We start from the raw sequence: 127978 nt of genomic DNA, 5'->3' as shown, positions 1-127978 counted from the left end.
CTAACACCATCGCATATTCGTGTATGCGGTGGTGTTAGTTATAAGTACAAGTTATTATAGTAAGTTATAAGTTACAAGTACGACCAGTCTCCACTAGTAGCACCCGTTCACGAGTATGACGCATGGCCAGCCATCGGCCCCCTCGCCATATTTCAGGGAGAGAGACAACCCGACGCATGGACGCCGCAACAAGCAATGACATTTAAGCGAGCATGACGATCCTTGAAATGTGAACTTGGCTACATAAGAAAATAATAATAATACTTATTATACTGAAATAATATGATACCACATGGATCACGGTTTGTTCCCATTTTACATTAAAACAGTCTTGGATGTTGACGATCGCCCCTGAGTCAGGAAATGCAGCCGAGTGATTCAGTCGCGTGGTAACGCGTAAAGAGGTATCTTTATACTGGAGCAATTCATATCCAAGCACTAGGATCGTTTAAATATTCATTTGTATTATAATAGGCCTTTACGATTTAAATTTTTTTATTGACAACATTTGTATCTCACTAGGGGTTTTGTTGAAAAGAATTACTCGTTTATGCAGCCTTGTGGTTGGTGCGATAATTTTTTCTTTATTACGAGTACTATAATTTTGGAAGCTACTATTCTTTTTAAAGATATCTATATTTTTCCGCACTTACAAAATATTCTCATAAATGTATTAACTATCAACAGAAGTGCCACTTAGATTTAAGAATAATATCAAAAATGTAATCAAAGAATAAAATAATATCAAATTAAGAATAAGTAAAGTTTTTTGTTAGTCTAGCGTCGCAACCCCACTACCTTTAATTTAAGTTAGTTTTAAGCTCATGTTTTAAACGATTAAAACCTGTTTACACCCCGCTTCAAACAAAGAGTTTCATTTATTTCAACATCCCACCAACAACCGCCACTAAACTTCACTCTAGCAAGAAAAAAATTTAACGCAAGTACACAGCAAAAGTCAAACTAAATAGAAAATTAAACCTCATTAAGTAAAACATATCAATATTTTCATTAATTTAGTAATTAAGTTGTAATTCCGAGATAGTTTGGTTTTATGTAAATTGACTGAAAAAATACTTCGGGAGGTCTAAAATATTTTTTTGCCAGCAAAACCTAATTTTAAATCATGGCTAATAACTAGTGTACAAATGAGTTAACAATACCTCTCTTGACAAAGGTCATACAGCACTTATAAACATGACTTGCGTAAGTTTACAAGTGCTTATTATCTCAACAACTCGTAATAATAGATTGTCGTCTATATAAATGCAGTAATGAACATCTACTTTGTAACAATGAGTTTCAAAGGCAAAGTAGTGCTTATAACGGGCGCCAGCTCCGGTATTGGAGCCGCGACGGCTATCGAATTCGCTAAAAATGGAGCTAACGTAGCCATCGTCGGCAGGAACGTGGAAAAACTGAACAAAGTCGCCGAAAACTGTTCCAAATATTCCAAACCGTTGGTAATCAAGGCCGACGTAGGCGACGAAGAAGAATGTAAAAAAATGGTTGCATCTGTCATAAAAACATTTGGAAAACTCGATGTGTTGGTCAACAATGCTGGGATAATGCGAAATGCGACTATTTTGGAAGGTAACTTCTTGGAAATGTACGATGAGACCATGAAAGTTAATGTCCGAGCGCATCTTAACGTGACCTCCCTCGCAGCGCCGTATCTGGTCAAAACTAAAGGTAATATCGTCAATATATCAAGTGTCGCTGGCTCCATGGCACCGATAATGAAAGGTATAACTCCATACTGTGTCTCAAAGGCGGCATTAAACCATTTTACACGCTGTGCAGCTGTGGAATTGGCGAGTGAAGGCATACGAGTCAACACAGTGAGCCCTGGACCAGTTATAACCGACATTATGGAAAACGCTGGATTGACAAATGTTAAGCTAGAGAATTATGCCGACTTTTTGCCACTGAAGCGTGTATCGCAGTCTGTGGAAATCGCTGATATGATACTTTTTTTGGCAAGTGACAAGGCTGTTGGCGTGACAGGAGCGGAATTTTTTGTTGACAATGGTTATATGATCAAGAACTGAATTGTCGTAATTATTAAAATATATAATTTTTATACAAACGTTTTGTATCAGTTTAACACAAACAAGATTTATTCTAGAATGTTTTTGTTACCATACCTAGTTAAACATTGCTTTTATTAGTTATATATTTGTAGAAAACAAAAATGTATAACGTATATATCGTTACAATTATAAGAGTTTATATTTACTAACTGCCCCCGCGAACTTTGTTTCTCCTTAATGTGAATTTACTTAGCCTACCTTTTCGGTACATACAACATGGAACATTTTGCTATGCTACCCCAGAGACAGTTCGGTTTTTTGGAATGAAAACTTTTTAGGTTTTTCTGTGATTATTTTTCCGACCCAAATATCGGCCAATAGAATTGCACCATTCGACGTCACGTGGTACAACCTACATGGTATTATACTGATAATTTTTTGTGAAAATTTTCTCTGGTCGTTGCTTCAAGAAAAGTATTAAGTAGTTGTTTTATTCATTATGAAATTCTTATTTGTTAACTGTACATTTCGTCTCATGGTGCAATTCTATTGGCCGACATTTGGGTCGGAAAAATAATCCCCCGAATACCACACGAGCTTCAAAATTATCGGGTATTAATACCCGATAATTTTGATACTATATTTGTTTGCAGGGAACCTTAAGGGAATATTATAAGTGAATATTTCTCTATGTAAACCTTAGAGTTCAAGTCGTAAGATTTTAATTAAAAAATAAAAAGCAGGAGTTGGTGATATACGACTGAAAATTTAGGGTTGTATGTTTTTTTTATTTGATTTTTGTGTGTAAGGCATGCCGGTTTCCTCATGATGTTTTCCTTCCAACGAGCGAGTGTTAAATGCGCAGATCGAAAATTCCATTGGTGCACATCCGGGCAGCCCACGTCTTCAGAGATGAGAGTCGTACGCTGGCCAATACTGCATCAGAATTATGCTTGTATAATGTCGCAAAGGAATCCGACAACGAAATCCATGCGTGCAAAACAAAGACGCGGCCTACTAAATAGTGTTTTAATGATAGAAATACATATAACAATAGCCCTCTTGTTCGCGTCAAAGGTCAGCACTTAGAAACATGATTTATTATCATGCGTAAATTAAGTATAGTGTTTATCTTATTATCTTATCACAATAAATCGTCTATATAATTACATTGCAGTCTATCTCCAATGTAATCATGAGTTTCAAAGACAAAGTAGTGCTTATAACGGGCGTCAGCTCCGGTATTGGAGCCGCGACGGCTATTGAATTCGCTAAAAATGGAGCCAGCGTGGCCATCGTCGGCAGGAACGTGGAAAAACTGAACAAAGTCGCCGAAAACTGTTCCAAATATTCCAAACCGTTGGTAATCAAGGCCGATGTAGGCGACGAAGAAGAATGTAAAAAAATGGTTGCATCTGTCATAGAAACATTTGGAAAACTCGATGTGTTGGTCAACAATGCTGGGATAATGCCAAATGCAACTATTTTGGAAAGTAACTTCTTGGAAATGTATGATGAGACCATGAAAGTTAATGTCCGAGCGCATCTTAACGTTACCTCCCTCGCAGCACCATATTTGGTCAAAACTAAAGGAAATATCGTCAATATATCAAGTGTCGCTGGCTCTTTGACACCGACAATCAAAGGTGCGAGTCCGTATTGTGTCTCAAAGGCTGCTTTAAACCATTTTACACGCTGTGCGGCTGTGGAATTGGCGAGTGAAGGCGTACGAGTCAACACAGTGAGCCCTGGACCAGTTATAACCGACTTTATGGATAACGCTGGTTTGACAAATATTAAGCTAGAGAATTATGCCGACTCTATGCCACTGAAGCGTGTATCGCAGTCTGTAGAAATCGCTGATATGATACTTTTTTTGGCAAGTGACAAGGCGGTTGGCGTGACAGGAGCGGAATTTTTTGTTGACAATGGTTATATGATCAAGAACTAAATTGTCGTAATTATTGTACACGAAAATTGTATGCAATAAAAATATATAGATACATATTGTATCACTTTAACACAAACAATTTATTCTAGAATGTTTTTGTTACCATAATTAAACATTGCTTCTATTTGTAGAAAACAAAAAATTATAACGTATATCTATACTATAATATTATAAAGAGGAAAGATTTGATTTTTTGTTTGTTTGAAATGAATAGGATCCGAAACTACTGGACCGATTTCTTTCTTTATTTTTTTATTTTTATTTTTTTCTCGAAAAATTCTTTCACCGTTGGCAAGCTACACTATTCTCGAGTGACATAGGCTATATTTCATTTTCAAAAAAATTAGGGAGGCTTACTAAAACTTAAATAATCTAACCCAAGGTGTAAAAAAATAAACAAAAAACTTTCTTCAATCGCGTGCGCTGCGAAATCTATTAAAGATAGAACAAAATGATGTATTACAATTTTTCAGGACACATCACTGTCTATAAAAAAAATCCCGACAGTGTGTCTCTCTATCTTTTATAGAATGAACTGAAACTGAAAAGGCATACACTCAGCATCTATCAAATTTCACCTGAAATCTATCAAAGGAGATTAGGTTAATTTCAATATTGATTATTCTAAAACTTTAATTTGTGTATAATTTCTATTGTTTATTTTTCATTAATAAAACCATGAAAAATTAGGAATAAATCGATTATTTATTAATCGATTTAAAAAAAAATCTTTTTTAATTAACCTAATCTCGTTTTGATTGAAATTTGATAGATCCTGAGTATGACTTTAATCGAATTTTCATACTAAAAAAACAATCGATTAATAAAAAATCGATTTTTTTATGCATAATATCTCATCCCTAATTGGAGGTGGCCTTCGCCAACAAAAGGCACACAGGCAAGGTTGACGAGGGAATGTAAATATTCAGTTATAATACCACAAGAGCTTCAAAATTATCGGGTATTTCCCGATAGGTTCGTCGTCATGACGACTATATTTGTTTGCAGGGAACCTTGAGGGAAATGCCCGATAATTTTGAAGCTCGTGTGGTATTCGGGGGATTATTTTTCCGACCCAAATGTCGGCCAATAGAATTGCACCATGAGACGAAATGTACAGTTAACAAATAAGAATTTCATAATGAATAAAACAACTACTTAATACTTTTCTTGAAGCAACGACCAGAGAAAATTTTCACAAAAAATTATCAGTATAATACCATGTAGGTTGTACCACGTGACGTCGAATGGTGCAATTCTATTGGCCGACATTAGGGTCGGAAAAATAATCAACTATATTTTTGAAGTTATACTTCTTTAGGCGCGTTATGAAAAATTGATGAGAGTAAAATTTTACGATGCGCGCGCACCGTGACACAAAATTAACAGAATGAAGTTGCCCAAGGAAGATACTACGGCATTGGACATAATTTAAAAACAACATTCGAATAATAATAGAATTTATGTTACACTTTATGTAAGAGAATAATAATAAATATTTATTTATTTAATTTTTCAAATGTAAACTGAACTTTATTGACTATAATGACTCCTTTTCCAGTTTTTGATTATTTAATTGTAATTAATTATTTGCATGCAATCAAAAACTATTTTTAATAATGCCAAAGAAGTATAACTTCTTACGCGCGTACATATACATTCTAGATTAAGTATCATTGTATCTTGTCTGAATAAAGGCTTATATTATTATTATCGTTTTAATCATTTTGATATCAATTAGGCACAATTTGATAGGTCGCTACGCGGCACACATTCATTTAAATATTCACACGACACGTCAGAACATCTAAAAAGTAAACAATCGTATCCTATTAATCTTTAAAAACGTTTAAACGGTTTAAAACACGTTGTATATTTGTGATAAAATACCGAAATTTTTACATTTCTAAAATCTATTTAAGGTGCTGTCCATTAATCACGTGATGTTTTTTTATCATTTTTAACCCCTCCCTCCCCCATGGTGATACGTGGTGAGGTTTGAGACTACCATTTTGCTCAATTGTATTAAAGTCAAGACTTCGAGCTGGCCAATCTAAACGACGAATCCCAAGTTCTTGCAAGAACGCTCCGTAACGCTATTTTTATTATCAATCGCCACCCTTTGGCGACGTTCAGCATATCTGGGATGTTCTAAAGAGACGTAACCTATTCCGTAAACCATCAGGGAGCTAGACATAGTCATTGCAGAAGAGTATGCAAGGAGACTATCGTAATCTAAACCACGATGTTCGAAAGAAAACGAAAAGCAAATATTATCAAAAAAACAGATGCGATTCTGCCGCAGTTAATACCTTTTTGGTCGTAGAGCCAGAGGAGTATGAGAGAGCGCATTTAATTAATATGATTGCAGATTTATTTTTTACAATGATCACTTGAAACAAAATATAAAAGATTCATGGTTTGATAATAAAACTGGACAAATGTTATTATAATATTTATTCCTCGACACTTTAGTGTACATGTTTATGTAATAAGTATATTGTTGTAAGAGTGGGAACGTATATTCTTCTATACGTTATTAAAAACTGTACAATTAGTAAATAGTGCAAAGCAAAATGTCATTAGAAATTTACAACGCTTAAGAGAAACAGTGCCGATACGACCCTTGGTCCTCAGACTTCTGTTTGTTTCGTGATGATTTCTCAATAGGCAAGTAGGTGACATTGCCTGACACTCTTCTATTTTTGGGTGCCGGTTTCGTCACGATATTTTCCTTCCTACGAGCGAGTGTTAAATGCGCAAAATGAGAGTCGTATGCTGGCCAACACTGAGCCAGAATTATGGTTGTATAATGATGTCGCAAAGGAATCCGAAACCGAAATCCATGCGTGCAGAATCAAAAGCTAGTAAATTCAAACAAAGACGCGACCTACTAAGGCACGAATTTTAGGACTTTTGAACCCCTCCCCCCGTCCTTGTCACAGGTTGTCACGTTTTTATAACCCCCCCCCCTCTTGATGTGACGTCACAAAATTTAAATTTATGTATGTATTTAAAAATAATCGTTGTAATAACAACTTTAAACAATTCGCGTAAGGATGATTTTGCAATAATACTTTTATTCGAGAGTGCATCTTGGGTTTTTTGTATATCAATAGTTTAAGTATTTAAAATTTTAACATGTGACATCACAAAAGTATTGACCATGGGGGGCCATGCCCCTTGTCACACGATGTCACACTTCGATACCCTCCCTCCCCATTAACGTGTGACGTACTTTATGGATGGCCCCTAACTGATAGGGTGTACTAGTGGCTATAGCAATTAATTAAAATGCAAATAATACTTGAAAACATTGTGTTTACTTGTATGAGAAAATATACGAACTAAATTATAAAGGAAACCGCACATTTAAAAATAAAATAAAGATATTCCAAATTTAAACGCAGTGCATCATCGACAATTGTATGTGGACAGCACCACGACCTTCCGACACTAACTAGTGTTTAAATGATAGAAATACATATGACAATTATAGCCCTCTTCTTTGCGCCATAGGTACTATACTTATAAAAATGACTTGCGTGAATTAAGTAAAGTATTTATCTTAACGTCTTATCACAATAGATTAACGTCTATATAAAGACATTGCAGTCTATCTGCATTATAATCATGAGTTTCAAACACAAAGTAGTGCTTATAACGGGCGCCAGCTCCGGTATTGGAGCCGCGACGGCTATTGAATTCGCTAAAAATGGAGCTAACGTGGCCATCGTCGGCAGGAACGTGGAAAAACTGAACAACGTTGCCGGAAACTGTTCCAAATATTCCAAACCGTTGGTAATCAAGGCCGACGTAGGCGACGAAGAAGAATGTAAAAAAATGGTTGCATCTGTCATAAAAACATTTGGGAAACTCGATGTGTTGGTCAACAATGCTGGGATAATGCGAAATGCGACTATTTTGGAAGGTAACTTCTTGGAAATGTACGATGAGACCATGAAAGTTAATGTCCGAGCGCATCTTAACGTGACCTCCCTCGCAGCGCCATATTTGGTCAAAACTAAAGGTAATATCGTCAATATATCAAGTGTCGCTGGCTCAATGGCACCGAGAATGAAAGGTATAACTCCATACTGTGTCTCAAAGGCGGCATTAAACCATTTTACACGCTGTGCAGCTGTGGAATTGGCGAGTGAAGGCGTACGAGTCAACACAGTGAGCCCTGGACCAGTTATAACCGACTTTATGGATAACGCTGGTTTGACAAATGTTAAGCTAGAGAATTATGCCGACTCTATGCCACTGAAGCGTGTATCGCAGTCTGTGGAAATCGCTGATATGATACTTTTTTTGGCAAGTGACAAGGCTGTTGGCGTGACAGGAGCGGAATTTTTTGTTGACAATGGTTATATGATCAAGAACTGAATTGTCGTAATTATTAAATATATATTTTTATACAAACATATTGTATCAGTTTAACACAAACAAAATTTATTCTGGAATGTTTTTGTTGCCATAGTTAAACATTGCTTCTATTAGCTATATTATTTGTAGAAAACAAAAATTTAAAACGTATATAACATTACAATTATACGAATTTATATTTACTAGCTGCCCCCACGAACTTCGTTTCTCCTTAATGTGATTTTACTCAGCCTACCTTTTCAGTACATACCAACATGGCACATTTTGCTATGCTACCCCAGAGACTGTTCGGTTTTTTGGAATGAAAACTTTTTAGGTTTTTCTGTGAATATTTCTCTATGTAAACCTTAGAGTTCAAGTCGTAAGATTTTAATTAAAAAATAAAAAGCAGGAGTTGGTGATATAAGACTGAAAATTTAGGGTTGTATGTATTTTTTTATTTGATTTTTGTAAAGCATGCCGGTTTCCTCATGATGTTTTCCTTCCTACGAGCAAGTGTTAAATGCGCAGATCGAAAATTCCAGGGGTGGACATCCGGGCATCCCACAACTTCAGAGATGAGAGTCGTACGCTGGCCAACACAGCCGTAAGTGAGTGTAACAATTCCTTATTCAATACAAAAATAAAAACTAAACTAGTAGCATGCCAGAAAGCAATGGAAAGAAGCGTACTTAAAATAAGAAAAATACATTAAATTAAAAGCGAAAACATAAAACGAAGAACAAAAGTTATAGATGCCTTACATTATGCCCTAAAACAGAAGTGGCAGTGGGCGGGGCATATAGCAAGATACACAGATAATAGGTGGACCTTAAAGACAACTGGAAAGGACCAAGAGTAAGAAGGAGAAGAGGTCGCTCAAAAAAAAGGTGGATAGAAGAAATAGAAGCGGTAGCAGGAAACGAATGGAGAAAGAGAGCCATAGACAAAGTCAGTTGGAAAAAGCTGGAGGAGGCCTTTAAGGTCGATTCACACATATCAGTGAACCCACAGTTCCGGCACAGTACCGCATCAGTTCAGTATCAGTGATACAGTATTGCGTCAGTCATTTAATTCACACATATCAGTATTCAGTTTAAGGAGCTTCAGTGAAAACGTGTCTGTCTTCAAGTAACGTGATTATGGCTCTGTTCAATACTACGGAGCTAGCAATGATAGCTGTTGCTTTAGACGAAGAAGAAGAGCAGCATCAAGGAAAAAAAAGAAAATGGATGCATAAAGCATGGCAATTAAGAAATACGGAAGGAGAATTCATCACATTATACAAAGAATTAGTTAAAGATGAAAGAAAATATTTTAAAATGTCAAAGAGCTGCTTCAATATTCATCTGCAATAAACAAAATGTAACAAATAATAACGCGGCATCAGTGATCCGACAAAAATATCGTTGTCAACGAATTCGTCCGTGATGGCCGGTGTCGGCACTGACACTGACAAGTGGGGATGCGATCATAGAGAATGTATGAAAGAATATTTCGCACTGTACCGGTACTGTGTCGGAACTGTGGCTTCACTGAAGTCGGCCACTGACGATACGTCCATTTAGTAGACTTCCTTTTTGATGCACTCCAAATGGAAATTTATCGAGATACGGTACCATTCACAATACTTCCATTTGGATGCATGGCGTCACTTCGAACTTTGCAATCGTACGGAAAGGAAATAAATAATACTATGGATAACAATACTTTACTGGTGGCAGCAGTTGTGCGTATTTTATTAAAAAGACAAAAAAACCTAAGAGAAGGTGGATGAAGGATTGGTTGAAACAAAGAAATACTTTTATTTATTTAAAAATAGAAATACTTTTATTTTTTTCTATTACTTCCAACACAAAGTCACGCGCGGACAAAGACATAATAAAAAGAAAATTATAACGCTTGACAAATACACAGCACATGCACCACCATCGACATCAAAACATAAACTGAAACAAAAACCTCAAAAAAATTGACGCCGTTTCGCCCATTCACGGACAATTCGGACTGCTTCCATATGGCGTGGCGCACGTTTCTGCCATTGACGGACGGCCACGGATGTCGTCCATTTGGCCTGGACGCATGGATTTCAATCCTTTTGGACGACGTCCATCCAAATGGAATACTTTTTTACCATTCATGGGACGATTTTGGACGACGACTACTCCATTCGGATTAATGGACATATCGTCAGTGGCCGCTTTGATATGTGTGAATCGACCTTTACCCTTGAAGGGTTTCCGATCGACGGTACTGAAGGAAGCTAGAATATAGAATAACAAGCAAAAGAAAAAAAAATGTATAAAAGTGTAAAATAATCTAAGCTGTGTATAATAATTAGTTTTTTCGTCATGATTGGAAATAAATCGGGCTTTATTATTATTATTATTATTAACGATTCTCGCAAAGAATTCCGACAACGAAATCCGTGCGTGCAAAACAAAGACGCGGCCTACTAAGTAGTGTTTTAATGATAGAAATACGTATGACAATAGCCCTCTTGTCAGGTCAGCACTTAGAAACATGATTTATTATCATGCGTGAATTAAGTAAATTTATCTTAACGTCTTATCACAATAGATAAACGTCTATATAAAAACATTGCAGCCTATCTGCATTATAATCATGAGTTTCAAAGACAAAGTAGTGCTTATAACGGGCGCCAGCTCCGGTATTGGAGCCGCGACGGCTATTGAATTCGCTAAAAATGGAGCTAACGTGGCCATCGTCGGCAGGAACGTGGAAAAACTGAACAACGTTGCCGAAAACTGTTCCAAATATTCCAAACCGTTGGTAATCAAGGCCGACGTTGGCGACGAAGAAGAATGTAAAAAAATGGTTGCATCTGTCATAGAAACATTTGGAAAACTCGATGTGTTGGTCAACAATGCTGGGATAATGCGAAATGCGACTATTTTGGAAAGTAACTTCTTGGAAATGTACGATGAGACCATGAAAGTTAATGTCCGAGCGCATCTTAACGTTACCTCCCTCGCAGCACCATATTTGGTCAAAACTAAAGGTAATATCGTCAATATATCAAGTGTCGCTGGCTCTTTGACACCGACAATCAAAGGTGCGAGTCCGTATTGTGTCTCTAAGGCTGCTTTAAGCCATTTTACACGTTGTGCAGCTGTGGAATTGGCGAGTGAAGGCGTACGAGTCAACACAGTTAGCCCTGGACCAGTTATAACCGACTTTATGGTAAACGCTGGTTTGACAAATATTAAGCTAGAGAATTATGCCAACTCTATGCCACTGAAGCGTGTATCGCAGTCTGTGGAAATCGCTGATATGATACTTTTTTTGGCAAGTGACAAGGCCGTTGGCGTGACAGGATCGGAATTTTGTGTTGACAATGGTTATACGATCAAGAACTAAATTGTCATAATTATTGTACACGAAAATTGTTTGCAATAAAAATACATTTAATATAAACATATTGTATCAGTTTAACACAATCAAAATTTATTATGTGTCGATAACACTAAAATCAAATCTAATGAAGAGATAGCGATTGTTTTTGATAAGTACTTTTCTGACATTCCAATTTCGACTACTAAGTCTCTTCAATCATCTCCCACCCTCGCTGAATCGCTGCTCAAAGATAATGTAAACGAGTGCAAGGTCAGTTTTACATTCCGACCCATTGGTGCCGACGATATAGTTAGGATATTTAGAACAATAGACATTAAGAACACTACCGATGTTTGGGGTATTTCTGTAAAAATAATTAGTAGCATAATTGATGTAATTGCTCCCCATCTAGCTATAATTTACAACAATTGTATTAAAAGTGGCGAGTTTCCCGATCTAATGAAACATAGTAAAGTTATTCCTTTATTTAAAGCAGGTAGTATGTCCGACCCCAGTAACTTTAGACCAATTTCCGTGCTACCTACTTGTAGTAAAATATTTGAAAAAAATACATTAAATCAACTGGTAAGTCATTTTAACGTAAACAAATTATTACATAATAATCAGTTCGGTTTTACCAAGGGTCGCTCGACAGCCGATGCCGGTGTTGAGTTATATAGATATATAGTTAAGGCTTGGGAGGAGTCGCATGACGCTTTAGGTGTTTTCTGCGACTTATCCAAAGCATTTGATTGTGTCCAACACGAGACCTTAAGAGGGTGCAGCCGTGAGAAGGCGAGATTTCGATATTTTAGTGACTTTTGACATGCTACTTTTCACATAATCGAAGCTTATTAAATAAAGAAATGTACAATTATGTAAACATAAAGTCTTATAGAAGTGTACTGCAAAGGAAAATTTTGGTATTTAATAGTACATCTTTGTTTAATTTGTCATTTCTTAAAAGCAAAATTTCAAAAGCGCTCGTCAGAGCTCACTTTGAGATATGAAATTACCATTAAGCTATGTAAATACATTTTTTTAAATATTTTCGTAGGACAGAATATATAGTCTATTGGTGAACCACAGCGGAAAATATTAAAAATTATATATTTTAATAATTACGCACCCATTTTTATAAATGACTTATTATACGATTTTGGAAACAGCTTTTTATGAGAAAAGCCCGATTTTATTCGTTAAAACTATTTTGTATCGATTAACTGAGGATGAATAAATAATAAAAGTAAATTTACATAATTATTATACGACGATAGTTATTACAAACTATTATTGAAAATGGCCTATATAATTACGCGCACGGGCGAATGTGATTTAGTACGCGCCGGGTCATCCCAGAGGGTGGACGTATCGCTCATTTCCCGCGCGTCTAAAAGTTGATTGACCTTACGTACGACCGAGGTTCAAAAGGAGTATAGTGCGTCATTGGATTTGATACTTTAGTAAGTAAAATTTCTAGTTAATGTTTCTTTCGAGTTGTCATATCGCAATTTTGCTAAAAAATAATATTATTACAGGCATGGGTAACAAACGCAAAAAATATAGTTGCAGTAGAAATGCGAAGTCTGCAGCGAACGCCAGGCAATCAAAAAGGTAAATTAATTTCGCGATATTTTTCTGTCATTTACAGGTAATTTGGTATGTAAGTAAAATCTGTTCATCGTTACTGTTTAGTAAACAATTACGGCGTACTGACAACCAAAGACAATATAATATATTAATATCTTGGTTGATGAATAAGAATAATTTATTAGTTTTAAACATAGTATAAAATTGGTGTTACAATATCAACAGAGTTCGCATGTTTAGCTAAAATAATAGCATGTAAATCACAGATATAGATGTACATAGATAACGCAAGTATCACGATTTGTATTGAAACCAAGCGTGCCGACTTTTTAATACCTATTGTGACGTCACAGCCGAAATTTAGTGACGGGAAATCCAAACCGATTCAAAGACACCGATGCCGCCGATGCCACTAGTTACTAGCTTTGCTACCAGCTTACATTATACCGTTAGTCTTTTCTTATGACGCGCGTGGACTGAAGTTAGCGGCGATCGACCTTGACGCTTGGTCGGGGTTCGGACACGCGAAGTACATGCATTTGCGTTTTCTATGTAAATCTATATCTGTGATGTAAATATTCATTACATATACAATAGTATTACATTTAAAAATAAAATAAAAATATGTCAATTAATTTCCAATATTTATAAAAGTAACGTCAAAAAATAAGTATTTAAACAAACAAATGTTTGTTTAAATACTTATTTTAATAATGTTATAATAATAAAACGTTTTCCAGGAGAAAGATTAACGAGGAAAAAAACCAACGTACTCATGAATCTCCTGACAATAACGACTCCTGTGTTGATTCAAAAAATAATAATCGTGACAATGTAAGTATTTACTATCAGCTAGTATAATTAGCTATTCATACTTAAATTTAAATCAGTATATATTTAGCAGTCATCTGGGTAAATTAATCAGTAAATTAGAGGCTTTTACTAAACCCCGGTTTCTAATTAAATCATTGTCTAATAACCAGCCAAGTAATTGAGCGCAATATTAAACCAGATGGCTGAATGTCGTGTAGTCATTTATATTAAATCAGATACCTATTTATGGATTTGTGATGTTTGGGTAAGGTGACCATCGGATCTGGAAAAAATAGATGAGAAAAAACAAAATATACATTTAGAAGAAACGGCAAATATTGAAGAGTTTGAATTGGTATATAACGTTGGTCACTATATCACGTAGTCACGCTATCTGCCATGCGTAATTCAATTATTAATCTTGATTACTGATTTCAGGAAGTGGAGCCACAAAAACATATCATTCCTCCATATCAAATTATAGGAAGAAGGATTGTTGATTTCATGTATTTCTTTGATCAAATCAAAATCGTAGCTAACCATAATCCTGGACTCGGTTGTTCAATAAGTAATGTTGAAATTGTCAAAGAAATACTTAATGGCTTAGAATCGACAATCCACTTCAAATGTACAATGTGTAACAAGAAATTTAATGTCACACTATGCAATAATAATTTTCCAAAAGAGATGACCACAAACCATGCTGCAGTGACTGTTTGTAAATAATAAATCTAGAAATGTAATTTATGATGTATCATTTACCCAATACTAGTTTGATAAAAATTAAAAAGTTTCATGGGGGCACACACACGTGACCGTGTATATCAAAGTATCAATATTATTTTATCCTACTATTCCACGTTCGAGATAGCGCTTACGCACACAGACGCATTTTGTTGTTGTGTAGCTCGTCTCGCGTCGATTTTGACTTGGCTGAATTGGGATAAGCGCTCTTAATCGGGAAACTCCGTCACTATGGCATCAAGAATACCGCACTGAATCTTCTGACTTCCTATTTACACGGAAGAACTCAGAAGGTTGAAGTGAATGGTAAGAGGTCCTCTGGGTCGGCAGTAGATATGGGGGTATCACAGGGCTCAATTCTTGGCCCTTTCCTCTTTCTTGTTTATATAAATGATCTACCTTTCATGGTAGAAAGAAAACATCAGATAGTTTTGTTTGCTGATGACACGTCCTTGATTTTTAAAATCAAACGACAAATAACAAATTTTGACGATGTAAACAATGCTCTATCTTCGATTGTCCATTGGTTTAGTATGAATAACCTTCTACTTAATGCAAAAAAGACAAAATGCATTAAATTTTGTGCAAAAAATGCAAGGGTTATGGATACTAGACCAATTATAAACGATGAGGAATTGAATCTGGATGTGAAACTGTATTTCTCGGAATCACCATGGATTCAAAACTTCAGTGGTCCCCTCATATTAACGGATTGGCGAAGAGACTTAGTGCTGCAGCCTACGCGGTTAAAAACATTCACTCACTAACTGATGTCGATAATAATAAGCCATAAGTCATTAAGTTACTTTCATAGCTTAATGACTTATGGCTTATTATTATGGGGTCATGCTGCTGATGTCGAAACTATTTTCATCCTGCAGAAGAGGGCTATTCGTGCAATCTATAATTTAAAATGTAGGGAATCTCTTAGAGATAATTTCAAGGAAATTAATATACTTACCTTTCCCTCGCAATATATTTATGAAAATATTATGTATGTATACAAAAATAGTGATAAGTTTACTAGAATAGAACATACGCACAATGTTAATACACGGAACAAACGCAGGCTGCAATTTCCCCGTACTAGAATATCTAAAGTTAGTAATTCTTTTTTGGTGAAAGGGATACTCTTCTTTAATAAAATCCCAGAGGCTCTTTTATCTCTGCCTTTCAATAAATTTAAGAAATGTATTAAAGAAAAGCTGTGTAAAAAGGCTTACTATAAAGTCAACGATAATCTAGTTGATAAAAGGGCCGGGGACTAGTGCTAGACAGGCTACCTCTAATTAATTTGCGATATTTGTTTTAAAATAAGTGTTGTTTGATGATTTGCTATTTTAAAAGAGTACCGAGAGTTTTTTACGCCGGATTTTTCTCTCGGCCCTACACCGATACGTGGAATAAGTGATACATGTATCTTATGTTCCATAATAAACATATTTTATTTTATTTTTATTTTATTCTAGAATATTTTTATTACCACAGTCAAACATTTCTATACGCTTCTATTAGCTATACATTTGTACAAAACAAAAATCAATAACGTATATAACATTACTATTTTACATTCAAAAATCATTTATTCATATAAGTAATAAATGAACGTTAAAAAATAAGTATATATGAAATGCTTCTAATTTTACATTTACTGCCATTTCTCAAATCAAGGGCGTAGAACGGAAGAGAGTAACTGGCAATAAACTCTCCGCCACACTTTTTAATCGCCAAGTTTTTAGTTTAACACAATGTTTGAAAGGAGCTGCAGCCATTACACCATGTTCCGCATGACATCTTTAATAAATTAGTCCTCTATCAGCAGGAGGCATGGTGAAATAGGATCACGCACTTACATTCTCGTGGGAACAACACGCAAATACATAGTCGAAATAACTAACACCATCGCATATTCGTGTATGCGGTGGTGTTAGTTATAAGTACAAGTTATTATAGTAAGTTATAAGTTACAAGTACGACCAGTCTCCACTAGTAGCACCCGTTCACGAGTATGACGCATGGCCAGCCATCAGCCCCCCCGCTATATTTTAGGGAGAGAGACAACCCGACGCATGGACGCCGCCACAAGCAATGACATAAGAAAATAATAATAATACTAATTATACTGAATTAAATTAATACCACATGGATCACGGTTTGTTCCCACTTTACATTAAAACAGTCGTGGATGTTGACGATCGCCCCCGAGTCTGGAAATGCAGCCGAGAGATTCAGTCGCGTGGTAACGCGTAAAGAGGTATCTTTATATTGGAGCAATTCATATCCAAGCACTAGGATCGTTTAAATATTCATTTGTATTATAATAGGCCTTTACGATTTAAATTTTTTTATTGACAACATTTGTATCTCACTAGGGGTTTTGTTGAAAAGAATTACTCGTTTATGCAGCCTTGTGGTTGGTGCGATAATTTTTTCTTTATTACGAGTACTATAATTTTGGAAGCTACTATTCTTTTTAAAGATATCTATATTTTTCCGCACTTACAAAATATTCTCATAAATGTATTAACTATCAACAGAAGTGCCACTTAGATTTAAGAATAATATCAAAAATGTAATCAAAGAATAAAATAATATCAAATTAAGAATAAGTAAAGTTTTTTGTTAGTCTAGCGTCGCAACCCCACTACCTTTAATTTAAGTTAGTTTTAAGCTCATGTTTTAAACGATTAAAACCAGTTTACACACCGCTTCAAAAAAGAGTTTCATTTATTTCAACATCCCGCTAACAACCGCCACTAAACTTCACTCTAGCAAGGAAAAAATTAAACTAAATAGAAGCATCATTAAGTAAAATATATCAATATTTTCATTAATTTAGTAATTAAGTTGTAATTCCGAGATAGTTTGGTTTTATGTGAATTGACTAAAAAAATACTTCGGGAGGTCTAAAATATTTTTTGCCAGCAAAACCTAATTTTAAATCATGGCTAATAACTAGTGTACAAATGAGTTAACAATACCTCTCTTGACAAAGGTCATACAGCACTTATAAACATGACTTGCGTAAGTTTACAAGTGCTTATTATCTTAACAACTTGTAATAATAGATGGTCGTCTATATAAATGCAGTAATGAACATCTACTTTGTAACAATGAGTTTCAAAGGCAAAGTAGTGCTTATAACGGGCGCTAGCTCCGGTATTGGTGCCGCGACGGCTATTGAATTCGCTAAAAATGGAGCTAACGTGGCCATCGTCGGAAGGAACGTGGAAAAACTGAACAAAGTCGCCGAAAACTGTTCCAAATATTCCAAACCGTTGGTAATCAAGGCCGACGTAGGCGACGAAGAAGAATGTAAAAAAATGGTTGCATCTGTCATAGAAACATTTGGAAAACTCGATGTGTTGGTCAACAATGCTGGGATAATGCGAAATGCAACTATTTTGGAAAGTAACTTCTTGGAAATGTATGATGAGACCATGAAAGTTAATGTACGAGCGCATCTTAACGTTACCTCCCTCGCAGCACCATATTTGGTCAAAACTAAAGGTAATATCGTCAATATATCAAGTGTCGCTGGCTCTTTGACACCGACAATCAAAGGTGCGAGTCCGTATTGTGTCTCAAAGGCTGCTTTAAACCATTTTACACGCTGTGCGGCTGTGGAATTGGCGAGTGAAGGCGTACGAGTCAACACAGTGAGCCCTGGACCAGTTATAACCGACTTTATGGATAACGCTGGTTTGACAAATATTAAGCTAGAGAATTATGCCGACTCTATGCCACTGAAGCGTGTATCGCAGTCTGTGGAAATCGCTGATATGATACTTTTTTTGGCAAGTGACAAGGCCGTTGGCGTGACAGGATCGGAATTTTGTGTTGACAATGGTTATACGATCAAGAACTAAATTTTCATAATTATTGTACACGAAAATTGTTTGCAATAAAAATACATTTAATATAAACATATTGTATCAGTTTAACACAACCAAAATTTATTCTAGAATATTTTTATTACCACAGTCAAACAGCCACAATAAAAGCGTATAGAAATACGCTTCTATTAGCTATACATTTGTACAAAACAAAAATCAATAACGTATATAACATTACTATTTTACATTCAAAAATCATTTATTCATATAAGTAATAAATGAACGTTAAAAAATAAATATATATGAAATGCTTCTAATTTTACATTTACTGCCATTTCTCAAATCAAGGGCGTAGAACGGAAGAGAGAAACTTGCAATAAACTCTCTGCCACACTTTTTAATCACCAAGTTTTTTGTTTTACACAATGTTTGTAAGGAGCTGCAACCAGTACACCATGTTCCGCATGACATCTTTAATAAATTAGTCCTCTATCAGCAGGAGGCATGGTGAAATAGGATCACGCACTTACATTCTCGTGGGAACAACACGCAAACACATAGTCGAAATAACTAACACCATCGCATATTCGTGTATGCGGTGGTGTTAGTTATAAGTACAAGTTATTATAGTAAGTTATAAGTTACAAGTACGACCAGTCTCCACTAGTAGCACCCGTTCACGAGTATCACGCATGGCCAGCCATCAGCCCCCCCGCCATATTTTAGGTAGAGAGACAACCCGACGCATGGACGCCGCCACAAGCAATGACATTTAGGCTAAGTTCAGATGACCGCGCGGTGCCGCGCGGAACTACGAACCGCGCGGTACAAGATCAATATAAACGGTAATTATTGTCTACATTACCGCGCGGTACCGCGCGGCGCGCTCCGACCCGCGCGCAAGATCTTGAACCGCGGGCTTCCGCGCGGCCGCGCGCGGCACAAGTTTTGCAAACCTATATCGACCTGTTCAGTTGATCCGCGCGGCTTGAGACGGAAAGACACATAGATCGATGCAAAATTAGTACCGAAGATATGGTATTAAGTATTTGGTGATATGCAATATCTTATAGCATCTTCACTGGATTTTATATCATTTTCAATAGAATCGTATAAAAAATCAAAGGATGCAACTGACATCCGGAAATAGTTAAAAAATTATCCAGTATCGTCTTCGTCTTCTTCTGCGACGTCTCAGTCTTCTGTATAAAATCCATAAGCAAATTGCCTCCTCCACGTCCATTGTCAATCAACGTTGAAGCCACACTGCCGCGCGTACATATACCGTCATGTGAATGCTCCAACCGCGCGGCGACGCGCGGCTACGCGCGGTCATCTGAACTTAGCCTTAAGCGAGCTTGACGATCCTTGAAATGTTAACTTGGCTACATAAGAAAATAATAATAATACTAATTATACTGAAATAATTTGATACCACATGGATCACGGTTTGTTCCCACTTTACATTAAAACAGTCTTGGATGTTGACGATCGCCCCTGAGTCAGGAAATGCAGCCGAGTGATTCAGTCGCGTGGTAACGCGTAAAGAGGTATCTTTATATTGGAGCAATTCATATCCAAGCACTAGGATCGTTTAAATATTCATTTGTATTATAATAGGCCTTAGCAAGCAGTTTTACTTTAACGTACGATATAAATTTATTTATTGACAACATTTGTATCTCACTAGGGATTTTGTTGGAAAACGTAAACAATTGAAAATAATTACTCGTTTTATGCAGCCTTGTGGTTGGTGCGCTAATTTTTTCTTTATTACGAGAACTATAATTTTGGAAGCTACTATTATTTTTAAAGATCTCCATATTTTTCCGCACATACAAAATATTCTCATAAATGTATTGACTAACAACAGAAGTGTCACTTAGATTTAAGAATAATATCAAGAATGAAATCAAAGAATAAAATAATATCAAATTAAGAATAAGTAAAGTTTTTTGTTAGTCTAGCGTCGCAACCCCACTACCTCTAATTTAATGTTAATTATAAGCTCATGTTTTAAACGGCTAAAACCAGTTTGCACCCCGCTTCAAACAAAGAGTTTCACTTATTTCAACATCCCACCAACAACCGCCACTAAACTTCACTCTAGCAAGGAAAAAATTAAACGCAAGTAAATAGCAAAAAAAAATCAAACTAAATAGAAACTTAAGCATCATTAAGTAAAATATATTAATATTTTCATTAATTTAGTAATTAAGTTGTAATTCCGAGATAGTTTGGTTTCATGTAAATTGACTGAAAAAATACTTCGGGAGGTCTAAAATATTTTTTGCCAGCAAAACCTAATTTTAAATCATGGCTAATAACTAGTGTACAAATGAGTTAACAATACCTCTCTTGACAAAGGTCATACAGCACTTATAAACATGACTTGCGTAAGTTTACAAGTGCTTATTATCTCAACAACTCATAATAATAGATTGTCGTCTATATAAATGCAGTAATGAACATCTACTTTGTAACAATGAGTTTCAAAGGCAAAGTAGTGCTTATAACGGGCGCTAGCTCCGGTATTGGAGCCGCGACGGCTGTTGAATTCGCTAAAAATGGAGCCAGCGTGGCCATTGTCGGCAGGAACGTGGAAAAACTGAACAAAGTCGCCGAAAACTGTTCCAAATATTCCAAACCGTTGGTAATCAAGGCCGACGTAGGCGACGACGAAGAGTGTAAAAAAATGGTTGCATCTGTCATAAAAACATTTGGAAAACTAGATGTGTTGGTCAACAATGCTGGGATGATGCGAAATGCAACTATTTTGGAAGGTAACTTCTTGGAAATGTATGATGAGACCATGAAAGTTAATGTCCGAGCGCATCTTAACGTGACCTCCCTGGCAGCACCATATCTGGTCAAAACTAAAGGAAATATCGTCAATATATCAAGTGTCGCTGGCTCTTTGGCACCGAGAATCAAAGGTGCGACGCCGTACTGTGTCTCAAAGGCTGCTTTAAACCATTTTACACGCTGTGCGGCTTTGGAATTGGCGGGTGAAGGCGTACGAGTCAACACAGTGAGCCCTGGACCAGTTATAACCGACTTTATGGATAACGCTGGTATAACAGATATTAAAATAGAGAATTTTGCCGACTCTATGCCACTGAAGCGTGTATCGCAGTCTGTGGAAATCGCTGATATGATACTTTTTTTGGCAAGTGACAAGGCTGTTGGCGTGACAGGCTCGGAATTTATTATTGACAATGGCTATATGATCAAGAACTAATTTGTAATAATTATTGTTCACGAAAATTGTATGCAATAAAAATATATTATATAGATACATATTGTATCAGTTTAACACAAAAATAATTTATTCTAGAATATTTTTATTACCAAAGTCAAATATTTCTATACGCTTCTATTACCTATATATTTGTACAAAAAAAATCAATAACGTATATAACAATACAACTTCATATACGTATATCTTCTTAATATATATAAATCTCGTGTCACAATGTTTGTCCTCAATGGACTCCTAAACTACCGAACTCAATCAAATTTGCACACCATGTGCAGTTCGATCCAACTTGAGAGATAGGATAGTTTAAATCTCAAATTATAGTCGCAATTTTAATTTATTGCTAATTATTTGTCTGTTATTATTTGACAGTCACAAATCACAATTCTAACAGATGGCGCCGCGCTGTGTTGAAAGTACCAACGTTTCACATAAGATACTATTTAACATCTGTAACAAAAACCTTAGCCACAGCAACGCTTGGCCGAGTCTACTAGTATTAAGTATATAAGTTAATAAGTTTGGTATGGGATGCCTCCCAGGCAAGCATAAAACCTGGCGAGGCCGCAGAGTCTTACCTCCAACTTTGATGTTGTTCCCTTTAAGACAGTGTTTCCCAAAGTGGGGCCCACGCCCCACAGGGGGGCAATTCGAAAATTTACTCGACGTTTTTCATTAAGTACTAGCAAACTCGGCGAACTCCGTTTCGCCACCAGATGGCTTCGTTTTATGTAACATTTCGTTTGGTGATCCCGCTTTTCTGTTGAAATTTTTCCTGAATTTTCTTTGCTATAATCCTCACGGAGCCCGAGACCTTTCCAACGAATGCAAAACCGTGGAAATCGGTTCCTGCGTTCTGGAGTTATAGTGTCAGGAAGGAAAACCCGACATATTTTTATATTAAGTATATGTTTTGAAAATTTACTTACTGTGCTTCTCTTCCTAAAACCTATCATTTAGGTTTCTTATGGAACAAAATTATGCATGTTACATAGTCATAAAAATTATAGAAAGGCAAAGGTGGGGCGTGGCACTAAAAGGGTTGGGCAGGACACTTGGATTCAAGTGCACAGGCGTTAATTATAAACTTAAGTTGCGCTTGGTAGTTAGTACCGGTGACCCCAGAACTGGTGGGTACCTGGTAAAATGGTTGCATCTGTCATAAAAACATTTGGAAAACTACATCGAGAAAACCCTGCGGTTTTAAAAGTTAATTAAAAAAATACTATTAAAGTTCAATCTAATCATTAAAACCAATATTTAAGATTACATGTTTACATACAAATACACGATAATGCAATGTAATTACAACATCCGTTAAGTGTAATTATATACTAGCTGCCTCCGCGAACTTCGTTTCGCCTTAATATGTTGTTACTTAGCCTACCTTTTTTTAGCTACGTACAAACGTATGGAATATTTTGCTATTCCGGAATAAAAACCTAAGTAAGTAATTAAAACTAAATTTTCCAATTTTTCTCTCCATAAACACTTGTTCAGAGTTCAAGGAAATAAATAATAAATACTCGTATCGGTCCAGCCATCTTCGAGTTCTGCGAGCAATATATTTTACAATTTCCTGCAACTTGCAATGTCGATCACAAAAAAATAGTTTTTCTTCTACGCAATCCCAATGTTGCGACATCAACGCTATAAATATTGAAAGAATTACGTCGAACTTGCATGAGAAAACGATGGGATTAGATCAGTGTCGCAATTGAACTTACCAATGACCTTGATGTCACACGCTATTTACAATGGTTTAATTAACTGCCGTCTGGGCAGTTGCCACATATATACTATTTCATAGTCCTTCATTGTACAAAATGAGAAAAATCTAAATATTTTAAATTCATCAGTCAAATCTATACTTAATATTATAAAGAGGAAAGGTTTGGTTTTTTGTTTGTTTGAAATGAATAGGCTCCGAAACTACTGGACCGATTTCAAAAATTCTTTCACCGTTGGCAAGCTTCACTATTCCCGAGTGACATAGGCTATGTTTCATTTTCAAAAAAAATAGGGATGCTTACTAAAACTTGAATAATCTAACCCAAGGTGTAAAAAATAAACAAAAAACTTCCTTCAATCGTGTTCGAAAACTATTAATTATAAATTTTTCAGGACGCACAACTATCTATAAAAAATGTCGCGACAGCATGTCTCTATCTTTTATAGTTACGTCACAATAAGCGTCCTTTTATTAAAATACGACCGCTAGAAAAGGCTCTTTATTCGTACCTAGGTATTGATCCTTATCAAAATAAATACCAACGTTTCACATAAGCTACAATTTAATGGCAGACCACCAAAAAAGCATGGTGGATTGGTTTTCTCCTGCCTTTTCATTTGAATAGTTTACTACTATGTAATATAACAAAAATCTTAGCCACAGCAACGCTTGGCCGAGTCTACTAGTATATATTATTTAAGTATATATCTCAGCTATATTATATTACCATAATTACCATCAGAAATAACATAACTTTATTACACAGAACCTTGATTTGGATATGTTATCTGAGTTTAGGGCTGTCAATTGTCACTTTAATTACCATTAACGGTCAGCTGTCTAGTAGACAGTAGAAACTTGAAACTTCATTTTCACGTGGTGTCTTGGGAATGTGGTTATTATTTATCCCATAAACATAATTTTAATACTAGTTTATTAAAGCTAATGGTGTATTAGCCATGTTATTACTCGAGGATAAAGAAATTGATCTATTCGTCGCTAGCCGCATCGGTTCATTTAAACGTATGTATTAAACAAAATATTAAGCAATATGCGGCTGATATCACACAATTGTTTATGTATAATACTTGGTACCTGAAAGTGTTACAAATCTTCCTTAAATATTTAATTATAAGTGATATTAACCCTGAAAAGGTTGTTTTACAATAATATCTCACCTTGGCTAGTCAACATATTATAATATGATATACTCTACTAATTCTTTATATATATGAGAGTTACTGGATTAAATAAAAATAAAATAACTATTCTTCAACTCTGCGTCTTAAACATTTTTAACTCAGTGACCTTACCAGGGAGTAGACCTCCCTGGAACATCTCCAGAATTTCTAATAGCAACAACTTCACATCTTCTTGAGATGGTTTTTAAAACAGATCTTTCTGAATTCGAAAATTGTTATATACAAAACTATTCAAACAATATCTTTTTCTTGCAGATGTCAAATACCATACAGATGTAGGAAAAAATACAAAAAAATGCATTGAAAATTTGGTAGATATAAAATCATTACAAAAAGATGATTCAATATTGTGTATGGAATGGGGGAACACGGAACAAACCGAGATATTATTAGCAAGAAAAAATAGAAAGGTATGTTCTAATTTAGTTTTTAGTATACTTCAAAATTACTAGTTACTAGTTAATACATTATCATTATAGGAAAATTTTATATGAGAAAATAAAACTTTGTATAAATTCCTGAAACTTTCTAGAGATATTACTTTATCTGGGTCAATTACTAAGATTATTCTTTGAAGGTAACCTCTTCACTCAAAATGATTATTGTTTTTCTTATGACACTGACCGTCACAGTGTTTATCCTAAAGGCTTCACAGGTCCACCTAGGCCTTTGTCCAGTTTTTCATAGTTCTCACTGTTTACAGAATGGAAAATTTTATTTATTCTTAGTATTTTAATACCATACTGGGGCATTGACCAGCCAAGTTTCTGTTTCATTGTCAGTGTTCTGTACCTGATTCACCACACAACTTCCGAGCACATCTTGACTTTATCCTCACAATAATTTCCTTTACCATTCAAGCTTTTATCTATTGGTCAGATATAAAGAAACTTAAGTGAAGACCTGTAGTTCAATTGTAGTCTTTGAAAAATGAAATATATGATGTTTTTACCTTTCAGATAGAAATCTATGACACAGAAATAGGCTTTAGAAAATCATATTCAGTGAACTTTGGAGAGGGTAACATTATTGGTGTTGCCAGATGTAGTAAAGGAATATTAGCTGGTGTTGCCAGTGGTGTGATTCAGATTTGGGGTGATAAAGATTTTGAGATAGAAAATCCAATTGTTATTCACACTGGAGGAAAATTAGATAGAGTTAAAGTGTGGAAACACGGTGATATATTTGCAACTGGTAAGTTTGTAATAACTCTTTTAACATTAACTCTGACTCTTCTAGCATTTTAATTGGGCATAGTTCAATATAAATTAATTTGCTATTTATAAACAAAATTAATATGATTCAGTTATTTATCAATTATGGCCATGGCAATCAAATACTTTGACCACTGCCTGGAGATGCCTTTTTTAAAGTATTCTATGATTGGTATGAAGTTGACCAATCACAACTCAAACAATACAATCAGTAAAATATTATATATGTAACTAGCTGACCTGGGAAACGTTGTGTTGCCATGTATATCATTTATAATAAAAATAGGGGTTGATAATAGAGGGGTGAAAATTAGAGGTTGTATGTATTTTTTATGCTGTATCATAAAAAAAATAATAATTTAGGGGTGGACTAAATTATTAAGTCTTAATTATTAAGACTACCCTTAACATTTAGGGGGATGAAAAATAGATGTTGTCCAATTCTCAGACACCCAATATGCACACAAAATTTCATGAGAATCGGTCAAGCCGTTTTGGCGGAGTTTAACTACAAACACCGCGACACGAGAATTTCATATATTATATATAAAATTCTAAAGGAAAAAGTCATGTTCTTACATGATTTTTGTTTTGTTGAAAAACATTTATGAATTTCAAATTATTGAATATACATTTAATATTACAGGAGGCGAGGAAAATGACCTAAAAGTATGGAAAATAGATGAGGAAAAGCCTATCTTTATAGCTAAAAACCTACCTCATGATTGGTTGCAATTGCGGAGGCCAATATGGGTCACGGATCTTACATTTCTTGAAGAGAATTTATTGGCCGTTTGCTCAAGACATGGGTATATAAGGTAAAATGCATATACGTCAAAGTAGCTAGCTTACACAAGCCAATCGGTCTTGTACACTTTGATTTTGTTTTTATGGGAATAATTTATAGAAGAATTGTTACCATTAATTTTTGTATAGGATAGCGTTTGGGTGTATTTGGAGGTAAACAAAACACTTTTTTTTATATGGAACATAAGTTGTTTACAATTTTATCTATCCACTGAAGCATAGACTTTCATTAAATTACAACAAAAAAAAATCAGTGGCGCTACAACCTCTTTAGGTATTGATTGGATTTGGCAAGTAGGTGATCAGCCTCCAGTGCCTGACACACGCCATCGACGTTTTGGGTCTAAGACATGTCGGTTTCCTCACAATGTTTTCCTTCACCGTTCGAGCAAATGTTAAATGCGCACATAGAAAGTCCATTGGTGCACAGCTGGGGATCGAACCTACGACCTCAAGTATGGGAGTCGCACGCTAAAGCCACTAGGCCAACACTGCTCTTATTAAATTAAATTACTATATTATACTTAATATGAAAATTAACTACAAAGTTTAAAAATATCGCATAATTGGTAGATGTGTAGTGTGTACACATATTTACGACTATTTGTTAGGTACCAAGTGTTGTAAGTATAGGTCGGTTATCGAAAGCTGGCGCGTTCACAGTACTCACACTAATGCAATTTCACTATACAGTGTGTTTAAAAATATGACTTTTTTGCCAAGCTATATATTTTAGTATACTCTGGTTTTAGTAAGGTTGGGTGGGTTGTAAATAAATAAAAATGTGTCAAATACATATAAATATTATTTGCATACGAGGGTGGATCCAAAAGTTCTAAACCCGACCAAGAACGTAAAAGAGTAGTTTGTGTAAATAATTTTTCATTTTTCGACACAAGCTCCATCTAGCTCAACACACTTCACTTTTACTTCACTAACTATTATTTCAATACTCCTCTTAGAAAAACCAGTCGCATCTGATGGAAAATTAAATATAACATTTTTTCATTAAACTGTTTTTATTAAGATGCTTAAAATAATTAAAAACATTGTGCACCATTTCACGAGATTGCCCTGGTAATGTTTGAAAAAAGATCAACATGACGTACAGTAAAGGCCAACATAAACAGTAGCAAAAGAAAAACAATAACTTTCTCTTTTCTACTTATAAGCTTGACCGAGCACGAGAGAGACGGACAGTCTTTTCATGATATATGTGATTGTATTTCAGTTGGACATCTCGCGCTTATTCACAGACACTACACAAGCACAAAGTGTAAATGTGTTGAAGCCGCCAGCTTTAGATAACATACCTATACCTGTCAATGAGGCCCGTGTATCGATATATTTTTTTTTGTGTACTCTACTAATATAATAGCACCCCCAATTAGCAATTTTTTTTAAATATTTCAGATTATATGACACACGAATTCAACGGAGACCAATCACACACATTGAGACCCCGGGAATGGCTGCCACTTGCATTGCTAATGGGTTTGATGAACGGTGAGTAATCCTTTTTATAGACTAGATTAATTATTGGGTTCGGGACCCAATAATTAATCCACAATCTCAGATTGAAAACAATCTCAGACCGTGACAGTTGATCGATCTCCTATCTGCATCCCAATAACCAAACCCTACGAAGACAATCCATTTTTGGCGACGGATAAAATGCTCTTTGTCGTTCCAGCAACAAAAAACAGCTTTTTTAGTTATTTATAAAACTGGTGTAAGTTAAAATCTGTTAAAATAATTAACTGTTGTAATCGAGCTTTCGTCAACTGTCATTTTCATACAAAGGTCTATCGACAGACAGCGACACGACCTCCAATGGATAGCTTGTATCGACAAATGGCTATTACAACCCGTCGATTGATTATTGGCTCACTTGTGACTACATTTGGATTAAGATTATCTCAGATGGTGGATTATGGATTGAGATAGGTTATTGGGTTCGGGCGTTAGCCGACCTGAGAACTTCCACATGCGTAACATTAGCGTTAATAAAAAGTCAGCAATTTTTTTTTTTCAATTTTTATATTAATTACAGACAAGTTTTCGTTGGATTCGGTAGAGGGCACCTTCATCAAGTGGATTTCACAAAATCACGACTGGACAAAGGGTACAAAGGTGCAGCCGGGGCTATAACTAGTATTGCACTGTGCGAGCGGGAGAGACTGATTGTCAGTTCCAGTTTGGATAGGCATTTGCGTGTGCACGAAAGAGATAGCAAGAATTGTGTGTATAAGGTAATTTTTTTAAACTATATTTAGAGGTCCTAGTTTCGATCCTCGGTAGAAAATAGTTGTTTTTAAATGTTACACTTCTGCGTCTATTATTAAAAGGAATCCTTTTTCGCCGGTAATTGAATCCCGAACCTCAGCTTCTTCGTCATATGCAATCAATAAGGGAGCGTTCAAGTATAACGTCCCGCAATTTTTGGAGATTATTGACACCCTCTCCCCCCCCATGTAACGCACCGTAACGTTTTTCTGTACTGAACTACCCAAGTCTATAAGACTCTTTATACCTAAAAGTTACCATTATGTGGTGTAAAGTACTGGAAACTCGAAAAAAATATTAACAATAACGCGTAATTCAATCCCCGCCCCGCATCGTAACGTTTTAAAAAAAGACCCCCCCCCCTCCAAAATTCGTTACGTAATACTTGAACGCTCCCTAATCTATCTCATACCAAACCGTGTTTATGTATATTTTTCATATATAACTGATATATATATTATTATATGACAATAAAGTTTATTTTTTCAGCAATACCTAACATCGAAGCTAGTACAAGTGCTGGTACAGTCGCAAAGAAATACAGCCCTTAAAGTTGTTGTTAAAGATGAATCTGACGTGGAACCAATACAGACCGTAAAATTGGACCAAACAGACGAATTAGATGACATCTTCGAAAATATGGAGACTATAAGGTAACGGGCAAATTCTCGTTCTTTGATTAATATGTGTGTGATATTTTTGTATAAAATCTCCCAGTAATATCATAGAGCTTTTGAAGTTATACTTCTTTAGGCGCGTTATGAAAAATTGATGAGAGTGAAATTGTACGATGCGCGCGCACCGTGACACAAAATTAATAGAATGAAGTTGCCCACGGAAGATGCTACGGCATTGGACATAATTTAAAAAAAACATTCGAATAATAGAATTTATGTTACACTTAATGTAAGAGAATAATAATAAATATTTATTTATTTAATTTTTCAAATGTAAACTGACCTTTATTGACTATAATGACTCCTTTACCAGTATTTGATTAATTAATTGTAATTAATTATTTGCATGCAATTAAAAACTATTTTTAATAATGCCAAAGAAGTATAACTTCTTACGCGCGTACATAAGTACACGCACCCTTTTTTTTATGGCTCTGGCACGATTTGTGCATTAGCCAGCGTCAAGTATAGGATTTTTTATAATTCGTGCTTGTCTTTAGAAATTCGACCGTGCGAACCTCCATGTACGGTTTAAGCACTCGCCCGGTACCGCACAACCCTCCCAAAGGCCGAGAACAAATTTAAATTAAATTAAAACTTGCCCTCGAACCGGGAATCGAACCCGGAACCCCTCACCTAGCTGCCACTTAATAAGACCGCTAGGCTATGAGGTATCATAGAGCTTTTTGTTTTAAAACTATCCAGTTCTCGTAATGTAAAACAGATGGCGCTATTTCGAAAATCCGTTTATTAGAAAAATGTCGACTATGTAGTTTATGTAAGTTGAAACAGATGGCGTTCAAAAATCAATTCTAATTATTATTTTGGGGTGTCTCGGCGACGATTTTAAACTAAATATTTATAAAAAAATACAAATTGTATTTGTAATATTATAATTGCAGTAAATTATAATGTACTACAAGACCGACCAAGCGTTGCTGTGGCTAAGGTTTTTGTTATATTACATAGTAGTAAACTATTCAAGGGAAACCAGTCATGGGGACCATGTTTTTTTGGTGGTAATGCCATTAAATTGTAGCTTATGTGAAACGTTGGTACTTTCAACACAGCGCCATCTGTTCGAATTGTGACTATCAAATAATAAACAAATATTTTGCAATAAAATAATATTGCGGGTATAAATTGAGATGTAATCTTTTAAGTTAGATCAAACCGCACACGGTGTGAAAATTTGGTTGAAATCGGTTCTGTAGTTTAGGAGTCCATAGCGGACAAACAACGTGACACGTAATTTATATATATTAAGATTAGTGCGGATTTTATTACACCGTCAAGATGTCTTCAGAAATAATAAATAATAATATGTGATGCGCACCAATTTTGTATATATATTAAATATTTATACAGTATAGGGTTAAGGAAGTATTCTTGACTTTAATTTACAGTGAAACAAGAAAGAAGCCCAGTTCTGAACCACAAGAAATTGAAGCGAAGAAATTGCGGCCGTCACTAGAGGGCAGCACGGTCGATACAAGCGAAGATCCGATTCTTAAATTACTTAAAAGTACCGAAAAGACCAGGAAAAAACGGGAGAAGATCAAGCGAGAAAAGAAACAAAAGAGTCTCTTTTATAATGCTTAAAATAAAACTTGTTATAGATGACTTTGTTTCATTTCAAATACACAAATACTCTTTATGACGCCATTCGTTGTAATGAAAAATTCTGTAAAAATGACGTAAATTAGTTTGGTTTAACACAAATCCCATACATTAATTCACTCTTTATAACGGAAAACCCTATTACACTATTCTCTATAACGAAGAAATATTTCATATTTAGACATTAATAACATACTTAGGTGTAATTGTTTTTATAATCAGATTACAAAACTAACCTATTGAGGTGCCGAAATTTCTAAGAAAGACACCTGAGGTCGTAAACAGCTACGTATAACGAAAACGCTATATCGAAGAAAAATTCTCGGTCCCTTGAAATTCGTTATAAAGAATTTACACTTAATACTTATAAATATCGACTCTATATAACAAATTAACGACACTGTGCTTATTTTGACGTTACAAAGATTTGTCGTTAAATGGAAAGAAGAAAAATCTGTATTAGAAAAAGTTTATTATAGACTAGTGTTAGTAATTACGTAAAACAATTCTTATTTGAACGCTATTGCGTATAGTCTTATTTTCGTCTGATGTCTTTTGCTGCACTAGAAATTATGTTGTATTTTTTTTCTTATTTTATTCATATTGAGGCATCTTCGTGATAAAGCACGTTTAAGCAATCCCAATTTGTATACAAAAGAACTTGTTTCTTAGAAAGTTCGGTACGTATGATACCGATAGTTTACTGCGGGCTAGGACAATAAAGCGACAAAATAACGTACACAGCTCCGCAATTTTAACTAATTTCAGCAACTTAAAAAGTACTTTTATTATTTAATTGTCGCTATTGAGGATAGGTGTAATGCTATGTAGAGTGTATCATTGTATGGAAGAAAAGCAAATCCTAACAAAGCCGAATGCTTTCGATGTTTTAGGGGGTTACATGGTGTTTACACCGTATACTCAAAACTACTGAATAGATTTTAATGAAAGTTGAAATACATAAAACTACCACAGACCTAAATTTACATAGACCATCATTAAATTTTACTCCTATTACATACTATATAACATTTTATTAATAATTAAGGATTTAATGCATCAGTTTCAAACATCATGGGTTTAATAAATAAATGGAAAAATAGCTAACTATATTTCTTCAAGGGAAGAATTTTAACTACTATATTACTAAAGGAATCTCCTCGGAACGGTGAGGTCGCTCCGGGAAGCCTGTGAAATGCCCAGGAGACTTCTGTGCTTCTGGAAGGAGCTAGGCTGGCTAAATTAGCCAGGACTTTTAAGCACAACGGACCAATTAGGAGTCTAATTGCGGAAAAAGGAGTCCTACCACCCTAACCCTACTAAAGGAATCGTTTGACCTGGTTCAGTGAAACTGACCAACGCCACATCTAAACATAAATAAAACTCAAGTATATTTATTATATAAGCATTCTATTTATTATTTGGAGGCCAGTTCTCATCCCCGGTGACAAATATATTAGCCACTAGGTCCCATAGGGCATCGCTGTTGATATCCATTTCAAATGATTCTAGCAAATGCTTTTGTTGATTCTTTATATCTGATTTTATATTAAGGAAATAATTGCAGTTCTAATTGTATGCCGGAAGAAATCGACATGATCATAGAACAATGTCGGATTTGAAAAAAATCCAAAATCCACTTTTTATCATATTTGGATACTACACTGACTAAATATTACAACTACATCGAAAGAAAAGCCATGTGTTTTAAATTTCAAATTAATCAGTCGGTAATGGATAAATGGATTTGATAGAAACATGTGATTTTTCTTGAAAAAATGTAATTTAATGTGATTATATTTATTTTGTTTTTAAAACAAACCCTTTTGTTTGCTTGTATGCCAATTTTCATAATAACAGAATATGAATTAAAATAGTTATGACAAAAACTAACATGATTATATTATTTTGAAATGGCTGCCCTGTAAAGTTTACTATTTGTCAGATCCGTCACTATTCTACGACTATGACTAAATAATCTCCCATGTCATTAGATTAGAAAGCAAGGGATGCGCCAGGAAACCAGTAATTGTGCTTTGTCTAATTGAGAAAAAAGAGGAGCTAACTTTTTATAGAATAGAATCCTGCTAAACAGAAACTATTATTGTTTTTCCAGCAATGAAATTCACACCAGGATATTACTAACTCCTTGTCCCGTTGCCACTAGTTGCCCAAAAGACACCCCTGCATATATTTTGTAGTTCTACTTTAAGAAACACATTATTCAACCTTTTCTTATCCGTAAATTTTAATAAAAGGATACAGCCCTTTGCCTTATTAGGATGTTTTGCACAGTATTCAAAGTCTAATCTTATACCAGTCAATTCCTTTGCTAGAAGATACTGTTCCCTGCAAAGAATAAAAAAATAGCTACAATTAAAATAGTCAAATCTAACAAACTTTGGTATATTATGTTATGCTTTTTGATATAAAACAAGCAAAATTAATAAAATGAAAAAAGTGTGTGTGTACAAAGTATACATGTCAGAAGTGAAACTTCAGTGGCAAACTAATCTTGAAGTGTTGTTCATATTTATACAAATGTAAAAGTTTAGATTTCCGATACTTAGAGGGACGGAAAAAGGAAGATATGTTAGGAATTTAATGAATTTAATTGTCATGGGGGGGGTCGGTGTTGGTCTTAGTGGGGCATAATCTATGTCAGGGAATATGCTCCTATAAAAAGCTAAGCATACCGAAGCGCACGCCTAGGCAATGGAGCTAGGCTATCAGGCGCGCACCGAAAGTTCTTCATACACGTCCACGCCATCTCTGTACTATCGCAGTGGTACATAGATGGGCCCACACTAGTTCTACCTTGTGGGCCGTCTCCTCCGGGCAATGCTGTGATCTGCTACGAGCTCCATTCGCAAATACCTCGAGATCGCAGTAGCAAAGTATGAAGAACGAAGGCGAGTCTTCGGCGCCTTAACCGAACCAACTGACTAAGGGAAGACAACCCTGACAGAAAATCACAAAAAAAAAATGGAAGCAAAACCTAAAAACAGTATACCCCAGGAGGGTACCGGTGTAGCCGGAGAATCCCTCTCTGAGCCTTGCTCAGGCTGTCCCACGTATTCTGGGGGGGACAAAGTTTTGCTAAACAAAGATACACTCGCAGAAGAAACCTGTAAGAGGGTGGGAACCCAGGCCCCCTTACCAGTTAATGCTACTGGTCCTAATGTGAAGGATAAAAAGCTAGTTCAGCAAGCCTTTCATCCTAGCCTATTTCTGGCTCGACCAAGAAGCTCATCTCTAAGTTCAGTAGCAGATGTTAACATCCAAAGCCCGACAGCTCTATTGAATAGAGTGCAGACAAATTCTAAAGACACTTACATAGACAAACAGAATCCTCCTAACTGGCAGAGAGCACCGACACTAAGGAACGCCAAAAGGAAAAAAGTTTCCTCACCATCTCCAGATAGGATACCAGTTTCCAATCAATTCAGCGCCCTTCCAGTAGATCAGGAAGCAAATAATGATGTAGAACAAACTAAAAAGATATCTAAACCTCCGCCTATAATCCTATATGGTATTGAAGACCTAGCCAAACTTACCGAACTCCTGGAGTGTGCCGTAAACAAAACCGACTTCGTCTACAAAATAATAAACCAAAACCAGCTGCGCATAAATTGCGCCAACGTGGAGGTTTACAAAAACATAATAGACCTTATCCGTGAAAAAAGACTGATCGGACATACATTTAACAGGAAAGACAAAAAACCGTATAGAGTGGTTATCAAAAACCTACATTATTCAACTCCTATCCTTAAAATAAAAGAAGCACTGGAAGACACGGGAAACGTAGTGATAGGAGAAATAATAAATGCAAAGTATGGACCTGAAAAGAAACCTACATCTACATTTTTTGCAACCCTAGAACAAAGTCCGAGCAACAAAGAGATAAAAGGTATAAAGTACATAAACCACCAATCGGTCGTTATAGAGGAACCACGTAAAAGGAACTCCATAGTCCAATGCCAAAGATGTCAGCAATATGGTCACTCTAAAAATTACTGTATGAGGCCCTATCGCTGCGTGAAATGCGCGCAAGCACATAGAACAGCAGACTGTCCAAAGCCTGATCGAAGTACTCCAGCAAAATGCGCCTTGTGCCTCGGTGCCCATCCAGCGAACTTTAAAGGCTGTGAAGTATATGTAGAAATCCTATCGAGAAAATCTAAAAGGCAGTATACCCGCGCATCAAGGATAAATAATAATAATCCGGAACGACAACGCAGCTCTAAACAGATGGCACCTGAGATGAACACACTACCACAGTTAGAAAATAATAAACCTATTGGTGACAAAAACTCCCAGTCACTATCACAACCACAACACTTATCTAGGAACAAAGAAATACCTAACCACGGAAATTATCGATCAAGCTACGCCGATGTGATAGGATCTAACCAGAATACTTATAATACACCAAAACCTACAATTGAAGAAATGTTAGTCAAACAAGCTGAAAAGTTTGATCATATCTTACAACAAATGAGCACTTTAATCAATTTAATTACAACATTAGTCACGAAAATGTCCAAATGACTTCCCTAAAGATAGCTACCTGGAACCCAGATGGGCTATTGCCTAATCTAGAAGAAGTAGAAGTACTACTACACACACACAACATTGACATATTATTAGTGTCTGAATCTCACCTTACAGAAAATAACAGAGTCACATTACGTAATTTTAATATTTATGCTACAAACCATCCCGACGGAACTGCACATGCAGGAGCAGCTATAATTATAAGATCAAACATCAAACATTATGAACAACCACAGTTTCAGAAACCCTACATACAAGCTACAACGGTTGCAGTTATAGATAGAAACGGTACGTTTAATGTATCCGCCATCTATTGCCCCCCCAAGCACACTATAAAAGAAGAACATTTTGAAGAGCTTTTTATATCACTGGGGCAGCGATTCATAGCAGGAGGTGATTGGAATGCCAAGCATGTTCATTGGGCCTCTAGGCTAACGACAACAAGAGGCAGAGAGCTTAAGAAAAGTATAGATAACAACAATCTGACAGTGATTTCAACGACGGACCCGACCAACTGGCCGACTGACTCAAACAGGCTTCCGGACGTCATAGACTTTTTCGTCATGAAAGGCCTGTCTAGACTTTCTTACCAAATACAAACTTGTTTAGACTCGAGTACAAACCATGTTCCAGTTATATTGACTATTGGAATAACTGCCTTGAGCAAAGAACACAGCCTTAAATTGTACAATAAACGAACTGATTGGAACTCATATCGAGAACTGGTCCATGACAGACTAGACCTAAAAATTGCCTTAAAAAGTGAAGCAGACATTGATCACGCAACTCGCTTACTAACCGAAGTGATCCAAGAAAGCTGCTGGATGTCCACGCCCGAAATCACTGCTCGTCTGCCACAGAGTAAGACCTACTCGGACACCATACGACAAAAAATATTAGAAAAACGAAGGCTACGTCGAATATGGCACACTAGTAGACTGACATATGACAAAACGGCGCTTAATAAAGCGATACGTGATTTAAAATCCCTAATATCCGAAGCTAACGAAGCAGCCTTGAGTAAACACCTGGAAGGATTGACATCAACAAAAGCAACCGATTACTCGCTCTGGAGAGCCTGCAAAAACCTAGCTCGACCACTACACCAAAAGCCACCACTACGAACGCAGAACGGGCAGTGGATTAGAACGGAACGAGAAAAAGCTGAAGTTTTTGCCAATCATCTCAGTCATGTATTCAAACCGAATGACCCCAGGCCTAATATAGATGAATCGGATATCGAACTAATCATTGACCAAGACCTGCAACTTGATCTACCGTTAAAACTAGTGAGACCACGGGAAATTAATCGCAATATCAAATCTATGGACAATAATAAAGCGCCGGGCTATGACTTAATAGACAAAAAGGTCCTCGAAGAATCACCACGCAAAGTGATAGTGTACCTTACAATGCTGTTTAATGCAATCCTAAGAGCTGGGTACTACCCAGACTTATGGAAGGTATCACAAGTCACTATGATCCACAAACCTGGAAAACCGATTCACGAAATAACTTCATATAGACCCATTAGTCTGCTGCCTATAATGTCCAAATTATTTGAAAAATCGCTACTACACAGAATGCTGGACATAATAAAAGAAAAGCATATCATACCAGACCATCAGTTTGGCTTTAGGCAAGAACATGCAACAACAGAACAAGTCCACAGAGTATGTAGAAAAATAAGAAACTCCCTCGAGAGGAGAGAATACTGCTCATCTGCATTTCTAGACGTACAACAAGCCTTTGACAAAGTGTGGCATAAGGGTCTTTTGTTTAAAATAAAATCCTTATTGCCACACACATTCTATAGGATTCTACAATCGTACCTGTCTAACAGACTATTCCAAGTTGAAGAAGGTGCCAGCACATCCGGTTTTTACGAAATTTGCGCAGGTGTGCCACAGGGCTCAGTCCTCGGACCCGTCCTGTACACACTGTATACATACGACCTACCACAGAGCCCAGAGATTACTATCGCCACCTTCGCTGATGACACGGCTCTACTTACCTCCAACAGAAGTCCCATTCTAGCCTCTAAAATTCTACAAAATGGCTTAAATAAGGTAGAAGACTAGTTGGCCAAATGGAGAATTGCAGTTAGTGTGTCCAAATCGGTGCACGTCACTTTCACGCTCCGAAAGGAAGACTGCCCCCCTGTCACTCTAAATGGCACCCAATTACCACATCAAAACACAGTCAAATATTTAGGAATGCATTTAGACCGCAGACTCACCTGGAAAAAACATATTCAAACAAAGCGAGACGAAATTAACCACAAATACAAGGGTCTCTACTGGCTAATGGGACGAAATTCAAAACTATCCACTGACAATAAGTTGCTCTTGTACAAAACCATTCTCAAACCCATATGGACATACGGAATACAGCTTTGGGGATCTGCTAGTGCCTCAAATATAATAATAATACAAAGAGCTCAAAATTACATACTCAAGCAAATATCAAACACCCCATGGTTTCTCAAAACTACAGAAGTCCATGAATTTCTTAATATGCCCATGGTAAAAGAGGAAATAATCACACATGGGTATAACTACAAACTAAGACTTCAAAAGCACCCCAATCAGCTAGCAGGACAGCTAACTATACCAGAAACTACTCGACGACTAAAAAAGCGGCGAGACATTTTTGATCAGGACAACCCAACAGACTGAGTTTAAATAAGAATAGGCAGGCTCCGCTGGGAGCGCCTAACACGTCAAAAAGCTCTCAACGTATCTACTTATAGTCGCAAAGACTGATTGTATGATTATTTAAAAAAAAAAAAAAAAAAAAAAAATTGTCATTAAAATATTAAGAGTCGAATAACAAATAATAAATAACAAATAATGTGACGGTAAATTTTTTTCCAACGCCGATAAAGAAGTTTGACTTCAAAAAGGAACATGGCTCGTAACCGAAAAACGTGACGCGTAACGAAAAAATGTTACACTAAATTTTTTTCCAACCCCGATAAAGAAGTTTCACTTCAAAAATGTTTATTGTGTCTCAAATTTTACATTAAATACATTCGTTGAGACAGCCCCCGTAAGTAGTCAGAGACACTTGTGTTGTGGTTGACTCGCTACTTCCCTTATTTATATGTACAATATTGAGACAGTTGTTAGAAAAGAATACAAAACAAAACCCAGCTAAGAAGCAAAGCCAGTAAAAAATAAAATGTAACTCTCATAGTTTCTCTGAACTTATTCTATGCATGGGTTTTTGTCTGTGTATGTGTGCTGTGTGTGTGTGTGTGTATGAGTGAGTGTGTGCTTGTTGTTAAGTATATAAGTATGTATGTGTAATATTTAAAGTAATATACAACTAACTATAATAATCAAGCAATATAGCGCATCATCAGGCTTGACCAAGTTACATGTCTATGCCAATCTAGTTTCTTATAACCATCTGTATAAGCACTGACCTACCTGAGACAAATGGCTAGGACATGTGGAAAAGATATATCAAAAAAGGTGATAAATAAATAAATCCAAAAAAATAAATATATATTTATAAAGAAACCTCCAATAACTGTCTTTATCTTAATATATATATATTTCTTGTGTGCGTGTGTATGCGACCGAACTCCTCCTAAACGACTGGACCGATTTTGATGAAATTTTTTGTGTGTGTTCAAGGGGATCTGGGAATGGTTTAGATTCACAAATCAGCCCGCCAGATGTTAAGGGTAGTCCACCCCTAATTTTTATTTTTTTATTTATAGATAAAATTTTATTTTTTATTTTTTTTATGTTACAGAATTAAAAAATACATACAACCCCTAATTTTCAACCCTCTACGATCAACCCCTATTTTTTTATTATAAATGATATACATGGCAAAACGACGTTTGCCGGATCGGCTAGTTAATATATAAAATAATAAGAAAAAAGGATAACCTCGCAGTTTCCAGTTTGTTTTTGTCACTGTCAGCAATATTGAGACGGGTTTTTATCAAATTACACACTTTGTCCACATCATCAGAGCGCCTAGTCAAGTCTGCTAATTGGTTCTTTAGATCCTCCTAAAAAACTATTATTATCTTTCTTTTCCCTAGAAGTTTGGTTGGACTAAAATACACTAAGATTTACAGAAATCAACAATTCTATAAACCCTCAATGGAGCAGACACACCTATGCTTATTATAATTTTTCATGCGCAAGGAAAGTAAACCTTCTTTACTTATTGTACCAAAAACAATTATGTTTCTTCCATATAAGCAAGATTTTTTTTTTCATTAACAAGACCTCAATAATGTACTGTATTTAAACATATGGGAATTTGGATTTAGCTAGCACATTTGTCTTGCATCTCAATCTTGCTCATTGATTATAGACTAGAATAAGCAAAACCGGTAAAATTAATAATTTTGTGGCATTTTTATATAATAGGACATACATTTAATTTGCTCTCCTGTTGTATTTGGGATTCCAATGCAGTTTGTTTTTTAGAAAATTCTCTCCGTGTTTTATCACGATCTATAGCCTCTGTAATGTAGAATAATTTTATTTCAAATGGTAACAGAGATAATTAACAGTAATGAAGTAAGATATCCTTTAAAATATACAATTCTGAACTGGCGATAATTACATTAACGGCAGTCTATAAAAAAAGCAAGAGTATTGCAGAAATAATTGTTTAATTTAGAATCCTATTGAAAGCTAACACTAACTCACCATCTAATTCGTGGCAAACTGCCTCAAATTCCATTTTAATATTATCGAGCCACTTTAAATTGTGAGACATTGTTTTGGTTTTGTATTAAACAATTAAATAATATGCCTTATTTCTTTTGAAATTTGAATAAAAGTTCAGTATGTATTAATGAATAATGATACCGTAGAAAGCTTTTCAAACTAAACAGTAAACAATGTACATAACGTTTTTGGAAATTCAAATATTAAGTGTAATTAGTAATACTTCCAAACGTCAATCTTAATATAACTTTTTAAGCCAAGTGCCAGATGTCAAGTGCCAACGTGCCTTGAAAAAATAATGACCGGTATCCTTAATCCCGTACCGGTTTTTCACTTAATTTCTAAAAGTCTTTATTAAGCTTTAAATTTTTTTTTATTTTATAAATTAAATTTTGTAAAAATAATAAGTAGTCACATATAAAATTATTTAACCTTTTTTTAAAATTTAAGTATTGATACTAGCGCCGCATAAGGATTAGGAAAGTTGGAAACTAACGCAGCCATTTTTGTGATGGCGGCTGATATTTATAGATCGTAGGGTGTTGTTAGAATTCAATAATAAATGCAGTAAAATGGAGGAAACGAAAGTGATTTATTACATAGATGACGAAGAGACGCCGTATCTCGTCAAAATACCTATATCACCAGAAAAAGTGACTTTGCTGGACTTTAAAAACCAGTTAAACAGACCAAACTACAAATTTTTCTTCAAATCTATGGACGATGACTTTGGTGTGGTTAAAGAAGAAATTGTTGATGATAACGCGCATCTTCCGTGTTTTAATGGTCGTGTAGTGTCGTGGTTAGTTTCAGCTGAGGGTTCCAATCCATCTGACGGTGCATCTCAGTGCACTGACAGTAATGCTGGTAAAACGAAGCAGACTCCAGGGGCTCCAGCAGCACCTATCACTAGAGATACTTGTACTGATACGGATAGCACTATAAGCTCGAGACCTGGACACAGGGCATCTTGTGACAAATACAAGTACAGAGGTCTGAGAATCAATGGTCATTCGAAATACAACCATGGTCTGGAATACGAGACGGCCTCTGTGCTCAGCTCTGATCTGGACTCCACTAGTCTATTTGATAGTCAATCTGAGATTACAACAACTACAGGTCGACATACAAATGCTTCAGTAGATCGAGCATTGACAGAATGTTCTAGTGTCTCTCATCTCCAGGTTAGCTCACGGAAACGTCCTCAAAGGAGAAGGAAACGACCACAGGTTATGTCAAGAACATCTTCCTACTCATCTATAACAGATTCCACAATGTCCATGCATATTATAACAGTGACTTTGAATATGGATACAGTGAACTTTCTGGGAATTTCAATTGTTGGGCAGTCAAATAAAGGTGGAGATGGTGGGATTTATGTTGGAAGTATTATGAAGGGTGGTGCTGTGGCTTTGGATGGCAGAATTGAGCCTGGTGATATGATTTTACAGGTAAATTTCCATATATTTTATTTATTACTTGTTTACTTACATGATACTCTCCCTCACTTTAATAAAAGAATTTTGAACAATACAAGCTTTCATCAACTATCTGTAGTAAATCTTAATAGTGTGTCACTATTCAAAAGTTTTGCTAGTTATAATTAAGCTTAGAATCAGGAACAAGACTTAGCACCAACTGTGACTCCACCATTAATTACACAACCATTAGGTGTCCATTACTTAGTTATTGTAAGTTAAGTGATTATTGTAAAAATTTAATCAAACTTAGCGTTCACTGTAAATTCTAATTCCGAAAAGAATTCCTTGAGCAAGAATTCACTTTAGATATATGTTATATAGCATTTGTAAAACTTGACTTCAGTCTTAGTATGTTTTATAAATGTCAGCTGGAATTTATTTGGTCTATATTGAAAATAATGGGTATCATGAGTGTCATAGGGAAGTTACATCTTATGTGGAGATATCACATACATATGCTATAAATATGTATATGACTTAAAAGTTATAGATTATAAGATAATAAAAAAAAACAATCTACAATCTTATTGATAAAGATTGACATCATGATTGATGCTTTGTGTAATTTACACATGAAGCTCCCCTTTGAGCTTATCTCTTGATAAACAACTAAAAAATTATTTCAAATCTAAATTTGTGCCTTCACTTACTGACTATTGATTAATATAGATGGCAGATCTTTGATTAAAAAATTGATGATGAGTGCACAAGGCTTATCACTAATACTTATATAAAAAAAGTAGTACTTAAGAGTCTAATTTTACCCACCACAATTATGATTTTAAATAAATTAGGGAAACATAACTATGTCTTATTGGTTACCTAAATAAAATAAATATATCTGAAGAATTTGGCGGCTTTTTCTTCTGTATTAGTAATATTGTACATATTATGGGTAGGGAAATCCGTGGGTGTACTGCCAGGGTTTGCAGAACCTCATTGTGGAGAATCAGCAGCATGTTAAAGGGTATTTATTTGGTTTGTCATTTCACACCACTTAGGTACTCCCTTCCTGTGTTAGTTTTTCTGGTTTATTTTAACATCTTTATAAAAGCCAGTTTGTAGAAACAAAATTGACCATGATTGATTCAGTACCTAATCTTGCTTCTATCCCTTCTATTAAATGGGACACCTGTATATTTAATCTGTCATAAAAATATATTTTATTGTTTGATTTGTGACCTTGTATTTAAGACATGGTTATTTAGACTCAAATTAGTTATATCTTTGTTTCATGTGAACTCCCATTGAATTGTTTATGTATAATATAAACATTCACATTACAGGCACTCTAATGTGTAATTCAATGCTGATTTTGATAAAGGATGAGATTTATATTTGATAGCATGGGAAATAACAATTAATATACATATAAATACAACTGTGATAATATATGTAAATGGAAACATCTTTTATTGAATTTGGCTAAAAAAATTAGACAATTTTTTTTTTTAATTTTTATAGAACAGGGGGCAAACGGGCAGGAGGCTCAACTGATGTTAAGTGATACCGCCGCTCATGGACACTCTCATTGCCAGGAGGCTCGCGAGTGCGTTGCCGGCCTTTTAAGAATTGGAACAATTATCGTAGGCAAACAAAAAGCTATATACTAAAATTACAATTGAACTTCAATCTTGAAAAAACTTGGTGAAACTATAAGCCTAGATGATAATCAAAATCTTCTTTTTTTACGTGAATTTCACATTTCAGGTGAACGACGTGAACTTCGAAGATATGACCAATGATGAAGCGGTTCGAGTTCTACGTGAGGTGGTGCAGAAGCCTGGCCCAATTAAACTGGTGGTAGCGAAATGCTGGGATCCCAACCCGAAGGGCTATTTCACCATTCCCAGGACTGAGCCTGTGAGACCCATAGATCCAGGTATCCTGTGCCATTTAATCATCACTACATTACAAATATTGTCGTTGGTTTAGGGAGCGTGCAAGTATTACGTCACGCAATTTTTTGAGTTTATGAGCCCCCCCCCCCCCCCAAGTAACGTAACGTTTTTCTGTACCAAATAGTGAAACGTTTCATGACCACCCAGTCACTCTTTATACCTAAAAGTTACCATTATGTGGTGTAAAGTACTGGAAAGTCAAAATAATATTAACAATAACGCGTAATTCAATCCCCGCCCCGCATCGTAACGTTTTACAAAAGGACACCCTTCCCCCCAAAATTCGTTACGTAATACTTGAATGCTAATGCATAGTCTGAGAAAAGGGGCCGTTCAAGAATTACGTAAGCCGATTTGCTGCAATTTATTCCCCCCCCCCCCCCCCGCCCCTCTTGTCAGCAAAAGTAAGGAAAGGACAATAATAGTACATAAACGTATTAACTTTTACCCACCTATAGTGTATACATAATACTAGAAAATTCGTAAAGACACTAGAACATCAAGTTAATAATGTTGTATGTCTTTCCAGGTGCGTGGGTAGCGCATACCCAAGCCTTACGCGAAGCATACCCGCCACCTCCGTTATCCACCTTGCCGGCGCCCACCATACCCGAGCGGGCATCTGACGCGGGCTCCATTCCAGCGCATGAACCACAGCTGTCCGTGGGCATGGACATGGCGCTGGTGGTTAGAGCTATGCTCAGGCCGGATTCAGGTAAGAAGATGTTCATATTAGGGGATCAAAATCTCTTCCAGGCAGAAGAGATAAGATCAATTGAAATGGCTCTGGACCGCACAGGATGAGAGATAGCAGGTTGAAATGGACAAAAGAAAAGAGAAATAAGGAAAAGTGGAAGACAGAGCAAGAGATGGGCAGATGATATAAAGAGAATAGGAGGCACAACTTGGACAAGAAGAGCTAACATCTGAAAGGAATGGAATCAGCTGGAAGGGACCTTTGTGTCACGAAATAATTTTTTGATAAATTTAGGAAATTCTAAGTAATACAAAAAAAAATCTTCTTCTACTTCAGTTTAATGAGCTATTTTGCGTGATTATTAACGAAAGAGCTATTGATTTATTAAGTAAATTATTTATATATTTGTTTTGTTCGCTCTGAAGTTTGAACCGAAGTTGTTTTACAATCCGGAACCTTTCAGATTGAAATTGAATCAATCGTTCGATTGAATGGAACGAACGAACTAGATCTATGCCATTACAAATTTAATCATAATAACAGTTGAATGTTAAATTTTAAATTAAAAAAAAAATTACTTGCAGGCCTCGAAATCCGTGACCGTATGTGGTTGAAGATCACAATTCCAAATGCATTTATTGGAGCCGATGTGGTAGAGTGGATTTTGCAGCATGTTGCTGGTATCACCGATCGTCGGGATGCAAGGAAATATGCTTCGCATATGCTTAAGGTATATTTTTTTTACAGGCTCAAATACATATAAAAACTGGCTTAAAGTTAAAACTAATTAAATTATTATATTAATTATTTTATTATTATTATAACTAACATAAAACTGATTGAATTAGATTCACTAAAAACTAACTTAACTAAACACTAAAGTATTTCCGAACCAATTCGACTTAGGGTCCTTCAAGAAAAGAGCGTACCAATTCTTAAAAGGCCGGCAACGCAATCGCGACCCCTCTGGCATTGAGTGTCCATGGGCGGCGGTATCACTTAACATCAGAGCCTCCTGCCCGTTTGCCCCCCGTTCTATAAAAAATAAAAATTGAAGAGTTAGACTTAGATTTACTAAGTCACACTCTATTATTGGACATTATCGTAAACAAGACTGTTATATATTAGGTCCTTACATATGAAATTGGCGTATTTCGTACTTTAATCACGATGTTCTCCTCTTTGGTAAGGAATTCCAAATTCAAATTTGTACAGCCGATTCTCAGACTTACTGAATGCATAATTTCATAAGAATCGGTCGAGCCGTTTCGGAGGAGTATGAGAACGAACATTGTGTCACGAGAATTTTATATATTAAATTTTGGCTTCAAGTGTGTGATGATTGGTGACATTTGATTGCACTTATAATTAACTAAAAGATATATGTAACTTAACTAATGTTAGGTTATTTGAAATATTGATGTAATTTCAGGCCGGCTTTATTCGCCATACAGTAAACAAGATAACATTCAGCGAGCAATGTTACTACGTGGCGGGTGAGTTGTGCGCTGATATGGCGGCGCTACGCTTGAGGCAGCCGGACGCTGATAGTCTGGCAAGTGACACGCTGGCGCCGCTGCCTAACCCCAAGTATGTATACAGGGTGTTCAAATTTACGAAACAAAAGCAGACCGGTTTGTGGTTGTCTTTTGTTTTTGATCTGTTTGTGGTTAGATTCTGAAGTCAAAATGTAAAATGTTAGACGGAATCTAAAGGTGCGTACAGACTATATAACATAACATGTTATACAACATTGCTATACAACATGTTTCAGGTAATGTGGACACTGAATGTTATAAAACATGTTGTAATAACATGTTAACCCAGCATCTACGTTTTTTTGTTTTTCTTTTGTTATTTAAAATGGTTATATAACATTGTTATATTGCATTGTTATTCTAATGTGTACAGTATTGTTTTATGTTATAATGTTGAATAACAAGGTTACATAATGTGGACGTGTTATAAGACACAAGTTATATAATATGTTACATGGTCTGTAACACCCTTATAAATAAATAACTGAGTCTGAACATCTGAGTCTATACGAAACGACGACTCATTGGTCTAGAGGTTAATACCCCTGACTGCGAATCCATGGGTTCGATCCCCGGCTGAGACGAACATCGATGTGATGAGCATTTGGTGTTGTGCTTAGGTCTTGGGTGTTTAAATATGTATTTATATGTCTATCTATCTATAATATGTATGTATATCCGTTGTCTAGTACCCATAACATTAGCATGGGACTAGGTCAATTGGTGTGAATTGTCTTTAAAAAAAAACATTTTATTTGTAAGTGAATGTATCCATTTTATTAAGTTCGGTGCTCCAGTAATTAAAGTTAATTCGATATATTGTTCGTATATTAATATATTTGTTATTTTTTTATTAGGTCACTTAAGGAAATATTTTATTGGTTTTATTTATATTTTAGAAATATTTTATTTATATTCTAGGTGGTCACGAAACGTTTTACTATTGGGTACAGAAAAATGTTACGGCGCGTTACATGGGGGGGGGGTCCAATAATTTCTTAATATAATAATATGTAATATTAAAAAAAACTTTTTCAGTATGATGGGTCCCGGATATATGGCGTATGCTGGATCGTACGGATACCAACCAATACCATTCAAGTACAGCTCATGCGTCACCAGCGAACACACCATTTATGGGTATGTATTTCATCATCCAATACAGTCGAGGTAGAATAAGAAGTTCCATCCGTATCACCTCGACGTCCGCCGTCAATACTTAAACATATTCAATTTTTTTTGACGTGACAACGTCTTATAATTCGATGGAGCCGGCTGCACGCATGAAAAAACATGTGGCAGCGTTACCTCGCTCTGAGGCGTTCCATTTAAAGCTTGAAGTGCAAGAGAGAGCGCGGAACGAGCGACAGAGAGGCACAATAGGCCTCTGCGTTCGGCAGCGTTTATTCGTTAAAAAAGGGTGCGTGTACTTATGTACGCGCGTAAGAAGTTATACTTCTTTGGCATTATTAAAAATAGTTTTTGATTGCATGCAAATAATTAATTACAATTAAATAATCAAAGACTGGAAAAGGAGTCATTATAGTCAATAAAGTTAAGTTTACATTTGAAAAAGTAATAAATAAGTATTATTATTCTCTTACATTAAGTGTAACATAAATTCTATTATTATTCGAATGTTGTTTTTAAATTATGTCCAATGCCGTAGCATCTTCCTTGGGCAACTTCATTCTGTCAATTTTGTGTCACGGTGCGCGCGCATCGTAAAATTTCACTCTGATCAGTTTTTCATAACGCGCCTAAAGAAGTATAACTTCAAAAAATTGACAGAATTGTATTTATGCGTACAAATAAATGTAACTTGATCAATTAAATTGTGATTTCCATTTACCTCCTTCTCTATATCCATACAAAATACTTATCAAACAAATAAAATTAAAGTTTTCTTTGGAAAAATGCAACCATTCCATCAGTATTTTCTTATGACGTTGTCACGTTCAACTATCGTCAGTAAACCGACTTTACAGACAACCGGTTTTTTTTACTGAATAAGGGAGCGTTCAAGTATTACGTAACGAATTTTGGGGGGAGGGGGTCCTTTTGTATAACGTTACGATGCGGGGCGGGGATTTAATTACGCGTTATTTTAAAATATTATTTTCGACTTTCCATTACTTTACACCATACATATAACTTTTAGGTATAAAGAGTCACTAGGTGGTCACGAAACGTTTACTATACTTGGGTACAGAAAAACGTTACGGCGCGTTACATGGGGGGGGGGGAAATGAAATGAAATAGTTTATTCTTGCAAGTAGGACTATATAAATCACTTTTACAATGTCATCCTAAACTAGATGAAGTCGACATTTCCTAACTGACTGCCCTGAGAAGAAATGTCGAAACAAACTCGGGGGTCTTAGTCTCTTTTATAGTCCAGATAATACAATAATAAATTAATAAATTGGTGTAAACAAATGCAGAGTATTTACTGGACTGGTCTTTGGAAGAAAGAACCAGATCGATCTGAGCAAGCCTGTGCCAGCAGACGACTAGCATGCCCCGAATAGCTCATGCAGCTCAACCATTTTTAAGGGAGCTGCACAACCCGGTACACAACAATACCGCCAGTGGCACCATAAAAATATGTGGGGCAACAACTCACTCAGATCGCCAGCCCAAAATAACTATAGACTAAAATGTATCAAATTATAAATCAAGCAAAAGAGTTTATGATATACCCGCATAATGTTTACACTTACAATGGATACAAAATGTATTTTTAAGGTGTACCTTAAAGCAAGGAAAAAATAATGAAATTGAAAAATATAATCGAAATATAAACATTATTCACTTGGCATGTCAAAGTGTAAAATATTGTATGCAAAAGCACAAAACATGTCAGTATTGTAGAAAAAGAAAAAATGAATATGCACTAAGCACAAAACATGTCAGTAATATAGAAAAAAAAAAAAAAATGTAAAAAAATGAATATGCACTAAGCACAAACATGTCAATAGAATAAAATAAAATGCATATGCAAAAGCACAAGACATGTCAGATTGTAAATATGTACAACATGCAAAAAAAAAAAAAAGAAGTGAAAGACAGCTTAAAAAAACACAAGGGATAGCTGTATAAGCGAGCAGCTCAATCCCAGGCGTTTCTATCATTTAAATAATCGGATATCCTGTAATATCCTTTAGTTAATAATTTTGATTTAATAAAAAATTTAAATTTCTTAAGGGGAAGTTTACGAACATCCATAGGAAGTTTATTGTAAAAGCGTATACATTGACCCATGAACGAGTTGCTTATTCTATGAAGGCGAGTAGCATGAACTGTTAAATTATTTTTGTTCCTAGTATTTCGGGAGTGAAGATCAGACAATTTGACAAAATCCGGTTCGTTTTTGTAAACATAAAGTAAATTTTCAAAAATATATTGTGAAGTTACAGTCAGAATGTTTATCTCTTTGAATTTCTCTCGGAGAGAAACTCTAGGACCTAAGTTATATATAGCGCGGACAGCCCTTTTTTGTAATAAGAAGATTGTATTAATATCCGCACAGTTTCCCCAAAGGAGAATGCCGTACGTCATCAAGCTATGAAAATAACTGAAATAAACAATTCTGGCAGTATCCACATCAGTAATTTGTCTAATTTTCCTTACAGCATAAGCAGCTGAACTGAGCCTTCCAGACAATTTGTTAATGTGTGGGCCCCACTGTAGTTTAGCGTCAACAGTAATGCCAAGAAAAACAGTTGACTCAACAGGGTCCAACTCTACTCCATTCAGTTGTACATTGGTGCTTAACTGCCTCACATTAGGCGTAGAAAATTTTATTAATTTAGTTTTACTTGAGTTCAAAAGCAGATTATTAACATTAAACCAATGGACAACCTTAGATAGTGCCAAATTAACTTGGTCAAAATTTTCAAGTTGACGCTTAACTTTAAAAACAAGCGAAGTGTCATCCGCAAATAATAGGATTTTGTGATCATCCCTTACACAAAAAGGTAAATCATTGATATAGATAAGGAATAAGAAAGGACCTAGAATTGAACCCTGCGGAACACCCATAGTTACCACAGATCCTTTTGATTTTTTGCCATTAATATCTACACTTTGTATTCTATTGTCTAAATATGAACTGAGAAGTCTAAGAGCCTTATTTCTAATGCCATAGTGGTGTAGTTTCTTGATAAGTGTGTCATGGCAAACACAGTCAAAAGCTTTGGACAAGTCACAGAATATGCCTAAAGCATCCTGTGAATTCTCCCAAGCCTCGAATACATTTTTGAGTAGTTCCACACCTGCATCAGCAGTAGACCGACCCTTAGTAAATCCAAATTGTTTGGAGTGAAAAAGATTCTGTCTGTTAAAATGCTTTAGCATTTGCTTTAAAATTATTTTCTCAAAAATTTTGCTCAGTGTAGGCAAAATTGAGATAGGGCGAAAATTCGTAGGATCGGTTGTACTACCAGATTTGAAGAGTGGAATCACCTTGCTTAACTTCATTAAGTCCGGAAACACACCAGATGCGACACAAGAGTTGAACACAATTGCCAGAAATGGGGAAATACATTCAATTATTGAGGATATTATTTGAACTGACAACCCCCAAAGATCGGTGGACTTTTTTACTTCCAAATCTTTAAATGCATCTAGAATGTCCTTAGCACTAACAACTGTAAATTCAAAACTTGTCCCACATTCTGCGACACAGTCTTTAAGTATGTTGTATGCGGAGCCGGAAGACGACAACAAAGTTTGAGTTGTTAATACAGGAATATTAGTGAAAAAAGATTCAAACTCGGTTGCCACCTCCAAATCCGCCCTAACATCTATATCATTAATTTTAAGATGAAAATCATTATTCTTAACTGTGGTTCTTCCTATTTCAGAATTAATAATATTCCAAGTAGTTTTAATTTTGTTTGCAGAAGATCGTATTTTGTTTTTAATGTGTAAAGATTTTGCGGCAGCGCAGGCTCTCTTAAAAGTCTTAGAGTAATTTTTAACATACTCCCTAAACCTTTCACTATGATCATGGTTCCTTTCATTATATAATTCAAATAATCTTATTCTGCTTTTAAAAATACCTGGTGTTGCCCAGTCACTAAACAAAACTCGATCACTAACAGAAACTGATCTAGATGTAAAAACTTTCTTAAACTGAGAATTAATCATGTTAAATAATGAAGAGTAAGCTTGGTCAGGGTCATGGTGATAAGGCAAACCAGGCAGTTTTTCATTTAAATTATTTTTAAAAAGTTCTAAACGATAACTGGTTACTGGAACAAAATTAACATTTTTTCGATTTGCTTTAACAATGTCTTTAGTAAATGAAACCAACTGGCCACAGTGATCTGAATCTAACAGATTAATAATTGAATAGAAAGTTGGCTTCACATTTGTAAAAACATTGTCAATACAAGTGGCACTGGTGGCAGTTATTCTAGTTGGCTCAAGGAAAATATTATATAAATTATATGATTTCAATAAGATTAAAAATCTATTAACAATACTAGATTTATCTAATAAGTTAATATTAAAGTCTCCACAGACGGCAACTGTTTTATTAGTATTAGATATTTTTATTAATACATCTTCTAGGATTTTTTCAAAAGTATCGTATAAAGTACTAGGGGGCCTGTATACACTCAATACAATGAACTGCTCAAGCTCAATACATGCTATCTCAGCAACTCGCTCAACAGACAGGCTCACTATGTCGGTACGTTCTTTAAATTTAAGATTATTCCGAGCAATAATTAAAGAGCCTCCACGTATTAAATTAACTCTGCTGAACGGGCTGGCTACCAGATGATTGTTGAAGCTAAACATGAACTGGTGGTCCTTTAACCAATGTTCAGTAATACATAAGATATCAATGTTATTACAGTTCATGAACAACTCCAACTCCAATTCTTTACCCATCAAACCCTGAATATTCTGATGTACTAAATTTAAAATATGCTTATTATTGATTTTATTATTGACATTTAAGGAGTTTGATGGATCTCCTAATAAACAACTATGACTAGAACTATTGCCAGAGATCACCTCTTTTGTCTTAAAATCTAATTTAAATAATTACTTGGAACAAATTCCAAGGTATCTTGAGAAAAGGTACTATTATCTATCTGCTCAATAGGAGCAGATTGGTTAGCCAAACATTTGGCTTCGTTCAAAATACAATATGATAGCGAATTTGCTACTTGTCCAATATAATAATTACAAAGATAATAGTTATCTTTTGTCAAAAAGTAATTATAACTAATGATGACATTAGTGTCAATAAATTCAAATTGTTTATTATACAGTGTCATTGTATGAATTTTATTATTGCATCTGTACCTAGCATTGTTTTCGGTCTGTGACATACCTTTTCCATAAGGAAAAGCAAATAAGACAACTTTATTTACATTAAGTTTTGATAACTTTTCAAAATAACTGATTAACATATTTACTGTTACATTACCTCTTCTCCCAATTAAAAGTACAATAGTTGTGGATGGGCAATAACTATTACTTACTATTTTATCTAATATTTGTTTATAGGAAGCTCCAGGCATACAACAATTTATGACCTGAGAACCTAAATTTTGGTATAACTTATGAGATATGTTTTTGCCCATTTCATCGCTAAATATCATTATTTGATTTTTGTTTATTACATTAGATTTAACATTCAGGTTTACATGTGTGGCGAAGGAAGTACTTGTGAGGCTATTACACAACTCCGCAGAATGAGTCACAGGTGGCAACGACTCCAGAGAAACAGCTGGCTGTGAACAACCCGACATATCTGTTTTACAGTCTGATGTTTGACTGTTTACTAAGGAGTTGAACATCCTTTCATTCTCACTACACAGATCTATCAAGCCATCCATTGCCAGTATATATTCTCCATGGGGGGTTAATAATCTCCAAAAATTGCGTGACGTAATACTTGAACGCTCCCTAACGTGGATTGAAATTAATGTATTTTTTAAATGTAACTATTTTAATATGTATTCATTATTTCAGCTACAACCGCGAAGAAAGTGTTCTGTCTGGTAGTGGAGGCTCCAGCGCTGGGTCTGATCATCTCACAGCGAAGGAACCAGCTGGTATGTATACTATGAAAATACCGAGATTCGAACCCAGGAACTTATAATTAGCAATTAAACTGTAGACTTGGAAGCAAAACTATATTTTTTGAAGTGAAAACTTCTTTAGTGACGTTGTACACTTTTTTTGCAATGGGTAAAAAAATGTTAAACTCGCGTCAGGACACGTGACCTGATCGAAAATTCGTAAGACGGATGGAGAGTAGACAGCTGGCGCGACGTATTTCAATATAAATTGTCATATTGTGTACTATAGCGCAATAAATAAATATTGTATTCTACCACATAAATGATAGCACTTTTATACTGATAATTAAAGCAATTCGTGCAAAATTATTCCCTAACCATTCCAAAATAACAAAATTGCATAACGTTAATATTCAAGTTTTCACTTCTGCCGGCACTCCCGGAATGCAACCCGTCGTTTTTTTATTTCTTCCCTTTCTCGTGTTAAAATATGTGACTTCAAGTGAAATAAATGTATAAATGAAAAATGTATCAATAACTTTGTGTATATTCATACAGAATATTTGTATTCCTTACATGAAAACAATCAAAAAGTGTGCCCAAATATCCATAGAGTATTAATAAATTTAATAAATAATTTATTAATTATAATATATTATTAATATTTAATAAATTCTGCAGCGAGCCGTGAGGGCGAGGCGAAGTCGTCAAGCGGGTCTGGGACGAGCGTGGTGGAGGGGGGCGGGGGCGGGGGCACGCGGCGCTCGCACTCCAGCGGATCCGACCGGGCGCACGACAGGCCCGTGCTGTTCCTATAACGGTTAGTCACCTCAATATTCCAACTATAATTACACTAGTACTGTGTTTTATTTTTGAATTACACTTGTACTAAATTTAACCCTAATAATGAGTCCGTGCTAAGGTTAGTGACCTCATTTTTAGAATATTCCAATTATGAATACACATGCACTGTGATTTTGTAATTTACTCAGGGAGTGTTCTATTTTTAAATTTTACTATAGGCAAGTACAAGTCTTAATACACGTTCCATTTTTAAATCAAAATTCTATTTTTGGCTGTGCTAAAGGTTAGTGACCTCATTTATAAAATATTCCAATTTTAAATTACTGTAATTTATACTTAACTCTATAACAGTGTTCGATTTTTAAATAATAGTTGTCTCAGCACACATTCCATTTTTAAATTACACTTTTACTAATCTAGACCGGGTCGGCTGATTCTAAAGGTGCGTACAGACTTTATACATGTTATACAACATTGCTATACAACATGTTTCAGATAATGTGGACACTGAATGTTATAATAACATGTTATTGATATGTATTGTTATTTAAAATGGATATATAAGATTGTTATTCTAATGTGTACAGTAGTAGTTTTATGTTATAATGTTGAATAACAAGGTTATATAATGTGGATGTGTTATAAAACACAAGTTATATAATATGTTACATAGTCTGTACGCACCCTAACAGTCTCTTAGCACATTCCCTTTTGAATGGACACGGTCAAATTTAAAAGTTTCTAGAACTTTTTATATAGAAAAATTTTATTACAATATAATTAAAATTTCCCCCCAAAATCAGTCAGGCTATTAAACAATTTATCTTTTATTTTAATTGAAAATACCTACTTAAGTAATTTTTCATGTTTTCTTTTTTCAGGACAAAGTTGTAAGAGTCCGCTACTGCCAAATAAGATAGTCTTGTATTAACGTAGTGTAAGAGTAATAATAATATAATCATGCGGTGGTACCACCGATATTATTGCCATTTTTTTTATATATACCCACATTGGTACACAAATCTGACAAAAAAAAAATTATGTTTATTTTATTAGATTGATATGATATATTTATTTTGATTATTAATATTTCTGTATTAATTGCTGGTACTTTTTTACGTTTTTTACTAATTTTTGCTAATTTTTTCACCGATATTTCATATACATTGCAAATATAATAAATAAAAATGGAGGTTATACAAATTGAACACATTTGCTTTCAAAGTAAATTTCCATTTCATAATTTTTGTTCACATATTCTCGAAAACAAAGCTAGTTTTTCACCGGAGCACCGCACTTAATAAAATGCATGCATTAACTAAAGGCCGGCCAAAAAGAATTGCCACCTTTGTGACATGTCAAAAAATGATAGCTCTCAGAATGAGGCATTTTTCTGACAGCTAAGAAAAGTAGTTCCAAATTAGTCAATAGATGGCATTTTCAAGAGGGGGTTTTGTTTTTGACGTGATAACGTCTTTAAAATCGTTTTAGTCGGGTGACATGTTCAGAAACTTGTGTCACACCAAAACCTCACGAGCGCGATCGCAGGTATAACGAGAGAGAGACGGACCGATCTCCCGTCTCATCTCGAGCGCTGCCAGTCATTCCGTGAATGTATGAAGAAAAATGTATATCATAGTCGAATAAGTAAACTTGTCATTTTACACCCGAAATTTATCATCAAAAGTGTGAATAAAACGATAGATGTAATTTAAAATTTGAAAAAATAGTTATCTTCATTAATTCCTTACTTCCCAAAAACTTATATCACCAATAAGACGTTATCACGTAAACATCTCGATCGTAAACCTACTTTACAAACAACCAATATTTTTTTTAATGGGACTACATAATCAGTTCAAAAGGGCATTAAAGATACACATCAGAATGAGCCCATTAGACTAAAATTGGGCTAGCTGATGGCGACGTGTATCTCGTTCGTATATACTTAATATTAAATTTCTCATGTAAATAAAAAATAATTTTTGTAATGAGAAATAAAGTTCTTTTAACATTAAACATTACATACCTATGGACGAGCGTCGCTTTCTTTCCAACAAGTCTTGCATTGCGTTTTCGTAGCTCGTTTTTCAGGTCTGTCACAGACCAAGAACCGTAATCTTCTCACGGATGATGGTAAACTCATCATGAGATCGAAGTCCAAAAAACAGGTAGTCAATCGTAACGGCAAGCAAATGTCCAGGGTGCACGCGAAGGTCAGTCCAAAGAAAAAGCCAGGGTCGTCGTAATAATAACAAAATAGAGGAGAACAGAACATTCGCGTAACCACCAAGTTTTTATCTGTGGCAAGCAAAAACGAAAAGGTAAACCCTTACGATCAAGCGCCATCTCAGCGTAGCATTTAGAACTATCTTTTTGAAGTTATACTTCTTTAGGCGCGTTATGAAAAATTGATGAGAGTGAAATTTAACGATGCTCGCGCACCGTGACACAAAATTAACAGAATGAAATTGCCCACGGAAGATGCTACGGCATTGGACATAATTCAAAAACAACATTCGAATTATAATAGAATTTATGTTACACTTGTAAGAGATTAATAATAAATATTTATTTAATTTTTCAAATGTAAACTGAACTTTATTGACTATAATGACTCCTTTTCCAGTCTTTGATTATTTAATTTATTAAATTATTTGCATGCAATCAAAAACTATTTTTAATAATGCTAAAGAAGTGTAACTTCTTACGCGCGTACATAAGTACACGCACACTTTTTAATATATTTTTTTAATAGCTGTCAGAAAATCCCTCGTTCTACGTAATGAAAAATCAGAGTGTAGTATAATTTATTGGTTTTTCTTAAAGCTGTTTTGGAGAATAATATTGGTGAATAATCTTAGCAGGAATTGGTGGTAATTTTATTACTATATGTTTGAACTCTTATCACATAAACATGTTTGTGTACCAATGTGAACAATTTTAGATTTTTTTTACGAAATATTTACACGGAATTGAACAAGGTAACGTGCCATTTTTTTTTATCAGCGAGCTTCCGCGTACAAAAAGTTTTTTTTTATTTGCTTGAATTTAAAAAAACGGTATTTTTTGTTCGATAATCGTTTATTGTTATTTAATTGATAATTTTTTGGGTTCGTAATTTTGTCTATGCTCACAAAATTACGAATACAAGAAACTTAGTTCAAGTTATGCCATAACAAGTCTTATGTATATTATCTTTAGGTCTAGAATTGTGAATATGTTAGTCGTCGTTAGGTCTTACGCTAGGTAGGTGCTGTAGTTCTAGTATTTATAATGAATGTAATTTGACGTTTTGGAGGCCATTTTTGTAAGGCCTTTAAGGCGTTCCAGTTCCAATATACGAATGGTAATTGCTACGAGTCGTTCTTTTGTTGACAATATTGTGCGCATTTAACACTTGTTTGTATGAAGGAACACATCGGTAGGAGACTCAAAAATTCGATAGAGAAAGGCATAGAAAGCTGATCATCTACTTGCCTATAAAAAAATTATCACGATACACAAATCTGGGACCAAGGGTTGTTACGCTGTTTGATTAAGGAAAGGTATTACCATACGAATGACTGAATTGTTCGTATTATCAAACGAAATAGGTTAAAATATATAATTAAATATTAAAGAGAGAAATTGGTGTTCTTTCTCCAACCGAAAAGGCGAATCCTCTACTAGTCTAACCATCGACCTGCCTTTTCAAAGTTATACCTTTTTTGGCGTGTTAGTAAATTTTGCGCAACACCGTCACAAAAAACCGACACCCTGAAGTTAGCTATAGTCATCATTTTAGTTTTTTTCTATTTCTGGTGTCGTTTTTTCTACAAACGTGATTTTTTATCTTGTTATAAAGAAGTATAACTTCTAACGCGTGTACGTCAGTACATTAAGTTTTTTATCACGCTCTTGACATGGTCATGTCAGCTCAGCTCGGGCTTTTCTGGTGATTAGCGCATGGGCGTCTCCTACGAGACTCGGACCTCGCATTCGGACGTCCCAGAGTGCTCTATCGCCTGAAAAGCAGGACAAAAGCTTACTGGAGTGAAGTCTGTAGTAAAGGTTCACGCTTTCCCAGTTGAAGGCTGTTCTTTATTCTTACCTGATTCCTGACTTGCACAGTTCGAGAAGTTCTATATATGCTCAATTGAAAACACTTCGCTAGCGCGTTTTAATGTGTGACGTCATCGCATGTTTGACCGGTGGATTGTAGAGGTCGCTAGAAACTATTAATTACTGGAATGATTTCAAAATTCTTTCACTGTTAGAATGCTGCTATCTTTCAAAAATATGACCAGAAATTTAGTCTAATAAATAATATACGATTCGTAACAATTACTAACGTTATTTTAAAGAACTTGTGACAAATTATCTCTATGCAACAATTAATGTGCAAGAACTGTCAAATCGTGCGTTTGACAGCATTGTGTTGTGATCAAAAATGGCCTCCAAACGTGAAAGAAATGGAAATGTGTAGAATTTTTTATTTTATTACGCAGTATGTTGACGTATTTATATTATATGGCAACTTTAGAAGGTAGGGTTGCCAACGAATGTATACGTAGAAATTATTAATTCAAAATTAATGAGGGTAACATTGTATCGAAATTTAATACGCTAATATGCTAATTCTGATGTTCATAAATCCACAGAAAATTCATGAAAAATACCAGCTGACCCTTGTATGGTGAGTCGTGCATATGACGTCATATTTGATGGTTCTATTAATTATGACGTCATCTAGTTATATCACAGACTATAGATATGGATATTAGACAGTATTTTTTTTATAAAAAAACATTTGTGTTATTAAACTGTATTACTATACAACAGATTCATAAACTATATGTTTGTCTATGAACGCGATAAACAAAGACTAATGGATTTTCGTATAGTTCACTTCTTGATGAAGGTTTAAGTCGATCCATAATGGTTTTTATATAAACTCAAATATTATTATGAAGGCGTCACTATTTGTCTATGATCTTAAAAATGCTTGCGAAGCTATGGGTAGAAGCTCACTTAAGGTTTTATATGAAGCTAAACAAGAATCTAGAATCAGAGTTAGCATCTTAGCTACAGATGGGTAACGCGGCGCTGGCACTTGACAATTCACTTTATGATAAATACATTTTTATGACTGTCTTTTATGTATTTGATAATAATTTCGACAAAAATGCTGTTACATTTTTGTCGAGATAATTATTAAGTATAAATCGGTAAAAAACTAAACAAATTGACATTTGTCATCTGTCAAAGTTTGGCAGACTTAATGGTAGCGTTTTAGGAACATAATAACTCTATTATAGAGTATGTGTACAAGGGAGCGTTCAAGTATTACGTAACGCAATTTTGGAGATTATTGACCCCCCCTCCCCCATGTAACTCGCCGTAACGTTTTTCAGTACCCAAGTATAGTAAAACGTTTCTTGACCACCTAGTGACTCTTTATTTACTATTATGTGGTGTAAGTCGAAAATAATATTAACAATAGCGTGTAATTCAATCCCCGCCCCGCATCGTTACGTTTTACAAAATGCCCCCCCCCCCCCTCCCAAAATTCGTTACGTAATACTTGAACGCTCCCTAAGAGTAAATATAATTCTTGTTTGCGTCATTTTCATTCGCAAAGTTTTTATTTCGTATTATGATTACTGTATTATATTACAGTCATTTGTCAACTTGACATACAGGACTCATACTTATCACTAAGTTTCGGCTCTGAATCGTGGTATTTCCCTCACATAGTAGTTAATCAGCTTTTCAAGATAATTTAAAAGTGATCTCAAATATCAAGACTAGTATTATTTTTAAGGGTTTTTCGCTAAATTTGACTAAAATTGGCAATACAGAACGTAGAAGGCGCTTTTTACATGGCTTAGGGACGCGATAATGTATCGTCGATTGATATTTGACTCCAAACACATTGTCAAGTGTCATCTGTCAGAATGTAGAAGGCGCCGCCTGCGCGCGCGCCGCGTCCCTGGCTTAGGGACGCGGTAATGGCCTCCATTGGAGGTTTGTTACGTCAAGTGTCAAATGTCAGCTGTCATATTTAGTTGGCGCAATTGGACAAGTTACCCATCTGTAGCAAGTGTATATAAGTATATATAGGTTTGGAACGGTGCAGCTTGTAATCTGTAGATTATGTATTTATTTAGAATTATTTGTGGACATATCAACGGCTTTTCATTGGTTTTTGGCTGATTGTGCACGGGCGGTTTCGTCGTGGCGTTTCTTAACAATATTATTCTGTTTCTTAAAACTTGTGGAAAACTGAATTATAAAAATTTAATTGTTTTTCTTTTATATTAACGTTTTTAAATGAAAGACGCTCAAGGTCCATATTATAATTTGTATCTCAAGTCAGTCTCGTCTTGGGCGCTGTCAAATAAGTCAAAATTAATACAAAACAATGACTTGGCTCTTGAAACTAGATTTAAGTTTGATTGACGTTTTACAATACGGATCTATTCAGGAACGAGAGTTAGCAAAAATTCTGACTCATGTCAAAATACATTTCTAACGTACGGAAGTCGTAGTTCGCGCTATGACGATAGAGGGCAATTAGACACAAAAAATTCTCATACAATTAATCCGCCAAAATCGTGCATGTCTATCGAATAAAAACGCGACAAAACCGTTCGTGTATAAACGCCTTTCTAGTCCGCAGTTGAGCTGCGATGAAATTGGTTATTGCATTATTATTTGTAAATACTTTTTTAATACTCATCGGTCACACAAAACGCATTTATTATTTTAAGTGAAACGTATTGGCGATATTTTTGTATTTGATATAACACACAACATCGACACTAAAACAAAATTGTTAAAAGGTTTTTGCCTAATGTATACTTGTCTCTTTTCATCACAGCGTACGCACAATTTGTGTGAAAGACACAAACGAGTATTGTGAATGGTTTTTATTTATAATCTATATGTTGGAGCAATGGCGTCAACTATCAATTGTCATTGTCAAATTATGATCTCTGTGACAATGACAGTTGACAGTAGCGCCATTGCTCCGACGTATAAATTATTAGAGTTGCATGAATCGGGTTACTTGATGTATGACAGCTCCGGAACTTTCGTCTTTTTTTTTTAATTCCTCTTCATTTCGTAAGACCTAGGGCTCCAGAGTATGCTATAAGGACCGGACTGCAATTCCAAGTAATACAGTTTAATATTCATTTGCCGGCTTGCCTAGATCCAAGGCTGTTGGATAATTTTTTTATGAAATATATATTATTAATTACAAAAGTATCGCCAGTATATATGTTGTGATAGTGGCAGCCTAAATTATGTTTATCATGTGTATATTTACAGTTATTTTTGAGAATATTTTCGACGGAGACGTTGTTTGTGTAATTTTTAATAAAGAAATAGCAATTTGTAATTGTGTTTTATTATTCCTTTCGTAGGCGATTTGATAATTAAAAAGAGTGGCGCTGAGTTTCTTGTCAGTTCTTCTTGCTTGCTCTAGGGTTGTGACATTCAGCATAATAAATAATAAATCGATTTTTTCCTAATTTTTGAATTCATTTCGACATAAACGATTTTTCATCTGCCACCTCCAACTATTAGGGATATTCGATATACATCGATGTTTACAATGCGATACATTGAATCCGATGCTTTGAAGATGTATTGATATACTCGATAATTTGATTATTCTTAAACGCTAATTTGTTTTTATAATTTCTATTGTTTATTTTTAGTTTATAAAACCATGAAAAATAAAATATTTAGGGTGTTTATTTTGAAATTAATTCAAAAATTAGGAAAAAATTGATTATTTTTTTAAGTAAAATCGATTTTTCATGCTAAAAAAACAATCAATTAATAAAAAATCATTGATGGTGGGCTTTCGATTGTGACTTCGATGTCAATATCGATGTTTTTCTGACATCTATCATTACTACCCTGAATCTTAAAATACCATTCATGGTCTCTATAGCCTAATCTGTGTCTAAATGGGGCTAAAATATTCATGTAATTCTTATAAAATTGTTTATCTTAAAAACATTTTATCTCCAGTATTAAGTACTAGAGGTGTTAAATCTCTTCTAAGGTGAAATATTAAATTGCACGTAATTTTAAACTAATTTAGATGTAGCAACTGCGTTCTATATGCGCGCAAATGGATGCTGATACTAGGGGCCTTCTCCACAAGCGAGAGAATCGCGACGATACAATCGTTCTGCCACGCATTTCTATACAATCTCATAGAACGTGTCTCCACACGACGATCTTCACGCGGCGATGCGACGGGTGGTTGAGTGCGCGCGAAACGTCATTACATCGCTGCGAGCCTGTCGCTACTGGTGGCGCGCACGTCGCGCACTCGCCGCGGAACGTGGCGCTCTCGCAGAGAGCGCGCGACGTGCGTGACCATACATCAATAAAAACAATACATCCATAATAAATAATTATTTTATTGACTGATTTAGACACTACTTATTTCGGTCTCGTCTTGCACCACTGAACTCTAAATGAACACTGAACAAAATAAGAGCACAACGTGTCGTCAAAGAAACGCGGCGATTCCGTTACGAGTCGTTGCGGATACGCTGTGATTCCGTTACGAATCGCGACGATACGCTGGCGGAATAATCGCTCGTTCGTGGAGATTACCCGACGATAAAAACGCGGACTCGTCGCGATTCTCTCGCTTGTGGAGACGGCCCCTTATCACTAACTTGCCTGAAGAAAAATTATATTTAAGTCGCAAAAATGTGTCTTTGCTATTGGGATTATGGTAGGTACATAACAAAAGATGTTGGATTGATGTTACATTGTGCACTTTTAAAAGCACATGACACTATGGTAATCCTTGGCCGTTTCCCGCCAAAACATTAGTTCAGATTGACAGGCATAGATCACAAACTTGTAATGGAAATGAAACTGATTAGACACGGAAATTTACACCCGGATGGTAGCGATAAAGAGCAGATATTAGGAAAGAAAAAAACAAAGTATTTTGTATATAATTTTTAATAAAATATACTTTAAAATATTTGTTTAACTTGATTATACCCTAATTGTAGCTAAATTGTTGCATCTGTGACCTGTTAAATATATATTCGTGACAAATAAAAATACAAATGTAATTCAAACAATTACCTGTAAAATAATTATTAACATAAATACATTCGATATACAAGGTTGAATATTGACTTTTTTAAAATGCCATTCGTATATGTATATAAAAAAATTGTAAAACAATTGTAACGCGTTCTTTGATACGTTTCGTACTTGTCAATATACATTTTGAAGTAAGGTTAAATGGAGAAAAATAAATAATAATCTCGAAGAAGATTCATCATCAAGCATTAGTAGCAACCAAAGTAAAGCTAGAGACAAGTTTTTTTTTTAATTCACCTCGTCTTGCTCAATAAAAAGTAATATAAAAAAAAATGCTAATGGAATTGTCAAAAAACTAAAGCCGCCATTACTTGAGTGTCTGTCAAAATGCAAATAAGAAAAGTAAATTTGGACTTTGACATATAGCATGATTTAATAGTTATCATAGTATATAAACTTTTCGCTGATTCTCTGTATATATTGAATCACCTTTTAAAAGCGTCTTAAACTAAAGCTTAAATCGACCAATATTTATTTAATTAAATAAAAAAATTCCGGTCAAGTTAAAATAATACTTAATTATAATACATTTTATTAACAATAAATGAATATGTATTCCATGAAGATGTGTTTAAATACATTTGAAACAAACTTTTGTATATATGTTTGTTAAGTATAGTAAATTTAATAACGTATCACTGAAAAATAATACGGTGACCCGTAGGTCTTAAACAAATGAATCTGTCAAGATATAACACCCCCGTTTGCGTCAGAGGTTAATGTATCGTAAATAAAATTTAACATTACACTAATATTAACTTTATTATTGCTTTATTTGCCTAATTAATTTGTGACATATTCATGTATACTGGAAAGTTTATATAATTAATTTCTGAACGAACACATATTACATAACAATAGACAAATACCCTAGCGTTGTCTTTATCCTGAATAGAGTATATATTCAACAGATTTCGACTTGGGAACAGATAACATAAAATTGAAGACTATTTTACTATGGTGATGTTACTGACAGATAGACATAATAGTGTGTGCGTAAAGAGAACGAAGGTTTAAGGTTTGAATCAGCGTAATTATTTTCAATAGTGATACTAATAAAAGAATAATATTTTGGTAAATATAAAATGCATGGTAAAGAATATAAGTTTGCATAGCCGCCAAATGTGTTCGCTTTCTGCACAGACTATCAAAGTTTTACCGGACGAAATTGAACCATAGAGATTAACGTGTCAGCTTGAATGTTGAAATATTATTTCAGAGGTACGCAGATGTTCACAACCTGAAACAAAGAATATTTTAATAATGAATATATCGTAGGTAATTTTTTTACGGATGAAACGTAATAATAATAATATTAGCGTCACGAAGATGTGCAGCGTTTTTGTCGAAGAAAAGGGAGAGGGTGATTGAGACCGATTTAGAGAGAGTGAGAGGGGCGAATTACCTTATAGAAATTCTATTTTTAAAATTAAAATTTCGTAATGAGAATTTATGAAATAGTTTTTATTATCGAAGAAATAAATTAAATTTATATAATTTGTATTCATTTTCGAGACTGGATAATTTAATCACAATGAAATTCATTAAATTCCTAACATATTTTCTTTTTTCCCTCCCTCGGAAATCTAGTTTTAGATTTGTATAAATATGTTTTATAGTCTTTCGATAATCGTACCTTTGAGACGAGAAACTCTATCCATCTAAATGGGTCTTAACCCTCTAAAAGAATGTCTGTTTAGATTATATAAACCCGTGAATAGCTAATATTTTAATCACATATGAAGATAAGACTAAACACTCAATCTATATGAAACTAGTGACAATCTAAAATTTCATATCGGCAATACAGTGTTGACCTAGTGGCTTCAGGGTGCGACTCATCTCTGAGGTTGTAGGTTCGAGACCCAGCTGTGCACCAATGGACTTTCTATATGCGCAAACATTCGCTAGAACGGTGAAGGAAAACTGCTTGCCATAGACCCAAAAAGTCGACGGCATGTGTCATACTGATGAACTTGCCTATTAGATTGACAAATGATCATTAGCTATACAGATATCTGAGGCCCAGACCTAAAAAAGTTGATGGCCATTGATATATTTTATTTATTTTTTAAAACTTGATGAAACTTAACATGGGTAATAGTTGATATAAAGACTCTGTAATCAAATATTCAATATTACGCCTATCGGTCTATTTAAAGAATAATTCTCTTAATCTAGTTTTGATTACCATAAGACTCGTCAAAAGGGTTTGTAATCTATGTCTGCAGATAGATAATCGAAATATCGACTTGTTATGAAGTAATCGGCACGAAACAGGGCTTTAAAAGCTTTATAGAGTAAAATTACTTGTAAATAATCTTTAATTTACCTAAAAATAATGTTTTTTATTCACATCATATTATTAGACTTGTGTAGGTACTTTGTACGCACGCACTTTTTATTTATATACGTACTATACTAGTGTGAACTACAAAGAATCCGCAGTACTAAATATTGATAACCTATCACAGGAAACATTAAAACACATTAATTGATAACAATCATAACACGATTTTTACGACAGTTGTAAATTTGAAAATACAATTTAGATATCGGCATTTAATGTCTGATCACAACAAATTAAAATTCCACGTAATATTTATAATCAACTGGCGCAATAAAATGCCAAAACTCTATCCGTTACTTCAAACATATTTATTTCATAAACAAGGTCGTCCTATAGGGGCCTCATAGCCTAGCGGTCTTATTAAGTGGCAGCTAAGTGAGATGTACCGGGTTCGATTCCCGGTTCGAGGGCAAGTTTTAATTTAATTTAAATTTGTTCTCGGCCTTTGGGAGGGTTGTGCGGTACCGGGCGAGTGCCTAATCCGTACATGGAGGACACGGTCGAATTTCTAAGGCAAAAAGCACGAATTATAAAAAAATCCTATACTTGACGCTGGCTAATGCACAAATCGTGCACGAGCCATAAAAAAAAAAGGTCGGCCTGTCCGTCACATGTCATCGGTTTTTTGGGTTTGAAATGCCAATGAGCAAGTGCTAACTGCATAGAAAGAAAATTGATGCACAACCGTGATTTAAACGCACCAGGGATGAGGCACTGCTCTAACAAAAAGTTCCACGAAAACAAAATCCTAAAATTCATTAAAAAATAATTTCAAATTCCAAAAAATTATACAGTGGCGTTACACGAAGACTCTATCCGTTTCTTTGATCTTTTTATTTCATAGACAATGTTTACTTTCTGTTTGACATATGTCATCGGTTTTTGGCTTTAAGACGTGGCGGTTTCCACACGATGTTTGCCTTCATTATTTGAAAGAAAATCACTTAGGTGCAGTCTTGAGGCTTAAGCAAATACTGCTCTAACAAAAACTTCCATGGAAAAATCATAAAATTCAGTAAATTAAATGAAAAATTCAAATTCCACGAAATTTATAATCCAGTGGCGCTACAACCCTAAATCGGTCATGGCCTAAAATTGCATACGTCACTTTGATGTTTTTTATTTCATAGACAAGATCTGCCTTCTGTCTGACACACGTCATCGGTTTTTGGGTTTGAGATGCCGCGCCGGTTTCCTCACGATGTTATCCTTCACCGTAGGAGCAAGTGCTAACTGCATAGAAAGAAAATTGATGCCTTTGCTGCTGTGCCTTGATTCGAACCAGGAATGTGGCTTAAGCCCGAACAACACTGCTCTATAAAGGGGCTCCTAGACGTGCTATATTTTCACGAAAATGTTTAGCTGCAAGGGTATGGCTGGTAGCATCAGCCAGCATTACGACTATGCAATACTCCTAAGGCCGGGATATATTGCCAAATATTTTTTGTATGCCCGATGAATGTTTAGTGTCCCAGCCGTATGGCCGGAACACAAAATACTGTAATATTTCTCAGCTAAAAAAAATTTGTGTTGTCTATGTATCGAAGCAGACTATAGAAATAACCGCCATCGCATAGATATTTTTGATGTCAGAATTATAGCAAATAGACAAAGGTTATTTTTACAATTAGATGCAACGCGCAAGATGGCCATGACATGTTTTTATTGTCAATGTTCTTCTATTAAACCGCAGAGTAATGTCATACTCACAAAAGGCGGTAAAATGGCGGCAGATTTCCCGCGTTTTATTTGACATGAACATTACTTAAAGACGCGAGTTATGTAACCTAACATTACTTAAGTTACATATATATATATTTTAGTTAGTAATTAGAAATGTTAACAATCATCGCACTCTTTTTCACACACTCATAAATTGTACTATACTCATTACTCGTTTCACATAATGTCTAATAGGTCGACACGCTTATATTCTTTATACTTAACAGAAGTATCACTTAGATTAAAGAACCCTTAAATAAAAAAGTACCTTTTTTTTTAGCGTAGCAACCCCACTACCCCTAATTTTATGTTAGTTATAACCTCAAGTTTTAAACGATGTTGACACCCAGCTTCATACAAATAGTTTCATTTAACATATATTACAACATATCTACAACAACCACCACCGAACTTTTTTTTTACAGATTTTATATCCTGAACTATTGTAATAATATAACGCTGGATTTTAGACGGAAAACTTTAGAAGCGCTCCATTAATAAATAATTCAATTAGTATTTTTTTTTATATGGCTTTTATTTGTGCCAACTGGGCACAAGGTATTTCGCCAGTGTCGTGTAGATGGAGAAGGCAAGTAGTATTTAGACTACAAATACTTTATAGATACTGTCAACTGTCAATATTTGGTACATATACGTTTGTATTGAGTCAAGATGCCTTAATAGTAGTAGAAAGTAGAAAACTAAATTTGTATGCACCCAAAGACTTTCATTTACTAATCGCTCGAACGGTGAAGGAAACGTCAGGAAACCGGACCCAAAAAATCGACGGCTTGTGTCGAACGCGATACGTGTGAAATGCCATTAAATCACGTACAATTTTAAGAAAAACGCTGTGTGAAGGTCCCTGGATTGCCTTGAGGCGTCACGACTGATGAAATGAATAATTGCACGATTTGATAATTAAGATACACGGAAATCGGTGCATAATGATAAATAATTTATTTAAAAAAAAAAAAATTAAAATAGTTTAGCACTGGCACGAAATAAACCGACACTCAATGGACTGCATATTTTGACGTTACAAAGAGTTGTATTTAAATGGAAAGAAGAATCATCTGTATTAGAAAAAGTTTAGTTTAGTCTAGTGTTAGTAATTACATGAAAACAATTCTTATTTGAACGCTATTGCGTATAGCCTGTTATTTTCGTCTGACATCTTTTGCAGCAGTAATTATGTTGTATTTTAGGCATTTTCTTGATAAAACACGTGCAAGCAATCCCAATTTGTAAACAATAGAACGCATTTCTTAGAAAGTCTCGTACGCGTGATGCAGACAATCGAGTTTATTACCGGTTAGGACAATAAAGTACTTTTTAATATTTAATTTTCGTTATTGAGGGTGGGTGTTATGCTATGTAGAGTGTGTTATTGTATGGAAGACAAGCTAAACCAACCAAAGCCGAATAATTTCGATGCTTTATAAATTTATAACCATGGATTTATGTGTTCAAGGATTATATGATTTTATTACCGAAGCTGGGATCGCTAGTGTGTCATAAAAATAATTATATTTTCCCACTCTTAGTAATAATAATAATTAAAAATTTATAAATAGAAAATTAAAACATTTCCTCGTACAGGGTTAACAATATTGTAAATATATATTTGTGTGTTGAAAACAAATATTAAAAGTTCCCAATTATCACACACTATTAAGTATATAATATATAGCTTAGACCCAAAGACGACGGCTTGTGTCAGGCACAGGAGGCTGATCACCTACTTGTCTATTAGTTTGACAAATGATCATAAAACAGCTACATAAATCTGAGGCCCAGACCTAAAAAGGTTGTAGAGCGACTGATTTTTTTAAATGTTACAGGAGGCAAATTGGCAGCTCATCTGATGTTTAATAATACCGACACCCATGGGCACACACTACCAGAAGACTCGCAAGTGCGTTACCGGCCTTTCAAGAATTGGTTTGCTTCTTTCTTGAAGGACCCTAAGTCGAATTGGTAAATATATTTTCGGAGTTTTTCGGTGTAATACCTGCAGCTGAGTTTCATCATCGGACGTCAAGGCAAAATACAAAATACCATCCGTATCACCTCTACGTCCGTCGTTCCACAACTGAGCGTTTAAGGCAGTTTTTGCCGCGCACCACCACTATGTGCAACCAGCTGCCCACTGAAGTATTTCCGAACCAATTCGACTTAGGGTCCTTCAAGAAAAGAGCGTACGAATTCTTGAAAGGCCGGCAACGCACTTGCGAGCCTTCTGGCATTGTGAGTGTCCATGGGCGGCGGTATCGCTTAACATCAGGTGAGCCTCCTGCCCGTTTGCCTCCTATTACATAAAAAATAATATATATATATTTATGTTTATAGTAAACGGAAGCCGCCAGCCGGATGCATGTGAACAGTCTTTTGTTTTTACATATCTCAACATTACAACATATGTTCACCGCATGCGTTCGTCGTGACCTGTAAACCTTGGAAAAATATATACCCAAATCATTCTCATGAATCAGTGAAGCTTTTGAGTTTACCGCGAATAGATAAGCAGACATATGTAGGCATTTTTTTATGATTGGTCAATTAATAAAAATAATATATTGGTAAAAGAATTATCAGTTAAATTTAGACATTACGCCCTACAATCTCACTTTATAACACTACCATAGATATAGACCTGCTATGGTCTGTTTCATCTTTGTTTGTTATCTGTGAACATCATAAATTAGTGGGTCTATTATTTTCATTAAAATCAAATGATATCAAATAAGTTTATCAGACACGTATGGAGTCACTCCTTTATAAAGCGATGATGCCAACTCGGGGGTTTTAACCCTAAATTTAAGGAGATTGATGATTTCTGGGGGGATTGGTTGAGCGTTCATTTAAGGGGTACTTTTTTTTAATGCGCAGCGCTACACAATTTATATTAAGCCTCGAATCAAACTAAACCAAATATAAACTTAAAGCGTGGTTTTAACTGAAATATCAAAAAACTTAAAATACTCCAAAATCTAATTTTATACTCCTTGAATGTATTTTCGATGCATATTTGAAATTAACGTATGTTAATTTCGACTATGTATTTGCGTGTTGTTCAGACGAGAATGTAAGTACGTGCTCCTATTTCACCATGCCTCCTGCTGATATAGGACAAATCTTTGTTTTTAATTTATGTTATTATTATTTAATACTTAAGATGTCATGTGACACATGGTGTAATATTTGCAGCTCCTTACAAACGTGTAAAACAAAAAACTTGGCGATTTAAAAGAGTGGCGGAGAGTTTATTGCCGTTCTTCTCTCCCGTTCTACGCCCTTGATAACTGGCAGTAAATGTAAAATTGGAAGCATTAAGCAATGTGAATTTTTGACGTTCATAAGTGTACATTGCGCTGCCTATGAATAAATGACTTTTGACTTTGTTAAACCAAATTTAGGTGTTTTCATCGATATTTGAAGGGAAAAAGATTCTGTAGGAGCTTGCAACACTATAAAACATAATTTACGACTTATAAAAACTTACGAATATTTTGGGGGCCTCATAGTCTAGCGGTCTTATTAAGTGGCAGCTAGGTGAGGGGTACCGGGTTCGATTCCCGGTTCGAGGGCAAGTTTTAATTTAATTTAAATTTGTTTTCGGCCTTTGGGAGGGTTGTTCGGTACCGGGCGAGTGCCTAAACCGTACATGGAGGACACGGTCGAATTTCTAAAGACAAGCACGAATTATAAAAACATCCTATACGCTGGCTAATGCACAAATCGTGCCAGAGCCATAAAAAAAAATTAAAAAAAAACTTACGGGACTTGGCGTAATGAAATTGAAATCAAGAAAGCGTTAACAATGTCATGAATATTATAATTCATTGCATAAACGAACATAACAGTGAAATCATTGTTTTTGTTAGGTCGTTTGTAGTTATATCAAAGCCGCAAAATCTAATTTAATCTATAAAATCTAAATATATAAAAATGAAACCCGTTTTCCGTTGTCACGACATAACATGAAAACGGCTTGACCGATTTGGCCAATTCTTTTTTTATAATATTCTTTGAAGTACGAGGTTGGTTCTAACGGAGAGAAAAATTAAAAAAATTGAGTGAAAAAGTCTAAAAACAACACTTTTCTATATTCCCATACATAATATTCGTAATAATACTTAAAAGTCGATTTGAACTTTAATACCATATCATAAAGTTCAAGTGTTAGTGGAGGGGTTCCGGGAAGGTAACTTTTATTTTTTGACATAATGTATTTTTTGTCTTATCAATTTTCTTTTTTTTATCTTACTAGCTAGACCGGTGTCTCGAATAGCAGAATAAGTATTTTAAACAAATAAAGAATCGACTGTTAGGCGGTACGATGTTCGCCAGGCCAGCTAGTAATATTATATTATTCTACTAGCGGCCCCCACTAACGTTGTACTGCATGATATTTCAAGCGATTAGGATATTAAACAAAGGCTGATTTGTGAATCTAAACCATTCAGGGCTCCACCCAAACGCATACAAAATAAATCATACAAATCGGTCCAGCCGTTTAAAAGGAGTTCAGTGACATACACACGTTCGGAAGAATTATATTGATATTTAAGCTATCCTGTCTTTTAAGTTAGATCAAACTGCACACGGTATGCAAAATTGATTGAAATTGGTTAAGTAGTTTAGGAGTCCATAGCGGACAAACAACGCGTAATTTATACATATTAAGATCTTATCTAGTCTTTGCTCTAACTTCGATTTTGTTCCCTTTGGAGTAGAGACTCTTGGGCCGTGGGGCTCAAGTGCACAGGCGCTTAAAGATTTAAGTTGGCGCCTGGTAGATAGTACTGGTGACCCCAGAGCTGGTGCTTTCCTTAACGAATAAGTATCGCAATACAGCGAGGAAATGCTGCCAGCGTTAAAGGTACACTGGGACCAAGCTTTTTAAATTTGTTTCAATTTTCTGTATATTAATTTTTATTATTACTATGTAGGTTAAGAAAATACTGTATATATTTGATTGTTACGTTGAAGTATTGTGTGACAAATATTCAGAAATCTTAATTTTAATTAACACCTGCTTTTATGGTAATTTTTACAATTTTAGTTCACTTTCTCTGGAAAATTTAAACCAATTATGAAAATTAATTCATCTTAATTTCTGGGCACATAATTGTAATCAGTAAGTGTTGTTTTAAAAGCTTTATGTAAAAACTGTTTACATTAAAACAAATCTTTACAAATATACATTTATTAGAAGTTACACTGTTTATTTTAAATAGACATAAAAAAGGCTTTATATTAAAAGAGAACAGGGACAAACAGTGTTTTCTAGAGTATAATAATATAGTTGAAATAACTCCGAAATTAACAGTATTTTTACCGAATTGCAGTATACAATATAAACTCTATGTAACATTTCTCAATTTAACGATAAACTAATACTAAAAACTAACTAGTAGTTGCCTGGAAGAGATCGCTCGAAAGCGATAAGGCCGCTAGTTGCCTTTCCTTTACATGTAATTATGTAAAAAAAAAAATATTATAAAGCAACAAAGTGTGAATAAATAAATAAATAAATAATAAACTCCCTAAAGCGTCAAATCACTGGATTTTGGTTGGTTTAGCTTCCATACAATGATACACTCTACATAGCATTACACCATTGATTTACAAAAAACCCAAGATGCACAGTCTCGAATAAAAGTAACGCTCGAAAGTGTCCCGAAACACTATTTCTGTCCCTTTCTATAACAGTATGTCTATAACAGTATATGTTACAAGCATATATTATTGCAAAATCAACCTTACGCGAATTGTTTAAAGTTGTTATTACAATAATACATAACTTTATAATAATACATAACTTAAATCCGGTTAAAAAGTTTTTTCTTTAAATTAAAAAAAAAATGTTAAATTGGCTACCTCCTGACCTACACTTTATATAGCGTAAATATATTTGTCAAAAACTACACACAACAAAGTTCAAAAGTACATAAATTTATTTATAAAAAAAACACAAATAACATCGACTCCACTTATTAGAGGCGAGACTATTTGAAATGACCGCACAATTTAGAATGTTGCGCTCATTTTTTGAGGACGTTTTTTTGACGTTGAGTGTGCATCTTGAGTTTTTTTGTATATCAATGCATTACACCCACCGTCAATAACACAAACAATAGTAAAAAGTAATTTTTAAGTTACCGAAATTAGTTAAAACTGCGGAACTGTGAGACGGAGATAGTGACACAAAATAGCGGTATGGCGGGCTGTAAGTCACACCGGAGAAATATGGCATGACACTGCCGCCTCTTATTTTTATGGACTATCGGAAAATACTAGAATTTTTGTGGAACAACTCGTTTGACACTCTAATTAATCTAACGAGTTCGACTAACGCCCACGCGATTGGGCCGCCCGACCATCCTTTTCTTTTTTGAAGTTATACTTCTTTAGGCGCGTTATGAAAAATTTATGAGAGTGAAATTATACGATGCGCGCGCACCGTGACGCAATATTAACAGAATGAAGTTAGTGGCGCATGTTGGGTTGCTTTGAGTTTCTACATTTAAAACACGTGTTTTCATTTTGTTTTCATTATACAAGTGCGAATTTTATATGTGCGTCTGAATTATAATCAGAAGTGATTTAAATTGAATATTTAAATCAATACTAATTAATATTAGAAAATAATAATAATATTAATAAATATTTATTAAATTTTTCAAATGTAAACTAAACTTTATTGACTATAATGACTCCTTTTCCAGTCTTTGATTATTAATTGTAATTAATTATTTGCATGCAATCAAAAACTATTTTTAATAATTCCAAAGAAGTATAACTTCTTACGCGCGTACATAAGTACACGCACCCTTTTTTCTATGGGTAATAAGACCCCTGAAGAACCGCCATACTGGTACAAATGACCCACTATTTTGTGTCACCATCTCCCGGTCTATGTGTACGTTTTTCTCGCATTATAACCCATAATAAACTCGACTATCTGCATAATACGTACCAAACTTTCGAAGAAATCCGTTCTTTTGTTTACAAATTGGAATTGCATACACGTGCTTTACCACGAAGATGACTCAATAATTAATAAAATAAGTTAAAAAAATAAACAACATAATAACTGGTGCAATAGACGTGAAACGAAAATAACAGACTATATGCAATAGCGTTCAAAAGAATAGTTTTTATTGAATTACTTACACTAGTCTGAAATCAACTTTTTCTCAGATTTTTTTTGCATACACACGGTCCCTCGAGTATGTTATATAAAGTTTACACTCATATACATATATACATATTAATTAATATTTAAAACATTTGTATGAAAATTGTGAATAAAAATTATAGTATTAGTTATTACTCCCTTAAGATGTTTTCTTAGAATTATTTTTAAATTTAATAATAATATGTAACAGTATAGATAATATTTAAAATGTTTCTTGTGTAAAAAAAGTTTGAATTATAAAATCATTGCTAATTAAGTTAGTAAATATCTAGTTCTTAACTTCATATATTAGTTACACACATAAAAATACTTACTCTAAGGTAATGTCTGACTGCCTTGTGCCCTAATACTGCCAGTTCTTGACAATCGCTTGCCAATTGTTTGCACATGGAAACCAATGTTTATTAATGCTTCATGATCTAAGATCTTCCGTCCATCAAAAATGTAGGCCGGCTTCATCATTACATTGTATATTTTCTTAAAGTCTAATTCTTTGAATTCATCCCATTCAGTACATAGAACTAGAGCATGAGCCCCAGTTACGGCTGAATAGGCCGAGTTGTGTATCTCTATGTTTTTCCTTACTACCTCTGGCTCATTTGTTACTTGAGGATGTGTCAACTCATAGTATATCTGGTCGGTTTCCACCTTAGGATCGTAGATATGTAGTTTAGCTCCCTCATCTAACAACGTCTTTGATACACAAATAGCTGGTGATTCTCTTGTATCACCTGTATTTTTCTTGAATGAAAACCCAAGAATAGCAATTTTCTTGTCTGAGACAGTGTTAAAAAGTGACTCAATAACTTTTCTTGTAAAACGGTTTTTCTGGTAATCGTTAAAGCTAACAACTTGCTGCCAATAAGCAGCAACTTCCGGCAGGTTTAAACATTCTGATAAGTATATTAAGTTGAGTATATCTTTTTGGAAACAACTACCACCAAAGCCGATAGATGCTTCTAGGAACTTTGGACCGATTCTTGAGTCACGGCCAACTGCTCTTGCTACTTCAGATACATCAGCACCAGTTGCTTCACACACAGCTGATAGAGAATTAATACTAGATATTCTTTGAGCTAAAAATGCATTAGCCGCTAATTTTGATAGCTCAGAGCTCCATGTGTTTGTAGTTAGAATATTCTTGGCTGGGATCCAATGTTCATACACCCAACAAAGTGCCTGAACAGCTTTCTGACCTTCCGGAGTGTCTTCACCACCAATTAGCACCCTCTCCGATTCAACTAAATCTACAATAGCTGTGCCTTCTGCAAGAAACTCTGGGTTAGACAGAATTTGATACTCTACTCCAGGTTTTGTGTTAGCACGAAGTATTTTCATAATAATCTCAGCTGCCTTTACTGGTACCGTACTCTTTTCAACCACAATTTTGTTACTGGTGGCTAAATCGGCTATCATTCGAGCCGCGCCCTCAATATACTTCAAATCAGCGGCTCTACCCTTGCCATTTCCTATGGTTTTTGTCGGCGTATTCACGGAAATAAATATCAAGTCAGCCTCTTGGATGCTATTCGCAATATCAGTAGAAAAGAACAAGTTTTTACCTCTACACTCTTTGACAACTTCGTCCAGACCCGGCTCGTAGATCGGTAATTTGTCAGAATTCCACTGGTTAATACGTTCAATACTTTTGTCACATACAGTTACTTTAATATCGGGACATTTCCACGCAATCACACTGCAAGTTGGGCCTCCAACGTAGCCAGCGCCGAGGCAGCAAATTTTTTCAATCACCATTTTTACGTGTTAACTCTCGCGACGATATAACAAATCTAATGCTATTTAAATCTTAATGTAGTGTTAAATTTGTTCGATAGCTCGAGGCGAATAACGGGGCAGTGTTTGCTACGAGTTCATTTTAAATGCATTAGGAAATTGCAGACGACTAACTCCTACCACCGAAGTCAATGACATTTTAAACTGGTTTACTAGTGATGGACAGTTAAGCTGATAAGTTGTCGATAAGTCATTTTTTATCGACTGTTAGAGCGCGGAAGTAAAAACATACGTTTATTTTGTACAAATATCATATATTAAATCCATGATTAAGATATCACTAAGATATCGCATAATCTATTATTATAAATTTTATATATAATCGGATTAGTGCTAAGTTACTTATTTTAACAATTCAAACAATTTTAATACAGTAATTATGGTCAATACAACTTTAATGAGTCATATCCACCTGAGTTTTGACTGACTCATTAGGATGCATATTGCGTGGAACTAAGACACGATTTATTTTAAGTAATAGTATTGTGATAGTCATTAAACTTAGATAAACTGGTTGTGTTGTTGCACCAAGGTATATTGGATAATATATGATATATATTTTGTTAAATGGTAAAAACTTTTTTTTTAAGTCAACAAATAATAACCTTATTTAGGGCAGGACTTTTTAACGTTATCACATTTTTTATGCGAGAGACATGAACTTCCGAATAATCGAAACACATTCTAACAACTCTATTGACAAAACGGTTGTTGATTTTTTTGACAGTTGACAGACAATGCTGCCCCGGGATTTGACCATAGGTTTGGCTTTCTTTTTCGACACTAAACGATTCATTTGGCGCCATTTTAAACTTCCCGTACGGTATACGGTTAGGCTTCATTGGGTTTAAATTTCTGTGAAAAATTATGGTGCCAAATTCCAGGACATTTGATTCACGTAATTTCAACCAAAAACGTAGATACAATGTAATGTTTAAATTATTTAATATAATTAAATACGCGATCGAAGTTCAATATTTCTAGGAATTAAAAAAAACTTAGGGGTTTCATGTTGCTCTTCCAAGAATAATGTTTGGTCACACGCAGCGATCATGTGACGTCATTAAGGACGAATTATAAGTCCAAACTATATTGATGTGTAAAGTGTTCACGTACGCCGTTCGAGTCGAATTTTCTGAATTAAACGATGGCTGAAAAATTTATTAATATTTTATTTGTACGATTCCTGGGTCATCGGAGTGCTTTAAATAATAGAGGATATTGTGTTTACTATATACTAAACCACTATAACAATAGGATAAATGTGAAATAATTAATGCTAAATGAATGTAACTGCTGATTAGAGTGCCTGCGTCTAGCTATAACTGGGCGTATCTCTGACGATTTAGGTAATCGCCACGCTTATAAAACTAAAAAAGCATTGTCTATCTAATACCAATTCCACTAATTTTTAGTCATTTTTATTTTAATTTTTTTGTAACATTCATATTTATTTAGTTCCCCATAATTGATTGGCTATATATAGATATATATAGCAATATAGTATGATTGTGTTTTGTTGTAATATTAGCTGTAGGATTACGAAATAAATCTGTAGTCAGTTTGGTCTATTGTCAATAGTTTCCACATCATACAAGATATAGGAATCTTTATTGGTTTGGTTTTCACACCTTGGATTACAATAACGTAATTTAATACAAACTTTTATGAAAATATTCAATACCTAGTTTATTTTTATCAGGGATATAGTAGCATTCTAATGATAACATAATCTTTTAAATCTCTCCAGCAAATAAGGAGAAAACTTTAGTAATATAAGTGTAAACTTGAATAGTTTTAGAATGCGTGATAAGATATCTCTTCATTGGAATTTAATAAAAACACGAATTTTGTATGAAATATTTATTAAACTAAATCCGGGGCCCACAGCTTGAACGTTCTGTCGTAGGAGCTTGTTGCAATATATTTATTATCCAATGATATGTCTGCACTCATCACCTGAAATAACATTTAAATATTAAAATCTGAATTTGAGAGCGACCAAGTATTACGTAACGTATTTTGGGAGGGGGGAGGGGTCCTTTTGTAAAACGCTACGATGCGGGGCGGGGATTAAATTACGCGTTATTGTTAATATTTTTTTCAATTGACACCACATAATAGTAACTAAAGAGTGACTAGATGGTCACGAAACGTTTTACTGAACTTGGGTACAGTATTGTACATGGTTACTGAAAAACGTTACGGCGAGTAACATGGGGGGGGAGGTCAATAATCTCCATAAATGCGTTACGTATTACTTACGTAATACTTGAACGCTCCCTTTTATATTTTTTTTAAATGCTATATTTTTAAATAAAGAGCATAATAATTATTCTATTGTTAAATGAAAAATAGATGTTCCATTTTTAAAATTCAAGTTAATTTTTTTATGTTCCATTTTCAAAATAATAAAAACATGTTCCATTATTAGCTTAATTTTAAGAATTCCATTTTTAAAATCAAAGTTCTAATGTCCATACTAACAAACATGTTCTATTTTTAAAATTATGAAGAATGACCTTATTATCGTGACCCGATAGTGTCTTCAGAGGATGCCAAGCTGGATTCGACCACAACTTTGCCGTTTTATCATACGATGACGTCAGCAGGAAATGTCCATGGCTGCGTTGATATCTTATATCTGAAAAAAAAAAAAATATTAACCGACTTTAAAAAGGAACAATTTGTATTAATATAAAAAATCCACTCACCGCTTATAAGATGTGTATGTGAAGGTATCGTGTATAGACAGGCCCGGCGTCTAAGATCCCAGATTTTAGCCTGAAATTACAGAATAAAACACAGATTATTATTAAATATTAATACTTTTATAAGATAACTAGCGGCCCGTCCCGGCTTCGCTCGGGTGGACATTTATTTTTAAAAATTTTTTGAAGATATGTTCTTTAATATTGTGGAACACAAAAAAGTTTGTTCTATCATCAATAGTTTTCGAAGCGCATGATAAATTAAAGATATTTTATAAATTTATTTACACCTTGGGTAATTTAAGTTTTAGTCGAGATCCTTATTTTTTTCTTGCAATTAAAGTGAAAGAATTTTTAAAATCGGTCCAGGACATTTTGAGCCATTTCTTTACAAACATACTTATATACATATCTTTCCTCTTTATAATATTAGTATAGCCATACAAATAGAAGTATCGAGAATTTATACAAATATTTTACGTGATAAGAAAACATTTAAAAATTGCATACAAATCGAATTGAATTATTATCACTTAATTATCATTATTTTGTATAATACAAAGGAATTCATGGAAAATTACAATTTCTCGATAAATTAACACATAAAATAAACTCTTTAATTCAAATATTTTTCTTTTACTTAAATTATACAGATCAATTACAAGTAACAACGTTACCAATCCTCTCTATCGCTGGTACCGAGCTCTCGCTTGTGCAAGCGGAACGTGACAATGTAGCTGGACGCAGGCGGAACGTGACAATGTAGCTCGGCTCATGTGGAACGTGACAAATGACAAAGTAGCTCGGCTCATATGGAAGGTGACAATGTAGCTGGACTCAGGCGGAACGAGACAATGTTGCTCGGCTCAGGCGGAACGTGACAATGTAGCTGGACTCAGGCGGAACGTGACAATGTAGCTGGACTCAGGCGGAACGTGACAATGTAGCTCGGCTCAGGCGGAACGTGACAATGTAGCTGGACTCAGGCGGAACGTGTCAATGTATCTGGACTCAGGCGGAACGTGACAATGTAGCTGGACTCAGGCGGAACGAGACAATGTTGCTCGGCTCAGGCGGAACGTGACAATGTATCTGGACTCAGGCGGAACGTGACAATGTAACTCGGCTCAGGCGGAACGTGACAATGTATCTGGACTCAGGCGGAACGTGACAATGTAGCTGGACTCAGGCGGAACGAGACAATGTTGCTCGGCTCAGGCGGAACGTGACAATGTATCTGGACTCAGGCGGAACGTGACAATGTAGCTGGACTCAGGCGGAACGAGACAATGTAGCTGGACTCAGGCGGAACGAGACAATGTTGCTCGGCTCAGGCGGAACGTGACAATGTATCTGGACTCAGGCGGAACGTGACAATGTAACTCGGCTCAGGCGGAACGAGACAATGTAGCTCGAATCAGGCGGAACGTGACAATGTATCTGGACTCAGGCGGAACGTGACAATGTATCTGGACTCAGGCGGAACGTGACAATGTAACTCGGCTCAGGACAATGAGTCATGTTTATTCATGCATGCAGCCGGCGTTCATCGATTTGTAGACTTTATCACGTCAAAGTATTTATAATATACACTATATTTATTTATTTGACCTTAGTATCACGTGACTTATAAAAATATTAAAAAAAACTACCTGATGATCAGCGGCCGCTGTAGCCAAGTGATGTCCGGCCGGGGACCAGGTGGCCCCTAAGACCGCGCCCAGGTGGCCTTCGAGGAACATCACACAGCGGCCCGTGCGTAGGTCCCAGACGCGACCGAACGCGTCCATACCCCTGAAGAAATTTGTAACCATGGTAACAACGTTGCTATGGATACCATACTGTGACAGTACACAATTCTGATGGATTTTAAATAACAAAGGATTCTTTGAATAATAACTATAGGTATGTTATCTAAAGCTGGCGGCTTCAACACATTTACACTTTGTGCTTGTGTATAAGCGTCTGTGAATAAGCGCGAGGCGTGATGTCACACTGAATATGCATCATGAAAAGACTGTCCGTCTCTCTCGCGCTCGGTCAAGCTTATAAGTATAAAAGAGACAGTTATTGTTTTTCTTTTGCTACTGGTTATGTTGATCTTTACTGTACATGTTGATCTTTTTTCAAACATTACCAGGGCAATCTCGTGAAATGGTGCACAATGTTTTTAATTATTTTAAGCATCTTAATAAAAACGGTTTAATGAAAAAATTTTATATTTAATTTGACATCAGATGCGACTGGGGTTCAAAATCGTCAGATTTCAGTAGATGTGATATTTTTCCTTTACAAGGAGTTCGGCCTAGTAACTGACATTCGTTCTTTTATAAATAATTATCAAATAAAAAGCTCACCCTGTAGCAGCCAGCGAGCCGTCGCCCTGAAAGGCCACGCTGTACACTGGCTTCGCGTGACCCTCTTGGTGTAAAACCTCAGTTGCTGAAAATCAAATACAACTTTATTTTTCAAAATTTAGGGTGCGTACAGACTATGTAACATATTATATTATAACTTGTGTTTTATAACACGTCCATGTCACCGTAAAATTGTAAACACCGTTAGATTGTAATCTATCTCGCGAGATTGTAAACTGTCGAAAGATTGTGAACCTCAACGAACTGCTTACAATTTAACGTATTATTATTCGGTAGTTATATGAAATTGTTGGGAAGTAAAATTAATCTGTAATTGACCAAAGAAGTTTGAATGATAACTAAGTTAGTGTAGTACAATCTACCGAATAATAATACGTTAAATTGTAAGCAGAACGGTGTTTACAATTTTACGTTAACATCCACATTATGTAACCTTGTTATTCAACATTATAACATAAAACCATACTGTACACATTAGAATAACAATGTTATAATATAACATTGATAAAGTTCAAAAAAAAAATATAATATTATATTGGTCTCTGAGAAAACAAGTTTCTGTGACTGGGCAAATGAGGAGTTACACAGGAAAAGGTTAAAATTATATGAAATCTATGACGAAATGCAATATAACACTAGTGTGGAATTTAGGGAATATGTTAGGTTGTATTCAAATAATTTCAAAAAAGATTGCAAAACTGCAAAGTCTCAATATTTAAGTTCAAAAATAAAAAATAGCATGGATAAAGTAAAAGCTACCTGGAAAATAATAAATGAAGAATCAGGTAAAACGTCTGACAAACGAACTGATTATATGTTAAAAGTTAAAGGGAAGTTAATAAAATCTGACCCAGAGGTAGCTTCTTCTTTTGAAGAGTTCTTTACAAATGTACCACTAAATACGACCAAGTCCCTAGATTCTTCACCTGCTGCTGCGATCTCATTGCTAGAAAAATGTGTACCTGAATGTAATATTAAATTTCAGTTTAAACATATAACTTGTAATGATATCGTTAAAACTTTTAAGCTTATTAATTTAAAAAAAAGTAAAGATATATGGGGTATGTCAACAGTCATTTTAAATTCCGTTATTAATGTAATAAGCTCTGAATTGTCTATAATTTTTAACAGCTGTATCGATTGTGGAGTCTTTCCGGACGAAATGAAATTAAGTAAGATTACACCGTTGTTCAAGGCAGGTAGTGAGTCTGATCCGTCAAACTTCAGACCTGTTTCCGTGCTCCCTGCGTTGAGCAAAGTTTTTGAAAAGATAATGCTAGACCAGCTTTCTTTACATTTTAATAAAAATAAACTCTTACATAATAAACAGTATGGTTTCACTAAGGGTCGCTCCACAATCGATGCCGGTGTGAAGTTGATTTCGGACATATTTAACGCCTGGGAAGAATCATATGATGGAGTCGGCGTCTTTTGTGACCTGTCAAAGGCCTTTGACTGTGTTCATCCTGATATACTCGTTGGAAAGCTTCAACACTATGGCGTTGATGGCAAAGCTTCCAGCCTGATGAATTCATATTTAAAGGGAAGGATCCAAAGAGTTCATGTCAATGGAGTCACCTCTCCGGGTTCGCAGGTATCAATGGGCGTCCCCCAAGGATCGATTCTCGGGCCTTTCTTATTTCTGATTTACATAAATGACCTCCCATTCTTTGTCAACGAAGTTCATGAGATGGTATTGTTTGCTGATGACACTTCACTTCTATTTAAAGTGAATAGGAATAACGTATTATTGGACGATGTAAACAATTCTATCTCTCGTATAGTTAACTGGTTTAATGTAAATAACTTATTGCTTAATGAGAATAAAACAAAATGTATTAGATTTACAACTACTAGCGTAAAGCGAGATATTGGTAACCTGAAAATTAAGGACAGTGAACTAAACTTTGTTGACAAAACTGTTTTTCTAGGCATAACAATAGATAGTAAACTCCAATGGGGCCCACACATAGAGACTCTTTCGAATAGGCTGAGCTCTGCAGCATATGCAGTAAAGAAAATCCGACAGTTTACTGATGAGGACACGGCTAAAATTGTGTATCATAGCTACTTTCATAGCGTTATGTCGTACGGCATTTTATTGTGGGGTGCTGCTGCAGAGGTTCAATCCATATTTGTGCTGCAGAAGCGGGCTGTTCGGGGTATTTGTTGTGTTTCTCCGAGGGAGTCGGTACGGAATAAGTTTAAGGAATTAAATATTATGACACTATCTGGTCAATATATTCTTGAAGCCTTGTTGTATGTCCAAAAAAATATAAACGATTTTAAAACAAATGGTGACTTTCACCAGTATAATACGCGAAATAGAACTAATTTGAGTGTACGACCAACCAGGCTCCAAAAGATAAATCACTCCTTATATGGAAATTGTATTCGTTTTTACAACAAACTCCCAAGCGCAATTAGAGAATTATCACTAAATAAATTCAAAGTCCTCGTTAAACGAAAATTAATCAACAAAGCTTTTTATAAATTTGAGGACTACTTAAATGATCCTAATCCTTGGGATTGAATTGCTCCAGTTCAAACAATTTGTATGACAATACTTGGCGATTAAAAAGAGTGGCGGAAAGTTTCTTGCCAGTTCTTCTTACCCGCTCTACGCCCTTGACTTGCGAACTGGTAGTAAATGTAAATTTACGATTAATTTAACTTGACTATTCAAAAGTGTACGTAGTTACCTACTTGAATAAAGATATTTTGAGTTTGAGTTTGAGTTTAACAACCATTTTAAATAACAAAAGAAAAACAAAAAAACGTAGATGCTGGGTTCGTCCTAGCATACATATCAATAACATTCAGTGTCCACATTATCTGAAACATGTTATATAGCAATGTTGTATAACATGTTATGTTTTATAGTCTGTACGCACTTTTATAATTGAAAAATGACTCAATTAGTCCCGTATTCTAATTCAACTGTCATAAACATTGAATATACATAATTAGACAGCTCTTGAAACTGGATTAGTTTCATTTGAGTTAAAAGCGCCTATTCTCTAATTTTAAATTCCGTAGAATTCTGACATTTCATAAGTATTGTTACTAAAAAAGTTCTCCACGGAAAAAGGCACATATTTTACTTATTTGAATTAATAATGATTTAAAAAAAATGCTACGAATTTTTTATTTTACCTACAAAAAGGTAAATCTAAATATTTACTCAAGTGATCTAATACAAAAATAACAAATATTTCAAAATCACGAACAATATATCGAATTAACTTTAATTACTTTATTTTATTCTTTAGCTGACATCACTGCATACTAATTCCAGGTTTAGTAAACCTTTTTAAAAATAAATGTTTGATGATGATGAAAAAAATCTTTACTTTTGCGTTTTTCACTGTTTGATGAAAAGGTACGTAATTACCACTCGCCGTAAAACCACTTTTAATGTGGAGCACCGCAATTAATAAAATGGATACATTCACTAACAAATAAAATGTATGTATAGACTCAGTTGTTCAGACTCGTAATTAAATTGAAAAATGTGCCCGGCCTAAAAAGGTTTGCCATCTCTGACATGTCAAAAAATAATAGCTGTCAGAATTCTACGGAATTAAAAATAATATAAGACTCATTAATCCGGCTCGAAGGACCAAAATTGGCCGAGCCTTTAACCAATTTTTTTGAAGCTAGTGGAAAAACGGAAATTATTCAGGCACTCAAGGCTAACTAACCTACTTGCCAGAAATAAGGTCGTCGATAAAACTCACCAGTCTCCAGATCCCATAGTCTCCATGAGTGATCGAAGACAGTTGCAGCAAGGAATCTCCCGGATGGATGGAACTCCACTCTAGCCACGCGTGATGGTGAATGACCTTCCAACGATGCCATTGGCTTGTCACTGAAATGAAATTTATTAGATTTAATTACTTAGCCCCCATTTTTAGTACATATGGAACAATTTGCTATACTAGCCCATAGATACTGTTCGCTTTTCCGGAATAAAAAAAGGGTTTTCTGTGCAATATTTTTCCATAAAATCCTTCCTGAGAGTACAAGGAAGAACAAAAAAGATTAGATTTTACTTTATTTTATTTTAGTTGCTGACCGGGCAAACGTCGTTTTGCCATGTATATCATGTATAATAAAAAAATAGGGGTTGATCGTAGAGGGGTGAAAGTTAGGGGTTGTATGTATTTTGTAATGCTGTATCATAAAAAAATATCTAAAAATAAAATAAAAAATTTAGGGGTGGACTACCCCTAACATTTAGGGGGATTAAAAATAGATGTTGTCCGATTCTCAGACATACCCAATAAGCACACAAAATTTCATGAGAATCGGTCGAGCCGTTTCGGAGGAGTATGGCAACGAAAACTGTGACACGAGAATTTTATATATTAGATAGTAACCTGTTATTTTTAGTATCTTTTTGTTAATTAATTATGCATTTCTTGTACTCTACCCTCTGGGAGAAACCTCTCGTTGCCTGGAAGAAATCGCTTGTTAGCGATAAGGCCTAATAACTTATGTAACTCGCTTTTTTTATTTTTGTTATGTGTATGTTTTTGATTAAGGTAATAAAGTATAAATAAATAAATAAAATAATAAAAAAACATTTTACATGAATCGGTCAGGCCGTCTTCGAGTTTTCAGTTTAGCAACATATTTTGCGATTCATCATTTGAAAACTATAGTTACACAATTTGATAGATGACATTTGACAGAGTTTTAGCTGTCAATCCGCCATTAAATTTTTAAAGTGTCAATCAATTAAAAATCTACTATTCTGTAATCACAGCGCCATCTCGTGATTTCTAAACGAACTAAAATGATTTTAAATCAGTAGCCGACCTTCTTTTCTTTTCTAACCTTTTTAGGCCTGGACCTCAGATGTCTGTATCCGTTCATGATCTTTTGTCAATCTAATAGGCAAATAGGTGATCGGCCTCCTGTACCTGACACGCACCGTCGACTTTTTGGGTCTATGGCAAGCCGGTTTCCTTACGATGTTTTTCCTTTGTACGAGCGAATGTTAAATGCGCACATAGACAGAAAGTCCATTGGTGCACAGCCGGGGATCGAACTTACGACCTCAGAGATGAGAGTCGCACGCTGTAGCCATTAGGCCAACACTGCTCTCCTTTCATACAACCCCTTCGTTGACCAAAATTAAAAATAGTAAACATGGAAACAAAAAATTCTTCAAATCAATTTTGAATCGAAAATTAGTTTTTAAAGAAAATAGAACTTTTGGGTCTATGAAAATTTATAACCTGGCAAAATTCCATAAGTGCACATTTCCATCGTAGGACGACGACGCCATCGTGACGCTTTTCGACACCTCCTCGCCTATATCCATCGAGTTCTGCTGATCCGAATCGTTATCTATCTGAAATCCAATTTTTTATACATCAAGTGATTTTTTCATCACAGTTTTTTCAAAGCACAAACACGTAAGTTTATATTTCGACAAAAAAAAAGACAAAAATTTATATTTATTGTAAAGTAAAAGTAAAAAAATCATAAAATCATAAAGGTATTAGGTAACATAATGTACACTTATGACTCGTCAGTAAAGAAATACATATTAATGCTTCTAATTTTACATTTACTGCCAGTTCTCAAATCAAGGGCGTAGAACGGAAGAGAAGAACTGGCAATAAACTCTCCGCCATTTTTTTTATTTTTTTTTACACAACATTTGTAAGGAGCTGCAACCGTGACGCTTATATTATTATTGCGTTTCATCAGTAAAAATTTTACCGTTTCAATCGTCTGCACTTACCATGCGCGTAAAATGATGAGGTACAGCTGCATCGGGGTGAAAGACGGCCGAACTAACATTACATGTGTGCCCTGTCAGTGTTTGTAGTAATTTGCAATCGGGGACAGACCATACTTTGATTAAACCAGACCTGTGAACATAAAAGCGAATCCCTCGGGAACATCGTCATGGCGTAGACAGAGAGAAAACTAAAAAAAATGTGTGCGTGTACTAGTTGTACACACGTAAGAAGTGAAACTTCTTTATGACCTTATTTTTCGAAAAATGGTCTACTATATGAAATTCGTTAAATTAGATAAAGTTTAACAAAAGGCTTTTATTATCATAGACATGAATACAAATATTTCATTTTACCTTATTACTACGAAGATTATTATAGAATTTCATTAATTGTAATAGAATAATTACTATCATTGTTATCGTTATTATATATTTTTGTTACTAATGGCTTCGAATCTCTTCGGATCAACCGTGGTAGGGACAAGAAAAAGATGGCGCGTAACCGAAAAACGTGACGATTTGCTACAAAATTTCTCCCATACGTCGATAAAGAAGTTTCATTCCAACGCCGATAAAGAAGTTTGACTTCAAAAAGCAACATGGCGCGTAACCGAAAAACGTGACGATTTGCTACAAAATTTCTCCCATACGTCGATAAAAAATTCATTCTAACGCCGATAAAGAAGTTTGACTTCAAAAAGCAACATGGCGCGTAACAGAAAAACGTGACGATTTGCTACAAAATTTCTCCCATACGTCGATAAAGAAGTTTCACTTCAAAAAGATGGCGCGTAACGGAAAAATGTGACGCGTAACGAAAAAATGTTACACTAAATTTTTGAAGTGAAACTTCTTTATCGGGGTTAGAAAAAAATTTAGTGTAACATTTTTTCGTTACGCGTCACATTTTTCGGTTACGCGTCACATGTTTCGGTACGCGTCACATTTGACCGTTACACGCGTCTTTTTCTTGTCCCTACCAGGGTTGATTCAAAGAGATGCTAAACCATTAATAACAAAAATGTATAATAACGATAACAATGATACTAAAAATTCTATTACAATTTATGAAATTCTGTAATAATCTTAGTGGTAATAAGGTAAAATGAAATAATTGTATTATTTGTATTCAAGTCTGTGATATTAAAAGCCTTTTGTTAAACTTTATCTAATTTAACTTTATTTAACCAATTTCTGTAAAGTTGCATATAGATAATTTTTCGAAAAATAAGGTCATAAAGAAGTTTCACTTCTAACGTGTGTACACTAACTAGTACACGCACATTTTTTTTCCAACCCCGATAAAGAAGTTTCACTTCAAAAATAAAATATGTTTATTATGGAACATAAGATACATGTATCACTTATTCCACGTCATTAAATTTGAATTTGTAGGCATCCCTACTCATCGGCAAAGATAGAGGGTGTAGGCCGAGAGAAAAAGCCGGCGTAAAAAACTCTCGGTACTCTTTTAAAATAGCAAATCATCAAACAAATATCGCAAATTAATTAGAATAAGCCTGTCTAGCACTAGTCCCAGGCCCTTTTATCAACTAGATAATCGTTAACTTTATAGTAAGCCTTTTTACACAGCTTTTCTTTAATGCATTTCTTAAATTTATTAAAAGGCAGAGATAAAAGAGCCTCTGGGATTTTATTAAAGATGAGTATCCCTTTTCCCAAAATTACTAACTTTAGATAGTCTAGTACGGGGAAAAAGAGACAGAAAGCTGTATGGTGTAGAAGAAACAACCACCATTTTTAATTAAATGTTTTAACGATTACAAACTATAATCGGCGGGTGGCGACATATATTTTTGAAGTGAAACTTCTTTAGAATCGTGATTTCAAAGCGGATGCAACGGAAAAATATAGGTAAGAGACACAAATACAAAAATGTGTTAGATGAATCCGGCAAAAAATTAGACGGAAATATACATACTGTTTTGAAGTAAAACTTCTTAGTACACTTAATTTAAAGTTTACTTAATTAAAAGTTGACTTAATTTAAAGTTTACTTAATTAAAAGTTGACTTAATTAAAAGTTTACGTAATTAAAAGTTTACTTAATTAAAAGTTTACGTAATTAAAAGTTTACTTAATTAAAAGTTTACGTAATTAAAAGTTTACTTAATTTAAAGTTTACTTAATTAAAAGTTTACTTAATTTAAAGTTTACTTAATTAAAAGTTTACTTAATTAAAAGTTGACTTAATTTAAAGTTTACTTAATTAAAAGTTGACTTAATTAAAAGTTTACGTAATTAAAAGTTTACTTAATTAAAAGTTTACGTAATTAAAAGTTTACTTAATTAAAAGTTTACGTAATTAAAAGTTTACTTAATTAAAAGTTTACGTAATTAAAAGTTTACTTAATTTAAAGTTTACTTAATTAAAAGTTTACTTAATTTAAAGTTTACTTAATTTAAAGTTTACTTAATTTAAAGTTTACTTAATTAAAAGTTGACTTAATTTAAAGTTTACTTAATTAAAAGTTGACTTAATTAAAAGTTTACGTAATTAAAAGTTTACTTAATTAAAAGTTTACGTAATTAAAAGTTTACTTAATTAAAAGTTTACGTAATTAAAAGTTTACTTAATTTAAAGTTTACTTAATTAAAAGTTTACTTAATTTAAAGTTTACTTAATTTAAAGTTTACTTAATTAAAAGTTTACTTAATTTAAAGTTTACTTAATTTAAAGTTTACTTAATTAAAAGTTTACTTAATTTAAGTTTATACACTGTATAATGCTTCCTATCTCATTTTCTCTCACGTTAAATCTTATGAATTTATGTCCGTTTTTACTGTCGCTTTTTCATTTCATCGAATTTCAAACTTTCATTATTTTTTTACCAAATTAAAGATTGATATTAAACTTATAAATTAAAATTTAACATTAAAATATTTATTTTTTAAAGAAAAGTATATATTTTTCATTAAGATTCAAAAGTCTAATTTGCATATTATAAACAATAAATACTGTTTTTGAAGGTTTCACTTCTACCACGTGTGAATTGCACACTTTTTTTTTAGAATATTTAATATAGTTATGGTTAGCCAAGAGAAGTGGAAGAGAGGGGACCAAAAAAAAGATAGAAGAAATTTAGTGTTAGCAGGAAGCGAATGGAGAAAGAAAGCCATGGATATAATTTAGAATATGAAGAATATTGGGATGACAAAAAACAATATCTTCTACACTTGTAAAGATTGGAAATAAACAGGCTTAGCTATTATTATTCAATATAGTATGCTTAGCAATAAGGAAAAAATTACTAGTAAAATCTAAAATGAAGTTTAATATTTTGAATTTTTGTAACATTTATGTTCACCATAATCGTTATATATGGTAATGTTTAATTTTTATTTTTTTTAAAGACAATTCACACCAATTGAGCAGTCCCATGCTAAGCTGGTGAAGCTTGTGTTATGGGTACTAGGCAACGGATATACATACATATTATAGATAGATATACATATAAATACATATTTAAACACCCAAGACCTAAGCACAACACCAAATGCCCATCACATCGATGTTCGTCTCAGCCGGGGATCGCACCCGGGACCCATGGATTCGCAGTCAGGGGTACTAACCACTAGACCAATGAGTCGTTTAATAAATAGTATAGCCTGATTGAGCAAAATGTACTTACCAACTTGAAGTTATTAACATTTGACTATCGTTGCTGAACCGGCAGAAGCTTATCGGCCGAGCGTCACCAATCTGAAAGAATTTTTAATTAAAGCGTATTCCAAAAGATATCAAATCTCTATCATATATAGCGTGGATACCCATCTCAATAATTTGTGAACCGATTTAAACAGGAGAGGCCCTTGACACAAATATCCATAAATTTTAAATTTTTACATTAGAAAAACTATATTTTATATAAAAATCTACTTTTGAGATTATTGAAACCCCCCCCCCCCCCCCCTCATGTAACGCGCCGTAACGTTTTTCTGTACCCAAGTATAGTAAAACGTTTCGTGACCACCTAGTGACTTTTTATAACTAAAAGTTACCATTATGTGGTGTAAAGTATTGGAAAGTCGAAAATAATATTAACAATAACGCGTAATTCAATCCCCGCCCCGCATCGTAACGTTTTACAAAAGGACCCCCCCCCCCAACATTCGTTACGTAATACTTGAACGCTCAATAACCTTTGTTTATGTTGACAACACTTACGTCATTTAAGAAATTCTTGTCGATTATATTTTTTTTATAGAACAGGGGGCAAACGGCCAGGAGGCTCACCTGATGTTAAGTGATACCACCGCCCATGGACACTCTCAATGTCAGAAGGCTCGCGAGTGCGTTGCCGGCCTTTTAAGAATTTGTACACTCTCTTCTTGAAGGACCCTAAATTGCTTCGGAAATACTTCTATATAATATTTGAGTATAATCTGTTCAAATATAGAAATTCCGAAAAATATATCCCAACTAAGTTTCATAGAAGAGCGTACCAATTCTTAAAAGGTGAGTCTATGAGCTGTATCACTTCACATCAGGTATTCTGGCCATTTACCTTGGCGGTTTAAAAAAAAAAGAATGGGTGCATGTACTTATGTACGCGCGTAAGAAGTTATACTTCTTTGGCATTATTAAAAATAATTTTTGATTGCATGCAAATAATTAATTACAATTAAATAATCAAAGACTGGAAAAGGAGTCATTATAGTCAATAAAGTTCAGTTTACATTTGAAAAATTAATTAAATAAATATTTATTATTATTCTCTTACATTAAGTGTAACATAAATTCTATTATTATTCGAATGTTGTCTTTAAATTATGTCCAATGCCGTAGCATCTTCCGTGGGCAACTTCATTCTGTTAATTTTGTGTCACGGTGCGCGCGCATCGTAAAATTTCACTCTCATGAATTTTTCATAACGCGCCTAAAGAAGTATAACTTCAAAAATCTTACCTGACTGCAATAAATCGTCATGGCAGATGCCCGCCTTTGGGATTCCTGTTTCGCTGCTGCTCTTATACTTCCACTTAATTTTAACTCTTCCCTTGCTTTCATTAGTCTGAAATTATAACAAAATATTTTATGAAAAATATAAAAAAAATATTAGTGGAAATAGGCCGAGCGGGGAAAGATTGGTCATGGTCAAAAATCATTTATTCATGTAGATAACACAATGTACACTTATGAACGTCAAAAAAGAAATATACATTAAATGCTTCTAATTGCACGCCTAGGCAGTGCTCTACTCTCGACACGTCAAAAAACCCAGTCTTTCGAAACTTGAATGACTTTTTTCTCACTAATATAACACTTACAGGATAATTGAGTGCACTAAAATCGAGTTAAATAATCTATCAAGCACATATGGTATTTTTTATGAACAATTATTTTGTTTAACATAGTAAATAATAACATTAAAATCAATCAATCTTGGACGTCCGTCAGTCTGTGTTTATGGATCTATGTATGTGGCAGAGAAATTGGTCGAAAAATTTATCGTACCAGAATACTTTTTTTCTTATTATATAAAGTTATACCCTGGGCTGATTCCTAGTTAATATTAGCGTTCTAAGTACTGTCGTTTAATTATAATTTATAAAAACTAAAATACTAATTTTAGTATATTTTTTCCTCACCTTAAAGTTATGGCGCCACTATATATTTTTTTATTATATTAAGTTAGTAGTAAGAAGTAAAAATAAAAAATAAAAATGTGTAAACGAATGTTTTTTTTTTAAATGTGAATGACCGCTATGAGGCGTGCACTTTTGGATTTTCCAAACTTTCTATATTTTACATTTACTGCACTATGCCTCCTGCTGATAGAGGACAAATCTTTGTTTTAAATTTATTTTATTATTATTTATTACTTAAGATGTCATGTGGAACATGGTCTAATGGTTGCAGCTCCTTAGAATCGTTGTGTAAAAAAAACTTGGCGATTAAAAAGATTGGAGAGTTTATTGCCAGTTCTTCTCTTCCGTTCCTTCCGCCCTTGATTTGAGAATCATAACACATGCCCCTTTGAGAGATAACATACCTTTCTTTTGCTCTAGGCAATGAATATCTTGCAATCCATAGTCTAGATTCTCTTAACTCCGGTGGTCCCTCATGGTACCAAGTGCCTTCTCTTCCTCTGTCTCTTTCTATTCTCGCTTCTTCTTCTTCTAACTTCTTGTTTATGGCATCTTCACCAAGGCTGAAATTTGAGCATTTTATAGGTGTAGTTTTGATTATACATATAATTCTTTTTATTTTAGATTTATAATTATTTTAAGCATTTTGAAAAATATCTATCTATGGTACTCTATTTTCCCCTTGCACCCCACTTCTCTACTTGCACCTCTCTCCTCTCCTCGCACTCAGTTTAACAGTGCTATTTTCAAAATTGAGCAATAAATTATCATTACTATTTCTTGCTTTGTAATAAGGGAGCGTTCAAGTATTACGTCACGCAATTTTTGGAGATTATTGACCTTCCCCCCCCCCATGTAACGCGCCGTAACGTTTTTCTGTACTGTACTTGTACTATACCCAAGTATAGTAAAACGTTTCGTGACCACTTTTATACTTAAAGTTACCATTATGTGGTGTAAAGTACTGGAAAGTCGAAAATAATATTAACAATAACGCGTAATTCAATCCCCACCCCATATCGTATTACAAAAGGACCCCCCCTCCCAAAAATCGTTACGTATTTATTTACGTTATTTATAATTGAAAATCAATCATAATCGATTTTTTATCTGCCACCTCCCGACATTGTCTGGTCTTTTATAACCCGGACCTCGAACTATTAGGGATATTCGATATACAACGATGTTTACAATGCGATACATTGAATCCGATTCTTTGAAGATGTATTGATATACTCGATACATTGATGTTTTTTTGTAAAACATCGAAAGGATGATAAAAGCAGTTAATTTTACAAAAAGTCAAGTTTGAATGGAACACTATAATTTAAAAGTAAAATAAATTTATTCAACAGCACAAGACTACATACAATTAAAAAGACAACAAAAATACTGCAATGTGCTCACACTCAGCATTTATCAAAATCTATCAAAACGAGATTAAGTTAATTTCGATTAAACTTAACTTAACTTAAACGTTAAATTGTGTTTATAATTACTATTGTTTATTTTTAATTTAAAAAAGCCATGAAAAATACAATATTTAGGGTGTTTATTTTGAAATTAATTCAAAAATTAGGAAAAAATCGAAAAATAAAAAAAATTATAATTATTATTATTTTAGCATGAAAAATCGATTTTCTTTAATGCAGAATGTCACATCCCTAGTCTGGACCAAATGAAAAAAGAATTCCATATTTTTTTCTGTAATATACATTTATTTATTACTAGCCGTTTCGCGCCCGCTTTGCTGGACGAATAAAAATAAATTTTATGTTTCATTATTTTATTTTTTTTCATATTTTTATTATTCTTCTTTTTAACTTCCCGCTAAGAAAATTGAAATATTTCGAAAATCGAGTTTTTAACAGATGTTGACGTTTTGCGGTTCTAGGAAGCCTCTTTTGTTTTTATTAGCGGGAAAACTTTTCATAAAAGTAAAACAGAAATAAAAAAATGAAGGAACGTTGGAATTAAAAAAATAAATAGCCATAAACCATCTAATTTCGCATCGAATGGTGGGGTGGTAGTTTCATGTCGATACGATCAGTGGTTTAAGCGTGAAAGAGCCTCAAACGAACACCATTTTCTTTTTATATATATAGATTTCAAAAAAAAAACAATCTATGCGGAAAATGAAAGCATGTATTAAAATAAATTATATAGTAAATAGAAATAACCTTATTATTTATTTTACATAGTATAATATAATATATTATATAATACAATAAATCATATAAACTTATAAACCCTGCAAAGGGTATCAAAAATTGAGTTAGACTCATTTGAGTGTTCCCCTCCACGGAAATCTTTAGTAAAAGGCGAAAGATTTATACGTTTTGAAGGGAAACCAGAGTAAAGACATTTTGTCTAGGAAACCTTATGTATGAATTAGCTGTCAACTTAATACCGCGTTTTAACTGTACAACAGCGCCATCTATTGACGGAAACTAATACTTTCACACACTTGCTTCTCATTGCCTCATTAGTCTCTCTTTAAGGTCTCCAGTTCGATCCTGGTCGGGTCAGTTTTTTTTTTTTTTTAATTTTTAGCCGTAGACCTAAGTATGCAATGGTGCTTGAACAGGAATCTGTGCTCATCATAGTATGAGAATAATGGAACGATAAAAGATTCACTTCTGACATATTATGTACTTTGTATGCACGCACTTTTTTTATTTTTTACTCGGTACTCATGGCTGTAAGCTTGATTGTTTAATTTGGATTCACATAGTTTTTAGTTTATTTTATAAACAAACGTTTTAAGTAGTGTCAGTTAAGATTGGTTTATATTTAAATTAATATTGGTTTATATTTAACATATACATATTTAAATTTATATTCAAACAAAAAACAAAATATAGTATTGGTTTAAATAAAATAACATAATGAAGGTAAGGTAAGGTCACTAAGGTCACGTCTGTTGGCAAAGCTTTTTTTATATACGGCTCATTGGTCTAGTGGTTAGCACCTGACTGCGAATCCATGGGTCCGGGGTTCGATCCCTGGCTGAGACAAACATCGATGTGATGAGCATTTGGTGTTATATATAATATGTATGTATATTCTTTGCCTAGTACCCATAACACAAGCTTCACCAGCTTAGCATGGGACTGGTCAATTGGTGTGAATTGTCCAATCATAAATAAAAAAAAAAAACTTTTTTTAAGGCTACGAGAATGCTTCAAGTAAACTTACTAGCTTAGTAAATCCCTCAATCTTACACGTCTTTCTGCTGGGCCTTCTCCAAACAAGCAAACTGATTCACCCAGCTGCCTCAAACTTCTTCGAACCTGGCAAAAATTATCTAGTTTTAACTCATATTGTTTGGTTAAGCTTGGGTTTCCTAGAAAAGCGATGCCGTTAACTAACGGCCGTCATTTTACGGTTGTTAATAACGGCCGTCTTTACTTTTAGCATAATGCAAAAAAACATCATATATCGCTCGTCCAAGTCACGTTTTCACTCATTGTATTAATTAAATATGGGCACCGCTACACGCGAAAAACGTTGAGCTAATGTTTATCACCGCTATGACGGCCGTCATGCAAATGACAGCAACGCTATTTGACGTTACGATAACACTCAACGTTCTCTAAAAAACCTACTCTGATGTTATTTATAGACAACGTATGGGTGACGTCACCCAACACTACATTACGGCTGTTAGATAACGGCACCGCTTTACTGGGAAACCTAATCTTTAATAAGATTCATTATCTCTAGGGTGAAACATTATTAGGGTGTTTTTGTTGGTTTTACTGTATATATAGTGTTTTTTTAATTGTTGGAAATCTGAATGCAGCATTGAACTAGTTTCAGAGTCAGACTGAAACCGACTTAGCATAGAATATTTTTAGTGCATGCTTTAGTGTGCGTGTACAGTCACATACATATGCAACAATAATAAATGTACACCATAATCTAGTGCGTTTAGTCCTTTGTGCTCTACACCAAACTAAAACAGCTTATGCTGAGTCAGTGATGAAAAGCAACACATTGAAAGTCAGTGTAACTCTAAATTAGCTTTAGCTTTAGCTAAAAAATTAGCCAGCAATAGCTTTATTGAAATTTAAAATTTTACTTTTATTCAAATTATTTAATAAATGAATTATAATTGTGACACAAACCTCATCATCATCTGTTGAGACATTTAACTGTCTAGCCTTACGTCTTCTCTCAAACTCTTCAAGCAGAGCTTTCTTGTCCCTTGACATTTCTTCTTCAAGCTCCATATATTCTACAAATACAAATATTAATAGTTTTTATTTATCAAATAGCACTATATATGATTGTGACTTCAGCGCATGATATGTAATATTGAGACATCAGACTGATTTTTGTATAGAGGTTCTGGTAAGTAAATCTTTCTAGGGATATTAGAAGTAAAGAAACAATTGGAGGCATATAAAAATTAAACTAAGAAGCAATAATAGTAAATATATTGAACTCTGCTTAGTCAGTATCACCAGTGCAAGGTTCAGAGTTAGCAGCAACTAAATAAAGTCTTCATGTTTTAATTTGTAGTTACTTTTAAGGTTTTGGGCAAGGTATCAAATTTATGTCACTATACCGTCAGATACAAACATTTAACTACTCTAACTAAATACATATTTTTATTTGAATTGAATTTTCTATTAGACAATTAAGACACTTTACTACAATTACCATTGGATATCTGTATATCTCCCAACTCTTTAGCATCACCATCTTCAACACCTTCTTTGACGGCTGCTGCCAGTGCAGCCAACCGTGCCTTTTCTTGCTCTTCCAGCGATCCATAGTAAACAGTTTTCGTTTTTTTTACCAGAATAACATCATCATCATCATCAGACATTTTCAGGTTATGTTTTGAATAGGAATAAACTTAAAGACAACAATTGTTTTTTTTAGTTCCACTTTTATATCATAATCAAGGTAATATGCATGTACTGTTTCCCCAAAAAATCCCCAAAAAAAAATTCCCCAAACCCAAAAAAAATCTAAAGTAATTTGACAAAATTACAAAGCAGCAGCGGCAAACAAAACTGTATCAACTATCAATGTTCACAGTTCTTTCTGAGTTCATTAGTTTTGACAAATGACTTATGACACATAGTTTTGAGCGTTCTGAATTATATTTACGCGTCATGTATTGTCAATGTTGAATATCTTTTAATTTTAACTATTCTGCATTCACTTTTTTACACAGTTAAAAATGATTTTTAGTCAATAATATTTGTAAATACTTTTTTACAAAACTTGCTCAATTAATATGAACATAATTAATATGAATTATAAATATTAAAAATAATTACATCTCCACTAGTCTGTGGTCGAGTTTGTAAATTTGTTAAAATAAAATGACAACTGTGGCATAAAGTTAAAACTATTCCCATAAAAAAAAATGACAACTGTGAAAACTGAAAAGTGAAAATATACATCGCTAATAGTTTGTATTTATTCTACGACGTTATAAATTCACCGCCGTGAATCAGTGGGATTTTATTAATTATTAGGCTTTTAAGTTATAGTTCTTTAGTCTTTACCTTAACGATAATTGCAATGAAAACAGAGTGTTGTGATATCATAACCTCAAAGTAGTGTTTAAACTTTAACAATAGGATTTGTTTATGAGACGCCTTCGTGATGGCCTTACAGCTATCTAGAAGAGAAGTGGAAGACTTGAGGTCGTCTATAGACCGGGCTATATATAGAACTATCGGAAAATCTGATAGTTCTTTACTATCTACAGTCTCTTCTTGTTTAACAAATGGGTAAGTAACTTACCGCCGCTATTATAAATTGGTTTTGTTAAATATAGATTATAAATATTCAATAAATTATTGCAGGTATGAACGGCGAAAGATAATCGATAGAATATCGTCTCATATTGACTCAAAAAAAGCAAGCAAACTTGCTGACAAAGTTATAGCTTTGGCTCAAGAACTGATATCGTCATCAAAATCACAAAAACGGAAACATGAGAGTAACGATAAAGACAAAGATAACAAAAGGTTTGTTTTGTTACACTCACATATATTATAGCAAACGTCGTTTTGCCATGTATATCATTTACAATAAAAAAATAGGGATTGATCGGAGAGGGGTCAAAGTTAGGGGTTGTATGTATTTTTTAACGCTGTATCATAAAAAAATAGAAATTAAAAATTTTGTCTAAAAACTAAAAAAAAAATTTAGGGGTGGACTACCCCTAACATTTAGGGGGATGAAAAATAGATATTGGCCGATTCTCATAGATACCGGATAAGCACAAAAAATTTCATCAAAATCGGTCAAGCCGTTTCGGAGGAGTATGGCAATGAAAACTGTGACACGAGAATTTTATATATTAGATATAGTATAGTAAATTTGAATAGGTCTGAGAAAACTTTTAAATTCTTCCAATTTGAAATTTGCTATAAAGTCAGATGGTCTAGCTAAGGATTTTGTACATCCTCCTCCTACATCTGGCAAATGTAGGCTTATTTATTCTTTATGGGGTTGTATTTTATTTATATATTATAATTGTTGTAGTAATTATTTAATATATGTTGAGTTTATACCATAAGAAAGATTTTTATATTTGGCTTAATTAGATTTTTCTTGCGACAGTTGATATCTACCTTGTTTGCGTTTTCCTAGAGATATACATCTTATATATAGATCAAAGCTGATTACATATTTGACCAAAAAGTTAGTAAATATAGTATTAAAGTTAAACACCATATTAATTTGAACACTTCCTACTTTGGTTGGGTATTCCTGCTGTCATTATTTAACATTCCTTTCCACATAACCATTCCTAGGTAATTTAATGCAGATAATAGACAAACTTATATTACTTAGTCATAATTAGAAACCCTTATTTTTTTTTATTTTTTTTTATTTTTTTTAAAGACAATTCACACCAATTGACCTAGTCCCATGCTAAGCTGGTGAAGCTTGTGTTATGGGTACTAGGCAACGGATATACATACATATTATAGATAGATAGACATATAAATACATATTTAAACACCCAAGACCTAAGCACAACACCAAATGCTCATCACATCGATGTTCGACTCAGCCGGGGCTCTAACCCGGGACCCATGGATTCGCAGTCAGGGGTACTAACCACTAGACCAATGAGTCGTCAACCTTATGTTTTTAAAATTTCTATGAATCATGATACCAGAATCTATTTTTTATCATTTCAATGTTGTAGGTCACGTCATGATGATAAACATGAATCTCGTGATGAAAGAAGGGAAAGACATGACAGAGATAAGGAGAGGGAGAAAGATAGAGATGATAAAGATAATGGATTGGAAATACCTTCTATAATACCTGAGGATGGGACTGTCGGCTCCAAGATGGCTGGTTTGAGTGCAGACAAAATTAAGGTACATTTGATTTTTTATATGTAAGTGGTGTTAATCTGCTAGTATAAGTAGGAGTATATGATTACTTAAAGTAAGGGTGACATGGTGCCTTAAAAAATTAACACTTTATTGGTGGATTATATTAAAGTGGTGGTATCTTTACTAAAAATCCAGCAGTAATTTATGTTTTAAAACTTTTTTTTTAAAGGTCCCTTTTTCAATGTCAGTTTCAATAGAGAATAGAACCTGGGGAAAATTTATTACTAAGTTTAACCCATAAAGAGAGCTGTTAAGGGAGTGTTATAGGTATAAAGTTACTGTTTCTGTCTGTGTCATCTGCGGTCTGATTATTATAAGGTTTTTGGTAGAAAGCTGAAGTCAATAACACTGTTTTTACATATAATTTATGAAGATGTGTTCAGGCGTTTAAACATTTATAATCAGTCTGTTAGTAATCATAGATATATTTGCTTTATTTTTACACGCTTTATATTAGCTTCACCTGTATGTATGTATGTAACCGACTACTTCGGACTCGATTTTGACCTACTTTTAACGGACAGATTTAATTCAAACTTTGCGCGCGCACCTGTCAAAAAATAAAAAAACACGCTTTTAAAGCACATCAAACTAAAAAGTGAAAAATAATTCCTAAATTAGGCTGAAAATGGTAATGAACAAAAAATACTGGTTTTATTGTGAAAAAGCGTGGGGCGCTCTGTGCCCTATCGCTTATTCATTAATATTATTTATTATACTTATATTTGACGTAACATTTGGAACACCCACGTATGTTGGTACTACTAAGATCTGATAATGAATCTCTGTCTAATCTTTAATTATAAATTATCTATATTGCAGCTGATGATGGCCAATGCGCAAAAAGAAATTGAGGAAAGAAAGCGAGCGCTAATGGCAATAAAAGGGGACAAGGGTAATGTTAATGTTGCAGCTCAGACTGCTAAACAAATAAACAACCAGATGCAAGGCTCTTTAGCCCCGCCTAGTGTCATCAAGCCAATGCTGTATTCAAGGCCTTGTGAGTAATCTATACTAATATTATAAAGATGAAAGATTTGTATGTAAGTATGTTTGTAACGAATAGGCTCATAAAGTACTGGACTGATTTAAAAAATTCTTTCATCATTTGAATGCTATATTATCACTGATTAATATAAGAATTTTAATTGCAAGACAAAAATAAGGATCCCTTCTAAAACTACAATAATGTTACCCGATGTGTAAAAAATGCCTATAAAATATCTTACATGGCATGCGTTGCAATGCTATTGATGATGGAACAAAAAACTATTCCACAATATTAAAGAACATATGCAAAGCCGGGAAGGGCCGCTAGTTTAAATATAAACAATGCCGAAGATTCTATTTTACAATTCATTGATATTTTGTTTTCATAAATTAAGTAGCAGACCGGCCAAGCGTTGCTGTGGCTAAGGTATTTGTTATATTACATAGTAGCAAACTATTCAAGGGAAACGGTAGGAGAACACCAGTCATGGGGACCACCATGCTTTTTTGGTGGTTATGCCATCAAATTGTAGCTTATGTGAAACATTGGTACTTTCAACACAGCGCCATCTGTTAGAATTGTGACTATCAAATAATAAACAAATATTTTGCAATAAAATAATATTGCGGGTATAAATTGAGATGTAAGCTATCCTATCTTTTAAGTTAGATCAAACTGCACACGGTGTGCAAATTTGATTGATATCGGTTCGGTAGTTTAGGAGTCCATAGCGGACAAACAACGTGACACGTAATTTTGACACTTTAGAAATTTAGGCTAGATCTTAATGTTCAACGATGTCTCAGAAGACACTTTAAACTAAATTAACGAAAAGTATTAAAAAAGAAGGATGAAAGACTTTATTTCAGACATCCTACGTTATTGTTGATTCGACATGAATATTTTATGTAATTTTCAGTAACTGGAGTAATATCTGCAGCGGAATTGGAAAAGCAGCAGAAAATAGCGGAGCTACAGGCGAGGATACAGAGGAAATTGGCTGGTATGTTATCAGATTAATTCTGAGGTCATTTGGACTGTATGTGTGTCTGTGTGTCTGTATTGTAGCTAAATTAAGGCGGTTTTGTTATAACATAAATGTGTTCAGATATTGTGAGTAGCAGAAACAGAAACGCGACTCAAAGGCCGCTAACACTAGAGAGTCTTTTGGAACTGTGAGCGCATTGTCACTGAACGTCAGGTGAATCTCCAACTCGTCTTATTTTTTTTAAGTGAAAAGGCGTAAATACTTCTTTATAAACAATTCTAATATATAAAATTATCGTGTCACTGTTTTTGTAATTAAACTCCTCCGAAATGGCTCGACGATTTTGGTGAAATTTTGTGTGCATATCGGTTGGGTCTGCGAATCGAACGACATCTATTTTTCATCCCCCTAGATATTAAGGGTGGTCGACCTCTAAATTTTTCATATGATACAGCATACAAAAATACATCGACCCCTATTTTTGAAGTTATACTTCTTTAGGCGTGTTATGAAAAATTGATGAGAGTGAAATTTTACGATGCGCGCGCACCGTGACACAAAATTAACAGAATGAAGTTGCCCACGGAAGATGCTACGGCATTGGACATAATTTTAAAACAACATTCGAATAATAATAGAATTTAAGTTACACTTAATGTAAGAGAATAATAATAAATATTTATTTATTTAATTTTTAAAATGTAAACTGAACTTTATTGACTATAATGACTCCTTTTCCAGTCTTTGATTATTTAATTGTAATTAATTATTTGCATGCAATCAAAAATTATTTTTAATAATGCCAAAGAAGTATAACTTCTTACGCGCGTACATAAGTACACGCACCCCTTTTTTATTACAGCAGATATTTGGCAAAACAACGATTGCCGGGTCAGCTAGTAATATAAATAATTACTTAATTATTTTAGGAGGAGCTCTGCAGCCTGGTTTGTCTGGACCAGCTCCGTTGATTCTTGATAGAGAGGGACGGACGGTGGACCCAGCTGGTAGAAGAGTGCATTTGACCCAAGTCGCACCTACACTAAAGGTAATTCAGAGAACAGAATATTAAAAAGGGAACATTAACAAATGAAATTTAGCTTCGAAAGTGCAACTTCATTAAGCGCAAGGGGATAAAATATTTACGGATGAAACGCAATAATAATATTAGCGTCACGAAGATGTGCAGCGTTTTTGTCGAAGAAAAGGGAGAGAGTGAGAAAGGGCGAACGTTGAATCACGCACAGTGCCATGGAGCGAGAGGTGGGAGAGAGCTATAGTGAGAAAGATTGAGAGAGAGAGAGTAAGGGAGATCGAGAAAAATACACGCTATTGGTTGATGTATTCGTTTAGTAGTTACATATTAGAACTTTAGATGGCAATTCCGTCGCATAACGTCTTGTGCAGTAATCGCAGATTATTTATTTATTTATATTATCATTAGCACGTATACAGTGTGTAAATAGTGTGAATATAGATATACAAATACATGGAGTGATCATAATATACTGGTACATACATGATCATCTATTGGGGCTTTTACCTTAGGAATAATTGATTTACAAAGAAATTTCAGTTCTGACATGGATTCTTTGTACGCACGCACTTTTTTTTAATTGTCATCTAACATTTGACTTGGGAAGAAGAACAAAAACGTTAAGTTACATGAGGGGGAGGTTAAAAATTAGTTTTTAAAATATCTCCTTCACTTCTGCATAACTAGGGTATAATAGCATTTAAATCCTACTACTACTAAAAAGGCCGACAACGCACTTTGGCACTATACGAGTGTACCAATTCGTTAAAGGCCGGCAACGCACTCGCGAGCCCTCTGGCATTGAATGTCTAAGGTATCACTTAACATCAGATGAGCCTCCTGCTTTTATTTCCCTGATTTAATTGTACGCGTACCAATTCATAAAAGGCCGGCAACGCACTCGTGAGCCCTCTGGAATTGAGTGTCCATGCTATCACTTAACATCAGTTGAACCTCCTGCCCATTTGCCCTCTGTTCTATAAAAATACTGTCAAGAACTGTCAGACAATTTTTTCTTTTTGACATATTTGACAGAGCGCAAGATAAGATTGATTGACAGTTAGAAAATGGACTTTTTTCTTTTATTAGTGTTAAAATTTCAGGCCAATATTCGAGCGAAGCGTCGGGAGGAGTTCAAAGCCCAGCTCTCGGGTCAAGCAGCCAGCGATGTCCCCGTGGAGGCACCATGGATGGACTCCAGGGTGCCGAGTAAAGCCCCCATCAGGCTCAAGAGGGCCCTACGATTCCATGAACCGGGGAAATTCAGACAGATGGCTGAAAGATTGAGGATGAAAGTGAGTATTAATTTTTCCAAAGTGCGTCCTTCAAGTTCCTTCAAGGCCTTAACTATACACATAGACATATCATTTATTCAACAAACAAAAACACACAAAATAACAATAATTAAAAAAAACAAATTAAATAGAAAAATATAATGAGATATATAAAAAAAAAGAACAAAACTTCTTTATGCGCGACGGAAGTCCGTTACGGCAATATGGCGTCACGTTTCTGTACCATCCGGTTTTCAAATATCTTTTTTTTCTGACTATATACTATAGTCTGTAGTTTCCGCTATTTAAAAATAACAACGATAGCGCGTTTTAGAAGTCCGTCAGCGCCATCTAGTGGTGCATTATTTGAACTGGTTTAAGTCAGTTTCTTGGTATAGTCCTTTTCATGAAAGAAGTCCCCCAGACGCGGCGCTGCAATCGCATGACGTAATGCTGCCATTTATGAGTAAAAAATTTACCTATTTTATTTACATTTAGCAGATGTAATTTATCAAATAATACTATTTTCTGCATACTTTGATGAAACAATATTTCTGTTTTGTAAAAAGTATATTTTTATTTACTTATTTTAGCGGTGTTCTACCTACTTACAGGGAAAAGATGAGAAAATAGGGTAAAGAAAAACAATACAATTTTTTATTCAGAGTTTTAATGCATAATTGTTGCGTTACAATTTTTTTCGAAATACACGCCGCTGTTATACCTTCGTTTGTAATTCTTGTTACAGTTTTCTCTGACACACCTGCAATTAAATTATGAACATTTAAAAATAATAGTAACTTTAAGTTTATAATGCTTATGTAATATGTAATATATGTTTTTAATTTCAGTTACCTAGTTTCATCACATTATGTATTTGTTCAATTTTGTCGCAAAAACGAATTTATGTCATAAAAGTCCCATCAATACAGCAAAAAAAATTAAATGGCAACTCTAAAAAGTACCTGTTATGGCGGCAACTCTCTTCCGAACATTGTTTAGTGGTATTAAAACAACTTGATTCTTATGTTCCGCTTCACAGAACTCTTTCACCTTTAATACAATTTCTCGAGCCGAACTTTTTACAACTTTTGGCATTGTAATCAATCTTCAAAATGCACTAAGCTAGTTAAAAATTCACAAAAATCTACCACAACAAACGAACTTGATAACATCGACTAATGACAACATTGCCGACCTGTCAAATTTAGTTCCAAAAATCACCGCGGGACTTCTTTCATGAAAAGCACTATAGTGTTTATTTTTCCTTTTCCCATTCGGTTCGTTTCAAGTGTGCGTGTGTGCTGTGGCTGTAATTGGCCCTGGCTCAGCATCATGTTGAGGAGCAGACTGTTCCACAGCGCTGATCATTCTGCCAGAGACCACAGCAGCTAGTTTGCGCCTCAGTTACAAAAAAAAGAAAGAAAAAGAATATATTATTATCGCGGTGACTTGAACCTCTGATCCGTCAGTCAGTTAGTCTCTTGGTGCCGTACTTATTTATATATTCACTACTAGTGGACCCCACAGATGTTGTCCTGCATGATATTTCAAGCAATTACGATATTAAACAAAGTATGAAAGTACCGACTGCAGCGCCATCCTCCGGGCTGTTGCATACAAAAAAATCATTCAAATCGGTCCGGCCGTTTATGAGGACTTCAGTGACATACACACGTACAGTAGAATAATATACATATGTAAGCTATCTTTTAAGTTAAAAAATAAAAATAATAAAAGTATCATAAAAAAATAAAAACAAAAAAATTGTCTAAAAAATATAAAAAAAATGGTATGGACACCGATTCTCAAACTTACTGAATCTGCATTAATTATTTCATAAGAATCGGTCGAGCCCTTACGGAGGAGTATGGGAACGAACATTGTGACACGAGAATTTTATATATTAGATTATTTTTAACCGGATCATAGATAAGAGACAGGTGTTTTGTCGATGTGTTTGCAACTTATTAATTAAATTTTTATGCGCAGGCGCAACTGGAGAAATTGCAGAATGAAATATCACAAATAGCAAGAAAGACAGGAATATCGTCGGCGACCAAGCTGGCCCTGCTCGCGTCTGATGTGCCGGATTCTGATAGAGTTCCCGACATTGAATGGTAATTATAACGGATTTAAAACCGTTTAATATATAATAATTTTATACAAAAAAATATAATACGGAGAACTATGGGAGCGTTCAAGTATTACGTCACAAAATTTTGAAGATTTTTGGGAACTCCCCCCCCCCCATGTAACGCGCCGTAACGTTTTTCTGTACCCAAGTGTATAGTAAAACGTTTTGTGACCACCCAGTGACTCTTTAAGTAGGTGTAAATAGGTATGATATCGTACATTTATTAATTATTATAATATATCAAATTGAAGCTAATTTTTTTCTATTAATTATAGTATATGGGTGCTTACTTAAATCTGGCCGCAAATAAGGGTTACCAGCTGTTAAAGATGATAAATATTTAATGGTCTAAGATCCCGATATACAACGACCTTCACCGTGATGCTTATTTAACGAAACGTATTTTATATTTAATTTAATATGTCAATAATTATAATCCATATGGGTTGCCTAGCAAATTTCAGTCCAGAGTATTTTAATTAATATTAAAAAAAAATTTTTTTTAACATTTCACCGGTATGATAATTAGATAAATTCTATACCAATCGAAAGTATGAAGCCCATAGAATATGCAAACGTTAGGTTGTTTTTAATCAATTAATTATTTATGTGTATATTTTTTATGTGACACTAAAGTATATATACATCTTTAGTAAACAAGAAGGTTATAGTGAAACATATATAATACTACCCTGATTAAAAATATTGATTTAAAAAAATTAAAAAAATTTACTACATGCAAATTATAAAAAAAAAAATTTTTTTTTAATATTAATTAAACATACTCTGGACTGAAATTTGCTAGGCAACCCATATGGATTATATTTATTGACATATTAAATTAAATATAAAATACGTTTCATTAAATAAGCATCTCGGTGAAGGTCGTTGTATATCGGGATCTTATACTATAAGGTAGAGTGAAAGAGAGTTAACGCATAACATCATTTGTCAGACGAGGATAGCGAATACAGACTGTGCGACGCTTTTAAGCCATTGCGCATGCGTCGAATTTAAGTATTCTCAAACTGAATAGATGCGGCATTTTTATTATAACAAAAAACCCATGCTGTTTTGGAGTTAGTGATTAACGACGGTTTATATATACATTGTTGTTTTATTTGTGCCTCTTAAAATTATTAAATAAATAAAAACAAAAACAGCGTAGTAAAAATAACAGCGCACTAATCCTGCAGGCCGATCTTAAACCATAATGAAAACTAGGTGTCGTGTAAATGATCCATCAATGCGCTGCAAATGGATTCCATATAATACTGCCATTTTCTAGAACGATAAATTTAAACTTCAAGAGCTGTCAAAGCGTAAACTGTATGAAGTTTGACACTTGACAGCTCAAGAAGAGAATGTGACATTAGATAGTCTAAGGGTATGTTCCGATATACACTGCGAGTACTGTATAGTGCTCCCACTGTTCAAAAATTCGTTCCGCTATGGACTGCCAGTATACAGCCGCAGCGTCCTAGGGAAATATATGACGTCACAAATCCCCGCTATACTTCTACTGCGAGCACTGGCGTTTTCGAGGTAAGGTACTCGCAGTGCTTTGATCACGTGATCAATCAAAACCACTTGAATGCCTAACGGCTGATATAACTTACAGTTTAATAACAAACATTTAATATTCTAACTTACTTTCTTTGTAGTATTAATTCAATTGACAGTTAATATTAATATAGATTTTTTTAATGCGATAATACTCCAATAATAGTTTTTCTTGTTGAATTGAAAAACTTTGATGCACTCATTTGAAAACTGTGTCGAAAAACGAAGCTGACTAGTATACTGGACTGCGTTCCGTTTTAAATTGTAACCAGTATAGCTGGCCATAGAGAAACGGTTTCACAGTATACTAAATTGACGGTACTCTGTACAGTGGTCGCAGTGTATATCGGAACATACCCTAAGTCTAAGAAAGACTTATGAAGTCTTATTTGTCAATAAATTCTCGTTTAAATCAGGTTTTTTATTTAGGTGGGACAGTGTTATTCTAATGACACCTGAAGAGCGTGAATCCAGACGTAAAACCTCAGAGAAAGACGAACGGACGGACATACAACGGGTCGAGGATTGCAATATCGGTGATGACGATATTGTTGATAATCTAAACGCTGACGCCATCACAAATCTCGTTGAGCATCCACAACAGTTGAGGCCGCCAAGTAAGTTGATTGGATTTGAATTCACGACCCTAGGGTTGACGGGCAATAGGCTATATGACAAAATATATAAAACTAGATGACCCCGTGAACTTTGTTTCACCAACAAAGTGTCAAAACTTTTAAAACAGACCAGAGGTCGGCCCTCATACAGCAGACTACATACTAATACTATAAAACACATATTTTTGAAAGAATCTACAAATATGTAAATGACAACCAAGTGACAATTTTTTATTTCTAAAAAGACGTTCAATTTCCCATCTAAGAACAGTTTGTATTGGGAAATTCAATTGTCGTTTTTAGTATTTTTCTTTAATTATTATTATTTACGTTTCCCAACGTTTAAACCTTCCCTGATTTTCCACAAATATTTTAAGATCATAATTAGCCAAATCGGTCCAGCCGTTCTCGAGTTTTAGCGAGACTAAAGAACAGCAATTCATCTTTATATATAATAATAATATATACTAATATGGTAAACGTTGTTTTACCATGTACCTATATTTTTTCTAGTTAACATTTTTTAGTTGAATAAAAATAACTATGTACTATAATAAAAAATAGGGGTTAATCGTGGAGGGGTGAAAATTTAGGGTTGTACTAACAGACCGGTCAAGCGTTGCTGTGGCTTTTTGTTATATTACATAGTAGTAAACTATTCAAGGGAAACGTTAGGATAGCTTATGTGAAACGTTGGTACTTTTTACACAGCGCCATCTGTTAGAATTGTATCAAATAATAAACAAATATTTGCAATTAAATTAAATTGCGGGTATAAATTGAGATGTAAGCTATCCTATCTTTTAAGTTGGATCAAACTACACACGTTGTGCAAATTTGATTGATATCGGTTCGGTAGTTTAGGAGTCCATACGGACATACAACGTGACACGTAATTTATATATATTAAGATATATTTTTTGATGGCACATTATAAAAAAAATAATTAAATTTCGTCCAAAAAATAAAATCTTAGGGGTGGACAACCCTTATCACTTAGAGTTATGAAAAATAGATAGTAGCCGACTTCAGACCTACTGAATATTATTATTCATATAAAATTTGATAAAAATCGGTTGAGCCGTTTCGGAGGAGTATGGTAACTAACATTGTGACATAAGAATTTTATATATAAGATAAATACCTACTGAGGGTAAAATACATTTGCATTACACTGCACTGCACTGTATAGTTAAAAGTAAAAAAAACATTTCATCACATAGGTAACATAATGTACACTTATGACTTGTTAGTAAAGAAATACATATTAATGCTTCTAATTTTACATTTACTGCCAGTTCTCAAATCAAGGGCGTAGAACAGGAGAGAAGAACTGGCAATAAACTCTCCGCCACTCTTTTTAATCGCCATTTTTTTTGAGTTGAATTAATTAAACATATTTTAGGGTAAAAATAATCAATCATAAATTATTGTAACCCTTGCAAAATTAATTATTCTATAGACTTAATGATAGAATTTAAAACTCCAAATTCATTTAATAATTGTAAATTTATTTCAAGTCACAAACTTTACAATATATTTTTTAATTATATTACTTTATTATTCATATTATTGATTGAATGATATTTGTAATTATCACAATTTTTAATTAATATATATTCCTATCTGAATAATATTTTCTAATGAATCCGAACGCAACTCGGTCCTATTTTTTTATAATTGAAAGGGCATCCGATACTTCTACACATAAAACATGTGCCTTTAAGGATCCTTTCATCTTCTGTTTCCTCGTTCTCTTCTATTCCATCTGTTACGTTCTTTTTCTTTCCCTCTTTATTGTCAGTAATATTCTGGGGAAGAGAATTGACATTAGCATTTGTAGTTTGATAATACGAATTATTTATATCATTATTATTACTTTGGTAGCTCCGTTGGTTATAATTATATCTAGTGGGATACTGGTAACCATTTTGGTAAGGTGAGAAGCCTCGATTCGCTTTATGTTGATATGGGCGATACTGTCTGTTATCATAGCGATTATCCTGTGTATTATAATGGTTACGATTATCGTAATATGGATTGTTTGGATATGCTATATCGTCGTAACCATTTCCATAAGGATCTGGAACAGAAGATAAATAATTTTCATTAGTTTTTCCATTGTGAATGTTATTTTCATCTATAATGATTACTTGGTCGCGCCTAGTGTAATTGTGTATTTTATCCACCATATTATTCAAGAAGTCTGTTACGCCATTCCTCTTTCGTACTATTATAGTGTTATTTGGAATATCTATGTTTGTATTTCTTTTTTTTCTATATCCGAAGAGTTTTTTTATTGGATTAATTATTATCTTGTCAAGTAAACTTTCATCCTTTTTGTCTTTAGACGATTTATGTTTTTTGTTGCGTGTCTCGTCTTCGTTAGTAGTTTTGTGCTTTTTATTACCTTGTCCTCTTTGTGTACCAGTATTGTCTATGTCACCACCACCATTACTCGGGTAAGGATATACCTCTCCCCCTTCATACCGCCAGACGTCTTCTTGTTCATTATACCCTGGTATGTATGTATGACTTAATGGGCGGTAGCCATTAATTTTTTTGCGTCCGTAATTATCATATTCATAAGTTGGCATGTAGTAGCTTCTTTTTATACGAGTGATTGCATGTCTACGACCACTACCCCTTCTATAATATGTATCCATGTTTTCTTCAGATTCTTTTGAATCTGAATCTTCAGGTTGTTTTGTTGTATGAGGTTTAGGATGTTTACCTGTGTGCGGCGTGTTGGTTGGTTTTCGCCTGGGTGCTTGCTTTGGTTTTACTCTGTTTACACTTTTGGGACGATACACTATGAATTCGCCATCGTTATCGTAATCCAAGTTGGTAGGATTTTGAGACTCCCTTTGAGCTGGTCTTTTATTTTTGGGTTGTAATTGAGTATAGTCGTCATAATCTTCGTTATGTTTCCAGTTTAAAGGTTGAGGACTCCGTGTCATACGTTCCAAGTTGTGTTTAGTTGTAGGTCGTTTAGTTGTTGTCCTTTGTGTTCGGTCATCATTTTTGTGTGGGTCTTCTTTCTCTTGTGGTTTAGTTTCCTTTGATTTATTTGGTGTGTCGCTAGTTATATTTTTAGAGATAGGCAAAACTTGACCTCGATCGAAGTCGTATACGCCTTCTTGTGTATTATATCCTGGTATGTATGTGTGGCTCAGTGGGTAGTAAGATTGGGCGTTCCCTGGTTTGCTACTCTGGGATTTTGCTATATAATAGCTTCTCTTTATTCGTTCATTGTTTTTATCATCGTTCTCTTTTAAAAATTCTTCATTTTCTTGTTCAGCATTTGTTTTAGTATCCGTTGAATTTGTGTACACCGGTCCTTTTTCGAAATCAAACACATCTTTTGGTTCATTATATCCAGGAATAAATGTATGACTGAGCGGATAGTATGCTTGTGTATTATTGTTTGTCGAATTATTGAGTCCATTGTTCGGATATTTATCTGTTTTATTCTTATTGGTGTCTCCTAATTGGTTTTTGAATATAAAATTACCACCATTTTCGTAATCTACATTATAATCACTGTATGATGAATCTGTCGTAGTTGTAGTAGGTTCGATATCATTTAAATCACTTGTGCTGGAGACATCTTTAGTTATCGTTGGTATACTAGTACTAGAGTCTTCTATAGGTCGTGATATGGGTATATAATAGCTCCGTTTCTCTCGACTTTGGTCTTTAAAATTCAATTCATCCGGGTCATGTACAGTGGAATATTTCAGTTGGTTTTCCTTATTTATTGCAGAATGCCTGTTCTGTTCACTCTGATCACTTTCCACTGGATATATATGTTCTATATCCTTCACTTTCACATCACTTATTGATTTTTTGACTCGTAAATAGGGATTGAGCTCATGGTCGATGTTGTAGTTGTGCGATTTCGCGACTATATTCGCTATAGCCGCTAGCGTGTAGATCGGTAGGAACATTGTGATGTTGTGTCGAGTTTGCGTATGTTTAAATACAGGTTTGTGTGACGCACGAGCCGTTCGCTGCGACATGTGGTTGATTATGGAGTTGCTTGTTTATTTATTTAAATATTTAGTTCTGGGTTTTTAATATTTTATATGTATTTCTTTATTGATGGTTAAGTGTACATTGTGTTAAATGAATAAATGACTTGGGCTAATATTTGATTGGATAAGTTTCTTACTGGTACAGGCTCATTTCAACCTCATTAATATTTCTTGTTCGATGATATTTTGCCACTTAAGGCCCTATCCCAGCACGAATTGCTGTGTCAGTGTCTTGGAGTGGACTGCGAGGCGCAGTGGAGAGCTGTAGCGCCGGCCCGTAATAACAATTAGTTATGTAAAACATTAAATTAATGTAATATTATCATTTTTTTTTCTGAAATGGATTACTTGGCTTGCGATAAAAAATGTCGTGTAAATTACAAAATCATATTCCATATATTTTCGTGATAAAATGAATTCAAAGTGTCAAAAATTGGCTATGTTTGGATTTTTTTTCTATCGTGCGAAGTTATTTAAATCGATCTTTCAAAATGGATACATAAACTGCTCAACTCCACCATATATGTACTTTTTCCATTTGTCCTACTTTAAGAAACTGACGAAAAATGGAAAAAAACAATGTACCTTATTGGAGTTAGGCGACCAGATAGGCCAGATATTCATTATAACTCTAGCTACAAAATATCCTTTTCATATGCAGTCCCTAATATCCATATTTCGTGGTATTGCATTTTATTTTATGTATAATGGACCATTATTTAGAATTAACAATCTAAAGGCGCTCAGTATCATAGTGAATTTGACAGACAAAACAACTTATTCTATATATATAATGCATAAAATAATATTACGAACGGTTTTCCTCAAAAGCTGATCACGTTTTTTACCGACGTGAAGTTCAATGTTAAAGTTGAATCGATTGGGATGCAGCTTTGCATAGAGTTTATGATTAAGAATATTGCAGGATTTTTGTATGAAAGTATTATTTTGTTTAGTGTTTTTAAAAAAAATAAAAAGAAATAAAATATGTTTATTATGGAACATAAGATACAGGTATCACTTATTCCACGTCATTAAATTAGAATCTGTAGAAGACAGAGTAAAGACTGAGGGTGTAGGCCGAGAGAAAAGCCGGAGTAAAAACTCTCGGTACTCTTTTTACACACTTTATATTAGCTTCACCTGTATGTATGTATGTATGTATGTATGTATGTAACCGACTCCTTCGGACTCGATTTTGCCCCACTTTAAACGGACAGATTTAATTCAAACTTTGTACACTTATAAAGAATCAGCGACATTATAATCATTTCATAGGTTTATCTCGAAAAAACATGAAATTTTGTCTCTCTGTGCCATATTTTTTGTCTATCGAGCAACCCACGCTTTTTCTCAATAAAACCAGTATTTTTTGTTCATTACCATTTTCATCCTAAATTAGGAATTATTTTTCACTTTAAGTTTGATGTGCTTTAAAAGCGTGGTTTATAGTTTTTTTAAACTATATTTATTTAATAGCAAATCATCAAACATCCTTATTTTAAAACAAATATCGCAAATTAATTAGAAATAGCCTGTCTAGCACTAGTCCCAGACCCTTTTATCAACTAGATAATCGTAAGTAGATAATTATAAGACACATTCTGCGTGTTTACTTATCATGTTTGATGTCTAATGGATGATTCTAGGTGGCGCTAAATATGACTTTTTGGATATAAATAATGAAAGTATTTAATGACATTTTTTCTTATTAATCTATACTAATATTATAAAGAGGAAAGATTTGATTTTTTGTTTGTTTGAAATGAATAGGCTCCGTAACTACTGGACCGATTTCAAAAATTCTTTCACCGTTGGCAAGCTACACTATTCCCGAGTGACATAGGCATGTTTCATGGGATAGGGATGCTTACTAAAACTTGAATAATCTAACCCAAGGTCTAAAAAAGTAAACAAAAAACTTCCTACAATCGCGTGCGCTGCGAAAACTATGAATGATAGAACAAAATGATGTATTACAATTCTTCAGGACACATCACTATCAATAAAAACGTCGCAATAAGCTACAATTTTATGGCATAACCACCAAAAAAGCATGGTGGATTGGTGTTCTCCTGCCGTTTCTCTTGAATAGTTTACTACTATGTAATATAACAAAAATCTTAGCCACAGCAACGCTTGGCCGAGTCTACTAGTTAAATGTATAAAGCGATAGTTAGTCGTAAGATGGAGTGGGTCTGCTTCCCAAAGGGGTCTGAAGATTAAACTACTTTTTAAGGCCTTGATCCTTGTTCATCCGAATGGTGTTAGGTTTGATACATATTTCCGTTTCGAAATGTTGTAATGAATACCAGGAGGCGAGACTGCGTGTGACGTGGGACTGTGCCCTTTAGAACCCAACGGCGGCTTTCTCCCGTGCTGATGGTGCTACCACAGCAAGGTACCACCTAGATCTCCTCCACGATCACGCATTTCTATGACCGGAAATACCGGTTAATTGGGATTCGAATTACAATTGAGGACTTTTTATAGAGGATGGCTGGAGGATCCCCTGATGTTAATTAATACCGTCCATGGACACTTCCAATCAGGGCTCGCGAGTGTGTTGTCGGTCTTTTAAAAATTGGTACGCTCTTATATTGAGGGACCCTCAGTGGAGTTGGTTCGGAAATACTTCAGTGCTGGTCAAACTGCTTTATTAAACGCTCAAACAATGTCCGTGGTAAACGTGGTAGATGATTCAGAGATACCCCACATCTCTACGCAACGCCAAGAGATTAAGCCGCGCAAGCATGACTATGTTTAATATGCTGTTCATTATTTTCCTTTAGACTCACGTTTTTATTAACGTTATAAGGAAAAGCTCGAGATTTTAAAGTTTATGCATCAGCTAACAGAGCACTTCTTATTGCCATTAATGAGTCAGAATAACGTAGTGTATGAACGTAAAAGAAAAGTGAGTGCGTACAAAGTACACATGTCAGAAGTGAAACTTCTTTGGCAAACTTATTTTTAAGTCTTGTTCATATTTATACAAATCTGAAACTTTACATTTCCGAGACTTAGATGGAGGGAAAAAGGAAGATATGTTAGGAATTTAATGAAATTAATTGTCATTAAAATATTAAGTGTCGAAAATTTATGCAAATTATAAATTTAATTTACAACTCGTCATTTGAGATTTCAATAATTTATTTTGCATAAAATACAAAATACTCATTCATAAATTCTCTTCACGAAATTTTAATTATTAAATAGAATTTCTATATAGTAATTCGCCCTTTTCACTCTCAATCGGTCTGAATCGATATCTTCCTTTTCTTCGACAAAAACGCTGCACATCTTCGTGACGTATCCGTACAAATTTTACCCTCATGCGCCTAAAGAACTTCAAAAATGCTTCTAAATTTACATTTACTACCTGTTCTCACCAACAGTACTGTAATGTTGGCTTTTCGACGTCCGAGTCTCATCCCTGAGGTCGTAGGTTTGATGACCGGCTGTGCACCAATGTGCGCATATCACTAACTAAATGAAGGATCAATGTAACACATTTCATAAAAAGGCCAACTTCATTTATAACCTTGCAATGATTGCATTTTACTGTATCAAAGGTCATTGCCCTCACAGCGACGGCACTCAATCACAATTGGACGAATTATAATAATTTAGGAATAGGAAAAATCCTTTGAGATTATTTATAAATCTAACAAGAGGCAAATGGGCAGAAGGCTCATCTGATGTTAAGTGATACTGCCGCACATTGCCAGAAGCCTCGCAAGTGCGTTGCCGGCCTTTTAAAGATTTTATTTATTTATGCAACTTATTATTATTCGTTATAATAGCTTATCCCGTTGGTATGGGATTTCAGTGTAGTTCTCTTAATGAGACATTAAATCTTTTATTTTTCGTAATATTTTTAAAAAATCCAAAGGAGGTTGTCAATACGTGTATGTTCAATACGTGGACCGTTATAATAGTTTATTAGAAGTAGTTTTTTTTCATATTCATTGTTACGCCAAATATCAAACTATTTAATCACCTTCTAAGAAGTTATAGATTACTGCCGTGTAATGCTTGCAAGAGGAAACTGATTATAATTTTAAAGCCATGGTTTATTTCTAGGGAGAGTATGTAGACCATACGTTTGGACAACAATTATAATTAACTGTTATTATTAATTTGATAATTAATATGACATTTGCATGCCTATTTTTATTTTGTTTTTAATCCTAATACGAATGAACCACTATGCAAATAAACGATTTATTACAATTATTATATAATTACATTAGTTAGTTTTGACGGCTCTAGTGGTTAGTACCCCTGACTGCGAATCCATGGGTCCCGGGTTCGATCCCCGGCTGAGACAAACATCGATGTGATGAGCATTTGGTGTTGTGCTTAGGTCTTGGGTGTTTAAATATGTATTTATATGTCTATCTATCTATAATATGTATCTATGTATATCCGTTGCCTAGTACCCATAACACAAGCTTCACCAGCTTAGCATGGGACTAGGTCAATTGGTGTGAATTGTCCAATCATATTAAAAAAAAAAAGTTATTTATTTATCACCATGGATAATTCACAGCCTTAATAGATGTTATTTACAACTTAGATAGAAAATATTGCCAAAACAAATTACAGATGAACACTTATAAAAACAATTTAATAATAGCATTATTGAGGTGTGTGGGCGTTTTAGGGTGACCTTTAAAATTCGAGTTGCTTATTTTCTAGAAAATACACGTTTGGAGATAATATGAAACAGGTCAAGGATCGCCTACTTTATTATACAAATTTTCGGTTAATAAATTTAATTCACTTAAATAAAAAATAATAATAAAATTGGTGATAATGACTGGACATTTCAGAAATTTCATTAAGACCTTTCGCAGAGTCGTTTTAGCAACCTTGCTGTGTTAATTATTTTCTTTATTCCTACATAATTGTATTTACATTGTAAAATTGCGGATGCTTGGCGGACCCAAGCGCCTTATTATTACGCCATAAAATGTATTGTCTATTTCTTTAAAGGAATTTATGTTGTTCAAAAGGTACAAAATGTTTAGTTTATATTATATGTTATGTTTTTATATATAATTTTGATATAAAATTAATTTAAAAAAACTATACACATTTCATTATAATATGCCTTAGATCAGAGTTTCTCAATCATATTTATGTCGCGACCCACGAAAAAGCCTAAAAGTTGAGTAAAACCGTCTTGCGATCTCATATTTTTAACGAATCTATTGTACCTATATGTAGTTTGTATTTATTATTTTTCAATAGACAAGAGACTTTTAAAACAAACTTGACCCCTCGCTTGAAAAACTATGCCATAGATAATTAAAATTAATTAATTAGTGTGAATTGTCCAATAAAAAAAAAAAAAAAAAAAAAAAAAAATTATTTTCAGCTGAACCCCTAAAACCCACGTACATGCCAGTATTTCTTACAAAGAAAGAGAGGAAGAAGTTAAGGAGACAGAGTAGGAGAGAAGCATGGAAGGAGGAACAGGAGAAAGTGAGACTTGGATTGGAAGCGCCGCCAGAGCCTAAATTAAGGTAAGATTAGGTTTTAGATTCTTTAACATCTAGCATGTTCCTGGCTTTTATGTGACCACTTTTGTATAGAATTGTCAAAAGAAAAGCCTCGAATGACCGCATGTCCAGGCAGTCATTCAGCTGGTTTTTGAGGTGTTGTAGGCCTGGAAGACGTAATTCCATAATTGTCTAGTTCGCAAAAGAAATAATCTCTTTGGTCTTTGCGCATATTTGGGGATATTTTTTTGTTTAAATTAATTTATTATTCAGCTACCTTTTAGAAGTAATAAAAGCCGCCGGCGGTTTTGAACAAACTTAGTAGTAAAATTCCATAAAAATATATAAAGTAATTACTTTTTTTTTCAACTGTTTTTAACACGCCTGTGTGTGGGTGCGTGTTAGTAAATGAGTAAGTGTGTGGGTGAGTGAGTGGTGTGTGAGAGAGTGAGTGGTGTGTGAGTGAGTAATGAGTGTGTGTGAGTGAAATGTGTAACTACATATTAAGTCTCAGAAGGTTTGTTCGTAGTTTGTTCCTTTTAAGAATTGGTGCGCTCTTTTCTTTAAAATACTTCGAATTGGTTCGGGAATACTTCAATAGGCAGGTGGTTCCACATATTTGTAATGAATAGGGGTTAGTTGAACTGATAAGAACAACTTCACCACTCAGCTAAACAATCTTAAAAAAAACCGACTTTATACATTTTCTCTAACTCATAGTTATTAATATCCGCAATTAACAAGACACGCAAACTGGGTCTAAGTCTAAGAGATGTTTTTTTAGGATATCGAATCTGATGCGAGCTCTTGGCACGGAAGCGGTCCAGGACCCGACAGCTATTGAGGCGAAAGTACGAGAGCAAATCGCGAAGAGACAGAAGACACATTTGGAGGCGAATAAGGCGCGAGCACTTACGAAAGAGCAGAAGAGAGAGAAGGTAAGAGATTTTAAAAAAAAATGTGTGCGTGTACTAGGTGTACACACGTAAGAAATGAATCTTCTTTATGACCTTATTTTTCGAAAAATGATCTACTATATGCAACTTTACAGAAATTGGTTAAATAAAGTTTAACAAAAGGCTTTTATTATCATAGACATGAATACAAATACAATTATTTCATTTTAACTTATTACTGTACTACTATGTAGTACTAAGATTATTACAGAATTTCATTAATTGTAATAGAATTATTAGTATTACTATCATTGTTATCGTTATTATATATTTTTGTTACTAATGGCTTCGAATCTCTTCGGATCAACCGTGGTAGGGACAAGAAAAAGATGGCGCGTAACCGAAAAATGTGACAAATGTGTGTAAATTTTTTTCCAACGCCGATAAAGAATTTTGACTTCAAAAAGCAACATGGCGCGTAACCTGCTACAAAATTTCTCCCATACGTCGATAAAGAAGTTTCACTTCAAAAGATGGCGCGTAACGGAAAAATGTGACGCGTAACGAAAAAATGTTACACTAAATTTTGTTTCCAACCCCGATAAAAAAGTTTCACTTCAATAACACCTTACAGATTACTCCAATGAACTTTTTAGATTTTCACATACCAAACATGTGTCGCAGCCAACTAGCTTACTTAGACGTTCAATCAACAGCCTAACCTCTTTACTAAACACCGATGTTTCACACGCGTCATAATATTTTTTGAAGTGACACAAAAGGTTAGATTAGTCGAATCGACGATAAAATCATTCTAAATGTCTAAATGACAATTAACACTAAAAACGTTACAAGTATGGCTCTGGTGCGACGCCATATTTTCTAGTTTCTAAGCAATATATATCTTATATTTCAAGTACCCTCCAAAATGCAGAAATTACTTGAAATTATGAATGTTTAATATCAATTTTAAATACTAAACAGAATTAACTATAGTTGCTATAGTGACTAAAAAATAATTGAAAATGTTCTATTTTAAAAAAAAAGGTAGTTAATTTTTACATCTACCCTCATTGCTATTTATTTTAGGTGGACAGAAAAATCCGCGAAGACACAACAATTGGTGTTCACGTCGCTGTATATAGGTGAGTTTTAATATTTTGAAAATAAAGCCGGTATCGTTAAAATTACTTACAAACATTCAAGCTAAGAAAAAGGAAACAATTATTTCGTCAGTCGTAGAATAGTGACGGATCTGACAAATAGTAAACTTTACAGGGCAGCCATTTCATAATAAATTAATCATGTTTTGACGACTCATTGGTGTAGTGTTTAGTACCCCTGACTGCGAATCCATGGGTCCCGGGTTCGATCCCCGGCTGAGACATCGATGTGATGAGCATTTGGTGTTGTGTTTAGTCTTGGGTGTTTTAATATATATTTATATGTCTATCTATCTATAATATGTATGTGTATCCGTTGCCTAGTACCCATAACACAAGCTTCACCAGCTTAGCATGGGACTAGGTCAATTGGTGTGAATTGTGTTAAAAAAAAATGTTAGCTTTTTGTCATAACTTTTTTTTCTTATTCTGTAATTATGAAAATTGGCATACACAAGCAAACAAGTTTCTTTAGAAACACAATAAAAATAATAAAATTAAATAACACAGTTTTCTAGAAAAATCAATGAGCGTCTATCAAATCCGTCACTTTACCGACTGATTAATTTGAGATTAAAAACACCTGTTTTTTTTTTAATGTAGCCGTAATATTTAGTCAATGTAGTCAAATATGATAAAAAATGGATTTTGTTATTTTTTTCAAATCCGACATCGTTCTACGATCATGACGATTTAATCCAAACCGCAAACTAATTAAATTGATGTAATCAATGACTTGTTTACTTCGTCTTAATTATTGAGTCATGATGATAAAACAAGGATATTTTTGACCACATTTTGTAATAATTGTGACGAGATTACCGTGTTGTTGAAGAGTATGTCGTCACGGTTTAAGTTGTATTATTAGCCTGAAGTAAATTCAGATTTTTCATTCCGTAGAATTCTGACATTTCATTAGTGTTGCTACTAAAAAAATTCACCGAAAAAGGGACATATTTGACCCATTTGAGGGCAATAAAAAATAAAATGCTACTTTTTTATGTTTTACCAACAAAAAGGTTGTTACATGTAGAAAAATAACAAATATTTCTATAGTTTAGCTATAGTCAACATTTTTTTTTTATACAACTATCGTATAATATCGTATAATATATATAGAAATGGACATTTTTATTTATATTAATTACATTTTTATATATATTATATAAAAATGTCCATTTCTTTAATTATGTAGAAATATTTTTTTTGTTATATTTAAGTAAACTTCATTTAACTAGAAAATGTGTTATAATAAAACTTTCAATAGTGTAGTTTTTTCTACAATAGTGTCGGTTTTTATGCCGGTGCGCGGTGTGGGCGCGCATCGTTAAAATTTAGTCTCATCACTTTTCCCTAATCCGGCAAAAGAAGTATAACTTCATAATCATTTGAAATGACTCAAAAACCCTAAATTAAAAAATAATTATTAAACAGTTAAAAAAATCAATATAAAATTCATTAAGTCATTCATACATCAATATCAAGTCATTATCTATATTTCCTAGTATCAATATATTTAATATAAAAATGTTTCAGAATCAAAGATCTATTTGAGTGCGCCTCGGCCAAATTCAAAGTGGAAGTGAATGCGCAACAATTGCACATGACAGGTTGTGTTGTGTTGCATCGTGGCTGTTGTGTTGTTGTTGTTGAAGGCGGGCCCAAACAACACGCCAAGTATAAGAGGTGAGGTGTTATTTTTTATAATGATATGTTTATACTATGCTAGGATTCCTTCTTCCAATATATACCAAATTAATGAAAAAATATTTAAAACTTGTTTATTAGTGTTTAGTAGTCAGAGTTTGCAATATTTTTTCTTGAGGTCGACTCTTCCCGAGGTTCTTCTTCTCTGCCCTGCTCTGAATTCTACCGCCTCCTGACTCCTCTCCTCTTCATCTTTTCATCTCCGGCTTCATTTTGCTATTTGTTTTAATTGAGTGGTTCAGCGAGATAGTTTTTAGATTTGTAGAGTTTCTTGATTCAAGTTCGGCTCTGTTTATCGAGATCAAACAACGTAGAGAGAACGTTGAGGTATTTGCTACCGCGGCTAATAAATGGTCTACCCAAGCAGATATTAGATTGCTTAACGCCAACCAACATCAACATTAAATTAAAAAACTACTTTTATATGCATCTGTCGCGCTCCTAAACAAGACTGCTATGGTTACATTAATACAAACCACAGCGGTTTTCTAATGTAACTTATTATGATTGTATTATATTATTTTGGGGGCGTCCATAAATTACGTGAGGTTTTTTTAAATTTTCTGTGACTCCCTTCCCCTCTGGTGAGATGTCGTGAGATTTTATTCAACCCCCGAGGGCCCCATCCCCCAATCTCACGTGAGAAAAAAAAAATTGCTTCGTGCTTTTATTTACGACTAGTAATCAATATTGGTGAGAGTTTAATTATATAACACAGAATTCGTTGAATGTTGAGCGTTTAGGTATGGAGTTAGCGGGAAGTTGCAGAGATGGTCAACCGTTTTCCTAATTTTTTTTTCAATCAGAAAAAAATTGTGTCATATTTGCCGAGAACCTCCCCCCCCCTCTCCAACGTAAGATTAAATAAGATTTGACTCGACCCCCTTCCCCCCTTAAACACCTCACTTAATTTATGGACGCCCCCTTTGTAAAATGAAGAAATTAAAAAAAAAAACTTTTTATTATTATTAGTATTATCAATCGTATCAAGTCAAGATTTATTATAATTTTTAAAAATATATTATTTTCTATCTATTGTTATTTTATTTGGTGTTACAGGGACGGCATACATATACGTCTATTGACATGTGTTTTTAACTAAATTGCCTTCCGGGCAGGGCCTTTCGACCGTTCGTCTATATAATATGTGCAGGGATTTGATGTCTGTGCAAATTACTCATTTGATGTTGATGTTATTATAGTTCGACAGTAACCTTGATATAAAAAAGGGTGCGTGTATAATATGCCAAAGAAGTTATACTTCTTTGGCATTATTAAAAATAGTTTTTGATTGCATGCAAATAATTAATTACAATTAAATAATCAAAGACTGGAAAAGGAGTCATTATAGTCAATAAAGTTCAGTTTACATTTGAAAAATGAAATAAATAAATATTTATTTTTATTCTCTTACATTAAGTGTAACATAAATTCTATTATTATTCGAATGTTGTTTTTAAATTATGTCCAATGCCGTTGCATCTTCCGTGGGCATTGGGTAACTTCATTCTGTTAATTTTGTGTCACGGTGCGCGCGCATCGTAAAATTTCACTCTCATCAATTTTTCATAACGCGCCTAAAGAAGTATAACTCCAAAATTTATGAACAATTAAGAATTAATTTTAATTTAAGTTAATAATTCACAGATTGATGCTTAACCGTATAAAATGGGAAGAGGACATGATAAAGGAATCGGACGGAACTGAAGTACCGAACAGTTGCCATTTGGTCTGGGAGGGTACCACAGCGCATCGGTCCTTTGGGGAGATTAAATTTAAGGTAGACGACAAGATTTTTATAAAACACTTTCAATTCTTCAAAGGCCGGCAACGCACTCGCGAAAGAAAGAAGAAAGTTATAGTGATACATATATAATACTACCCTGATTAAAAATATTGATTGAAAAAAATTTAAAAAATTTACTACATGCAAATTATAAAAAAATATATTTTTTTTAAAAATATTAATTAAATATACTCTGGACTGAAATTTGCTAGGCAACCCATATGGATTATATTTATTGACATATTAAATTAAATATAAAATACGTTTCATTAAATAAGCTTCACACGAAGTGTTCCATTTAACATATATTTCAACATATCTATAACAACCACCACCGAACTCCTGTCTAATCTTAATTAATATAATTAAAACGATAAAAACTTGAGATTTGTTTTTGTGATTACAAGCAAGTGATGTCACCGGGACTGGCGACGCCATCTTGCCTAGTGAATCGCTTTGGCGGGATTTAAAAAATATGAATGTTTGTTATTTTTTTAAGAGAATCAAAAATAATAATTTATTTAGGTTTTAAGTCACAAATAAATCTAAATATTTTAAAATTTAGTCTCATAACGTATTATTTATTTAGTTCTAATTGAAGTTTCTCTCTCAATCTATGTTTAATTCAAAAATGACTTACACAAATACATTTTTACAGGTAATGCCAACGGAAAAGCAAGCGCGCGAATTATTCCAGAAACACAAAGTGGAACATTACTGGGATCTGGCTTACAGCGGAGCAGTGCTGGGTACATCTGATGAACCATAGATCTTGTTTGGGTCAAATTTCTACCTATTTTAGAATTTGACCCAATCTAGAATTGAATCACATTTCGCCCACTTCTGTAAATTAGCTTTGAGATGGAAATTAAAGAAATGATTTTTGTTTGGTGTTTTTATTTTTTGAACAGTTCTTGGAGTTCCTTCATCTTGATGGCGTCCTAACTAAATAGATTTATTAAATACTGTTATTAGAATTTTCAAATGGCTTATTATTTTCATATTATAAACTTTAAAAATACCTATGTTTATTTAAAGAAACAAAAAATACGAGGAGAATAATACAATTCATGAACATAATAAAGAAAAGTTTATTTATAATAAATACTAGTGATATAGCATTCTTATTTATTGTAAAATGAAAAACCAGGCGGCAGCTATTTTTGTAGTTTTTACTTAAAATACAGATTCCTAAACAAGGTCTGTAATTCATTTTTCTATATTTTAATACACGTAATAATCGTTGAAGAAGTCGCAAGAGAATGGTAAAAATAAGATATTATTACGATAATGTTTTATTATTTTTGTTACACTACATACGTACTTAATTAATTGAATATTATTAAATATTGTTTGTGCAATTGTGTTAAGTACACTGAAATCTTCAACGAATCAAAGTCGTTGATCTATAGCAAATTATAAACTTGACATCTTCGAAGTCGGTGGAAGGGAATTGTATTTTTTCTTATCTCCGTCGATTTTTTTTATAATTTCTCCATAATAATACTTCCTAAACTCAAAAGTAAAACTTTTTAAGATCCGAAATAGTGAGTAGCTAGTTTTCATTAAAATATTAAATTTTATACGTTCTAACTATTATTTGGATATGTTCGATACAAAATAGTGGAACAAACAGTATATTTTTTAGAATTTATTATTCTGACATAGTTTGAAGGCGAAACGGTCAAATTTTCTTTTTGACTGAACGAAGTGACTGTTACCGCTGAGGTCATGTGGAAACTGGCTGGTTCAGTTGTAGGTTGTTAATAGGCTCGTAATAAAGCTCATTGTAGGTAAGGCACTTGAGGAAGCTACAGTAGCTGCAGTAAAACCTCAAACTGTCGCTGTTTAAAAAATTATTGAGACAAGTACCGGTGACCCCAGAGCTGGTGCTATCCTCGGTCAAAGAATAAGTATTGTTATACAGCGGGCATCTACTTTTCTGCAGTGTCATCTCGATAAAAGAGTTTCCAATATACGAAACCACCACTTTAAGAGTAATTGAGAATCGTTAAAAATTTATACCGTTTGCGTTAAATTTATTTAAGATATTCAGGTTGATTGCTCCAACTATTTATCTAAATTTTGTGTACCCTTTAGATATCCCAGGCATCCCATCACACATCATCATCATCATCATATTATTTGTTCTTTTAGAAGAACGCGTTTTGGCTAAAACTCACCGTTATTCAGATTGAGATTTGAGCATTCTGTTCTACGAACTAGGTTTGGATATCCATAGTGGCTCCCCTCACTCATTGAAATCGATTTTCCTGTAGTTTTTTTCATTTAGTTTTAGTTATAATTATTTTTATTTTGTGGTTGCTTGTTTAATTTTTTTCCTTGATAGCTTGCTTATGTTCTTGTATAATTTGTGATGTCATATTTACTTGTATTATTTTATGCACACACGTTGTTTTAGAACTTAAGAATAATTATATATTTTTTTTATTTCTTCATGTATGTTGTTTGCCTACAAGTCCTTGTCTCATTAAATATGGTATTTTATTTTTCTAATACCGATGTATCAGTTTGCCGAGCGTTGGCAAGCTTCATCAATTCATCTTCATCAATAAAGAAATATATAGATTTCAATCTTATACATTGAATTGGAAGTGGGTTTGATTGGAAAGCAGTAAAAATAAAATATGTTTATTATGTAATATAAGATACAGGTAACACTTATTCCACGTCATTAAATTTGAAAAGGTAGACATCCCTACTCATGGGCAAAGAATAGGGCACAGTGTAGTGACAATAATAATGTGAATTTAGCTGTGACTGACTCAAGCAATTTAATTTTTAAAGAAATATTTTTTATATTAGATATTTTACTATTTTCTTTGACATGGTCTCGTACGAATGGCCAAAACATTAGCCAGTTTATTAAATGTAACAAACGCTACGGGTGAATAATTTTCAGTTAAAAGGCACCATACCGGACCTAATAAATAGGCTTAAAAGGCGACAAATACTAAGTCTTGATAGACACGGTTGAAAGAGAGGAGCAGTCTCGATGGAGATTTAGCTCTGAACGTCTAACAGCTCTCAACACATCTGCTCATAGTCTAGCTGACTGATTGCAAGATAAAGACTTATATATAAAAAAAAGGCTGGGTTGTTAATTGAACGGCTAATTAAGGTAGTTGGCTGCGACATTTCGGGAAGATTTTTTGGCAATTATAAGTGTATAATATATATATATTATTTATTGTGCAGAGAATCCGAAATAAAAAACTTAAAAATTTTGATAACTTTATTTTTGTACAGCGAATGACTGACGCATGTCATCGACGGTGCATTGACAGCTGTCAGCGCAATACCATTGCGAATTAAAAAATTACCCTAGGAACAATATTATACTAACCTAACTAAACCAATCACTTTTACATCCAACAAATAACGATTTCCCATTATTCGTAAGTTGAAAATAGGAACTGGCTAAAATTCAACTAAATCGCCCCAAAAGGAATTGCCGTAACTAAAACAAAGCTGAAACTGGCATTTTACGACAAATTTCCCGTTATTAGGAAAACATACCATTATTTACACAATTTATTTACAATTGGAATACTAAAGCGTTATAACACCGCATTGGAAATAAAGAGATCGGAACACACATGACAATTATCACAATAATAATTTGCGTTATGAAATAATTCTGTAATCTTTGGTCTGACAAATCAATTTTGTATGAAAAAAAATTCAAATTATTTTTACACATATTTGAAACATGTATTGATGGTTTATCAAATCCTCTCTAGTCCGGTAAAAGGCCGGCAACGCACTTGCGTGCTTTCTGGCTATGTGAGTGTTTCACTTATTAAGTGAACCTCCTGCCCGTTTGCCTTGTTACATAAAAAAAACTTAACACAAATCGTGTAAGATGTTGTGCGCGCCTATTTACGCGCGTAATAATATATCAATAGGAATGGATTCAGAATTTCCTTGTTAAGAAAAACTAGGCATGGACAGTGTCGGAGAGTTTTTTTTTATTAGATAAC

The 127978-nt window shown here is 34.3% G+C and overlaps 12 protein-coding genes, 1 long non-coding RNA gene and 1 other non-coding gene across 17 annotated transcripts; 9 read left to right on the top strand and 5 right to left on the bottom strand.

Moving 5' to 3' along the window:
* Positions 1–1279: 1279 nt before the first annotated feature.
* On the top strand, positions 1280–2060 carry LOC125058640 (3-oxoacyl-[acyl-carrier-protein] reductase FabG-like). The gene has a single exon (XM_047662761.1). It carries the CDS (start codon positions 1296–1298, stop codon positions 2049–2051), a length of 756 nt encoding a protein of 251 aa, XP_047518717.1. The 5' UTR covers positions 1280–1295; the 3' UTR covers positions 2052–2060.
* Positions 2061–7447: 5387 nt separating this feature from the next.
* Positions 7448–8523, top strand: LOC125058642 (3-oxoacyl-[acyl-carrier-protein] reductase FabG-like). Its single transcript, XM_047662763.1, has one exon. The coding sequence runs from the start codon at positions 7618–7620 to the stop codon at positions 8371–8373; it is 756 nt and encodes a 251-aa protein (XP_047518719.1). The 5' UTR covers positions 7448–7617; the 3' UTR covers positions 8374–8523.
* A 2437-nt stretch (positions 8524–10960) lies between these two features.
* Positions 10961–11790, top strand: LOC125058643 (3-oxoacyl-[acyl-carrier-protein] reductase FabG-like). Its single transcript, XM_047662764.1, has one exon. The coding sequence runs from the start codon at positions 10978–10980 to the stop codon at positions 11731–11733; it is 756 nt and encodes a 251-aa protein (XP_047518720.1). The 5' UTR covers positions 10961–10977; the 3' UTR covers positions 11734–11790.
* Positions 11791–12479: 689 nt separating this feature from the next.
* On the top strand, positions 12480–15072 carry LOC125058646. 2 transcript variants are annotated; one of them, XR_007118461.1, is made up of 4 exons: positions 12480–13172; positions 13248–13323; positions 14040–14467; positions 14551–15072. It is a non-coding gene; the product is annotated as an uncharacterized LOC125058646 (long non-coding RNA). The 2 variants fall into 2 exon arrangements; XR_007118460.1 differs by having other exon boundaries at positions 14040–14552.
* A 2877-nt stretch (positions 15073–17949) lies between these two features.
* LOC125058638 (3-oxoacyl-[acyl-carrier-protein] reductase FabG-like) lies at positions 17950–18746 on the top strand. The gene has a single exon (XM_047662758.1). It carries the CDS (start codon positions 17970–17972, stop codon positions 18723–18725), a length of 756 nt encoding a protein of 251 aa, XP_047518714.1. The 5' UTR covers positions 17950–17969; the 3' UTR covers positions 18726–18746.
* A 2413-nt stretch (positions 18747–21159) lies between these two features.
* On the top strand, positions 21160–21990 carry LOC125058639 (3-oxoacyl-[acyl-carrier-protein] reductase FabG-like). Its single transcript, XM_047662759.1, has one exon. It carries the CDS (start codon positions 21178–21180, stop codon positions 21931–21933), a length of 756 nt encoding a protein of 251 aa, XP_047518715.1. The 5' UTR covers positions 21160–21177; the 3' UTR covers positions 21934–21990.
* A 2545-nt stretch (positions 21991–24535) lies between these two features.
* Positions 24536–31492, top strand: LOC125058635 (WD repeat-containing protein 74). The gene is made up of 8 exons (XM_047662754.1): positions 24536–24706; positions 25141–25295; positions 25845–26079; positions 26746–26917; positions 28320–28412; positions 28960–29158; positions 29682–29845; positions 31276–31492. The coding sequence occupies exons 1-8, from the start codon at positions 24643–24645 to the stop codon at positions 31469–31471; spliced, it is 1278 nt and encodes a 425-aa protein (XP_047518710.1). The 5' UTR covers positions 24536–24642; the 3' UTR covers positions 31472–31492.
* Positions 31493–32880: 1388 nt separating this feature from the next.
* LOC125058644 lies at positions 32881–40959 on the bottom strand. Its single transcript, XM_047662765.1, has 5 exons — positions 40729–40959; positions 40451–40539; positions 39952–40076; positions 33753–33838; positions 32881–33027 (listed from the first exon to the last, which is right to left on the bottom strand). Exons 1-5 carry the CDS (start codon positions 40796–40798, stop codon positions 32900–32902), a joined length of 498 nt encoding a protein of 165 aa, XP_047518721.1. The 5' UTR covers positions 40799–40959; the 3' UTR covers positions 32881–32899.
* A 142-nt stretch (positions 40960–41101) lies between these two features.
* Positions 41102–55289, top strand: LOC125058632 (segment polarity protein dishevelled homolog DVL-3). The gene is made up of 9 exons (XM_047662751.1): positions 41102–42200; positions 43941–44112; positions 44661–44846; positions 45413–45558; positions 46261–46418; positions 47405–47506; positions 53363–53445; positions 54094–54232; positions 55098–55289. The coding sequence occupies exons 1-8, from the start codon at positions 41322–41324 to the stop codon at positions 54228–54230; spliced, it is 1863 nt and encodes a 620-aa protein (XP_047518707.1). The 5' UTR covers positions 41102–41321; the 3' UTR covers positions 54231–54232; positions 55098–55289.
* Positions 55290–63183: 7894 nt separating this feature from the next.
* Positions 63184–76575, bottom strand: LOC125058634 (UDP-glucose 6-dehydrogenase). Its single transcript, XM_047662753.1, has 2 exons — positions 74945–76575; positions 63184–64591 (listed from the first exon to the last, which is right to left on the bottom strand). The coding sequence occupies exon 1, from the start codon at positions 76383–76385 to the stop codon at positions 74946–74948; it is 1440 nt and encodes a 479-aa protein (XP_047518709.1). The 5' UTR covers positions 76386–76575; the 3' UTR covers positions 63184–64591; position 74945.
* A 1702-nt stretch (positions 76576–78277) lies between these two features.
* LOC125058633 (U4/U6 small nuclear ribonucleoprotein Prp4) lies at positions 78278–97828 on the bottom strand. The gene is made up of 14 exons (XM_047662752.1): positions 97553–97828; positions 97015–97124; positions 96083–96177; positions 93289–93447; positions 92202–92307; positions 90925–90995; positions 87272–87401; positions 86760–86875; positions 85254–85384; positions 81493–81577; positions 80788–80929; positions 79139–79208; positions 78947–79068; positions 78278–78383 (listed from the first exon to the last, which is right to left on the bottom strand). Exons 1-14 carry the CDS (start codon positions 97719–97721, stop codon positions 78291–78293), a joined length of 1599 nt encoding a protein of 532 aa, XP_047518708.1. The 5' UTR covers positions 97722–97828; the 3' UTR covers positions 78278–78290.
* On the bottom strand, positions 95131–95243 carry LOC125058955. The gene has a single exon (XR_007118568.1). It is a non-coding gene; the product is annotated as a U5 spliceosomal RNA (small nuclear RNA).
* A 418-nt stretch (positions 97829–98246) lies between the features above and the next one.
* On the top strand, positions 98247–124860 carry LOC125058645 (U4/U6 small nuclear ribonucleoprotein Prp3). The gene is made up of 15 exons (XM_047662766.1): positions 98247–98640; positions 98716–98880; positions 100074–100251; positions 101092–101269; positions 102180–102263; positions 103178–103296; positions 104388–104579; positions 106551–106678; positions 108688–108875; positions 118299–118446; positions 119207–119360; positions 120408–120463; positions 122018–122167; positions 123836–123968; positions 124633–124860. Exons 1-15 carry the CDS (start codon positions 98513–98515, stop codon positions 124741–124743), a joined length of 2112 nt encoding a protein of 703 aa, XP_047518722.1. The 5' UTR covers positions 98247–98512; the 3' UTR covers positions 124744–124860.
* Positions 110428–112912, bottom strand: LOC125058630 (probable serine/threonine-protein kinase clkA). Of its 3 annotated transcripts, none has more exons than XM_047662741.1 (2): positions 111286–112912; positions 110428–110958 (listed from the first exon to the last, which is right to left on the bottom strand). In XM_047662741.1, the coding sequence occupies exons 1-2, from the start codon at positions 112895–112897 to the stop codon at positions 110516–110518; spliced, it is 2055 nt and encodes a 684-aa protein (XP_047518697.1). In that variant the 5' UTR covers positions 112898–112912; the 3' UTR covers positions 110428–110515. The 3 variants fall into 3 exon arrangements, with proteins under 3 accessions (XP_047518697.1, XP_047518698.1, XP_047518696.1); XM_047662742.1 differs by having other exon boundaries at positions 111610–112912; XM_047662740.1 differs by having other exon boundaries at positions 110543–110686; positions 110755–112912.
* Positions 124861–127978: the final 3118 nt, after the last annotated feature.

The sequence above is a fragment of the Pieris napi genome, chromosome 18, assembly GCF_905475465.1.
Source record: "Pieris napi chromosome 18, ilPieNapi1.2, whole genome shotgun sequence".
Classification (NCBI taxonomy): domain Eukaryota; kingdom Metazoa; phylum Arthropoda; class Insecta; order Lepidoptera; family Pieridae; genus Pieris; species Pieris napi.
The sequence above is the reverse complement of the archived record's forward strand: the minus strand, read 5'-3'. Positions and strand labels throughout refer to the sequence as shown.

What these genes read in the sequence shown, in the direction of transcription:
- LOC125058640 (XM_047662761.1), top strand. Translation starts at nt 1,296, where the DNA reads ATGAGTTTCAAAGGCAAAGTAGTGCTTATAACGGGCGCCAGCTCCGGT.
- LOC125058642 (XM_047662763.1), top strand. Translation starts at nt 7,618, where the DNA reads ATGAGTTTCAAACACAAAGTAGTGCTTATAACGGGCGCCAGCTCCGGT.
- LOC125058643 (XM_047662764.1), top strand. Translation starts at nt 10,978, where the DNA reads ATGAGTTTCAAAGACAAAGTAGTGCTTATAACGGGCGCCAGCTCCGGT.
- LOC125058638 (XM_047662758.1), top strand. Translation starts at nt 17,970, where the DNA reads ATGAGTTTCAAAGGCAAAGTAGTGCTTATAACGGGCGCTAGCTCCGGT.
- LOC125058639 (XM_047662759.1), top strand. Translation starts at nt 21,178, where the DNA reads ATGAGTTTCAAAGGCAAAGTAGTGCTTATAACGGGCGCTAGCTCCGGT.
- LOC125058635 (XM_047662754.1), top strand. Translation starts at nt 24,643, where the DNA reads ATGTTATTACTCGAGGATAAAGAAATTGATCTATTCGTCGCTAGCCGC. An exon ending in TAGCAAGAAAAAATAGAAAG is followed by an intron (nt 25,296 to 25,844) that starts GTATGTTCTAAT and finishes TTTACCTTTCAG; the next exon opens with ATAGAAATCTATGACACAGA. An exon ending in CGGTGATATATTTGCAACTG is followed by an intron (nt 26,080 to 26,745) that starts GTAAGTTTGTAA and finishes TTAATATTACAG; the next exon opens with GAGGCGAGGAAAATGACCTA.
- LOC125058644 (XM_047662765.1), bottom strand. Translation starts at nt 40,798, where the DNA reads ATGTCTCACAATTTAAAGTGGCTCGATAATATTAAAATGGAATTTGAG. An exon ending in AGTTTGCCACGAATTAGATG is followed by an intron (nt 40,540 to 40,728) that starts GTGAGTTAGTGT and finishes TCTACATTACAG; the next exon opens with AGGCTATAGATCGTGATAAA. An exon ending in AACAAACTGGAAACTGCGAG is followed by an intron (nt 33,839 to 39,951) that starts GTTATCCTTTTT and finishes TATTCTTTGCAG; the next exon opens with GGAACAGTATCTTCTAGCAA.
- LOC125058632 (XM_047662751.1), top strand. Translation starts at nt 41,322, where the DNA reads ATGGAGGAAACGAAAGTGATTTATTACATAGATGACGAAGAGACGCCG. An exon ending in CTGGTGATATGATTTTACAG is followed by an intron (nt 42,201 to 43,940) that starts GTAAATTTCCAT and finishes TTCACATTTCAG; the next exon opens with GTGAACGACGTGAACTTCGA. An exon ending in ATGCTTCGCATATGCTTAAG is followed by an intron (nt 45,559 to 46,260) that starts GTATATTTTTTT and finishes ATGTAATTTCAG; the next exon opens with GCCGGCTTTATTCGCCATAC.
- LOC125058634 (XM_047662753.1), bottom strand. Translation starts at nt 76,385, where the DNA reads ATGGTGATTGAAAAAATTTGCTGCCTCGGCGCTGGCTACGTTGGAGGC.
- LOC125058633 (XM_047662752.1), bottom strand. Translation starts at nt 97,721, where the DNA reads ATGTCTGATGATGATGATGATGTTATTCTGGTAAAAAAAACGAAAACT. An exon ending in AGATATACAGATATCCAATG is followed by an intron (nt 97,125 to 97,552) that starts GTAATTGTAGTA and finishes TTGTATTTGTAG; the next exon opens with AATATATGGAGCTTGAAGAA. An exon ending in ACTATGGGATCTGGAGACTG is followed by an intron (nt 81,578 to 85,253) that starts GTGAGTTTTATC and finishes TTTGATTTTCAG; the next exon opens with CAACTGAGGTTTTACACCAA.
- LOC125058645 (XM_047662766.1), top strand. Translation starts at nt 98,513, where the DNA reads ATGGCCTTACAGCTATCTAGAAGAGAAGTGGAAGACTTGAGGTCGTCT. An exon ending in CTGAAAGATTGAGGATGAAA is followed by an intron (nt 104,580 to 106,550) that starts GTGAGTATTAAT and finishes TTTTATGCGCAG; the next exon opens with GCGCAACTGGAGAAATTGCA. An exon ending in CCGCCAGAGCCTAAATTAAG is followed by an intron (nt 118,447 to 119,206) that starts GTAAGATTAGGT and finishes ATGTTTTTTTAG; the next exon opens with GATATCGAATCTGATGCGAG.
- LOC125058630 (XM_047662740.1), bottom strand. Translation starts at nt 112,897, where the DNA reads ATGTCGCAGCGAACGGCTCGTGCGTCACACAAACCTGTATTTAAACAT.